The 139,448-nt window shown below is 58.3% G+C and overlaps 3 protein-coding genes and 1 long non-coding RNA gene across 10 annotated transcripts; 1 reads left to right on the forward strand and 3 right to left on the reverse strand.

Moving 5' to 3' along the window:
- Positions 1-10,778: 10,778 nt before the first annotated feature.
- Positions 10,779-21,309, reverse strand: CHRNA4 (cholinergic receptor nicotinic alpha 4 subunit). The gene is made up of 6 exons (XM_077161655.1): positions 21,225-21,309; positions 20,081-20,232; positions 17,766-17,810; positions 17,519-17,628; positions 11,637-12,906; positions 10,779-11,108 (listed from the first exon to the last, which is right to left on the reverse strand). Exons 1-6 carry the CDS (start codon positions 21,307-21,309, stop codon positions 10,983-10,985), a joined length of 1,788 nt encoding a protein of 595 aa, XP_077017770.1. The 3' UTR covers positions 10,779-10,982.
- Positions 21,310-38,194: 16,885 nt separating this feature from the next.
- Positions 38,195-46,665, forward strand: LOC143684583 (uncharacterized). Its single transcript, XR_013176083.1, has 3 exons — positions 38,195-38,414; positions 42,437-42,541; positions 46,530-46,665. It is a non-coding gene; the product is annotated as an uncharacterized LOC143684583 (long non-coding RNA).
- Positions 46,666-51,465: 4,800 nt separating this feature from the next.
- On the reverse strand, positions 51,466-105,012 carry KCNQ2 (potassium voltage-gated channel subfamily Q member 2). 7 transcript variants are annotated; one of them, XM_077161673.1, is made up of 17 exons: positions 104,717-105,012; positions 84,454-84,544; positions 83,764-83,890; positions 82,872-83,047; positions 82,520-82,645; positions 79,490-79,600; positions 79,245-79,340; positions 76,185-76,279; positions 74,963-74,992; positions 71,390-71,458; positions 69,542-69,571; positions 59,451-59,674; positions 58,963-59,068; positions 57,903-58,034; positions 55,444-55,551; positions 52,484-52,607; positions 51,466-52,188 (listed from the first exon to the last, which is right to left on the reverse strand). In XM_077161673.1, the coding sequence occupies exons 1-17, from the start codon at positions 105,010-105,012 to the stop codon at positions 51,466-51,468; spliced, it is 2,664 nt and encodes an 887-aa protein (XP_077017788.1). The 7 variants fall into 7 exon arrangements, with proteins under 7 accessions (XP_077017788.1, XP_077017798.1, XP_077017830.1 ...); XM_077161683.1 differs by lacking the exon at positions 55,444-55,551 and adding an exon at positions 64,690-64,743; XM_077161715.1 differs by lacking the exon at positions 55,444-55,551 and having other exon boundaries at positions 58,963-59,065; positions 59,451-59,638.
- An 11,699-nt stretch (positions 105,013-116,711) lies between these two features.
- Positions 116,712-125,876, reverse strand: EEF1A2 (eukaryotic translation elongation factor 1 alpha 2). The gene is made up of 8 exons (XM_077117455.1): positions 125,696-125,876; positions 124,291-124,472; positions 122,616-122,795; positions 121,985-122,281; positions 120,281-120,431; positions 118,441-118,697; positions 117,567-117,801; positions 116,712-116,877 (listed from the first exon to the last, which is right to left on the reverse strand). Exons 2-8 carry the CDS (start codon positions 124,432-124,434, stop codon positions 116,750-116,752), a joined length of 1,392 nt encoding a protein of 463 aa, XP_076973570.1. The 5' UTR covers positions 124,435-124,472; positions 125,696-125,876; the 3' UTR covers positions 116,712-116,749.
- Positions 125,877-139,448: the final 13,572 nt, after the last annotated feature.

Here is a 139,448-nt window from a genome sequence, read left to right on the forward strand (position 1 = left end):
CCTAATTAAAACAAGTCTATAGAAATGTCCAATCAAAGGCATCCAGGGAAAGATACCGTGGTTCAAGAAAGCCAATGAAGTTCAGGGTTTCTCAAGTGGAAGGGCACATGGCAAACACAGTTAGAGTTCCTCTCTCATCCGAAAGGGCACATGGCGAACAGAGCATCATCTGCTAGCTTCTTCTCCTGGCTTCGTTTCATGAAGCTCCCCGGGAGGCGTTTTCCTTCTTCATCTCCAAAGGTCGCTGGCTGGTGGGCTCTGCTTCTCGTGGTTGCATTGTTCTGCTCTCTCAGAATCTCTCATTCTTTCTCCAAAATGTTTCCTCTTTTACAGGACTTCAGAAACTAATCAAGACCCACCCAGATGGGTGGGGACACTCCTCTACCTAATCCAGTTTAACAACCACTCTTGATTAAATCACATCTCCAGGGAGATGATCTAATTACAGTTTCAAACCTACAGTACTGAATAGGGATTAGAAGAAACGGCTGCTTTTACAAAATGGGATTAGGATTAAAACATGGCTTTTCTGGGGGACATGTATCATTTCAAACCAGCACAGGGGCCTTGCCTGTGACGGCCCAGGGTGGTCCCTGCCCCCCGTCCACCCTCCACAAGGGTCTTTTCTGGGCCCTGCGAAGGGGGCTCGCAACAGAGAACTGCGCTGCTGCAGGGCCCCTTCTCCAAACTCCCAGGTAACAGGAGATGACCCTGCCCCTGGGCCGCAGGGTGGGCACAGCCCCCAGGTAGCATGCAGCCCCCTCCCTGCCCTTCTCGCTCACCTTCCGGCCCTCCTTCTCCCTCCCCCTGGACACTCCCCCCTCCTCTCGGCGCCTTGGAGGATCCTGGCAGCAGATCTGTCGCGGCGACCTTGTCAGGGGTCCGTCTGTCTGACGGGTGTGAAGGGAGTGTGTGGCAGCAGGTGACAGAGTAGATGCTCGAAAGATGGAGAGGCTGCTTGGCGGCGACGCAGCTGCAGATGGAGCTGGGGTCTCCCAGGGCTGGGGCCAGCGCCGTGGCGGGGGTGTCACTCAGCCGGGCAGGGACATGGTACCAGGTGGCGGCAGGCCTCTCCCTCTTGGTCAGGAGCAGCTGAGTCCTGTCTACCCTCCGCATCTCAGGGAACTGGGGACTGCCAGGGTGGGGTCCCTTGCTCTGAGCCACGGTGCCCCCCACCCATCCCGTGGGTATGCATTCTGGGGGAGACAGGGCCCAGTTTTGGGGCAGCCCCTACCCCAAATGAGGGGCTGTCCACTGTATGTGAATCACAGTCTACCAGATAAGGGAGTGGTCACTGAACCCAATGTTGCATTGCATTTGGGATCCACTTACCCTTTTGCAGCCAGCTGTGTAGACGAGGCTGGCAGGTGTTGTCATGCCCCTCCCCTCCCATTGAACACAGCCGCTGAGCTATGGTCGGCCACCTGTTTGGGTTTAAGGACACGAAGTGCCCCTGCCCACCTCCTACCCCCAAATTTTCCGCCTCAGCCTGAAGTCTGCAGAGGCTTGGACACCCACTTGTCCTCTGACCACCTGCATCCCTGGGGTCCCAGCACCTCCTCCCCCAGAGTGCCACCGCCTCCATCCTCCCAGGTGAGCCTGGAGTCCTGAGTCAGCCGGGCAGCCCTGGGCCGTGGGGGAGCCAGCCTCCAGCTGGGATACCAGGAGCAAGCCATGGGCACAGCAGAGGGCCGGGCGGAAGGGGCAAGGCTGACAGGAAAGGCACAGTCAAGCAGGGTCAAACCGCAGGTGCTGGTAGAAGCTGCGAGGGAAGAAGGGACCGTGGGGTGTGGGCAGAGCCACGGAGGTTTGCGGGAGGAGTCAGGCTGCAGGGAACTGGTGCCGTGGGCACCACAGACCAGGTGGCCAGGAGCCCCCCTGACCTTGAACACACAGCAGTGCTGTAAGCCTCCTCCAGGGAGTCCATGGAGCCCTGGCTAGTGGGGAGACGCTTAAAGGGGTGTGGGGTAAGGGCAGTGGAAGGCCAGAGGGGGGCCCAGGGAGAAGGGAGCAGTCTGAGACAAGAGGACGCAGGCCGCTCCAGGGAGGGCTGCGCTGGCATAGTTTGGGAAGCACAGCTTAGGAGCCTGAGTGGCACGTGGGTACTGGGTGGGACGTGCTAGCGTGGCAGCAGGGCAGACAGGGGTGCAGAGGGGGCAGGGGGCGCGGTGCTGGCAAGATTATCTGAGGGCCCGGGAGTGTGGGTGAGGAAACAGGGTTCTAGCGTGGGGTCCAGGGCTCAGGGTGCTCCCAGAGACAAGGGTAGGACGGGGACATGGGCAGGTGCTGGTAGACACGGTGGGCCGGTGGAGTGCCAAGGAGCAGACGTCGTGTGAGGGAGCAGCAGGAGTCGGGTGGGCACTCGGGGTGGAGTGGGCACCTGACTGGACCCCATGGGGATGGTTTTTGTGGTGGGAGCACCTGGAGGGCCTCTGAGTGGTGGTGGGTGGGGGTAGACCAGGTAGGAGCTGGGATGCAGGGGGAGGTGTTGAGGGGCACAAGATAAGGGCCTGGTATGGAGGGTGGTGGGGGCTGGGGGCAGGGACAGCTAAGGGGCAGGGGGAGCTGGGCTGTGTCTGCAGCCAGCACCCAGGGCTGACCAGAGGGAGCCTGTCCAGTGACCCCACAGGCCAGCCACACAGGACACCTGGTACTTCTGTTCCATGCCGGGTCAGTCCAGGGGATGCCAAGCTTGAGGGTGTCAGGTGGGACAAGGCCCCTGCGTCTGAGCTCTGTGCAGCTGCTGCAGCCCCTCCCAGACCCCTGTGCCCTTCTCTCCTGCCAAGACCTACCCCGTGCTGCCCCGGGCAGGCTGCACAGCAGGAACAGACATGCATTCCAGAAGCCTGGAAGGAAAGTCCCAAGGGGGCCGGAAGTGGCAGGAGAGGGCGACAAGGAGGAGTCAGATGCTGGAGAATCCTCTTCTTTGTACCACGTCCAAGTTCAGATAAAGCACTGACTGCTCACCAGTGCGAGGCTGGTGCTTCTTAACAGGAGGGCAGGGGGTGTCCCATGTAGCCCCCATGTCCCGTCATAGGGATCCTCCCTACCTGGGACTCCGGGATTCCAGGTCCCCCGCTGAGAGGCCTTTCAGGGCAGACACCCCATCCAATAGGGAGGGGCCAAGCCCGCCTGACCGGGGACCCTGTGTGTGGCCTCCCTGTGCCCCCAGTTCCCTTGGGCCCTCTCCGCCCTGTGCCTCCTGCAGGCAGTCCCCCAGCACCCCACCCCCGGGCACATCCTCGGTACTCTGCCCTCTGCTCAGAAGGAGCAGTCCCCTAGGATAAGGGGCCCCCACCCCTGCCCAAGCATGAGAAAGGCAAAGCCACGCCCAGCGCCCTCCGCAGCTGCAGGCAGGGGTGGCACACGTGTCCCAGAAGCCAAGCAGATGCGGTGATGAGGCCAAGAGCTAAGAGGGGTGCCTGGGCCACACATCCCCAAAGGCATCCGGAGGTGCCACAGAGCCGGGGGCAAATGTGTGTGTGGACAGTGGCCATGAGGGCTGAATGCCACACAGCCAAGAGGGGCAGACAGCTGAGGCTGTGTCGGGGAGGGCCCCGGTCTGGGAGCCCCCAGGAAGACCGCCCGCCTGCCAGCATCTCGGCTTCTCCTGTCCCCCGACTCTGCAAGTAGGTGATGGAGGCGGCCCCCGGTGAGACAAGGCCCTCCATAAGGCCCTGGCATTCAGGGGGCACCTCCCCTGGGGACCTGGGGACCTGCATCCACCCCAGAGGCTCCAGTGGCTCCAGAGATGTGGGCGCACAGCTTCTCCCTGCAAAGGCCAACTTTACTACATCATCCCTGCATGTCGCTGGGCAGGTGGCATAGCGGCCGAGGCCTGCAGGGGGTGCTGCAACGTGGGCACCAAGGTCTGTGGCCTGGGAGCACTGCCCGGCCTCACAGGCTTGCGTCCTGGGACCTGTCTTCAGTCTGTGGGAGGAGGAACAAGTCCTCGGGCAGGGGCAAGACACCACCTCCAGGAAGGCAACACATGAGATGGTGGCAGGTCTGAGCAGGCACGGGAGGGAGAACTCTGGGAAGGGAGCTAGAGAGGGGGACTCGGGGAGGGAGGCTGGGGTAGGGGCTTGGGGAGGTCTGGGAGCCGAGCGGTGCAGGTGGAAGTCCATGGCCGGTAAAGGCAGGGAGGCTGAGTGAGAAGGGCCAGTGTGAGCAGCTGGAGGCAGGAAGGGGCAGTGCAGCTGGCCCTGGCCCGGACCGTGGGAAACCAAGTCCCTGCCTGCAGCTTCCTCGCAACAACCTGCTATGGTTCATCATGTCTCAGACGGCCCTGGAGCCCGCGGCACTCGCTGCCCTCCCTTCACCTGCCAGGGACCAGAACACGGGGCAGCACGGAACCACAGAGCACACACACACACACACACACACACACACACACACACACGTGCATGCTTAGCCAGGGCGCCGGGGAGCATGGAGCTGCAGCACGTGCACACACACATATGTGTGCACACTCAGCAGGCACTGGGGAGCATGGAGCTGCAGCACACACACATGTGCATGCTCAGCTGGGACAGCAGGGAGCACAGAGCTGCAGCATACACACACACACACACGTGTGCACCCACAGCACAAGGCACAGGGAACTGTGGCACAAACACACGTGCATTCACACTCAGGGGCAGGTGATGGGGAAGAGCCCACAGTGGGAGGTTTAACACACTCCTCAGGGAGAGAAACCAAGTACTCAAACCGCCAGGCCACAGAGAAGATGTGCCCCAGCGTGTGATAAGCACAGGATTCTGCACTCAAAGGAGTGAGCACTCTTCGCACATGTGCGTGGAGTAGCTGCACAGAGTGATGGTGGATTAGGCCACAACGAAACTCTGAAATTCTTCGGAATCGGTTTTGCCGGAACAATCCAGCAGACCACAATTAAGTCAAGGAGAGCAGAGATGCGGCCGTACGTCCAGCAGCTGAAAGACAAACGTCACCGTCACCCACGGCTTCAGGAGACAGACTGAAATGAACATGTAAAACCAGGTAGAACCAAGCGACATGACACAGCACGTAGCAACCTCTGGGTGCAGCCTAAGTGGTACCTAGAAGGAAACCTGTAGCTTTAGATGCACTTCGTAGGAAAAACTCCAAGTCAAGAATTTATGAATAGTGGAACATAACCTGCATGGTAAACGTTTAACCACATTTAATGACAATCTCACCACTGGCATATACGATTAGGCCTTTTCCTGCATATTGAAAGTCCCAGGGCCGAAGTGGAGGCGTCCAAGAATAGGGTCCTTTCTGCTGTTTGCACAGTCACAAGGTGGCTGCTGCTGCTCCAGAAGTCATGCCCACCAGGGAAGGGACAGGGTGGTGGTGGTGGGATGCCTCTTTTTTAACTACCCCAGTGTGGACATGAGTCCCCGACACCTAGCAGGAAACAAGGCAGGCAAGGGCTGGCCTTGAGCTGTGAAGGCACCTCCGCAAAGACTCGTGTGTTCTACCTGCCTCCCGTCGGCTGGAGCTCAGCCACGGCTGGCCCAGCTGGGGGTAGGAGGGACACCTTCCCGTATGGCTATGACCCAGATGAAAGACAGGGCTCTGCCCTGACCTAGGCAGGTGGGGGATGTGCAGACAGTCCTGTCATCCAGGGAGGAAGGCAGGTGGACAGGAGGTTGGAAGGCAACTGAGCACACCTGCCAGGTGTGGCACAGGAGGCAGAGGCATCTGGCAGCGGGTCTCAGGAGGACAGGGTGGGGGCACCAGCAGTGGCGGGGGCAGAACGAGGAAAGGCCCACAGACAAACCACTTTATGCTAACAAATCTATAACTCTAGATTAAATTTTTTATATACTTATAAATTTCCAGAGGTGTCCCCAAAAGACTCCTGTTGAAATGTGACCTAATAGAGACTCCCAGCCCTGTCCCTGAGCTGCACTTGGAGATGCCAAAGGAGAGGGGGGTGACACCTGAAGAGCCACAAGAAGAGCAGAGAGAAGGTGGCTGGTCCTGAAAGTGTGTGTGCGACAGAGAGAGAGAGGGAGGGACTGGGATTGGGGAGGGAGAGGGAGGGAGGGGCAGGAGGGGGGGAGGGAGGGGCAGGGGTAAGGGAGGGAGGGGCAGTAGGAAGGGAGGGAGGGACAGGAGGAGGGGAGAGAAAGAGAGAGAGGAAGCATGAGAGTTCACAAAAAGCTGTTCCATGACAATTAACTGTCCCCTCCACAGGTCTCTCCATACACACATGCACAAGGACATGCACACATGTGCACACCCATGCACACACTCATGCACACGCAGCACCAGCGTCCAGGTTTGGGAACTGAGGCATCTGTGGAGCAGAAACCCTGAGAGACAGCCTACGGCGCACACCAGTTAGAGAAGAGTTCCTGTCCTCTTTGGTCCACTCATTTTAAATTATCATAATATATTCAAAGAGGCAAGTGACCATATTGACAGTATGAAACAAGAGTTATGAAACAGGGATAAAGAAAGGCTAACGGGGAGTGCTGCATGTGGGTAGCCTAAAAGGAAAGATAAAAAATCAATAAGCTAGGCTGGATAAAAAACAAACCCAGCTAAAAGCCTTTGTCTCTAAGCTCAGGGATAAGAAGTTGCCCGGAGACTTCCGGAAAGGAATAAAGCACTTGAATAGTCAGCACCCATAGAAGGGAGTTCCAAGAGGCCAGAAAGGGTGGTGAGTGGAGGGTGGGGTGCTGGGGTACTCATGTCTGAAGATTTGAGAGATGGAGGAAGCTTCGGGACCTCAAGTTGGAAGGCTGACTGCCAAACAGGGTAGATTTTTTAACTATACACTTAGCGCGATTGAGGCGATACGTAAGAGACAAGGGGGAAATTCTAAGAAAGCTCCTGAGGAAACAATCAGCCAAATCACAGAGGGCAAGGATGGGGGTCATGCACGGGGTGGAAGGCTGGGGGCCTCCACGTTTTGAAGGAAAAACATTCAAAATTTCATATGCAATAGAGTCATCCCTTCCATGAAGGGGACACAAATATATCTGAAACCCGCCTTGCCTGAGAAGGGTAGCACACAAGGCCCTTGCTGGAAGTCCTTCTCCACGAAAAGGAAAAATGACCAGAACTCGATTCGCCCCAAACACTGCCTGTCGCAGCTGAGACCACGGCTATGGGTTGTGGTAGGTGGGTCTGCGGGGGCGGGGGGGGGGGCAGCAGGCCGCTGGGGCTGGCTTGGGGGAAGGGCGAGGGGGCTTCAACACCAACCCATTCAACTCCTGATAAAAACATAAAGATTGGTCTTAAATAACATTAGGAAAATAAAAACAGGACGTAGAACCTTCAAGTTGCTGGCTGGATACAGCTTTCTTTGGCGGGAGCATGGTGGAACCCTGTAACACACTCTGGGCCTAAAATCAAGCATCACAAACTCTAAGGGACTGAAACCAAGCAGAATGCTTCCCCACTACAATCCAGTTAAATTAGAAATCAGTTACAAAGATGGGGAAAACTGGCAGAAGACACATCTAAGCATTTTATAGAAAAACATGAATGGTTGATAATTATTCGATACCCAAACTTATTACTAGTTAGAGAAATGCAACTTAAGCTACAGAGAGATGCAATTGGATTCCCTCCAGACTGGCCCAAACTAGGGATTCAGTGTGAATGGCAGTGACTTGAGGCCCCATCGACAGAGGAAAAATTAATACGACCACTTTGGCAGGCTGCTCACCATCCAGCAGAGTTGGATTTCTGCATGTCTTACAACTGAGCAAATCGCTCCTAGGTTTGTATGCAATAAAACATCTGGATGTGCCTCAAAATGTGCAGCAGCTTCACACATCCCAGCCTGAGCTGGACACCGTCCATCAGCAAGAGAGGGGACAAATAAATCACGGAGTAGCCTCACAACAGAACCCCCTCAAGCAGGGAGGTAAACTATGACCAACATTGCAAACGAGGACGCTAGACCCGAGGGGACAAACTGGACTCGTTCAGGTGTGGTCGGAGCACAGATGGAAGGCGTCGGTGGTGCGGGGTTCCCTCGGGGCTGGGGGCCCTGGGTAGGACAGAGGGGCCCGGATCTGGTCTCCATGTGAGTACAGATGCCCAGAGCTGTGCCCTCTGTGAGTCGAGACTGTGCTGTCTGGACTTACACCAGCAAGGCTGGCAAATGTCAGGAAAGGTCAGCCAGGATTTAGAGTCGTGGAAATTATGTACAGGCAGCGGAAGCGGAAGCTGTACAGCTGCATGGAAGGCGCTTGGCATTATCTTCTAAAACTGATTACAGACCCCTTGTCTCATTCGATCCTCTCCTGGGTATTATATCCTAAGCAAAGTGTTTCAAACTGTGGGTCAAGAAATCAATTTTGTGGGCCGTGTACAGATTATAATAGATGTGACTGGGATAAAAACTACCAGCGCAGATAGCATGTAGTGCAGGCAAGTTGCTTCTTAAAACCTGTTACTGAAATATAGACATGAACACACTGGGCATGCCGGCCAGACAGGCCTTTCCAGTAAAGGGCCGCCAGCGAGCAGCTCCGGCCGGTGGTCGCCCAGCACGCCCACGCACAGCTGAGCAGCTGTGGGTCGCACATGTGTGGATGAACGTGGCTGTGTGTCAGTGAAACTCTGTTGGGGGCCTGACTCAGCCTGTGGAGCGACAGGGGCTCTCACACACTTCTGGTAGAAATGCAAAACTGGAAACCTGGGGAAATTGTTTGGCAGTTTGATGTAAACCTGGCTGACATAACCGTCCCACAGGGAGGTATTTACCCGGGAGGAAGGGAGCGCATGCCACGCCAAGGCCTGACACCTGCACAATGGAGAACTGGAAATGACCCATGTTCGGTGTCATGGGGGATATACAGCAGCATGGTAGTTCACCCAGACAAGAGCACCCTGCCCCCAGTGAAAGGCGCAAAGTGTGCACGCAGCCACACAAATCCCAGCCATGCCTCACAAGGCGGGGAAGCCAGACTGGAAGGCTGTTGTGTGTGGACGTGTGAGCCCTGAACGTCAGTGGGGGGGGGGGGGGGGGATGGGCGGGGCCTCCTAGGTGAGGGTGAGGCCTCCTGGGTTTGGGGGCTTGTGGGTGGAGGTGGAGCCTCATGGGTAGGGGCAGGGCCTCGGGTGCGGGGTAGGGGGGAATGCCTACCTGCGCATCTGCTTGTATCGGCTCACTGGGCTACAAAACCGATACTGGGGGTGGGGTGGTGGTGCAGGTAGTGCGGCCTCATGGACACAGCTCACAGCACAAAACAGATATTTGGATGTGGTTAAAAGGGCAAATTTTAGATTGTATGTTAGTAGAATAAAAATAAAAACAGAAGTTTAAAAAACTATAAGATTACAACATAAAAACCACAGAGCTCCCCAAATGCTAACACAAACCACGGGCTATAATCAATAATATTCTTTCATCAAACAGTAGCAAATGCAGCCCACTAGTGCAAGGGGGTAGATGAGATCTCTATTTTCTGCAGGATTTTTCTGTAAACCTACAATTCTTGGGTGCCATGCAGGAGACCTGGGTTCTAATCCTGGCCCATGCACTCTCCCCCCCAAAAAACTCAAATGGTGCTGCAGTAACAGGACAGTCATATGGAGAAAGAATGAAATTTGACCCCCTCCCCATATATAGCATAAAAAATAAAATTTCAGAAAAAACCCCCAAACCCTGGTAGCAAATATGCCACAAGGGAGGTACTGGTGAATACGCCAGGGTGGGAACAGGGCGATCTGTTTGCTTTGGTGGGTTTCCTGAAATGTTTTTGTCTCAAAAACAGAACGGCGGGACAGTGGGCACACCCAGTCGTTGCCTCCCCCAGTGGACGCAGCAATGGGCTGAGCGCCAGGACAGCTGGGCATGCAGTGAGTGTCCACGAGCCCGCCAGGGTGGCTGCCTGCTGCCAGGGGCAGTCAGGGCGCAGCAGGCAAGCGTCGGGCTTCCAGTGCAGGCCTGCATCCTCCCAGGGCCCCGGTGAGGGCAGCCAGCAGGTTCGAGGTTCGAGGCAGATCTGGGCAAGGGGAAGCCAAGCTCTGCTGACCCCCACGTGGCTGCCCGGGCCCAGCAGGTCAAGCCACAGGGACTTTTGGCCTTGCCCAGGACCCCGCGGCCAGAGCCCGCAGGCCTGGCCAGGAGGTGGCCGCAGAGCTGGGCGGCCTAAGCCCGATGGAGGGGCTTCTGACAACACCCTTAGGAGACTCATATTCCCTGGGCACCCCACACCCTGTCTCCTTTCCTCGGACCCAGGCTGTGCCTGCCCCCACCCCCACCCTCACCCCAGGCACATGGAAATTGAGGTTCAAAGATGAGCCCACACCCATTGCACACCACCTACACCCCAGGGCCCTGCCCCGCAGCGAGGGGCTGCCAGGGCTCAGGGGGGCTGTGACCCTCAGTCCCAGGGCCGTGTCTGTTCCTCAAGGTAGTCCAGGGGGCACTCCTCAGCCCTGCCAGTCCAGGGGTCAAGTCGGGGGGCTGAGCTGAACACCCGAGAGCCCTGCAAACCCACATTCCCTCCACCCCCATTCTCAAGGCCTGTCAGACAGATTAGGGTCATGCCTAGCTCACCCCAAAGAGAGACACAATGCAGCTTAGACTGCTGCCTGGCAGAGTTCAGTGCGTGCGCCTCCACGGGCTCAAACCTAACAGGCCACGGGACCCACAGGCCCCCCGACTCCGAGACCTGGGCCCCCTGACCCTCAGGGGTAACTGGGGCTGGAAGGGGACAAAGCCTCACGGCCCAAAGGGCCGGCGGGGGCCGAGCCAGGCCTGGTCTGCGCACAGGGAGCTGACACCACACGGTACTCCGGGGAAGCTTTAATGAGCCTGTAGCACTGCCCTGCAGGTGAGACCGCAGCCTCCCCCAGCCCATGCACCTCCCCCGGCCTGGCCGCCTGCCCCAGGCGCGGAGCCGGTGCCACGCCGCTCTCCCTCCCGGAGGCCCACAGCTCCTTCCGAGGCAGGTGGACGGGGCACAATGGGGCAGAAGGTGTGGCCCACAGCCAGGGGTCCAGGTGAGCTTGAAGCCCTGTCCCTAGATCATGCCAGCCAGCCAGGGCGGCAGGAAGAGTCCGGCAGTGCCCAGCAGGCAGACGAGGATGAAGACCCAGAGAAAGATGCGGTCGATGACCATGGCCACATACTTCCAGTCCTCCTTCACCTGCGGGCAGAGAACGGGTTGCCCGGGCCCCATCCCTCAACCCCCAGGACTCCCAGGGAGCTCGGAGCCCTGCCCACCCGCTGTCTTCCTTCAATCCCTCCTCTGGCCGCAGGACGCTTCTCTGTGCCCCCAAACTTCAGGACCTTCCCCTCCACCAGCCCCTGGGCCCTCCCTTCCCCTAGCCTCTAGAGCATCCCAGGATCTTCCCAGTTCAGGAGCAGCCCCGGGCCCCTGAGGAGGGGGTGCTGCTGGGCCCCTGCAGCCCAAGGGAAAAGCGACCCTGGAACTGGCCTCTGAGCCACAGCCTCAAAGCTGATGCAAAATCCCAGGCAAAGACCTTGCACGTGGGTGTGGAGCCGGGAAGACCTGCACACAGTTGCCCACCCCCTGAGGCCTGCTGTGGCTCCCGGTCCACTCCATGCCCTGCTCTGGTCTGCCGCCTGGGCTTGGCCAGGGCCCCGGGATCCTGGACCACCACCTGCCATTCTCCATGGGGTAGAACACTATGCCGCGGGGGCAGCCACTCACCGAGAAGTCCGTGTCCTCCGCCCGCAGGTGGTCTGCGATATACTGAACGCCCTCTATGGCCTGGCTCAGGGCAGGCGACAGGGCCACATGGCAGGATGGGTCTTTGGTGCCACGGGCTCTAAATGTGATGTGGCGGGATGCCACAGGCGGCTCTTTCCTGCACCGGCATGTGCACGGTGAGGGCTGGCCCGGGGGGGCGAGCTCAGCTGGGAAGGCCTGTGGGGAGGTCAGGGGGCCATCGGCCTGGGCGGAGGCGGCAGCTTCTCGGGGGACATAGCACTGGACGCTCTGGGACCGGCACCGCAGACCACCCTCCTTGGCCTTGCCCAGACCCGACATCTGTTGGACACTCAGGGACCTGGCTTTGGCGAGCCCCGGGGTGTGGGGGCTGCAGGGTGGGGCGTGGGGGTCAGGTGGATCGTGGGTGCTGCTAGGCGGGGTGCAGGGGCCAGGTGGGGTGCGGCGGCCGTGGGGCGGGGCACAGGGGCCAGCTCCCTCAGGCTCCGGCGGCTCCTGGGGACCGGCCTGGGCGGGCGTGGGGGGCGGTGGGGCATGACAGGGGCCCTGGGGCGCGGGCGGGCGCCGCATGCCCAGCAGGCGGGGCGCGGCCTCCAGGAAGACACGGCGGACCCAGGTGGGCATGCGGCGCACCGAGCGGTGGTGGACATTGAGCACGAAGACGGTGACGACGATGGAGAGCGTGACGAAGAGCAGCGTGAAGAGCAGGTACTCGCCAATGAGCGGCACGACGAGAGAGGTGGGCGGGATGATCTCGGTGATGAGCAGCAAGAAGACCGTGAGCGAGAGCAGCACGGAGATGCAGAGCGTGACCTTCTCACCGCAGTCGGAGGGCAAGTAGAAGACGAGCGCGGTGAGGCAGGACACCAGCAGGCAGGGCAACAGCAGGTTGACGGTATAGAAGAGCGGCAGGCGTCGGATGACCAGGGAGTAGGTGATGTCGGGATACACCTCTGCACAGCACGCATACTTGCGTGTGCTGTAGCGGCCCTCGGCGGCCACCAGCACCCACTCGCCGCTCTCCCAGTAGTCCAGCTGGTCCACGTGGCTGTGCAGGCTCACCAGGTCGATCCTGGCCTTGTCATAAGTCCAGGACCCGAACTTCATGGTGCAGTTCTGCTGGTCGAAGGGGAAGAAAGTGACGTCGATGCTGCAGGAGCTTTTGTAGATGGCGGGCGGCGCCCAGCGCACGCGCCCGTCGTGGGACAGGTGGGCCTTGGTCAGGTGGGTCACCGCGAAGTCTCCATCCGCGCTGGGCAAGGGGGGGAAGAAGAGGCAGTGAGGCCCCCACAGCCCCCAGTCCTGTCGCAAGGACATGGCGTCTCCTGGTGGGCAGCCTCGCGCCTGGGGGCCACGCCAGTACCACCCTCACCCCCTGCGCCCGGGGCATCAGCAGGATCGAGTGACCCAAGAGCCCGAGCGGGACACGTGCCCGATGCACAGCAGCCAGCGTTGTGCCGGACACAGATGTGTGGGCATCTAGAAAGTCTCCCCATCTCTGGCCTGGGCTCACCGTCTCCCCACACCCCGTTCTCTAAGAGGGCGAGACCAGGGTGGGGGTGGGGGGTGGTTCCACCCAGGCCTGGGAGAGCAAGCAGCTGGCCCCAAGGGGCAGGGTCTGCAGTGGAGGGAGGCCAAGGGGGCCCTGTCCTCTGGGGAGGGCGTACAGGCCCCCGAGGTGGAGAGGCCCGGACGCAGGTGGCAGCCCCCCCCACCCCTGTCTTCTCGCCCCCAGAGGGGCTCCTCAATGCATCTCAGACACCCTACCTTCACACAGACCCTCCCAAGTGGGGAGAGGGACAAAGAGATCTCAAGGCCATGCCGAGGGTCTCTGACAGGTCCCCCCACCAACAGTGAGATGGCAAGGAGTCCCTGGAGTCCCCAGCCCCACCCGCCAGCCATGTGGGTCTCACTCAAACTCCACGCAGGGCCCCTGCTTGAGCCCAGACAGTGGAGGGCAGCTCGGGGCTGGTACCACGACACCAGTGAGGGTCAGCCAGCAAGGTCGGGCAGGCAGGAGGCCAAGACTGTGCCCAGGCCACTGAGAGGGGCAGGATAGCTGGCAGTGAGGGGCGCACCCCAGGCTGCCCACAAGACAGCAGCCCCAGTCTGGTGGGGACAGGGATCCTCCAACCAGGGGCACACCAGCCCCCCTCCCCTGGAGGACAAAGGCCTGGCCAGGGTATCCACTGTCGTGGGCGAGCCCATCCCCCTGCGCCACCTGCAGTGACTGGCTTTCGTTTCCTCACTGCACCGTCCATCCCACACCGACCGCGGTGATGGGGCTCCTGAGGGGCGGCCGCAGCTGAGTCCCAGGACCTCGGGGCGGGGGTGGTCTGCTCAAGACCCTGACAGAGCCCTCACGGCACCTCCATGTGCTCTGCAGCCATGTTCGATGCCCGCTAAGGGCCGGCGGGTGCTCGCGGGCCTCAGCCTACCTTGATGGCCACATGTCCCGCCCCACTGTGGCGCAGACTACCCAGGCAACAGAACTTATGCAGCTGTGCTGCCCGCAGCTCCCTTTCACACCTGATCTCCAGCCTAGGGCTGTACCCCAAACTCACCAGCCAGTCCCTGAGCCCCACAGAACACTCCCCAGCACCTCCCTCTGCTCAGATCCAGGCAGCCCTCTGCCCGGGTCACCTCAGACCATGGAGCGCAGCACTCAGGGCCTTTAGTGGGCCAACTGCACCCACGGCCCACCCCCACTGTCCAGTGCTGTTCAGCATCTGCTTGCAATGCCGTCTCCTGTGGGCTCAGCCCTGCTCCCCAAGGCCATGCCTGGACCCTGCCCCCGTGGCCAGCCCTGCTCAGCTCCAGCACGGCCCTGGCTAGCCTTCAAATTCCCCCAAACCTGAGCCCCCACCCCATGCTGCCTCAGTTGTGTCCAGACCTGATCCACTGGTCCCCGTTAACCCTTTCTCATCTCATTTAGCAGCCAGGGTTTCCCTGCAGATGGAAAAAGCCTGGCTCACAGGACCAAACACTCCTGACACATTTCAGGGAGGGGCAGAGTGGAGGCCCCGGCACCTGGCAGTACAGTCAGGTACAACGGAAGGAGTGGGTGCTCGAGGCAGGGTGGGTGCTCAGGAGGGTGCCCAGGGCAAGCCAGGTGCTCAGAAGGGTGCTCGGGGCAGGGCAGGTGTTTAGGACAATGTGGGTGCTCAGGGTAGGGTGGATGTTCAGGACAGGGCAGGTGCTCAGGGCAGGGCGCACCTTGCCCTGTCCGTGCCCTCCTGCAGGTGTGTTTCTTGCACCTGCTGCTCCCTCTACCTCTCCTCTCTCCTAACACCCTCGAGGCACAGGAGGCAGGCTTCAGATGCAGGTTGGCGCTGTGTCCAGCAGCTATACTGCAGGCAGGTCTCTGAGGCTGCCGTGCATGTGTCCTGCACAGCCCTGGGACAGACCCTCTGAAGTGTCCATGGTGACCCCCGGCAGGAGTGGGCTGTGTCCTGGGCAGCCTGGTACTGGGCACCTGCCCAGGTCCTGAGCCAGCCAACCTTCTGCATCTCCCATTCCCTGTCCCTGAGATGGGTGGCACTCAGACCCCGGGCTGCCGCTCTCTGGGTACTCTGCAGACCCTACTTCCCCAGCTATGCCCCCAGAGGTCCTCCATCCAGACCTGGCTCAGCCCTCGCAGCGACCCCAACTTCCACGAGTGCACCCCTCTCCAAGCTTGCAGTCTGGACTCTGTAGGCACAGTTGTGCTTCTGAGCAGTGCTGGCACCTCTGCATAAGCTGGAGCCCCCAAAGCAGAGGGGCTCTCAGAGGCAGCCGGGGGATCCAGTCTCCATCCCTGCTCCAGCTCTAGAACCTCCTGGGCCTCAGGCTTCACATCCATCGAGCGGGCAATGGGGCCCTCAGGCGTCCAAGGAACAAATGCAAAGACCCTCAGGGGCCTGGGGAGGGCTGGGCACAGACGCACGGTTGCACCTACTGCAGCACCAGCGATGGATGGGCTCACCACATTTCTGTGTCAAGGTGTTCACCTCGGAAGTTGCCAGAAGGGCTGGTGGCCGCTCTGCGCTCCCATGTGGGACCAGGCAGCCTGGCCCGCCAAGAGAGTGGCCCTTCAGCCCCAGCGGTCTCTGCCTGAGGTGGGTCTCGCCCACGCCAGGTGGAATAGGAAACAATGACCCAGAGGTTTCAAGGCCCAGGCCCACCGCCAGCACCAGCAAACCTTGGTGTAGCCACACGGCGCCTGTCCCGCCTGCACCCACTGTGAATCGCTCTCCACCTGTCAGTGTATACTGGTCAGCAGCATGCAGGGCGGGGGCCCCCTGCCGTGGACTTCTGCCCATGTGAGGCCCAGAAGATCTCCCCGGGCCGGCCCCCAGCACCCGGACAGGGATGTCTTGACCTGCCCAGGTGCCTAGCACACAGAAGCCCCCAGGACAGCAGCCCCCGTGAGTGACCGGTGGGCGGGGCCCCACAGCCACGGAAAAGCGGCTCCCTGCACCAGTGCCCTAGGGCTCTGAGCGTACCCGGTGGCTGCAGCAGACGCCAGGGAACCCCTCCCAGCCCCCAGCCTCTGTGCACTCCAGAGCCTGGGAGGGGAGGACAGAGCAAAGGGACCCTGCCCTCAGACCATGGCACAGCCGCCTCCGAACCTGGCTGGGCCAGCCCCCGAGTGCTGCCGCCCTTGTGGGCCCCCCAAGTGTCCACACAGGCAGTCTCTGTGGATCAGGGAGGCTCTGCGGATGGATTCAGTGAGTCCAGGGCAGGGGCAGGGGGCGCCAGGAAGTCGGGGCGTAGACCCCAGAAAGCCTGGGGTGGCAGGAAGACACAGTGCCTGCAGCTCAAACCAGCAGACTCCAAGGCAGAGAGCCCAGCCCCGCACCTGCGCCCCTCCCAAGGGTGGGCACACCCCTGAGCCCCACAGGCACACCGGCCCTGCCACGGCCACCACTGGCCTCAGTTATGTGGGGTAAAGAGCCTCCGGTCTTTCTTGTCCACGGAAATGAAGCCCTGGGGCAGGAGCCAGCATCGGTGGGTTTGGATAAGGGGGCACAGGCCCCGCGGGCGTCACGGCCGGAGAGGTCCCAGGACAGAACAGGCTCGAGGATGCCAGTTCTTTGGAGGCCACTGTCTGGCCGGCCTGTCCTTGGACACCCAGCCCAGGCCACAGAGGCCATCTAAGTGCTTGAACATGGGCTCAGCTTCCCTGAGCCTGGGGGAGGGCTTGGGCGGGCCCACAGGTCACCTGGCAGGTGGGATGAGCTGGAGCTGGGGGCTTGGCGGTGATGTCAGTGGAGCCCCAGGATGGGTCAGGAGGGCCGAGGGTGAGGACAAAAAGGGAGGGGAAGGGGGCCAAAGTGGGGGCTGGAGGAGGCAGTTCTGCGGCTGCTCCCCCTTCGAGAGCGTCCCCGGCATCTTTGCTTTTCTTCTAGAACGTGAAGTGAATGTGTAGGCGGGGCTACATGCTTGGGTGGGGGCCGAAGCCGGGACCACTCAGGCCAGAGGGGGGTTCCTTGGCCACACTCGTCCCAGGAGGCCCTCCGACCTGGAGGTCATATGGTGTGACTTCAAAGAGAGGACAAGGATGATCCATGCAGGACAGACAGGGCCCACACCAGGACAGATGGAGCCCTCGCCAGGACAGACGGAGCCCATGGGCAGGATGGACAGAGCCCACACCAGGACACACGGAACCCATGCCAGGACAGACAGAGCCCTCGCACAGGTGCAAGCGGCTGTGCTGGAGCCCCATCCCTGCAGCACTCTGCCCTGGGCCCCTGGATGGCCCCGCAGCCTCCACTCTGCCCAGACCCCCATGCCTCCCCCTGCACTCTGCTCTCCTCTGACCCTGTCACAGCCCCTGCCCTCACGCCAGCTCGTGTACCCAGACCGCCCAGGACACTCACTTGTTGTAGAGGACGATGTCTGGCCGCCAGATCAGCTCCGAGGGGATGCGGAGGGAGGTCACGTTCTCGTAGTCGGCGGGGTCCCAGCGCAGCTTGTAGTCGTGCCACTCCTGTGCCCGGGCGGCGGGGTCGGGGGACGAGAGGCCCACAGGGGGTTGGGGCAGAAAACCAGAGTGGGTGAGGGGAGGGGGAAGCAGGAGGGGCGAGAGGACTAGGGCAGGGGCAGGGGGCACCCATCCCGCCTCACCTGCTTCACCCACACATTCGTGGTCATCATCTGGTTCTTCTCATCCTAGGACACGGACAGGAACAGGAGGTCATGACGGGCCATCGTCACTGGTCTTAAGTTCCTTATACTCTGTCCCAGCCTCAGTGGACAGGCTACCTCATCAGGTAGTGAGCACCTCATCCCTGGAGGCAACCAAGCCCAAGATGGAGGCTCGACGGGGACGTGGGGGCCAGGGGACACGCTGTCCCAAGCACGGAGACGAGAACACAGGAGGGCAAGGTCACACAACACCTGGAGTGGACATGCCAGCTGGCCGAGGCCCCCTGTGGGAGGCGAGCAGGGTGGCTTTCTGGCGGCCTCTCAGGTCACTGTGCACTGGCTCAACCGAGCAGGGGGAAACCACGCTTCTGAGCCCCAGGCCTGACTCCAAGCCCCCCGCCACAGGATCTGTCCCCAGGCCTTGGCTGCAGGCCTTGTCCCTTCATACCCTTTCCTCCAAGTGTGCCCACCCAATCACACCGGGGTGGCCATGGGTAGAAACCCCATCCTCAGGGGCAGTCAGGTCTGAGCAGAGGTTGGAACCTTCTGGGGAGGAGCCAGGTCCCACGCAGGACATGGGAAGCCCCCACGCTTCTCATGCCGAATGCTGATGTCTGGGGGCAGAGGCGGCCCCACATTCTGCCCCCACTGACCCCGGGGGGGGGAGCCGGCCATGGGGCTGGGGGACTTGGTCTTGTGGACATCCCCAGGGCTGGGGGCAGTGTCATGCTGGCCAGCGGGAGGGGCCTGGGGCATGGGGGCAGTATCCTGGGCAGTGCACTGCTCTTCCTCGCAAGGCCCCCAGACCATCACAGGCAGTTGCCTCAGGAGCTCCAGCCCCGCCTAGGTGCTCAGCCGACAGCGGGGCCGGAGAAGGGTCCGGCAGGGGCTTGCACCTGGAGGCCCTGGGGACAGAGGGGCTTGCACAGACACACAGTGAGAACAGGCGGCCCTGGGAGGAGGTGGTCATTCCCCTCCCTGCCTCACCCGGGCCCCGGGCCCCAGGCTCCTGGGAGCAACCTTGAAGGGCAGTCCTGGGGTATTCCAGGTACCTGCGTGTACCCCCTGTGGCTGCCCTGGCCGGAAGGGCGGAATGTCCATGTGCTCTGCAGCAAAGAAAAGCTCTGAGAGGCCCACAGGCTCCTGCGCAGGTGGCGGGTGGGAGTCCCCAGTCAGGGCAGGGCCAAGCGGAGATGGGGCACCCCAATACTGGACCCCCAGTCTCCAAGCCACTGGCTGGTGGACAGAGCTGCCCCTTCCCTGACAGATGTGGCTGTGGGCTGGGCAGGGGTGGCCTCTACCTCCTACCGGATACGACAGGAGCCACAGTGAGACCCGCCCTCTCCAGGGTCCTGCACCTGCCCAGGCATCCACTGCGTGTGAGCTCGGACAGCAGCCACCCCCATGCCCCACCCCTCCTCTCTGCTACGGCCACAGGAGCAGGCCTGGCCGGCGACACTGTCAACATCAAGTCACCTTGGCACGCCAAGGCCAGGGGACGGAGGGCCCTCGGCACAGGGGGCACAGAGGGCACAACGGGGCATGTGTCTTAGCGTGCATGCACATGTACATCACAATACACAGGAATGCATGTGTGTGGAGATGCACATGTGTACATGTGCTCCCAAGTGAACAGGTGTGCCTGCCTGTAATGTGTGTACAAGAGCAGGCGTGTGCGTGAGTGTGTAGCCGGCTCCAGGGCAGGGAGCAGAGTGGGTGGGGAGCCCGCTCGTGCCCGTGGGGGTCGGCCAGGGGCCTGCAGCCTTGGAGCTGGACATGTGTCTTCTCCCGGCAAAGTGGGGGTGGCGTGGTGGGCTGGAGACCCGAGGGACCCCAGGCCGCCCCACTTTGTGACGTGACCAGTGTTTGCGAGCGTCAGCAGGGCTGGCAGAGCGCAGACGTCCCCCACTGAGCCCCCACTGAGCCCTCTGCAGGAATGAGCCTGAGGCCCAGTTCCAGGGCACCTGAGGGGCCAGCTCCAGGAGGGCTAGGACAGGACCCCCGGTCGGGGCCCTGCACACCGCCAGTTTTAGCCCTGTGAGCCCTGGGCCCTCTCAGCTGCTCTCCCCTACGGGCGAGCTGCCATCTGTCTACTTCCGGGTGGCAGTCCTGAACCCTGTGTGGGGAGGGGGTGGCAAGGCTGGAAGCCCAGCCCCCAGCTCTCCCAAGGCCTGTGTCCTGGTGGCCAGTGCCACGCAGCTGTGCACAGCGAGGCGGGTCCTCTGCTCATCCCCAGAAGCCCTCCCAGCCAGGACCACCGCCAGGCGCTGCGTATGCCCCACCCTGGCACCTACCACGTCAATGAGCTGTGCGATGGACAGGCCGAAGCCCACCAGGACCACGTCCGAGATGTTGGCCACAGGCCTGGACCACTTGTTGTAGCCGGAGAAGAGCTTCCTCAGCAGCCGCTCCTCGGCTTGGGCCCGGGGCTCTGCGTGGCTGCTCACTGCGGAGGACAGGGCAGGTGGGTGGGCCCTGGGCAGGAGGGGTCAGGGCAGGTGGGGGGCCCGGAGCAGGCAGGGGGCCCTGGGCAGGCAGGGGGCTCTGGGAGGCGGGGAGGCAGGGCAGCCAGGTTCAGTGGCTGGCCCCTGCCCGCGGTGCTCTGCCCCCATCTTCTGCCTCGGCTTGTCCTCTGCCCCTCGGCGTAAGTGCACCTTCCTCAGGGAAGCCTCCCAACCCCCTACCCCGGCAGCCCCCCACAAGGCAGACAGAAGGACACTGACCGGGTCTCCCTGGGGACCTTCAGGAGCAGTTGGGAAAGTTGTGGGAATGCTGACTCAAAGCAGCGAGGCACCCAGATACCCTGAGAAGCCTCTGTGGAGTGAGATCCCTAGGGTCCCTTCAGCCTTGGTGCCCCTCTGGGGTCCCTTTGGTCAGTCCTGGACCCCTAAACTCCCAGCTGAGAGTCCCTCCCCCAACCTTTTCTTTCCTTGTTCTTTGGCCAGTAAGAAGCAGCCCTCTCCCCACTGGGGTTTCCCCCGGTGAACCCCCTCCAGGCAGCCCCTGAATGGAAAGTGGAAGGTGCTCGGGAGGGGGAGGCCGAGAGGGCAGTGGGGTTGAGAGGACAGGACCTGCCCGGACAGGTGGGGAAGCAGGCGGGAGGATGGGTGCTGCCGAGGGGGGTGGGCGGGGGATACAGCAAGGCAATTTGGCCAGACAGAGGGGAGGGGCGGGAGACATGGCTACCCCCTCACCCCCGCCCAAGTTGGAGTTTCTGGATCCAGAAACCCGGCTGGTCCACCCACCCAAACCCCGCTCCCCGGTCCCCCTGGGCAGGTTAATTAACCCCTTCCTCGCCGGGGCTCAGCCCACGGGTCAGCACAGCCTATACCCCGGTGGGGGTGCGGCTCCGAGGCCGGGGGACCGCAGCAGGTTCCTGAGATCCCGAGCCGCCCAGAACCGCGAAGAAAGGGGCCCGTCCCTCCCCGGAAAACTTACTGGGCAGGGGGCAGGCCCCCAGAAGCAGCAGCAGCACAAGCAGCGCCAGCGGCGGCGGCGGCGTCCCAGGGCCCCCGAGATCCATGGCGCACGAGCGAGCTCTAGAAGCCGGCAGCTCTCCGCTCCGCCGCGCCCCCACTTCGAGCCCCGCGCGCGCACAACTTCACGCGGCCGCCCCGCGCGCTGTCCCGCCGCCCCGCCACTTCTCCCGCGGGGCCCGGCGGCGGCGGCAATGGGGTCAGCAGCGCCCGGCTGTGGGCTCGGGGACGCGTTCCCGCCTGGACCTGCCCCGCCTCCAGCCAGCGAAGGAGAGGGAGGGAAGGGAGAGGGGGGAAGGAGGGAGAAAGGACTGGAGGGAGGGCAGGGGAGGAGGGAGAGAGGACAGACCCAGCTGGAGAGGGGGCGGAGGCGGCGCTGGCCCCACCGGGGGCGGGGCAGCTTCTCTGGTCCTCCCTGGGCTCCGGAGGGGCCCAGCTTGGGCGGGGCTCCTGGTGGTCACTGCGTGGGACTCAGGGATCCCAGTGCTGTTCCAGTTTCCTGACCACGAGACACTGACACCCCCTCCTAAACCCTGCAGCCGGCTGCCTGCCTGGAGGCGGGGATGCCCTGCCGGTTCCGGGGGAGATGCCCTCTGGGTGCCAGCCCTGATCCTCTGCAGTTTGGAAATCACGAGCTCTTGGTCCTCTTTTCCACAGACACATTCAGGAAAGAGCCGACCCCTGTCAGCCTGACCACGTGGGGAGCCCAGCCGCTTACCCCCCTCCACACCCCCCAAAAAACTTTGCTCTGCCTGGAAGGCTGCGTGGGCGTGAGGACAGCAATTGCCCCCCCATCCCAACACTCTGGGTGGGGGGGGGGGGGTGCAGCAGTGGAGGGGCTTAGGCCCAGGACCTTTGAGAACAGACCCGACCACTCCCAACTAGTTTCGAGCAGTCACAGCTGGGTCCCGGGGTGGCCGCAGGGCAGGGCGCACACGGCCAGCGCCCCTCTGGGCCTCCAAAGAGCTGTGTCCCCAGCTCGCCTCCGGTGGCAGCAGCGAGTGCGGCAGGAGGGGCTCCCCTTTGTGCGGCGGGAGGGGTACAGCTACTGCAGACTCGTGCCCTGCGCGGTGTTCCTGGCGCCCGAGGCTCTGCTGCAGGGACAGAGCCCCTCACGGAGGTGACCGCAGTAGAGGGCAGAGAAGGACTGGCTGGAGAGCACCGCAGGCTCCTTCCGCCTCGGCGCCTGAGCCCGCCCGTTACACCCTGCAAAGGGCAAAACGTCCTCCCTGCCCCGCAGCGCCCCGGGATTCCCATGTCCTTCACAGGGCGGCAGCCCCACCCCAGAGGGCCCATCTCCACCTCTTCCCGCAGTGCCTCCCCTCTCCTGCTCCCTGGGCCCCAGGGTGATCAGCTCACCCTGGGCATGCCCTCCAAAGGGGCCTCGGGAAGCTCTCAGCCTCTGAACCATGACAGCGTGGAGCCCCCTGCACAGCTCAACCCAGCTGACTCACTGAACCCCACAGTACCTCTGTGGGGTGGGCTCTCCCGATACCCGGCTTTGCAGGTGAGATCTCGGAGGCACAGAGGTTGAGTAACCGGCCTCAGGGGCTCAGCCATGCAACCCTGAGGGGTAAGCGCTCCCACACTCTCCAGCCTCTTATGGCTTTCCCTGTGGATTTGCTAATGCAGCTGGATTCATCCGGTCCAACTCATTAGTTTGCACCCCCTCCCTCCCCACCTGCACCCCTGGAAAGTGCTTGTTGCAGGAACCCAGTAATCAGCTAGCTGAATTAGCTCTTACTCCAAGGACTGGGACCCCTCCCTCAGCTGCTGCTGAAAGTCCTGTTTCGAAGGAATGTGAACCCCAATTCACAAACCAAGGTGACCAGATTTCAGGGAAAGATGCTGCTTGTCCCTGAGCAGGGAACATGTTCCCTGAGGGCGTGACTGCAAAGTGGGTCTCAGCGGGGAGGGGCTTGCAGAAGCCCCTCAGAGATCCCACCCTGTGCCACCCCTTCCCCTACCCTTGGTTAGAGTGGAAACTCATTTCTACAGGGATGGGTCTCTGAAGGTGATTCTCTCTCTCTCTTTCTCTTTGTCCTCTCCACCTCCACTCCATCCCAAGGACATTTCCATGGTAACCTACTGTTGGCCTAAACAAGGAGTTCATATTAAAGGTGGGAAGCTGCGCCAGGACAAGGAGTGATTGCGGGGCTAAGGGGGCAGGTGAGAATAAGAAAGAGGCAGCGGAGAGTGAGAGGGTGGCCTGCACTGTGATGTTGCCTAACCAAGGAACTCCTCATGGCTAAGCCAGGCTGCCCAGGACCCTGTGCCCTGGGCCCTGGCTCCTCCGGCCATGGCCATGGACGCAGGACCTGCCTGCAGCCTGCCCCTCTCAAGCCTCCGAGCTCCTCCAGCTTTCAGCCAGGCGCCACCCAGGAGGACAGGGGACAAGTCTGCGCCCCACCTCCCCCACCCACCCCCTCCCAAACCTCTCTTCTCTCTTCCCAAGGCCAGTGGTCATCGAAGGCCCTTTAAAAAAACAAATAATCCACAAAAAATCTGCGCAGAAACATTAGTTATTCCTAATTGTCCCAAATTGGAAGCAAGCAATTTGCTTTTCAATGGATGAATAGAAAAGCAAACTGTGGCACAATGGGTATTATTCAGCTATTTAAAAATGAGTATCAAGTCTTGAAAAGGCATGGAGGGATCGTAAATGCACATTGCGAAGTGAAATAAACCAGTCTGCAAGGCCTGGATACTGTGTGATTACAGCTATAGGGTGTTCTGGAAACAGCAAGATAGAGTCAGTAAAGAGAGCAGTGGTCGCCAGATAGGGCTCAGAAGGCAGGTGGGATGGCCAGGAGAGCGCAGGATGTTTCTGGGGCAGAGAAACCCCTTTGCTGATTCTGTAATGGTGAGCACACAACATTGTTCACTTGTTAAAACCCCCAGAACTGCACAACACAGAATGAACCCCAACGCACACCAGGCCCGTCAATGGGACCACACTAATGCCAGGTGTTGACAATAGAAGAAACTGCAAAGTGAGGTTCGGGGTGGGGGTGAGGAGAATGGGTATATGGGAATTCTCTGTGTTTTCTCTGCCATTTTCCTGTAAACCTAAAACTACTCTAAAAAAAATTTTTTTTATTAAAAGAGACCCCTGAGAGAGAACAACGTGAACTGCACAGTGCTTTCCTGTGAATGAACCTTCCAGATGTTTTTCTCTTTATCACTCCCCCACGTGCCTCTGCCCCACAACCAGGCCTTGTTTTCCCCCTGAGGTCCCCATGCTCAGACATTGTTAGACATCCTCTGTGGGCCCCCAGCCCCAATTGTGTGAACCCAGGGGGAGGGGCGCTGCACTTGGCTCACAACAGCTGGCTCTTTGAGGGGCTCAGTAAATGTGTCAGAAGCATGGATGGATGAACGGACGGGCAGGTGGGTAGGTGGGTGGATGGATGGATGGATGGATGGATGGATGGGTGGATGGATGGATGGACAGATGGATGGACAGGTGAGTGGGTGGGTGGGTGGGTGGATGAATGGGTGCCTGTTGAGGGGATCTAAGGGAGCCCTGGTGCAGAGCGGCCTGTGTAGCTATGCATCGCCCCCCGTCCCCGGACTCTGCACCCGAAGCTGGGAGGAATATCCTGTTTAGGGACTGGTCCTCAGCTTAGGGAGCAGGTGACAGGGAGATGTGTCACCAAACCCAGAGTAAGGACGGCGATGTTGGGGAAGGCAGGAGGTAAACGCTGGGCCTGGGGAGGGCTGAGGGCTCCACTTTCACTGCATTGGGTTTCTTGTCACCAGTCAGGAGCAGCTCAGGAGGGCACCGGGTGGTTCTCGCTTCCCTGGGCTGGGCAAGGCCCCTGGCCTCCTTCAGGTCAGTGGAGCCCAGCTGAGGCCACGTCCTGGGCAGGGGGAGCCAGTCCCTCCGTAGGAACCTTCCTGCAATGTGGAGCGGACCCTGCCCCCCAGGGTCTCAGAGGGTCTCTCCCTCCAGACTGTTCAGGGAACACCGGCCTGGGCTTCAAGTGAAACCCTGGTGGGGGCTGGGCCCAGCACATACCAGCTGTGACCCCCGAGCATGCAGCCTCGCTCCCTGGCTCTGAGTCGGGATGGGGGTGCCTGCCCTGTGCCCCCGTGGATGAGTCAGATAACTGAAGGGTGTTGCCCCAGGCCACGCTGACCAACCTCCTGGGCGCTGGCCACCTCCTGTAGACCACGGGCTCGTCCCCACCACGTGCCCAGCCCTGCACCCTGGCCAGCAATGCTCTCCCAGGACTGATGGGTGAGAGGGACCTGCTGCTCTGCTTTTTCCCCAGCTGCAGCTGCTGCAGTGCCAGACCCCTCCCGCGGTACCCCGCGGGAGCTGGCAGCCCCCAAAGCTGGATTGGGGAGGGAGACCAGCTCGGTAGAAGACCCTGTTTCCAAGTGTCACGAATGAAACACCCCTGAATGTTCTTCTCGGAGAAGGAGTGTACGGTGGGCAGTGCAGAAAAGGGAGGGCCCAGGCCTTCCCCAGGCCCGCCCACCCCCACCCCAGGTTCCGGCTTTAAGCCACGAAACAGACACGCGCTGGTGGAGATCAGACGCATTAGGCAGCTTCCCTTCTGCCTCGGCTTCCTAGCGTCCCACAGTCCTGGCCTGGGGCTGTCAGAGCCAGTCCCCCACCCCCACCCCAGGCGTCCTTCCTGCCAGGACCCTGCAGGCTTCCTGTCCACCCCCCAATCCCCCCAATCCCCCAACCCTTGTCTCCTAGGGACCCTCAGCCTTGAGGGGCACTCCTCCACCCCAAACCTACTGGGCCCGGGCTCAAGGGTGAATTTCATGGAGCGGGTAGATTTTCAGACCAGGGATTTTCCCTGGAAGGTGTGGGGGCAGGCAGGCCTCAGCCCAAGAGGTCCTCTCAGCTCGGCCTGGCAGGTTCTGAGGTGCCCCCACGGCCTGGGCTCAGCGTCTCCTGCAGGGTCAGCTTCCACCCTGGCTCCTGAGGACAGAGGCCCAGCGACTACCACCCCCGCCCCAAAAATTCCATCTCAGGCCCAACAGAGCCCATGACAAGGGAGACCCCTGTGGCCATCCACGCAGGATGGCGGTATGCCGAGCTCTCCAGGGTCCTGTGCCCCACGGACAGCTGACCCCTGAGGGTCCTGCTCCAGGCTGTGCCACGAGGCCACCTGGGCAGCTTAGGAGGAGGGCAGCCATGGGCAGGGCCCAGGGCAGTGAGGGGGCAGCCCCCGGCTCGGGGTGCTGGCGAAGGTACCCAAGTCAGGTCTGGGAGGGCCTCCCCCAGAGCCCGCCCACTGGCTCTCATTTTCCATGATCCATCCCAAACCCCTGGACACCTGAGGGTCAGCTGGCAGCTGGGCCCTCCAGCCTGTCCCTCTCACATGAGACAGGGTACTGGGTCCTCGTCGTCAGTTGGGAGCACTGTGCCAACTGCCACGAAGGGGCCTTTGGTGAGAAGAGCACGGTGGCACAGGCAACTGGGACATGGCAGGGCACGCCCCCTGTGGACCAAACCGGACACCTGCCCCTGCGAGTCTCAGGTTTCAAATGCAGTCTCCCTGGAGGCGTGGTGTGGGGGAGGAATTGGAGTCACCTGTGCTGAGGGTCCTCAGCTCTGGAGAGGAGGAAAGAGGAAAAGGGGGGACCTGCTCTGCAGAGTAGAGAACCCCTCCATTGCTGATGCGTTCCTCACGGGAGGGGCTGTGGGTAGATATGGGCGTTATTAACCTGCCACCCCTGTGGTGGCGGGAACAAGGCCACGCCAGCCAGTAGAGGGCGTGGGCCTACCCACCCTGGGTCCCAGGTCCTGCCCCTCCACCCTCAGCTTCACCTGCCCCAGGCCCAGACCCACCCCGGTGTGTGGCCATCTCTTCCTGGGCTGGGCTGGGCAGGGTCTGCTCAGGGAGCGCTGCATATGGACTCTGGCTGAAAAAGACAGGCCTACAGACAGCTCATCTGGACCCCGGTCAGGAAATGCTTCCGTCATTTCAGACATGCTCAGTGGAGCTAAGATGTGGTGCCTCACACCTCCGAGGGGCTGCTGCGGCTCCTGCATACTCACAGACCTCAAAGCCTCCTCTTCCAGAAGCGCTGTGAGTTAAACCCACAAGTTCCTGTGTGAGCTTGAGCTTGTCATGCTGCCAGCCCCTCCCACCCCGGATCTTCTCTTGCCAGCCCAGGCAAGGTGGCGGGGAAGGCAAGCAGGGCGGGTGGCGCCAGCATCTGGGCTGTTCCAGTGCCAGCTCTCTCGGCAGCATGTGGCACATCGCTGCCCCGTTCCCGGGAGGCTGGCCGTCATCCCAGCCCTGGTGGAGATAATCATCCTGACATCCGTTTTCGGAGTTTAAATGCATTTTCTTGGCACTGGAAACACACATTTGGCTCTGGCCTATTATGGCAGGCTCATGATGTTCCCTTCGTGTGGCCTGGTCCATCACGGACAGTCTTTTCCACTACTGCGGGATGAGAATGCTTCCCCTTTTATTAAGAACGCAATGCACGGCTGAGCTGTCACCCGGCCGCACAGTGTCCTTAGGGCAGGTCCCGGCAGACAGGCCAAGCCCCTAAGTGGGGCCCTGAGCTCCTCGCGTGTTCATTCACCATGTTACAGATGCTGGAGAGTCCTTACCTCAGGGGACCCTCAGATCAGCCGGGCAGGTGCCAAGAGGGCGCCTGAGGCTCCAGGGGCCTGAGCCCACCCAGCTCTGGGCCACTGCTCTCAGCCCCAGTGCCATTCCTGGGCCCCCCACTAGCCCTTCATGCCATGCACCCAAGAGCTTAAACCCAGCTGTGTCCTCTAGGGTGGAGGGACAGTGGCCCCTTGGCACCTTGACTTCCCTCTTGGCTCAGGAGACCTGAGGGGGTAGCCCTGTTTTCCTCTAGTGCCACACACTGGTCCTGGAAGATGCCAAGCCTGGCTCTGCCTGCTCTGCCCACTCTGCCTGCCTGCTCTTTCTTGTCTTAGATAAAAGGCCACCTCTCCCTGAGGTTGCTGTGGTATCCTTCTCCAAGGACAGTGTCCCTGTTCTCTGCCACGGCACGATGTCAGTTCTTTCATAGTCCCAGGACACTGGAAGTGGGCCTGTACAGTGGGGGGGGGGGGGGGTCCCCCCAATGCACTATGAGGCCAGGAGACAGTACCTGCCTCTGTCTTGGTCATCATTGTCCCACTGCCCGGGACAGCGCCTGATGCATGGCCAGATGTTAGAGAGAAAGGGAGGGAGGGGGAGGGAGGAGGCAGGGAGGAGGAGGAGGGAGGAGGGAGGGAGAAGGCAGCAAGGTGAAGGGTGGTGGGTAAAGGTTGAAAAGAGAGAAGCAGAAGTGGCTTTCTGTGCTGAGAGTCCTGCACGAGAAAATAGATCCTGCCCCCCTCAAAGGGACCACGTCCTGCCCCACCACCACCCCCCAGGTGGCACCAGCTCAGACCTGACCCCGATCTTTGGCCACATAACTAGGCTTTGTAGTCGATTCCCAGCTTGGTGTCAGTCCCCCTGGGCTGGCCACAGTGTCTTCTGGTGCCTCAGGGAGGGGTGGGGAGGAGTTGGGGGGCAGGGAGGGCCCAGCACCCCTGAGGGCCTGCCTTGCACTTTGCCCTCTGCCCCTGGTGGGGGCCATTTCCCCCACGGCGCTGAGACCTGCTTTCACCTGCCGCACTGAGGGAGAAACGGGCCCTCTCAGGCCTTGGGCCCAGCAGTGGGCAGCCAGGTGGGAGCTGCCCCTTGAGGGCCTGGGGTAGAGCCACCCCTGCTGGTTGAATAGAAGTTTCATTCCATAAGAAATAATGCATCATAAGGTGCAAAATTCTGGGAAGAACTAGAGGGAAGGATAGAGAGTATGATGGGGGCCAGCCGGGGGCTCTTGGCTCCCCAGCTCCTCTCCTACTCTCCCCAAATCAAGCATCCACTTAAGGAAATGCCTCCCCAAAATTCTGAGTGGCAGGGACCGAATGCCACCCCCACTTGGTTAGCGGCAGGGGCGCTCTCTCTTGTCCTGTGGGGGTGCCTGGACATAGACCAGTCCCCGCAGTTAGAAGAGGCTCTTCCTTTCCCCAGCTCAGGAAAGTTGGACTTACCAAAGAGGCTGCCCCTTCTGTGACACAGATTTTTAACTCAAAGGCCTTGGGATTTGAATAGCATTCCCATGTCCAAGGCACTACATGCTGCTTACATCCTCCAGGGAGATGGAAATGTACGGAGGGGCAGGGGCGTTTCTAAGCCAGGCCCTGCCCCTCTTGCCTGCTCCCCCTACCCCGCGCTCGGCCCAGAGCCAGCCCAGGGTCTCACCTCAGGCAGGTCTCAGCAGCCAGTGACAAGGTCACGGCATCTGGCCAGGCACCTCCTGCACCTGGCAAGCACCTAAAGGCTGGCAGAGCACACCTGGGCTAGGACACACCTGGCCTCGCCCTAGCCAGCTATCCCCCAAGCCTGGCCTCATGAGCTGACTTCCCTGGTATGGCTCAGGCACAGCTGGGGGTCTCACCCAGGCCCCTTCTGCAGCCCCCACCCTATCCTAGCCCACTCTAGGCATTGTGGACAACTGTGCTAGTTGCTATTTTTAACTTTGTTTCATGCATAGAACTTATTCTTCAAAAGAAAGTTTACAGGATGGAATATAAAATAGCAAAAAAGTGCAGCAGCCTCGGTGGGAGCTGGGCTGGGATTAGAGCCACTGGTACCCCACTCTCACCCACCCCCACCCGGGCACTGCGGGAGCCGCTGGTTTTCGCAGAACCCCAGGGCCTGGGGGCCAAGTACGGATGCCCTCCACTCTATGATCTGGGACTCGGGACTTCTTTGACAGCATTTTTGTAGAAAAGCTTGTCTTTACTTTGACCTCATTCCTTTTAACGTATTTTCAGCCCATAGGTAGCATATGAACACCTTCTCCTAGGCGAATAGTCGGACAATAAGAGGCAATGCCCAATATGCCTGTCCTGGCCCCTCCTTGGCACAACGGGGAGCACAGTGGCACCTGGCTCTGGTGCCTGGCAATCCCGGACCCTGCAGCCCCAACCCCTGCTTCTTCCTTGAGGTGGAGCCTCAGGACCGGTGCTGGCCCCCACCTGAGGGCCCAGCCGAGGGCCACCCTTTGCGGGGGGCAGGCAGCAGGGGGAACCGGCTGGCTTCCTGCCAGAGGGGTCACTGCCTTCACTTACCCATGGCCCAGCAGAGCCTTGGACACAGCTGTGGGTGGTCAGCCCCTCCCTGAGCTGGAACAAGCCCGGCGGGGTCTGAGGGCTGTGGAGTGCCTGCTCCATGGTTCCAGCACCCCACCCCTGCCCTTCCTTATCGCCTGGGCCAGTAACCCAAAAGAGAAGGTGGAATCCCTTTTCCTGCTGCCGCCACTGAGGCTGGGGCTTCAGACAGTGTGGGTACTGGGGGAAGGGGCCGGACTGCGGGGACACTGGCCAAGCTGACCTCCCCGGGGGCCCAGCCCCCAGCTCCCCCAAAGCTCTCGGAAAGGGAAGTCATCCCACTTAGAAAGGGGCTACGGGCAAGGCCCAAGCGTCCCCAGCCCCAGCACTGGGGCTGCAGGGGAGCCTGCGTCTCCTTGAGTGTAGGGTGGGCTGCGCTGCAAGCCTGGCAGGGGTGTGGAGAAGTCATGCACAGTGCAGCAGGGACTCCGTGGTGTGGCCGAGCTCACTGTTCTCCAGGACTCTCACAGGGTCCCTGGACACACATGAGGCATGCTGGGCTAGACAGGGCTGGACCCTGCTCGCTCCGGACGAAGCTGAGCCAGCTGCAGGAAACCCTCCAGGGCCCTGGCAGAGCCTCGGGCGTGGCATCGCGCCAGGGAAGGCATAGCTGTGCCGCGAAGATAACGCGCTCCTGGCCCCAGTTCCAGCGCCTGCAATGCCAAAGGAGGAAACAGCCAGAGGCTGGCCTGGTTGTCACACAGTCTTCTTTTCACAGTGGTGCATGAGAAGGCTCTGGGGAAATGCTGCTGCTACAGATGAAACAATGATGGCGACAATGATGATGATGACAGTGATGAGACGGTGACGATGATGGCAACAGCAGTGAAGCCCATGAGTGCAACAATGACGATGATGACGATGACGATGATGACAACTATGATAACAATGATGATGATGATGACAATGATGACGACAATGGTGCTCATATAATGGTGATGATGCGAAGATGACGATGACAATGATGATGGTGTTGGTGGATGATGATGATGTGACGATGACAACAATGGCGACAGTGATAACAAAGACACCAACACCGTGGAGCTTTTGTAAGATGGCAAAAGGCACACATGATCTCATTCGATAGTGACAGTAGCCTTTTCTTCCCCCTGTTTTACATGCACAGAGGCACAGAGAGGCTGGGTAACCACCAAGGGTCACACAGCTCCACTAGGCATAGCCGGGCAGTGAACCCAGGTGATCAAACTCTGGAAGCAGTGTTCGAACCACCTGCCACTTGATCTTACTGCGCCCACCGTGGCAGTCCCATCTGGGGACACTTGTCAGGGTCACAAACACGGCTCCCATGCAGAGGGTCCTTCCTGCAATGCCCCTCCCCAGTAATGACTGAGGCACTCTGCATGAGGGGTCCCTACTCTGCTTCCGATGCCCCTGGGAGCTGACTCCTCTAAGGGCCCGACCTAGGAGGCTTATCCAAGCTCCACGCTGCTTGGACAGTCGCTGCCCTTGGTGAAGCCAAGCAGCCAAGTGGAGCGTGACAACCTCTAAATGAAGGGTGACACTGGGACACAGGCCCAGCCCCCACCCAGATGCACTAATCGGAGTTGCTCAACTTCCCTTTCTCCTGGACACTATTCCCACGTCCATTCTTGTATCTGGCCCCTCTCCTCATCCTAAGACCCCGTGTCCTGGGTGTGTCCGCCCTCTGAGTACTGGACACCGCCCACTCTGGGTCTTCGGCTGTCCTATTTTCCAGCTCAGTATAAATCTGAAACTTCCACGGTCTTGAAACAAGGGTCTGGACTTCATAACCCATCGCAAAGCTGTTTCCTATACCGGTCTCCCTGGAAGGGCTTTGGAGTTGGTGCCGATTTTTGGCAGATATGAATGACGATGCTTTTTTAATGTAAGTTCTCATTTCTGTAGGGTAAATGCGTAGAGAGGGTTAGAACAGTTTTTCTGAGGGTAGCCGTTCCATGTGCATCCCCAGCAGCTGGAGCCTCTGCTACCTGTTGCTCACCTGGTCACACCTGCGGTGGGACACCTCAGCGATGTCACCAAGTCCCCGAAGGACTAAAGGACACCCAGTGCCCTCTAGGCCTTATCCGTGCCATGGGAATACTTTCTTCTGGAAGTATCTGGTCAGACCTTTCACGCATTCTTCTACTGGGTAGTTTGTTTTCATATTAGGCTTTGAAAGTTTTTAAAACATTCTGAACACAAGTCCTTTGTCAGATATGTGTCCTGCAAATATTTTCTCCCTGTCTTTATCTTGCCTTTTCCTTCCTTTATTGGAAATTTTCTCGGAGCCAACATTTTCAATTTTGGTAAGATTCAATTTATGGATTATACGTTCTTTTATGGATTATACTTTCTTTTGCATTTATTATTTTTATTTTTCATTTCATTTATTTTTTTTATTTTTTATTTTATGTGTGTGGGGTCAGAACTTTTTCTAACCCAAGTTCGTCAGGTTTTCTTTTGTTTTCTACTAAAAATGTTAGAGCTTTTTATTTTACAGTTAAGCTGATGATCCATTTTTAAAAACTTTTTATTTTGAAATACTTTCATACTCACACGACAGTTACAAAAAAAATACAAAGCTCTTACAGAGAGCTCAAATACAGTGCTGACCCACCCCAATGCCCACGCCCACCAAGTGTAATATTGGGCACATTTTCTGAATCATTCTATCATCTGTCTGTCCATCCATTTTCTAAAGGCTTGAACCCTTAATGCTGCCTTCCTGAGAACAAGGATATTCACTTACGTAGCCAACCTAAGGGCCATTATCAAGTTCAAGATGTTTAACATTGTAAGAAGCTGGCAGTCTGTTTCAATTGTCTCATATGTCCTGGTAATGCCCCCTTGAGCCTTTTCTCCTCCATGCATTTAATTTCCATGACTTCTTCAGGTGACATCCTTCCTTCCTTCTTTCCTCCCTCCCTCCCCCTCCCTCCCCCTTACCCCTCCCTTCCTTCCTCCCTCCCTCTCTTCCTTCCTTTTTTCTTTTGATTGTGGGAACATACGTACAACATGTACTTTGTCATCCCAAGCACACCATCCAATGGGATTATCACACTCCCTGCGTTGTTCTACCTTCACCGCCTTCCATGATTAAGACTTTCCCATCTTCAGAACAGAAACCCTACACCTTGTGCATTCGCCCCCCGTTGCCCGCCCCCTGGCAACCTGCATTTGAATTTCTGTCTATGTGCTCACACATTCCCCAGTATTTTCTTTGTAGTTACCATAGGATTTAAATTTAATATCCTAAATCTGTAACAGTTTCATTTGTTTGATACCAATTTAACTTCAAAGCACACAGCCACCATGCCCCTGGACCCCTCCATCACTCCACCCTTAGGCAGTTGTCACAGATCACGTGCTTTAATACACTGAGTCCCAAACCACTGATTTATCACTTCATTCCATGCATTTGCCTTACAGATCCTATAGGAAATAAAAAGGGAAGTCACAAGCCAAAATACCATAGAGCTGGCATTTATATTTACTGGTCAAAACCACAGCAGGAATTTTTACAGAAATAGACCAGCTTAGTCTAAAATCTATGTGGTGGTGCAAAGTAGCACTCATTTAGGTGTCGCCATGCAGGTGTTTTGTAGACGTGGTGAGCGAACCTCCAGTTCGCGAGTAACGTCAGTGGGGGGGCTCATCCAGCCCGCCAAAGTGAGGGGACTCACCCAGCCCGTCAAAGGGCCTTGAGTAAAACTGAGATTCCCAGAGAAGAAATCTGCCATAAGCTGCAGCATTAATCCTGCCCTCTGGAAGCAGGGTTCCGGACTCGTCGAGCCCCACAGCCTGTGAGCCAATTCCTTGAAATCCCCCTCCCCCCACCCCCATATGTAATCTCGGGTCCTGTCTCCTGGAGAATCCTGACTGATACGATAACTTCATAGGCTTTCAAGGAATGGGAATTGGTCCATTTAATCTAAATTGTTCAATTTATGTGCAATTATCCTTTTAATGTGTGTGGGGTCAGTAAGGTCTCCTCTTCCATCCCTAATGATGGTCATTTGTTTCGTCTCTTTTTCCCTTGGTTAACCTAGCTAGAGGTTCATCAGTCCATTGCTCTTTTCTAAGAACCAACTGTTGGTTTCAGTGTGTTCGGTATTTTTCTCTTTCCAGTGCTGCTGATTTCTGCTCTTAGATTTATTGTTTCCTTTTTTCTATTTGCTTTAGGTTTGCTGTACTCATCTTTTTCTAGACTCTAGAGATGGACGCTTAGATAGTTTATTTAAGGCTTTTCTTCTTTTCTGATATAAGCATATATATGTTAAAATTTCCCTCTGAGCACTGCTTTAACTGCAACCCATACATTTTGAAATATTGTAATGTAATTTTTAATCAGTTCAAAATATATTATAATTTTCCTTGAGATTTCTCCTTTAACCCATGGATTATTTCGAAGTGTGCTGTTTAGTTTCCAAGTGTTTAGAATCTTCTGGGCATCTTTCTGCTATCAATTTCTAGCTTAATTCCATTATAGTTAGAAACTATACATCCTATGATTTCAATTCTTTTAAATTTGTTAAGATTCGTTTTATGACCTCAGATTTGCTCTATTCTGGTGGATGCTTCATGCATGAAAGCAGTGTCTTGCTGTTTGGGGAGGCTGCTTCAGAAATGAAGTCAACTTGAGTGGTAGCATTCAGGACTCGGGTGTCCTGAGGAAGTCGCTGAGCACCGAGCCAGCTGTGTGTGCTCCTCCTTCCAGCCCCTCAGCTGCACGCCTTGCTCTGCTGCTTAAGCATGTCCCCTTGCAGGACCAAGTCTCTCATGGATCCTGCCACAGGTGTGTCACTATCCACCACTCTGCTGGGGTCTGCTCTGATGCTGTTCCACTCAGTCCAGCCTTGTATTGATTAGTGTTTCCACAAGGAATCTTTTCCCATCCTCCTATGTCCAGCCTTTCTGTAGCACTATTTTTACAATGGGTCTCTTTAGTTATTGTCATGTTCAGGTCCATGTGTCAACTTGGCCAGGTGGTGGTACCTGTTTGTCTGGTTGGGCAAGTGCTGGCCTGTCTGTTGCTATGAGGACATTTCATAGAATTAAATCATGATCACATCAGCTGCATCCACATCTGATTCCATTTATAATCAGCCAAGGGGAGTGTCTTGCTTAATCTAATCACAGGAAGCCTTTTAAGGAGGATTCAGAAGAGACAGGCTCTTCCTGCTTTGGCCAGCGAGCCTCTCCTGTGGAGTTCATCCAGACCCTCCATCGGAGTCCTCAGCGTCACAGCCTGCCCTGCGGATTTTGGACTCTACATTCCCACAGTTACATCAGACACTTTTATAAATTTTATATTTATGAATATATCCTGTTGATTCTGTTTCTCTAGAGAACCCTAATTAATACAGTTATCCAGTTGGACAATTTCTGCATTTTAGTTGGTGTGTTTACACCATTTACATTAATGTAATGATTTGTATTGTTGGATTGGATGCACCTTTATAGGATGTATCTTCTGCTTGTCCCTCTGTATTTTGTTTATTGCTTCCCCTTTTCCCATTTCCTTTCGGGTTATTTGAAATTATCTGGTATTCCATTTTAATTTATCTACTGGTTTTTTGTGTATATCTTTGTATAGTTTTCAAGTGGTTTCTTTAGGGATTACAATATACTTAAGTTTTCACAGTTCACTTAGAACTAAAATTTCATCACTTCTAGTGAAATGTAGAAAAAGTACCATTGTAGGGCCCCTTTATCTTGCCCCCATATGTTATGGTCATCAAATGTATGCCACTTGCATGCAGTAGAAAACATCATAATCCCTGGTTTGACCACCATCCCTGTTTTAAAGGGCTGCAGAGGAGAGAATGGCTTGTGTTAGGAGATACTGACCATTTCTGTGGCTCTTCCTTCATTCCTGGAGTTTCAGGTTTCCCTCTAGTGTCACCTCCCTTCTGCTGAAGAACTTCATGCAACATTTCTTTTAGTCTAGGTCTGCTGGTGATGAATTTTCTGTTTTCCTTGATCGAGAATATCTTTATTTCACCTTAATTCCTAGAAGATTTTGCTGGATAAAGAACTCTGGGTTGACAGTTCTTTCCTTTCAGAATTTAAAAAAGTGTGGTTCTGTTGTCTTCCAGCCTCACTGACTTTTGGGCTCCTGGGTGCAGCATGGCTGCACCAGATGCTGGCAGCAAAGAGGGAGCAGAAGCCTGGGGGACCCAGTTCTTCCCCGAGGGACCCCCAAGTGGCTGTCCCTAGGACCCAGCCCTGCCCTGGCTGCCCTGCTCCTGGCTGCCACTATTTCAGCACGCTGGGTAGCCTTTGCAGCTGCACCTGCCCCCCCACACACATGCCTCTGCACAACTGCCAGACCTGTCCAGCCTCCTGCCCTGCCCCTCCAGAACTCCGGCCCAGGCAGTGGGGGCACTGGGGTGTGGGGGTGGCCTGCGGCCAGGGCCTGGATGTCAGGAGGTAAAGCCGCTTCTGGACCTCGTCCCCTCCCACTCAGCCCATGGATCTAAGCTAAACCCTGGGCCCACCTTTAGAGAACTCACCCAGGTGAGGTTGAGGGGGTGTGACACCACATGTGGCCTGGAGCAGTGGTCAAGATGGGGCACTGACCCCAGCGCTGAGTCCAGAGGCCCTGAGAGCCTACCCTGGCCGAGCCACCCTTGGATGAGCTTGGCTTTCCCCTGAGAAGAGCTAGGGGGCCTTGCTCCTGCCCGGCCTGCCCCCACCCCCAGTAGGTTTGGAAATGATGGCTTAGGGTAGGGGGAGGGAGGACCACAAGGACAGGACTTCTGCCTGCTGGGAGCAATTCAGGGCCTTCCTGGCAGATGCCCACCCCACCCGACCCGGCCACAGATCACTCCCGGGAGCAGTGGACAGACAGCAGCAACACCTGCCCCGCCCCGCCCCCTGCCCTGACAAGAGCCTGAGCAGGAGGCCCTGGAGACCTGGGACTGGGGGGAGGGGGCAGGAGGACTCAGGGGAGAAGAGGGGGGCTTGGGGGAGAGCAGGAGAGAAGAGGCAAGGAAGGGGGCACAGTGTGGAGGGGCCAGCGCCTTGGGCCGTCTGCAGCGGTAGCCCCACAATCCCCTCTCCCTTCCGGATTCCTCTGACCAGGCTTAGTCTGGGCAGGGCAGGGCAGGGGCCTGCAGGAGACCTGTGGCTCTAGGCTGAAAGCACTGCAAGACCCTCACCTGCCACCTGAAACAGGGTGCTGGGCAGGTGGTGGATGGTGGGCGGGGCGGGAGAAGGTGGTGGGCCATGTAAAATGGCTCCACAGACCCCAGTTTCCCCACCTGCGAACCAGTGAGGACCCCAGGGCTGCCCTGGGTGGAAAAAGGTGACCCTACTCGAGCTGCTGCTGCCCTGCCACCTGGTGGGGTCCCGGGACCCTTTGTGTGCGAACAGCTCCTGGAGGACCGCTGGGGGCCTGGTGACCACAGGGCCCATGGAGGGCCACGTCACAGTGCCGCCCCTCCTGCAGGGGTCCCATCCAGGAGCCCTGAGGGCTGGCTCTATTGCCCCCCCAACCCGCCCTCAGGCCTCTGCTCTTCAGCAGGCCGGGAGGCTTGGTACCCCACAGCCCTGCCAGGGCAGGAGCCGGCAGCTCCTTGATAGCTGCGCAGTGACTCTGTGGACAAGGGTTGGCTTCTGCGCAAGGTTTCCCGGACCCCAGAAGCTCGTGTCCCAGCACCCCACCCCCACCCTGCGCCTTGCTAGCTCCACAAACTCATTCATCTTTCAAGGTCTCGTCACCCATCCCCCACTCCAAGTAGACTCGCGTTTCCATAGCAACCTGCTGTGCCTCTGTGGGTCACGTTTCCTCCGGCTGAGCTCTTGAGGAGGGGAGTGAGGGAGGGGTCCTGAGCTCAGCCACCCAGGCAGGCGGGGGTCCACCGCTGCCCTCCGGCTTCCTGTCCTCTGCCATCACCTCCTTCACCCCAGAACCTGCCTCGCTGCGAATATTTCCATCCTTGCTAACCAGAGAGGACACGTGGCCAGTGGAAGGGGCTCCCCTGCCCAGCGACAGCTGCCCCGCCCTGGGTACACCCCACTCCCCTAGGACAAAGTTGCTCTCGCAGAAGCAGCTGTGAATCCCCACTTCCCGGGCCCCTCCCCAGTGGGCAGGCCCCGCTCCCCACCCCCTCCTGTCCCGCGGAATGGCGCCTGGGGGAGGCTGAGGCCCAGTAGGGGTGGGGTGGTGGCTGCTAACCTCCAGGTCAGGGGCAGCCTCAGTCTCTGAGGTGTGGGCGCTGTGGGGCAGCTGATGGGCCCTGGCAGTCGTTTCCTGCCTCTCAGTGCCAGGCACTTGGGTTTCCAGTGCTTGCCCTGCACATACCTGGGTCACCACCAAGAGGCCGTGCCGGGCCAGCCAGCCGAGGCAGGGAGCGGGGCCACGCAGCTGCCGTTGGCCAAGCACACGCTCATCAGAGAAAGGCTCACCTGCCGGCACCTGCTGCCCTTTCCCTGGGGGCCTGTGCACACCCACCCCTGCCCCATTTCAAACAGGGGAGCCCCTACCTTCCCGTCTCTAACGGTAAACGTTATTTCTGATGCTGACTTTGCTGCTATAGAAATTGCTGGAATCCACCTGTGTTGGGATGTAAGGAACAGGGTCCGGCTGTCCTTCCAGAGCCCCGGGCCCACGCGGCCTCTCCTCCTTCCTGCCGTCCATGCATCCCCATGGCAGCGTCCGTCCACCGGCCCTCTAGCTGACACTTGGCAAATGAGACGGGGCTCTGGGGGCCCATGGCGGGCGGGGGGCAGGAGGGTGGGCTTGGCAAAGGGGCCCTGGGGGCTCTACTGAAAGCCTGTTCCTTCCCGCGCCAAACCCCATGCCTGGGTGCTGTCCGGAGTGCTGACTTCCTGGTGGGCAGCCCTAAACAGAGGGGAGAGTGGCTTCCAGGGAATGGGGAAAGGGCCGCCGGGGATGGGGGGGCAGAGGTGGGGACCTGGGTTCCCACAAGGACCCAGCCTCAGCCTCCCAGACAATGCGCCACCATCCCGTGGGCTCTGAGCACGCCATCCACGCCCAATCCTGGTGCCGCCCGTCAGGCCGGACCTGTACCCACACAATTCGCTGTTGGGGGGACGCCACACACTAATCTAGCTTCCATTTTCTCTTCCAGCTCAAAGCTTTCGCACATCACCCCCAGGCCCCAGCCCCCAGGCCCCAGCCCCCAGCCCCCACCCCATCCCCATGGTCCCTGGGCTATGGCCTTTTGTTTGGTGGTAGGAGGAGGTTAAAGCGGAGAGGAGGGGGCCTTGATGAAGACACAGGGCACTGCCTGACGCAGGGAAGACCAGGGAACGCCGGTGTCATTGCCCTCCCCCAAACCAGGGCAGTGAAGGCTAAGTCTGAAATGCGACCCCTGCTCCCAGGCTCTTCAAGCTAAGAGTGATGGCCGGGGGTCCCCGGACGTGCAAAGCCACTCTCACAGGCCACCCCAGCGGAGGGTCAACCTCATTTCCTGGGGACCCTGACTTTTGTCAGAGAAAAGGAAAAGATGACCTTTCCGACCTGACCCTCAAGTCCGAGCACTCTGCCATCGCCCCCCACCACGAAACGCCTCCCCCCAAGAAGGAGCAGGTGACGCAGAGTCAGCTCCCCCAGGTCTCCTTGCCCCACAGGCCTGCCACCCCCGGAAGCCCCTTCCCGTCCTGCGTGGCCCAGGGGGCATCCGGCCTGACTCCTGTCTGTTCTGGCCAAAGTGTGAATTGGTGCTGGGCAGGGCCATGGGTGGTGGGGCCGCGGGCGTCAGGGCTGGACCGGCTCCATGAGGGCTGGCCTCTCAGGGAAGCTCCCTCCTGCCCCAGCCGGTCCCAGGGACCTTGGAGCTTGGGGAGCTCTTTGAGGAGAGCCAGTCCCGACAACTCGACAACTCGGGGTGTCAGCCTTAGACTCGACCTATTTACGGAGAAACATGAGCAGCAGAGGGAGGACCCGGCTGCCGACGAGGCGCTCCCACTGCAGGAAGGGGAGCCCAGCAGATGTCCCCACCTGCCTCCCGGGAAAGATACTGACGCTGCAGGCACCCTTAACTCCTGGCAGCCCCGAGACTCTTGCCCCAATGACTGTGGGAGACCCTGCTGTGGCACCAGCTCCCACCAGAGGAGCCACCTGCTGGGAATTCCCTGATATTCTCTGTGGAACTTGGGGGGCAGGCCCCCACTAATCACTCCTTAAGGTTCAGGCAGGGGGCAGGGGGCAATTTGCTGCTATGGTCGCCAGCGCCCATTCTGGGCTCCAGTCTCCCTGCGCAGCCTCTGTCCCCTCATTGGCACCCACAGTGTTCTCTGCCGCCTGCACCTCTGCCCTCAGGATGGCCTGGAGGGTGGTGCCTAGAAAGCTATAGGGCCCTTGGAAGGAAGATAGGTACACCGAGAGGGGAGACCCAGCCCTACTGAGCCCCACTGGACCCCTATGCAATGGGCAGAGAGGGGCTCCTGCTGGTGGTGGAGGCGGCAGACCCCATCTGCCCCTTCCACCCTTGGTCTACCCTTGGGGAAGGGGCTCGCCCCCGGAGCAGGCTTGGTCTTCCAGGCCTCATGCATGCACACCGCCGGCCCCCTGCCTAGGAGAGGCTCCAGGCCCCCAGAGGCCCCTACATTCTGTGCCCTGGGGGCAGCTGGACCCAGCCCTCGGCAGCATGTGTTCCCCTTGTGGGGTGGGCGAGGCAGGGAACCCCGCCTGGTCCCAGGCCCTCCTCATGTGGGAGCTGAGGCTCTACCCCAAGCGAGACCCCATGGGTGGGGCAGGGCCCCCCAAATTCACATCCACCCAGAGCCTTACTTGGAAATAGGGTCTCGGTGGAAGTAACTGAGGGAAAGGTCAAGATGAGAGCGTCCAGGTGGGCGGCACAGAATCCTGAGGGGGGGAGGAGCACACAGGAACCTGCAGGGGAACCAGCCATGGGGTGGCAAAGGGTGGCGGCAGGACGCAAGGTGGCACGGGGATGAGGGCGCACCCCAGGATGGCCCCTGCCTTTTCCCGCCTAGGTTGCATTTAGATAAAAAGGGCGGGGGGTAGCTGTAAAACATGTCCCAGGTAATTTCTTGCTGCTGAATAAGATTCCGTTTCACATCCTCAGCAGCAGGGGCCCTCAGAACCCCGAGGCCAGTGGCCGCGACTATCCCTGGATGTCTCCTTCCTAGCCTGGGCCCCCATGAGCAAGTTCAGCAGGGCCCTTCCTCTTGGTGTAATACATGGAGCATTGGGGGTTTTATAAATGACAAAAAAATGCATGATGCCTGTTGTAATTTCAAAAAAAAACAGAATTAGAAAGTCTCTCCTCTCACTCATCCCACCTGCCAAGCAAGGCCCCCCACCTAGGTGAGCTCTAGCCCCAACCCCCATGCCAGGCGTACCCCGCCCCCCACCCCTACATGAGCTCCAGCCCCAGCCCCCTCCCCTGCCCGGCACTCAGGCAAGCCCCCTCTTGGATGTCTTTCCTATACGTCATCGTCCTTGTGGGGCTTGGATGCCCCCTGGGTCCGCCCTAGCACCTCTTTTATCCCTGAATCTCTGCCATACTCACTGAGCACCTCCTATATACCTGAACCCCTACCATGTTCACTGAGCATCTTTTATATACCTGAATCCCTGTCATGCTCACTGAGCACCTCCTGTATACCTGACCCCCACCACCATACACCTGACCCTCCACCATGCTCACTGAACACCTCCTGTATACCTGGCCCCTACCTCCACGCTCTCTGAGCACCTCTTGTGTACCTGAATTCTCACCATATTTGCTGAGCACCTCTTGTACACCCGATCCCCCACCACACTCTCTGAGCACCTTTTGTATACCTGAATCCCTGTCATTCTCACTGAGCACCTTCTGTACACCTGACCTAACATCTCCCGCAGGCTGTGTAATGGCCCACAGTAGAAAAAGAGGTGGGGGTAGCTGAGCCAAGCCGCCTGACAGAATCTCTCCCAGTCCCATCCAAACTGCTCTGGCCTCACCGCTGGCTTTTGTCTGCAAAAAGATAGGTGCCCCCTGAAGCTCCTCTGGAGTTAGCACGCATGCATTATGCACCTGCTACATGCTTTGTTGCAGACCCAGTGGTGTCCTGGTAACAGCAGAAGCTCAAGGAAAGCAGAAGGATAGACCAAGCGGACACCAGGACATAGGACATAGGCCACCCTGTGGAGTGGGTAATGGGTATGTAACTGACCACTTGGGCCACGCGGGTTGATGGGTGCTGTGGGCATGACTGGTGCTTCTCTGGCTCTGGGCAGAAAGGAAAGCCCGAGCCAGCCTCTGCGCTAGATAGGGGTGACATGGGTTCACATGGGAAACTGACCGGGGAGCAGCAGGGGGTGGGCATTCCCAGGGCAGGTGACCCCCAGGAAGGGGGCCAGTGGGGATCCTCATGGATGGTCATGGGTGTCCAGGCCCTCCCTGCAGCGGCTGCGCCAGCCCCCCATGCTCTGCTCACCTGCCTGAGCAGCTGGGAGGGTTTAGTCTCAGCGCCAGCAGCAGTGGGGAGTGAACATGAATGCATTCCAATGCAAATGTCAAACCATCCGTATGTGGGAAAAATTAGCAGCTCTGAATGTCAAGGAGGGCCCAGTGCCAGGTGTCTGGCTCTGGCTGGCAGAGGGGTTGCGGCAGAGCTGTTTCTCCAGCTCCTGGGCTGGGCTGGGCCGGGGGAGGGAGACTGGAGCGGGGCCACGGCTGGCAGGGACCGGCCACTCAGCTGCTTTAGGAGGCCAACGCCCAAAGGAAAAGTTCCAGGGCTTGGTGTGTCTGGTGGGGAGGGGCTGTGGAGACGGAGAGCCTGGTCCAGGGACATCCGGCCACTGAGCCTGTGGAACACAAGAGCAGGAGAGCTGAGTGAGGCCTGCTCCAAGGTGAGGGCTGCAGAGGACACAGCCAGGATGCAAAATTATCTTCTGGGTCCTGAGCAGAAGATAAAGCTTAAAAAGGCATTACCAGCCAGGGCCTGATTCAACCTGAGAGTGGGTCACAAGAAAAAGACAGAAAGTATTAGTGGACCACAAGCCCCTGGGGCAGTTCAGCTGCATTGTGTGAGGTCTCCTGTTTGGAATGGGAGAGGAGAGGGGCCATGGTGCCCTTGGCACCACAAACTCGGCTCTTTGCAATAGAACCTGGCACTACAAAGGGGAAAGGTATCTCTCAGTGAGAAGGGGATGTACTGCGAGCGCAGGCAGGGGACAGAGGAGGCATCTCAAACCAGTTCACAGTGGGAATGTGAGTTAGGGCTTTTCTAGATAAAGGAACGGGGTCCGGGTCAAACCAAGTACCGGCCGCATGATGCACTCTTGTCAGGTCAGCAATGACGCGGGGTCTTGTTGAGGAGGGCGGGGCAGACGTCTTGCCCTGTGTTGTCTCTGGCATGTTTTGTTGCTCCAGCTTCAGTGGTTAGATTTAGACGTTGGGGTGCAGGCTTTCACGTGTAGGCTCTCATGATGCTTTTCTCAGCTGACTGCTCAGGAATGGCAAACGTTTGTTTTTGAGGAGGAAGCCCCAGGGTGCTCCTGATGGGATTCTGTTATCTGATTCCTGTGAGTGGGACTGAGAAGGTCTGGTTGGTGTCCTGGGAACTAAGTACAAACAGCAGACTCTAAGACTGGGTTATTAGAAACCAGCTCAGAGAGAGGATTGGAGGATTCAGAGCTCAAGGAATTTTCAATGAATATATTTTCCAGCTATCACCCTGAGGGAGGGGCAGGCGACAGCCACCAAGATAGTGCCATGATGGCTTGAAACGAGGCCATTGAAGGGTGGACAGTACAGGGCAAGCCGAGGCTGGGTGCCCCATTCATGGGCTTTGGGGATGGTCATGCCCTGGATGTTCACAGAACGTGCACCGGACATTGCAGCTAGGGCAGTGAAACTCAGGCAGAGCACCTGACATGGGGCGGAGGAGTGGGTGCCCCACACTCAAGGCCCCATCCCCACCACAGCCCCCCAAGGCCGCAGGTCCCCGAGGGGCTCAAGGGCAAGCCAAGACCTCCCCTCCCCATGTGCGGAAACAGGTGAGCATGCAGCAGGTGCTCCATAAATGCTTGTTGGCCACATGACCCGGGGCTCTGCAAAAGAGCCCCTGGGCCTGTGTGGTTTTCAGACCTGGCCCCATGTGGGGCCATCGCAGCCCAAGGGATCCATGGTCCTGTCTCCTGAGCCTGCTCAACCTTGCCACCCCGGATGCCGCTCATAGGCCCCTGAGACCAGCGGGCGCTCTCCACGCCAACGCTTCTCCGACAGCTAGTCGCACATGCATAAGCTGCTGCTGCCCTCTGCACACTGAAGAAGTAAAAGGCTAATTACTTAGAATTAAACTGGTAAAGATATTTAAAAGCAGCTATTTTTACAAAAGCCCAGACTGGGCTTCTCCCAGTGCTGGTCCCTCGGGGAGTCCCAGATGTCAGGTGGGGGCCCAAAGAGGCCCTGCCCCGACAGAGGGAAGAGGCACCTGGAGAGCGTGGGGCTGAGAGGGAGGGTGGAGAGAGCCCCAGGGCGGCTCTCTGGGACCTGGGGCCTGGCAGGTGGGGCCCCTGGGAAGGTGGGCGGGGCTGGCCTAGAGGGGGCAGGGGGAGTTCGGAAGGAGCAAAGGGAAGGAAGGTCACATAAGACCAGCACAGAGAAGGAACAAGCCTGCGGGAAAGAGGTGGCCAGCCTCCTGGGAAGGGTTCCGGAGACAGGCTGAAGAGATTCCCCTGCAGGCAATGGGGAGCAATAGAGGGCTTGAGAGTTGGGGAGGACCAAGGTCAAAGGGCAGGTTCAGAAGACTTGGCCAGCAGCCAGGGCACAGAGGCAGGGAGGGAGAGGGAGACAGGCAGTAGGGGGGCTGCAGGAGGAGGCGCAGCCCAGTGGGGGGAAGCGGGCAGCTTCTCACTGGCCAGAGGCAGCGCACGTCAGAGCCTGGCCTTGCGCTCCCCTGAGCATTCAAGCAAGCGGGTACAGATGCCTGGGGACACCAGGGAGCCTCTCTGTCTGCCTCCGAAGCTCCTGGCCTGGACCCCACATTTCACAGCAGGCCGGGCTGGGCAGTCGCTGGCTTCATCTGTAGTCCTGTCCACTCACCAACCACTCGCCGGGCTGCATCACTGCTTTTCTGGGCCTCAGTTTCCAGTCGTGCAAATGAGCAGGAGGTTACCTTGGGCCCCCTCCTGAAGCCCAGTCCTGAGGCTGGGTCTGCACTGCGTCACTCCCAGGGGCTGTGGGGGGAGGTGAGTGGTGGATGTGGCTGGTGGGCAGTGTGAGGGCCTCACCCACCCAAATCCAGCCGCGGGTCTCCTGGCAGGGTGGTTTGTCCTAAGTCAGGGTCTCTCGCAGAATGTTGGGGTGTTGGTGGGAAAGAGCTGGAAGAGAGGCCCAGTGTCCTAGAGCAGGGCAGGGCCAAGGGCATGGGCACAGGGGTGACTGGGGCAGGGAGACAGAGAGGGCAGGGCCGGCAGGGATGTGCAACCCCTCCTCCAGCCACAGATCCCCTCAGTTTGTCCCCAGGGCTCCCCACAGTCTGAGGGCACCTCAATCCAGACCCCGTTTCCCAAGACCCCGGTTTTGCAGAGAAGAGGCCCTGCCGAGAGGGAGCCCAAGCCGGCCAGCCACTGACCTCTTCCCTCGGGCCTCTGTCCAGCTCGGGAGCCAAGCCAGCTGCCGTAGGAGGAGGCCTAGTGAGATTAGTTTCACAGACTTCCAGGAAGTGACTCCTTGACCACAGGTGTGGGCAGTGGGCAGGCACCTTCCGGCCAGGATTTTTGGAGAGGCAGCACTAGTGTGCTCCAGGCCCAGAGCCCCCCTCTCTGTTCTGCGCTCCAAACTAGACAAAGGCGGAATGCTGCCCTCAGGAATGGGCAGTCAACTTCCCGGTGGCTGCCCAAGTCCAGTGCCACAGGAGCCCACCACCTCCGGCTGCCCCTGCTGCCCCTGTGCCTGGCCGCTGCGCCTGGACAAGCCCTGAGAGGACGGGCCCCAGAGGCCAGCACCAGGCTGGGAAGAGCCCGTGGCCCCAAAACTGGTGGACACTGGTGATCATTCCAGCAGCTTCAGCCCCGCACTCAGGGCAAAGAAGAGTAGGCACAGGCACGGCTGCAGTCACCGTTCGCCTTTTTGTATTTATACGATCTAAACAAGACCTTATAACCGACCCCCAGCTCTTCCCCACGGCCCCCCTCCCCAGGTGCCCCAGGACCCCTCCCCAGCGGCCCAGGCCAGGTGAGGTCTCTTCCTTGGGTGCGTGCTGCCATCTGCTGGGCACACTGGGCACAGCCGCCTGTGGCCAGGGATCCTGCAAAGGGGGAGAAGGGGCTCTGCTCCTGGCCCGCTCCAGCTGGAGTTCAGGTAAGACCAGCCCCGCCACACCTGCCCAGCCTTAAGTCACCTTCTGAGCCTTCAGAAAAGAGCCAGTGGGGGGTGCTCCACCTGTGCTGGGGTCCCCAGTGATGGTGTTCCACCAGTCACAGACCCCAGGTGAGTGGGCTCCATTGTGATCACACCAGGTGGGGGGTCTCTATCGTGACAGTCCCCAGGTGAGGGGGCTCCACCTGTGACATACCCCAGGTGAGGGGGCACCTGACAGGCTCCCCAGCAGCCCCCGTGGCCAGCACCGTTTACCTGGACGTGCAAACTGGCTTGTGGCAATGCCAGCACCTCCTCTGAGGCCCTCTCCCTTTGGCCCCCGTCTTGAGGGCAGAGGCTTGAGAAGCCCGGGGTGGGTGCAGGGCTGATGGCAGGGGTGGAGCAGGTGACCATGTTGTGGTCTCAGTGGCCTCCCTGCGCCCGTAGCCTCTGATCGGTGGACCAGGGGGCCAGGTGCCTTGGTGCCATCTCACCCTGGGCATCTTGTTTCTCTTCATCAGTGAAACCCACACTGCCCCTTAGTGGTTCTCCCGGGGAAACGAGAGCTTTCCTGGCATGGGAAAGAAGCCGACGCCACAGCCACTGAGTGGGGCAGACACCCTACTTCCTGTGATCACTGCCCGCCAGGCCCGCAATGGCCACTGGGGCCCGCGAGGGGCAGCTGGGTTTCCTGGGCTGCCCCATCCCTCGGCCCCTCCAGCCACAACAGGGGAGCACAGGAACACAGCCGAGCCCAGGCCCCGCGGGCAGCCGGCTTCCCCAAAGCCCAAGGACAGACAGCAGGGGCTGGAGTCTTTGGAGGCCCAGCTGGCCACACTGCCTGCAGCCAGCGCGCTTGTGAGGGGGGCACAGGTGGGTGGGCAGAGGGCCCAGCAGGGGTCAGCGGCCGCCCCCAGTGTACAGCAGAAGTGGTCACTGATCACTCCCTAGGCAGGGCCCACTGGGGCCTGGGAACCCCTGGACGTGCTCCCCTGGAAGTCTGAAGGACACAGAAAGAGGCTCCTTCCCTCGGGGGCTTGCCACTGCCACCCTCAACCCCAGGGCCCCGAGCCGGGCGAAAGGACAAGGCCACACGCTTCGGGTTGAATCACTGTGTTTACTGAGCACACGCGTCCACAGCGCCCACAGAACTGCCAACACGCCCCAGTCCCGACCGCGCAGCCCCACGCCAGCCGCAGAGGCCGGGACATTCCATCTTCGCCGATCCGAGAGAAAACTAGAGTTCATCCCCTGGGCGTCTATCCCTAAGGCTGCGAGGCAGTGCCGCGCCCGCCCGGCCTGGGGTCCGGCGCCCTGAAGGCATCATGGGGGCTTCTTTGGAGCGTGAACAAAGTGCAGACCAGGGCGGTGGCGGGCGGGCTGTGGGGGGCTGTGGCATCCCCCGTCCTGGGCCCAGGCTCGGGCATCTGCCCCTCTGGGGCCCGGGGCTTCCGCCAACGTGCATTAAGGCAACGACTAAATAAACCCAGCGTCTTGGCGCCCACTCTGAAGGCCCCGGGATGAGTCCGCGCCACCTGTAACCCACATTGCCTCCCGTGGCGTGGCCTCTGCCCCTGCAACGCCCGCCCATCCACCATTCCACCATCAGGCTGCAGTCGGTCTCTCCCCAACGCAGCAGTGGCATCTCCAGAGCTCTTGAGGGCGTGGCTCGAGGCTGTGGGAGCTGCCCTACTTCCTTCTGAGGGGGTGGAGCGTGGGGGCTCCTGCCCAAAGGCCCTGCCAGCCCCTCCCACACCCCACATCCACTCGAGCTGGTGGCCTCAGAGGCTGGTCTAGGGGGACTGGGTACAGGGGGCAGCGCCCGTCACAGGAAGACTGCCCCCGGCCGCCTGCCCCGGGGACTGGACAGTCACGACCCCAAGACCCCCTAGTGTCTCTCCCTCCACGTGGGTCCTGCCCCTTCACAGCACGTCGGTTCTAAGAAGGATCTGTGCAGGCGGAGGGTGTGGAAAGTGCCACCTGGGGGTCCCGCACAGTGTGGGGCAGAGGAAAAGGCAGCCCCCTCCCCCTGCAGCCCCTCAGCTCCTTTGGGTGCTCGCGGCACACTTTAGAGACACGTCAGGGCTGAGACTTTCTGCGGGAGCTCTTCCCTTCTTGACAGGAGGTGGTAGCACCCCCTGACTGCGGGGGGTGCGGCAGGGGGGTCAACGAGCAAAAATGCATGGCACTCCCTGGCTGGTGACATTTCTTTGGGTACAGGGACTTGGGGTGATGAGCTCAAGTGCAGGCAGATGCAGGGGTTCATCACAGGCGCCCCTGCAGAGAGGCTCAGGTGGGGGCCTCCCGGGGGTTGAAGGGTTCCCCACAGTCTGCGCTGGCGTCTCCTGGGAGGGGCCAGGCCAGTGCAGTGACGCCACTCAGACCCCAGGGCCGCAGGGCAGGAGGGGGCGGCCCCATTCACAGGGCACCGGTAGGGGCCGAACAGGGACTAAAATCCATCCAGAAGAAAGAGGAGGTGTCGGCCACAAAAGGCCAGGTAAGGGAAGGGGCCAAGCTAGAAGCTTGGGCAGGGTCTGGGTGATGGGGACACATGTCCAAGGATGGGGGGTGATGGGGACATGTGTCCAAGGACAGGGGCTGACGAAAACATGTGTCCAAGGAGGGGGTCACGTGGACACTTGTCCAGGAGGGCGGCCTCTTAGCACTTGGCAGAGTAGATGCCACTGGGTGACCCACCAGCAGAGGGAGCAGGCAGGGCCAGGGACCCAGGGTACTCTGGCCCTGCCACACAGCCACCCTTGCCCGCGCTCTGACACACGTGCATCTTCGGAGGCCAGCCCTCTGTGGGGCATACTGCACAGGCAGCTGAGGTGGATGGAGCTAAGAGACTCAAAGACACATCACTGCAGTGGGAAACATGTGTGCATGTGCCTGTGAGCACATGTGCATGTGCAAGTGTGGATGCTGTGCATGTGTGTGTGAGCATGTGTGGGTGTGAACACTGTATGTGTTCACATGTGCTCTAAGAGACACGCCTATCCAGTATCTGCCTCATGCTCTCGGTGGTCCCCAGCCCTCAGCCACCCCACTCGTGTTCGTGTTCGTGTTACACACACGTGTGCAGTCACACCAAGGAAGCACAAGACCTTCAGGCGGAAGCCCCCAGCCTGTCCTGGCGCGGCTGAAGTAGCCCCCAGCTGTGGGCAGGTGCCATGGGAGACACCGTGCTCAGACTGGACCGGGGCCTGGGTTGAAGGACCCAGAGGCTCCTCAATCCCAGCGTTTCCCAAACCCAAGGGAGACACGCTCTCCCCCAGGGCTCACGGTGGAGACTGCAGCCTCTCTGGCCAGCCTGGGACCTGCCCCTGCTCCAGGCTCCACACTTCTGGCTGCACCCTTAGGAGACCCACCTGGCGCCCGCTGGAGCCCAGCAGTCAAGGTTTCAGGGGGCATGCCCTCACCCCTCCCACGTGCCTAGGGCTCCGGTGATGGACTGGGCAGCACTGCACACAGGGAGGCGAGCCACCTGCTCCTTCACACAAGCCTGGAGCCCAGGGGCTGAGACAGCCGTGGGCACCATTTGGGGGCTGGTGGTACAAACCCCACTGGGCAGCTCCCCCAAACCAGGGCAGCTGCAGAAGGGCCTGGACCCCAGGCCATGGAAGGGCCACGGCACTGATCCTGGATGGGTTTCTCTCCCTCCCAAACCACTTGGTGTTGTGCAGGGAGGCTGCAGGAGGCTGCCAGGCCGGCAAGACGCCCGTTGGCACCAGCTACTGAAGGGCAAGGCCGGGGTCCCGTGGTGGTCCCTGGCAGCCACTTACTGCCATTTGCCCGAAGCCGCCCTGGTGGCCACGTACCTGGAGAGGAGTGGCTGGGACCCCAGCCCACCAGGGGTCAGGGTGCAGAGGCTGGGGCTTTCCCCAGGGCACTCATCCCTGGGGGAAGGGCAGAAGCTGCTGCCCGGACGGGGGTTGTCTCCCTAGGTGCTCCAGGGTCCAGGCAGGGTGCAGCAGCCCCCAGAACAGAACCACGAGCCTATTCCCAGCAAGCGCAGCTGGGAGAAAGGACGGGGGGCAGAGGGGTCCTGTTGGGCTGGGGTCTGCTAGGATCAGGAGGGCTGAAGTCCCTGTCAGAGGCACCCATGGCCAGGGAGGGTCCTGGGACAGCTTTGTGGCACTAGGTGGTCCCTGGCCAGGCCCTGTCTGCAGGGAGTGGCAGAGAAGGTGCTGGTCGGTAGTGCCTGCCACAGGTACCCAAGAAGCCAGAGAGCGGAAGGCATCACCTGGCTGTGCACACAGACAGATGGACAGATGGACATAGGGCTGGGGGGCTTCACCAGGGCAGAGTCAGGGGGGGCACACAGGGAGGGCGCACAGGGTTGGCTCATCCTCAGTGGCCTGCCACAGGCTCAGGGACCCCTGTGCCCGTGACCTCTCCACCCTCTCTCTGGGAGATGGGCACCAGTGCCCATGGGGATGGGCAGCCCTGCTGCCCACCCTCTCTCTGGAACCTACTCTCTGGCCCTTCACCTCTGCCCTGTGCAGGGGCCTGTCCCGGGGCCAGTGGTGCCTCCCGCTGACAGAACCTCTGCTGGCTCTAAACACACTCAGGGCTGACTGTCCACCTTCTGTCCCCTGCCTGGCCTCACCCCCCCCCCACGTGGTCTGCATCCCCTCGGCTCCTGCCCAGCCCACGGACCCTGTTGGGAAAAGCAGAGACCCTGGAGCCCCTCGCCTGCCCTTCACCCTGTGGGCTCCAAGAGTCCCTTCTCAACACCAGGGGTCAGGGGTAGGGTCAGGGGCGGGGGCACGGCCTCACTTCCGGTGGCTGGCCCAGCCCACGTCGCCAAAGGGGCCCTCTCCCGTGGCTGAGCGCGGAGGCGGTCCGCACGGGGTGCAGAGGTCTGAGTCCGTGTCCGACTCGCCCTCGGCGATGTAGGGTCTGATTTTGGCGCAGGGCGCAGCGGCTGCGTAGTGGCCATTGAGGGCCTCCAGGTTCTCCTTGGACTGGGAGATGCTGAAGCCGCTGAAGGAGCGCTCCAGCTCCTCATGGTCCACGGACGGGATGGAGATGGATGTGTCGCTGTCCCGCAGGCCACTTTCATGGCCCCGGGGCCCCACCGCGTCCTCAGGCCGGGGTGGCTCAGCGCTGGCCCGGCTGCCCCCGTAGGCAGAGAGTGAGCGCTCATGGGCTGGCGGTGGTGGGATGCGCACCAGCGACCCGGGCTCCCCAACAGGCGAGGGGCCACGGCGCTGGGCACCAAGCTGCTGCCAGGGGGCGGCCGGGGCACAGGGGCCAGGCAGCGCGGCTGGGGGCATGGCAAAGTTCTTCTGCCCGGCAGCGCTGGCAGAGCGCACGACCTTGACAATGCAGCCGGGCCGGTCAGCGTGCTCGCGGCTGTCCTCGGGGCTGTGGTAGGGAGGCGCCGGCTCCGGCTCCTTGGCTCCGAAGTAGGCCTCGGCCTCGGTCGGGGGGACACCCATGCGCTGCGTGTAGATGCCCACAAGGAAGTCCAGCTTCTTTTCCATGGACAGGACCTGCAAGGGAGCTGCTGAGCTGGGGCCCAGGGGTCCGCCTGTGCCAAGGCGGTCTCCGCTGCCCAAGCTTCCAGGAGACGGCAGCTGGAGCAGAGATTTCTAGTAAGTCACATGGAGACAAGGGCACAAGGCCCCGCAGGCACAGCAGCCAGCAGCCGGGGCCGGGTAGGAGGGTGGCACCCAGGACTTAGCTCTTGTGGCATCCTGCATGTCCTAGGGCACCCCCCCAGGCCCCACCAAATCCCCAGGCAAAGCCGCACTCAGGCTCGCACCTCCCCACCTGCAGCCACCTTACCTGCTTCTCCACCTTGCCGAGCCGCCCCATCATGCTGGGGTCCTCCAGCAGCTCTGCCTCGGCCGGGCCCTTGCCACGGTCCTTGTCGGTGACACCCGGGCCGCGCCCCACGATCTGGTCCACTCTACCGGGAACAGAGACCCCCCCCCCCACCAAGCGTGAGCACCAGCGGAGCCCGGCCGCGCTGCCCTTCCTGGCTGGCCACAGCCCCCAGGTGCAGGCGGCGGGCCGAGCCGCCATGGGGGCCGAGGGGCCAGGGCAAGTGGGAGCCGGCGCCCTGAAGGCCACCCCCATCACCCCATTCCAGCGGACTCTGGCAAATTAGCGAGGAGTAAAGTGAAGGGAATTTGGATCGGGAAGACCCCAGGCCCAGCGCCAGGGGCCACCCTGTGGGCAGCACCGGCTAGGGGCCTGGGGCTAGGCAGCACTGTGAGGCCCTCCCACGCACAAGGAACTGCTTCCTTCCCCCTCCCCCCCAAGCTTTACTCATGCGCAATGTGCCGCCAGGGGTCCAAGGACAGTTAGCCCTCTGAGAGCAGGCGCCCCATCAGGGGCAGGGCAGAGTTCATGTCTGAAGCAGAAACCAAGGCAACAGTGGGGTGGGGGTCTCAGCTCCATGCACAAGACGGGGTTGGGGCACGACCAGCGCAGGACACTGTCATGGCATAGAGCAGAGGAAAGGGATGTGAGAGCTGACCAGACAGGGTCCTTGTGTGTGTGAGCGTGTGCACACATGTGTGCATGCACGTGGATGTGTTCATTGCACATGCATGTGTGCCTTGCTATGTGTGCATGTTTGCACATGTGCGTGTATGTGGATGTGTGCACATGGGTGTGTGTGAGCACAGGTGTGCACGTGTGTGTATTGTGCATGTGAGCATATACATGTGCTCACTGCATGTGTACCTTCCTATGTGTGCAAATAAATGTGTGCATGCATGTGGCCACATGTAAAAGCTATGCGTGCATGCATGCATGTATACATTCCACATGTATCTTGACATGCATGTATGAGTGTATGTGGGCAATGTGCGTGTACACATGTAGGTGTACACATATGCACATATGAGCAGCATGTGTGCCTGTGCAGGATAGAGTTAGCTTAGTCTCTCTCACACAGGGCCCTCGGGCTTCTGCTGCCAAAAGGGGCAGGGGGCTCCCTCCACACTTGGGGGTGGGGCCTTCTGTTTGGGTGGTAGGAGGTGCCTTGGGGATCACACCAAGTGGGGCCGGGTGCTGTGGGGCCAGGGGTCACCTAACCCCGCTGTGGAGCCCTGGGCGCTCATGCGGGACCCAGGCAGCCCTAAGGACAGGTGCTCTTGCCCATCCGAGATCGCAGATGCTGCCTGCTGGTAAGAGGGGCTGCACAGGACGCGGCGCAGCCCAAGGTGCCGAGTCACCCCGTGGTGCTGGACCACCCTGCCAGCCCAGCTGGTCACGTGCCCCGTGCACTAAGCATATTGGGGACATCAGCACGTGCTCTTGTGGCTCCTTCAGAATGAGGGTGGAAGGGACAGCACGAGGGTAGGGAGTCCTCTCCTCTCGGGGGCCGCTCGGGGGCCAGGGGCTTCTCTGCACACCAAGAACACACACGAGCCCCTGGGACCCCGGCCCTGCCCCAGCCTCTGATGCACATTGTCCCAGAGGCTCCAGGCCCTCCCGGGGGCAGGAGAGCAGATGCTGGGCAGGCCCTGCTCTGAAGGTGACAGCCAGCCCCTCCCCCAGGCTCACTACCACGACCTGGAGCCAGCAGCCCCCGCCCCTAGCAGGCACCCACCGCCACCGCCCTGGTGGCCACCTGCTGCCTCTGATGGGGGGCAGCGGCCCGGGGCGTCTGCATCTGTCTCTGCTGCATGAAGGAGGAGAGGGGTCTGCTTTGCGCAGCCGAGCTGCAGCCCCTCAAGCCCCACTGGGTCTCATGCTCAGGCTCATGCGTGGGAGGGTGGGGCAGACACAGCAGCCGCGCAAAGCAGATGCTGAGGGAGGGGGAGGGGGAGGGCTTCGGTCCCCCCGACTTGTCTTCCCTCACGCCACATGACGGCCAGGAAGGACGGCTCAGCCCAGGGCGCAGCCAGGAGCTGCTAGGGACTGGCCAGGGTCCTCCGAGGAAGTCGTGCTAGGCAGCTGGGCACAGCCCCTGGCCCCTCTTTTGAGTACACGTGTCTCCGGGAAGGCAATGGACCCATCCCCTGCGGCGATGCCCAGGCAGGTTTGTGCTCAGAACACAGCGTCCTTGGAAGGCTGGGGACGAAAGAGCCCAGCAAACACCGTCTGGGCTTCGCTGGGTGCAAAGGGGGGCGAGTGGACACAGCACACCGGCCCGCTCCATCCTCAGGGGGACGCCTGCTCAGGAGGGCCAGCCCAGGGGCTCAGATGTGGGGGCTGAGCATGCGGGGGTGGCTCAGCCCCTCCCCAGGTACTCTGGCCAGGGCTCCATAGTCCCAGATACACAGTTCATGGCTGAGCCCCTTGCTGTCGGGCCTGGCAGGGTGCCCGTGTGTCTCCCAACTCCTGTCCAGTCGTCACCTGAACAAGCCCAGGGAGCAACAGAACTGTGAAAACCCTAAGCCAATCTCTAAATGACCTGCCCTGGCTCATGGTAAACCGAGGCGTGTGCTCTCTACTGCGCCCGTCGGCAGAGGAAGGGGCGAGGCCGCAGCTTCTCCAGCCCCTACATGACCCCTCAAGGTCACACAGCTGCCCAGGTCAGGACGGGCTTTGTATGCCAGGGCTGGGGGTAAGGGTCCGCGGGGCCTCCTGGCACCCCAGGCTGCACCCTTCTTCCTGCCCCAGAGCTGCCCAAGCCCTGGCCCGGCTTCCCCGGAGGACTCTGGCGAGGGAGCAACTGGAGGACAGCTCAGCCCCTGTCCACAGGTGGGGGGCCTGGGCAAGGGATGGCCGTCATGTGGCTGCAGGGGAGGGGGCCGTGCCGCAGAGACAGGGCAGGCGGGCACGCTGACCTAGGCGAGTACTGGGGCGACTCTCGCGGAGGGGCCGCGGGTCCTTTGCTGGGGTACTTCTTGTGCCGGGGAGTTGACGGGGGTGGGGGGCCGACAATCATGTCTATCCTGGCGAGCGAACGAGAGAGAGGCACTAGCAGAGACGCCACGTGTGGCAGGGGACCCACCCGGCCACCAGCGCAACGCGGACGCGTCCCACAAATATGTCACCAGGAACAGAACGCCGTCGATGCCACCCTAGCGTGAGCTCAGATTTCCCAAATCTGTCCGTGGTCAGGCAAAGCCGGGCGGCTGGACACCCCGACCATGCCCCTGGGACCCCGGGCACATGCAGTTGCATGGACAGGCTCTGCCAGGAGCAGAGGCCCTGTGAGGGCACCGGGCATACAACATGTGGCTCTCGTGTCACGAGATGACAGAGAACAGCCCGGCTCCATGGCTGGTGAGTTTGGTTTGATTTTCCAGGCAGAAAATGAAAGAAAAAGGATAATTTAGAGCAGAAGAGCCTGGTGAACAAAAACAGCTGAGAGAGAGTGAAACAAGACACAAGAGCTGAGACATTGGACTATTCCCACCTACACCCACTCGCATGCTCACACACTGACACTCGCAAGCCCTCTGGCACACACTTCCACACATGTGCATACACACAGATGTGGCACCCACACATCTGTGCACACACATCACACGCTCATGCACTGACACTTGCAAGGCCCTCTGGCACACACTCACTTCTGCACACACACATAAACACAGGTGTGGTGCCCACACATCTGTGCACACGTACTGCACACTCACACACTGACACTCATAAGGCCCTCTGGCATACACTCACTTCTCACCAACAGGAGCAGGAATGCCAGTGCTTGGGGACAGGGCATGCAACTTCCATGGAACAAGCCTGTGGTCCTGCTGGGGGCAGGACTGTCCCCTGGCTCCTAGACCTCTCTATGGGACCAGGGCACAGGTGGGCCGAGCTTGAGGGGACACAGGGGTGGATGGTGGATGCATGTGACCCACTTCTGGACACACCCACCACAGCAACTGCTGGCCTCTTCCCAGGAAACAGAAGCCCAGTTGTCAGAGGGCTTGGTTTGGGGCATTTGTGTGTGGCTGAGTGCACGTGCCAATGACCATAAGTGCACTCCGGTGTGCACATGTGTGTGCTCATGCGGTACCTGGAGGTGGGCCTGGGAATAAAAGCTGATGTGTGAGCCTTGTGTCCACCCAGGCATCCATTTGGGCGCTTGCATTTGCATGTGCAATCAGGTGGCAGTGGGGGGTTGCATAGGTTTAAAGATTTGCACAGGCACATACACACATGAAGAATGTCATGTGTGTGCATGGGTATGCCCAGCCTTACTTACATGTACACACGTGCATGTTGATATGATTCCTGGAAGGGTCACTGGGTGCCCTGGGACAGGCAGGGCTTGAACACGCTCCCTGCCCCTGCCTCCAGCCGGAGAGTGAAAAGCGCCATGACAGAGGTGTGGTGGGGTGACCTCCCTGCTCCAGAAGAGGTGCTGAGGAGTACAACTGCTGCCTGATTAAGTCCATGAAGGTCCTGCCACTTCTCCTCTTAATAGAGTCATTTCATTCCTAGCACATGCACACAAGCACATGTAAATGTGCACACTCATATGAATGCACATGTATTCACATATGCACCATCACTTATACACCACACACATGTCCACACATTCACACACACGCATATATATGTGCACACTCACACACATGTGTACACTCATGAAAATGCACACATGTGCATGAGCATAAGTGCATGTGCTGAGTACATGTGCAACGCACATGCCTCACATGGGTTTATCATGTGCAGACATGCACACATATGCATGCACATATATGCAGAGAAGCGTACAATGTACGTGTGCCCATGCACATGTATGTATGTGCATGGGCACACATATATGCACAGGTGCAATACACACATGTGCAGACATCCATGCACACAGACCTAGATGCAAACACATATATATGTGCATGCATGCATGTCAATACAAACTCACACATGTGAACACATACACATAACCTCACGTACCTGTGTGCACACGTTCACAGGCCCACTCATACCTACATACTTGTATGTGCACGTACTCAATGTGTGCATACAAGCACATGCACACATATATTCACATGCACACACATACATGTGTCTGCACATGTGCACATACAGCTGCCCACCCTACTGTGGGCAGGGGGGAAGGGAAACACACAGAGACACTGAACCCAACAGCTCAGTCTGGCGTGAGGACATGGCAGAAAGCCTGGTGACAGAGAAAGGAAAGGAGGGGACAGGGGGGTGGCAAGAACGATGCTGCTACCCCCCAGCCCGCTGTGCCCCCTGCACTCTCCTCCCAGAACCCTCTTGGCCTCTGACCACCAGCAAACCCTCCTTGACCCCCAGGGGCCACACAGGCAAGTGAGGGGCCTCTTGCCTGGACTGCAGGTTCTTGATGCGGGACAGCATGTCTAGGTGTCCTGCCGAGTATTGCTCGATCACATCCATCACGTCGTAGGGCCGTAGGCTCTCCTTAAACTTCCGTTTGGACACCAGGAACCTCATGACACTGAGGGGAAGGCAGAGCAGAGAGGCCATGAGGCCCCAGCAGAGATCCCGCAGGCCAGAGACCCACACAGGCCAGGGCTACCCCTCTCCCCAGGGCTGCCCCTGCCCCCCAGGGCTACCCCTCCTCCCTCCAGCAACCCTTGGCCTGGGTCCCTGAAGTGCAGCATCTGCTGGGCACGTTGCCTGTTTCTGGGCACCCCGAGGCCCCTTTTCTCTTCCCCTTACTACTTTCTCACGGACGCCTCGGCACCCTCTGCATGGTGAAACACACACACCCATGCCTGCCCAGCCACATGGCCTTTGTCACCCCTAGACCCCTGAGTGGTGAGGGAAGGGGTCTCAGAGCTGGACCCAATGTGCAGTGCCTTCCACAGAGGCTTCCCCACACCCCCTGCGGTCCCACATTCCTGGATTGGGGAGGGACTGCTGGCCACCCCCTCATGGACCTCCCACCCAACCAAAAGGAGACATAAAGCTGGAGGGTGAGACAGGGGGCCCCTTTTTCTAAAGGACTGGCCAGAGGACAAAACACTGACCACGGGTACAAGGAGACAAACACACCTGCAGGGGCAGTGCTGAGCAGCACCTGTGGGCGGTACTGGCCCATGGCGTGAGCTCAGCCAGTGCGGACCAGCCCGCCCCACTCCTCAGTGCACATCTGTTCCCTACTTTGTGAGCCCCCCAAGTAAAATAGACCCTTACCGTCAACCGGCAGAGACCCCAAGTAGCCCTCTCTGAGCTCCCCTTCCCCATCCCCTTGGTGGACCCCTCAGCTACTCTCTGGGTAGATGCTGCCCGATTCATGAACCTTCCATAGAGTTGAAAGGTTTTTCTTTTATTCAGGGGGTGTCAGTGGGGGCTGGCTGGAGGAGTGCCCCTGGGCCAGGTGCCTGGGGCTTCCCTGGGCTGTTTGGGGGCCCCGGGCTCACCACACGGCTCGGATGCTGACTTTGAGGCCGGGGGTCAGGTCTTCTGTCAGGAACTCGCAGGTACAGCTCTTGTCATCCACCACATCCTCCCCAGGGAGGCTTGCTTCTGGCCGGAAGGAGATGCCATCTGTGAAGGGGCAGCACCCTGGGGACAGGGTGGGGGCACCCCAGAGAGCTGCGGTGTCCCTCAGGGCCCTGGCTTCTGCGGCTGGGCACACCACCCCCTGATGCCCACGCCTCTGGGTGGGTGTGGGCAGACTGGCCACGGGGGCACTCAAGTGGGCATTAAAGAACCTCCCTGCTCTGAGAGCTCAGGGACGAGGTTACAGTGGCTGTGGGGCCAGTGCAAGGACAGCTAAGGGCTGACCTTCCCCGCACAGCCAGGCTACCCCCGCCCATTCATCACTGCCTGGTAGCCTTGTCCACAGCCAGAGCAGCCTGGCCTCAGGGAGGTGATGCTGCTGCCACCAGCCACACGCTGGACCCACCTTCCGAGTTCTGCCGCGACGCAGCACCCTTGATGCGGAAAGCTTGCCGCGCCCGGCTCCGGTCCCCGAAGCTCCAGCTCTTGGGCACCTTGCCTGGGCTGTCCTCGAGGCTCTGGTCGGCGCTGGGGGACCGCCGGACAGGCTGGGCCTGCGGGGACCCCTTGCCTTTCGCAGCCGCGCCTCGGGGACTAGAGAAGACACGGTCCTTCAAGCTGACCTTCTGACTGTTCCAGCAGGAAACCGACAGACAGACGGACACACAGAAAAACAGCAGTCACCCGGGAGGAACGCACGGGCCCGGGCTGCTCGGGCACTTGGACACAGCCCCTCGGGGCTCGGCCGTGGGAGGATGCTGGGGAAGTGGGTCCCCCTTAAGCCCCCACTGCAGCCCCTCCCCCGTGGGCAGCCCAGCCGCAGCACAGCGGTGACGTCAGTGAACCCCTTGATCACCTTGGCTATGATGGTGAGGTGTCAGCACCCCATCTGCTTCCCCCCTCCCCTAGGTGACATTTTTGAGCCGGTGAGACTCCACCTGCCCTGGGGCAGCAGCTTCTCCCTGGGCACCTGGGCCCTCCACCCTCCTGCAGGGCCCTAGACGACGCTCGGCAGAGAATTGGGGAGACACGGCGCACTGGGGCCCTGGCTTCTGGAGGAGGCACAGCCTGGCTCAATCTCAAACTGTCCCTGCCCCGGGCAGCAGGGCCATCCCCAGCCAGGATGCTTCCAGAAACGTGAGGGAAGGAGGCACCGCAGGGAAGGAGGCACCACAGAGAAGGAGGTGCCACAGGAAGGAGGTGCCCAATGGTTCTCGGTACGGGGAGCTAGGCTGGACACACGGCTTCACCCAGGCTCTGACACCCCTGCAGCAGTGAAGAGAGAAGGGCGAGTGAGACCAGCTCCGCCCAGCCCCTGGAAGCCAGCCATGCGGTGGGAGCATGGGGAGCACTTGTTTTCTTTCCATGGGCAGTTTCCCACCCCTCTGCTGAGAGAAGAAAGCAAGACTCGCACCAATGGCCAGGCCAGGGAGCCTCTAGGAACACCCTCAAGGAGGGCTTCACTCATTGCCCCCACGGGACTGTGACAATCCTGCCCAGGTGAGCCCAGGTGAATCCACAGGGTTCCAGTTGAGTCCAGGTAGATCCAGGTAGTCCTTCATAGGTCCAGGTAGCTCAGGTCCAAGTGAATCCACGTGGTTACAAGTGAGCCCAGGTGTGCCCATATGAGTTTATGTGTTTACAGGTGAGTCCAGGTGGGCTAGGTAGGCCCAGGTGAGCTCAGGTAGATCTAACTGGATCCAATTGAGCCCATGTAGTTCCAGGTAAGCCCAAGTGTGCCCATATGTGGTAGTTAGGTTGAGGTGTCAACTTGGCCAGGTGAAGATGCCTACTTCTGTTCCTGTGGCCCTGAGCCAATGGTACGTGAACCTCATCTGTTGCTCATTACATCCGCAGTCAGCTAGGAGGCATGCCTGCTGCAATGAACGATGTTTGACTTAATTGGCTGGTGCTTAAATGAGAGAGCGCAACGTAGCACAGCCCAAGCAGCTCAGCATGCCTCATCTCAGCACTTGCAGCTCAGCCCAGGCCTTTGGAGATGCAGAAAGAAATCACCCTGGGGAAAGTTGTTGGAACCCAGAGGCCTGGAGAAAAGGCCAGTAGAGACCATCCTGTGCCTTCCCACGTAAGAAAGAACCTCAGTGGAAAGTTAGCTGCCTTTCCTCTGAAGAACTAATGAAATAAATCCCCCTTTATTAAAAGCCAATCCATCTCTGGTGTGTTGCATTCTGGCAACTAGCAAACTAGAATACCATGTGAGCCTATGTGGTTCCAGGTGAGTCCAGGTAGGTCCAAGTGAGCCCATGTGATTCCAGGTGAACCCAGGTAGGTCAGGTGAGCCCAGGTGTGCCCATGTGAGTTCATGTGGTTCCAGGTAAGTCCAGGTAGGTCTAGGTGAGCCCAATGTGCTCATGTGAGCCCATGCCGTTGCAGGTGAGTCCAAGTAGGCCAAGGTGAGCCCTTTTGGTTCCAGGTGAGTCCAGGTAGGTCCAGGTGAGCCTTTTTGGTTCCAGGTGATTCCAGGTAGCTCCAAGTAGTTCCAGGTAGATCCAAATAGGCTCAGGTGAGCCCATGTGGTTTCAGATAAGTCCAGGAAGGTCCAGGTGGGCCTAGGTAGGTCCAGGTGAGCTCAGGTAGGTCTAACTGGGTCCAAGTGAGCCCATGTAGTTCCAGGTGAACCCAGGTAGGTCAAGTGAGCCAAGATGTATCTATGTGAGTTCATGTGGTTCCAGGTCAGTCCAGGTAGGTCCAAGTGAGCCCAGGTGTGCCCATGTGAGTTCATGTGTTTCCAGGTAAGTCCAGGTAGGTCTAGGTGAGCCCAGGTGTGCCCATGTGAGTCCACGTCATTCCAGGTGAGTCGAGGTAGGTCCAGGTGAATCCTTTTGGTTCCAGGTGTGTCCAGGTAGGTCTGAGTGAACCCAGGTGTGCCCGTGTGAGTCCATGTGGTTCCAGGTGAGTCCAAGTAGGTCCAAGTGAGTTCTTGTGGTTCTAGGTGATTCCAGGTAGCTCCAAGTAGCTCCAGGTAGATCCAGATAGGCCCAGGTGGACCCACATGGTTCCAAGTGAAGCCAGGTTGATCCCAAGTCGGCCCAGGTAGTGCCACACCCCCATTCCAGGAGAAGCCCCAGCACCCTCTAAGGCCTGCAGACACAGCATCTAGCTCTACCGTGGCACCTTGGCCAAAGCCAGAGGGCCAATAGTGGGAGAAGCATCCGTCAGATGCACGGAGAGGACTGACCACAGGGGAAAGGCAGCCCATGGTACCCAGCCCACCCAGCCTCTGAACCCTGCATTGGCACCTTCCCAACCATCCCAGCAACAGGCGGCTCCTGGGCCCATATCTGCCAGTCCACAGGCTTCTGAGAACAGGCGGAAAGAGAAGTCACTGTACCCTAGGGGGTCAGCCCAGGACACAGGGCCCTCTTGTTAGTCAGAGGTGGCAGCAGCTTCCATCTGGAGCCCACTCAGGATGCCAGCCTGGAGCCTATCCTTCTGTGCCCGGCCATGAGGGGTACCCGGGGTTCAGGAACTGTGGGTGGCCAGGTAGTCGTGCTCCCACCCCAGGTCTGGACCCACCTGGGGCTTCCATGAGAGGCCAAGGCCCCCCAGATGTCCAGGCTGTGCCTGGCAGGGTAGAGCCGCCCCCAGGAGTGGTCTTCTCTCCTGCACCCCAGGTGGGGACAAGGACTGGGCCTGCCCTAGCCTCTCCGGGCACATGCCACCAAGCTTTCACAGCGTGACTCAAAGTCCCAAGTCCTCTCTTCCTGATCCCTCCAATCTGGACAGATCTAACAGCTGAAAGGAGGCCAAAAAATCACAGCCAAGAAAGCCCCATGGACGGCGCTGAGCCAGTGGCCCCAATGCCGGCCCCTCACCACGAGGAAGCATGGCTCCCCCACCACCCCAGGATCAGAAGTCACCGTGGAAGGGTTGGGCATGACTCCCGCAGACCCCCCCCCCCCCGCCCGGGGAGCAGAGGATGGTCAGGAGAGACCGAGGAAACCCTATGCCCCGCGGCCTGTTTCCTGGCAGTAGCTCATCCTCCAGGGATGTGAGCAGAGACCACCCTGAGGCCAGGATGGGAGTGAATGGAGGGCGGAGACTCAGATGGACAGCAGCGGCCCAGCCTGCCAGGCTCACCCCAGCCAGTGGCGGGGGGTGGGGACACTCCTTTGGACACACACCCTTCTCTCTGGACCTCGGCTGTCAGGGACTCTGCCCTCTCTAGCTCTCGGCCCCATGGCTCTCCCCGTGCCACCTTCTTAGACCCCCAGGGCCTACAGCAGCCGGACATAGTGCCTTGCAGGTGGGGCCCCACAGCCAGGCACAAACGCAACACACTCAAGACTCTGCAGGGCTCTGCCCGCCCGCCAGGTGAACAGCCAGGAAGAGGCTCATGGAGAGGGGGCTCTGTGCATCTGCACCACTCGCTGGGCGAAGTCCAGTGGGAGAGCCCAGCCCCAGGCCCTTGGCCGCCCGGCCCTCCATGGTGAAATGTGGGATGCTGGCCAGGGCGGGAAACGCACCCGCAGAGCCCAGCAGGTGCAGGGAGCCAGCAGCCATGGGCAGGGGCCCAGTCCACGTTGGGACCGGCAGGGGCCAGGAAGGAGCCAGGTGCGCTCGGCAGGGGCCGCCGCCCGGGCATGGGCATGCCCGCTTCACGCCTCTGAGCCCTGCTGGCCAGAAGCCCCGGGCAAGCAGGACCCATGGCAGCCCCAATCCCATCTGCCCCGCTGGACCGGCAGCCCCCAGGCCCCCCAAGCCTCCACGAGCACACAGGCAGCGAGACAAAGCCGCATGGAGGGGCATGCCCCTACCAGGTGGCGGAGGGTCCCGGAGCATGCACGGGGGCCATTGCACACGCATGCCACCCAGGCCCCCGGCACTGTTGCACGCCCCATGCCCACTGCGTGGCACCGTCACGTCAGGGTAGCACCGACTGCATGCACATGGGGGGTGCTGGCCGGAGGCAGGCAACTGCCTGGATGTTCCCGGGCTCCACCCATGGGACGGGAGGATGAGGGGGGCGCACCCAGAGCAAGCAGGGGACAAACGTTTTCACACACCCGACGGTAGACGTGACAAGAGGAGACAAGTTGTGGCCAGGTTTGTCCAGATGCGGCCAGGTGTGGCCAGGTGTGGTCCAGAGCCACGGTGCAGACGGCTGGTGGGAGGGGGGCTGTCCCACAGCCTGTCTGCCATCTGCATGGAAGGGGCTGGTACTAGGGGGCGGCGAATGTGTGGGTCTGGGGTCTCCGAGTGGGTCAGGATCAGGGAACCCGGCACACGCGAAACGGAGCTGCCTCTCAGAGAGACGAGCGTGGCAGGTGCTTAGTAGAGGTGCTAGACTGACAGGCCCTGGGAAGACGCTCCCTGGAAGGGCGCCAAGGCAGGTGCCCGGCTGGATTTTCAGAGCCCTTGGCCGGCTCCCACCTCACTCGGGACATCCTTTGCTTCAGGGGGTGGGCCCTGGGGCCGCCCCCGCCCTGGCTCCAGCCTGTACCCGGGAGCCTTTGGAATCAGTGGAGCTGAGCGCTCCGTCGCCAGGGGCCAATCAGAATTGGGGGTAGGGGCGCCGGCCTCTCCCCGACTCATCTAGAACCTCTAGTAGGCAGAGTGTCTGGGAGGGGGCGGGCAGGGGGCGAGCCGTGCAGCAGGGTCATCCGTGCACACGTGCCGTGTACCTAGAGTGTCCGGGGCAGCATCCGCACAAGGACTCTTTGCACGCTCTGCCTTTACTGGAAACGAGGAGAGCATAGTTAGTCCCGAGGCGCCGCGGGACGGGCAGGGCCGCAGGGCAGGGACGGAGGTGCCGCCACACCCACACGGCCCTGGCCCTGCTCCTCGCAGCCCCGTGGCTCTGAGCGCATGGCCCACCAGCCACAGAGCTGGGATCCGAGTAGAGGGAGGGGGGCTTCAGGGAAGGTCTGTGCCAGCCTGGAAGAGAAAAGAGTCCTGTATTTTTGGAGGAAAGAAAATCCTGTGTTTTCCTCCAAAAATACCTTTTCCTTCCAGAGCCAGAATCACAGCTCATATCTTTAAAGATGTATTATTTTTTGCTATTTCATGCCAACAACAAAAATAATACATACGCTAAGATTCTGCAAGAAACTCGTGACGGATGGACATGATTCTTGAAAGCCAGGGTGCACAGAAAGATCATTTCGTTCAGGGAGGAAAAGCATGCATTCTGGCTTCACAAACCAATCATCAAGATTTTACCACCACGCCCAGCGGGTCACACGCTGGGGGGGCCTCACTTTACCCGGGACGTAGGGGTAATCTGCAATCTGCATGGGAGGGTCTGGTACTAGCTCACCAGGGGGAGCTGAGCAGAACGAAGTTTGGGGGTCCGAGGGCACCTGGATTTCACAAGGGTTTGCCAAGGCCATTGTCCCTCTGGGGTCATCTGAGGTCTCAGTGAACTACACCAAGAGGCAGCCTGCCCTGGGCAGCTCTTCCTGAGAAGAGGGCAGCTGCCTAGGGAATTCTTAAGAAAAACTCTTGGCAAATGTTTCACATTTTCCCAACAGCTTCCCCAAAGGCCTTGAGATTTTTCTCTGTATTAGAACATGCAAATTTCCTTTAAGCAAAACAGAAAGCAAGTAACTACAAATATTCTTTCCTCTTTCTCCACCTTTGCAGCTGTTTCTGCTGAGATGGCGGTTCTCAAACGACGCATCAAAGAACTTAACCGCATATGACGGTCTCACAGAACAGCTCGAAGGGAGAAGACTACACTTTCCGTTCACGCCCTTATTTAAACATTGAGGGTGCCTATTGCTGTTCCATGGGGGTCTCTCCAACGACGCAGAAGGGATACACTGAGCTCATTCAGTCCGTGAGCGGGTCAGTCGCCTACAAAGGGCACCCCTTCCAGGTGCCCTGCTGTGCAGGTGGGTCAGAGCCGACCTCCATGCCCCCCAGGAGACCCCGAGTGTGCCGGATGCCCTCCTGACCAGGGTGCATGCCTGGCCTGCTCGGTAAACAGACAGGCGGCCACGGGCCTCTTTGGAGGCTCTCCTCGCCTCCGTCTCAGGCTGCCTCACTAACGCGTCACGTGGCCCCAAGGGGGCCACCGGGATCTGCCAGGAGGACTCCTTTCACTGTGCCCCTCACTGTGGTTTGCTGCTGGTGGCACCTGTCCTCTGCCCCGCCCCGAGCCTTCCTGGAGGTCTCCTTGCTTTGGGGTGCACAGCCTCTCCCTGCAGCCATTTCTCCACCAAAGCTGCCAGACCAGATGTTGACCTGTGCCCCTCCCAGGGGTCCTCAGAGCCCAGTGCAGTCCCCCCACCCAGGGAGTCTAGGGAAAGCCTTTTCCTGCCCCTTGGGAAGAAGTGAGGAAGAGCAAGTCGACTTGACTTTCAGGTCTCTGGACCATTCAATCCCAAAATCAGCCTCTCCTTAAAAATCCTAACACAACCACTTTGCCCAAGAAGCACATCCCCGCCTTGTGGCCCATGGAGCCCTCTGCAGTGGGGGAATGTCCGTGCCTAGGCCATCGGAAAGGTGGCCGCCGGGCAGCACAGCTGCTGACTTGCTGAAATGCACGCAACTGGGGAAATGAGCCACTGAAATGCAGTTCATGCAACTGAGCCGCTAAAATGTGCACAACTGGGGATCTGAGCCTCTGAAACACAGCTCGTGCACGTGGGGAATGGAGTTTCTACTTTCATTTCATTCTAATGAACTTTAAGTAGCTGTGTGTGGCTTCTGTCAGGGCCTGCACCGTTCCGGAGGCTGACGTGGTTGGGCGGAGGTGGGCTGCTGGGGGCCCCGTCCCTTCCCATGTGACCCCGCTGCTTGAGGGAGCTGAGGACCCGGTTCAGGCCCACATACCACTGCCCATCCCCTCAAGCCTCTGGATGACCTAGGACTGTCCCTCCCAGAGTACCAGCAGGTGGGGGCAGGCAGCCTGGGGGGCTGGGGCTGGGTGCTAGGGGGGATAGAGATGCCCACGCAGACGCTCACCATGACCAGACAAGACGTAAACACGAACACTGCTGTCGCAGAGAGGAGGAAACACTCACACAGAAGAGGGGCATAGCCAGCGGGCAGGTGGGGCCTCCTCCAGACACGGGGTAGGGGGTGGGGGGCGAGAAACAGGATGGGACGGAACAAAGGACAAGCCGGGCCGGAGGCAGCAAGGCAGCACAGTCCCGGAGCGCCGCCCCCACCTGCCCCCACCGCCCGGGCCCCCCGAGGACACGCTGTGTGTGGCACAGCTAGTCCGGGCCCTGCCCAGAGTTGAGGACCCCGGCCCAGCCCAGGCAGCTCCCCTGTGCCTCTGGGACCTGGGCCAGGACCAGGAGAGGGTCTCAGGGCAGCCGTGCAGGCTCCCCCACCCTGCCATAGGCAAGTGGCTCTGGGTCCAAGTGAGCGAGGGCGCAGGCTCTCCTGGCCAGGCAGCCCAGGAAGACGGGCCTCACTGGTGACAAGGGGTGGGATGGGAGCCTGGACACCTGCCACGTGCCGGGCACTGGATGGCACTCTGGGTAAGGGCCGGAGAGGCCTGCTGTCCGGTACCCAGCTGACGTGTGTGCCCAGGAGGATGTGTCCAAGCCCCAGGGTTGGCGGCCCTCCCACGGGGCCTGCGCCTCACACCCACAGCATCCCCCAGTCCTGAGGCACCTGGTATTTGTGTGCAGGCCCCTGGTGGCCACCCCGAGTGTGACTGGGGGACTGCCCACGCGCCTTGGTGTCCCCCGGGGCCGAGGCCCTCACCGCTAGGCCTCCTGGAGTGCCACTGGGTCTGGCTGTGGCCTGCGGGGAGGGGTGTGGGACGGTCACGGGCAGGCACATGGGGAGAAAGATGGGGGCGGGGAGCCACAGAGCATGCCATGGGAGCCTCACCTGCAGTCCTGTTTTCAGGTCAGCCACCTCATCCCACAAGACAGAGCAGACGTGAAAGGGGCCCCAGGAAGGGCAGTGACAAGGATTAAAAGCACTTAGGGGCGGGCAGGCAAGATTTTCCAAATGGGGGAGAGGGGAGGGCAGGGGAGGGAGAGAGAGAAAGAGAGAGAAGCTGAGACTAAAATTGCTGGGAGTGGGAGTCAAAGCTCCGGCCACACACACAAAACACTGCCTTGGGCCAAGGAGCCTCAGACCCCGGGCACATCTCCCCCACCCCTGCACCAGGGGGCGGCCGGGGCAGAGTGGGAAGGCAGTTCCCCTCCGCCTCGGCCACAGGGCGCCCGCCTGGGGCAGAGAGGAGGGTCAGGACGGAGAGAGTGCAGAGTGGCACAGCCTGGCTGACGGCCACCCCGCGGCCCACACGCGGCCTCAGGGGCCAGAGGAGGCCCTGCAGAAGGGAGAGCATGTGTGCAGCTCCCCACGCTCCTGACACCACCTTTCAGGTCCCCGTGAGGACGCTGGGGCCACCCTGGGGCTAAAACAGCTCCGACTCAAGGGCTAGTCTCCTCAAGCTCTAGAGGGACGTTTCGGCTGCTGTGGGCCCAAAGTGTTGCCAACATTTTCAGGTCAAGGCACCAACAGTTATTCTCCTTTTGGGATCTGGGGAGATGCAGGAAAAGGGGCAAGCATGCCACACTCCTTGAACAGAGAGGAAGGGGCTCGGCCCATTTCCTAACTTCCCTCCACCTGGTCTGCAGTCACTCCTGTGGCCTGAAGATGGGCTTCCCTCTCTGGCCTGAGGTCTGAGGCTGGCCAGACGCTGCAGTGCGTGAAGGATTGCTGGGAAGATTCGTTTGCACCTTCAGCCAGAGCAGATGCAACGGGGCTATGCACACGTGACCTGAGGCCCATCAGGCTTGAAATCTGTGAAATGGTCTTGACTTTTCTAATCCTAGAGCAAGTCACTGCCCCCTCTCTGCCCTGAACAGGGAGCCTGCCACGTGAGTCACCACCAGGAGCTTCTGGCTCCAATGGCCTGAGCCTACCCAGGCAGCACCTCCCTGCCGCCCAGAGATGCAGATGGTTCAGCACCGGACAGCTCCTCGGGCGGAGCTCGGCCCCGCAGCTGCCTGGAGCCCTGGAGAGGAAGGTGTCAGACCCCCGCTCCGGGAGGACCCTGCCTGAGCCTGAAGAGGGGAACCCATCTGCGCAGTCCAGATGCCCTCAGAGCCCGAGGTCCCTCTGCCGAGCGGGCCTCTTCCCACCGGGCTGCCTGGACTCTCTGCCCTGCACCTGCTCGGAGTCACCTCACCCACCTAGGCTGGGCCAGCTGCGGACTCAGGCTGTGCACAGCCGGAGCAGTACTCTGGCAGAAGTGCCCCTGCCTCAGGGCCCCGGGGGCCGGACACGTGAGCCGGCAGGTAGGGAGACAGAAGTGTGCAGAGGAGGATCGCTAACAAGCAGTTATTTAGGGACCACCAGCATTGCGCAGGACAGCGGTTCAGACGCAGGGACACACGGTGACGCGCACGCACAGACCTGCAGGCACCGGCTCGCGCTGCACCCTCGGCCACCCTTGGATGACACGTTGCACACACACAGTGAGCAGGGCCAGACATGGGTGCGTGCACGTGCACACGCGGGCAGGACACCGCGAGCAGCGGGAGGCAGGGGGACACCAACCTTGGTGATGGCTCCGGCTGTGGCTCCTTCCTTCAAAGAGAAGCGACAAAAGACAGTTAGTGGCCGGGGTGGGGGTGCGGATTGGGGCTGGGCCGTGCTGGGGGCGTGTCAGGGGCCAGAACCTGTTGGGGGGTGCTGTTGGGGGCCAGGCCCTGCTGGGGTAGGGGTCGGGGGCCGGGCCCTCTTTGGGACTAGGCCCCACAAAGTAGGCCCAAAGGCCTGGGGAAGGGACCTCCCGCAGTGCCCACCCCGCGTCCACCTGCCCACCCTTGAGGGTTGGTCCCATCTGCACATTTTCCAGGGTTGGGATCAGATGAGGCCGGTGAGGCAGAAGGAACCTCCACACCCCAGAGAGCCCCCTGCTCCTAAGGAGCCCCAGTAGGGGCCACAACAGCCCTGCACGCTGCCAGGGTCACATCACTCCTTTCAGTTGGGACCAATACTCATGAGGTTTCTACAAGGGAGAGCTTCCTGGAAAAAACTCTGGCAGAACAATTTAACTTCTCAGTTTCCTGGACAGAATGAGCTGCTTCCGATTTACCCCTACTTTTTATTTAACAGAACTATTCTTTTCCATGCAATTTTCCAGGGCAGGGATGAGTCAGCCGGCAACTTCACACGGTGGGCGGGCTTGTGTGCTTGCGGCTTCCTGCCCCCTCCCTCCTTGCCACTCCCTGCCTGCCTCCCGCCCCTCCCCAGACGCCTCCTGTCATCGGGTTATCTGGGGGAGGTCCACCATGACACTCATTTTAAGGTGGATAAAGGACTGGTGGTGCAGAAGGTTCCTGGCTATGCCACAGGGTCACAGGCAGTCCCCTTTGGAGCCCTGGGGTGTGGTCTGGCCCAGGCCGGCCTCTTGTATCACTGTGGCCACGGTGGGCACCGCCCCCACCCATGCCCAGCCTGCTCAGAGCAGCAATGCCAGCACTGCAGGCTGTGCTCTGTCCAGGAAAGCCCACCACAGCCCTGGGTCAAGGCCTCAGAGCTTGCCCTCTGCCCTCTGTCCTGTGCCCCAGGCCCTAGCGAACCTGAACCAGGAGAATCAGCCTGCACGTGCCTCACCCCAACACTCCCACAGGGCACAAGCTGAGAACTCTGACCCTCCTCAGGCGCCAAGCCCTGCCCGGTGCTGCCCCACCCTACACCACCCTCTGCACCTGCCTATCGGGCCCCACCCCCACCTTCTGCACCCACCCACCCAGGCCCTGCAGTGCCAAGGTTGGCAGCAGAGCCAGGTCAGCAGAGGGTGACTAGAAAGCACCACTCTCACCAGCCCAGTGGTCAAGCACGTGCCGCCGAGCTCCGCATCTGCCACCTGGGGCAACAACAGCCTCTCCAGAGGGCTGAGATGCCCCAAAGCTCATGACCTAGCCCAGGAGCTCCAGTGCACCAGCCATGTGGCAGAGAACCCCTTCCCCCTCTCGTAGACCCCCTTCTCCCACCAAGCCACTGACTCTTCCCTGGGGTACTGCCTCTAATCTGCAGGCAGGAGCCTCAGGGGCTGGAGGCAAAGTCACCGGGGACATGAGAGGGGTCTGCTCTCCCACCCCACCCTTCTGGCCCCACCCCCAGGTGGCGAGAACGTTCCATGGCACCTGGTGCAAGATGAGGGCAGGAGAGTGCAGCTGCTGGGAGGGCCCCCACCACAACACACAGCTGTGCAGACACACGCTGGTCCCCAGGGGACCACATCACAGCAGTGTGGATGGAGCCCCCATGTGCAATGTCCAACCTGCCGACTGTACAGGAGCTCTTCCCTTGACATGGGGCTCACCCCCTGTGTCATCCATCCCCCACACTGGACGGCCCTCCCACAGCAGGTTCATTCCCCCACACTGGGTTGCTGACCTGAAGGTAAGTCCAGATTTGCTCTTGAGGTTCCTCAGCAGCTCCAGCTGGTTGAGAGGGGGGATCAGCCTGGGGGGGGGAGGGATTATCAGCCTGGGGGAGGGGGAAGGGAAGGGGAGGGGAGGAGTTATCAGCCTGGGGGTGAGGGGAGATCGACTTAGGGTGAGGATCGGCCTGGGGGGAGGGGTTCAGCCTGGGGAGGGGGTCTTGGCATCCACCAGCCAAAGCTCCTGGAGGAGACCCACTCTTACCAGTCCACATTCCACTTGGAAGTGGCAACTAATGGCCAAGGAGAGAGCAGGACGCCCAGCCACAGCCTCTTGAGCTCCTGGGGCTCAGCACACCCTTCCCCAGAGCACTGGGAAGCCACCCTCTCATGGGGTCACAGTGCCCTGGGCAGCAGCACCCACGGCAGAGGGGCAGGGAGGGGCTCAGAGCACAGGTTGGGGGGGCTCTCTCGTGCTCTCTGCTCCCTCTCTGCTCCCTGAGCATCCCCAAGGGGCAGCAGCAGCTGCCACACTGCACCCCAACATACTGAGGAGCCCAGACTCTCCTGCAAAGCCGCTCTACCTACCAAAGCTAGGAGGGGTGGGGGGCCAAGGCCACAGAAAGGGGCTTTGCTGGGTGGGAGGAGCCTGGGCCCTGGGTCTGCAGCTGGGGAGGCTAGAAAAGGAGCGCAGACACCACAGAGACCTCGATGAGCTGGTCAGCTCCGCTCTGGGCCCTGCACCCCACACGCCCCGGCCCTGCCTTCATGTCCTGACCTCCAGACACTCCGCGGCTGCTGGTGGCTCCAGGCAGAATTTTCGTCCCTAGAGCCCAAGAGGAAACTCAGTTCCCCACCTTGGAGAACTGGGGGCAGGTCCTGGGGATGCCTCCAGGCTGTCTTCACGTCTCTCGGCTGCAGGACCCAGGACAGGGACTGGCAAACTCTGCCAGTCTGTGGGGCTGCCCCCTCCCCAATGCCTCCTCCTCCCTACCTGCGGCTTTGGCACCGTACCCTCTCCTGTCCACCTCACTCCCAGCTGCTCGCTCATCTCCCTGCCCCCACAACTTCTCCATCACCTTCCCGGAGGAAATGGGCGCCCGGTTCTCCTCTGCCGCTGCCCCTCACACTGGCCTGTTCTTTGAAACCCCTCAGTGGCCTGATCTCTCTTCCTCGCCACGCCCAGCCCCAGCTCCTGTAACCCTCCCTCTCCTGAGATGACATTCACAGAGGCCCCCGACGCAGCCCAAGGCCCCCAAGCCCGCCCTGACTGCAGAGCCCTCCCCACCACGGCTTCCAGGACGCTGATCCATGGGGGAGCATCTCAGCTCCCGTGGAGTGGGCGCGTCTCCTCTCCCTCCCTCCCTCTCGGGCCCCAGTGCCCGCTGCTTCAACCTGCTCCTCCCACGGCCACAGCCACGCCCCAGCCCTGACCCCTAAGCTCCGGGAGCAAACAGCATCTCCTGGAGGTGTGCACAGAACTGAAGCATCATCACCCCCAAACGCTCCCATGTGGCATGTATCCCAGGAGGCCTGGCGGCCCCAAGCACCACCCAGAGACCTTCCGCTGCTGCCTCCCTCTATCCCCTCTGACATCTTCCCTGCCCTGCCCCAGCTCTCCATTCTGCCTGCTGCAGCCTCCTCCACAGATTACTTTTTGTCACTCCCTTGCTCAAACACCCTCCAAGGCTCCCCACTGCCTCCAAATCAAGGGGTACTTCCCCACACACTTCCTGCTCTCCCTTTTGTCTCCTGCAGGTGCACTGAGCCACGGGCTGCCCTCCCCTGCTCTGCCCCCACCCCGAGCCTGCCCACTTCGTGCTGTCTTGCTGGAACCACAGCCTCTACCTGCAGGCTAGGAGCAGGAGTGCCGTGGCACGTGGGACACTCCACCAGCGTTGGGTGCGGCTGAGCCCGTAGGGACTGTCCTCCCTGGCAGGACACCAGGGCTCAAGTGAGCCAGTTCATACCAAGGGCCACACAGAGCACCCGCCCACCTGGCACCCACGCCCCACCAGCCACCATTCCACGGAGAGGGCGGGAGCTAGGCGCAAGTGCACAGGCTCCCAATCCGGGGTCAGTCAGACACGCACACCTGCAGCTCCGAGCCGACAGGCGGTATGCCTCGGACACACAGCACAGCCCCGGGTCAACCCGCAGTGGGCTGCAGGGGCGGGGCTGGCCCCAGCACACTCACATGCACCTTATACACACACAACCCACCGCGGGCAGGGGCAGGTGGAGGGAGGGTCCCCAGGAGCAGGCGGGCGTCAGGGAAGCTACCCCACATCTCCTTCCTGGGTGGGGAGCCAGCTGGAGAAGAGGCCTTGAGCAGAGCAGCCCTTCCCAGGCCTAGAGGAGGGGCCCTCAGATGGCCCAGGAGGCCTGGGGTCCAGCAGGCGGGAGGTCACAGCCTTGGTCTCTGACTGCGGCCCCTGGAAGCAGGGGTGTTCTGTGGAGCCGGACCTCCCACCCAGCTCGCCTCCTCCCCATGAGTCCTCCTGCCCTGCTCGCCTCCTCCCCGTGAGCCATCCCACCCCACTCGCCTCTTCCCCGTGAGTCCTCCCGTCCCGCTGGCCTCCTCCCCGTGAGTCCTCCCGCCCTGCTCACCTCCTCCCTGTGAGTCTCCTGCCTGGCTCACCTCCTCCCTGCATGTCCTCACGCCCGGCTGGCCTCTTCCCCATGAGTCGTCCCACCTAGCTGACCTCCCCACTCCATGTTGAGGCCCTGCCTGTGCACCCCTGCTCCGATCCACATGGAGCAGCCTTGCCCCTCTGAGAGGTGTGGAGCTCTGCAGGGCTCCATACAGATATGGTTAACCCGCCCCACAAGGAGGGAAGGGTCTCCATGGTGGGTGGGCAGTGTTTCCGTGGCAGTCAGCACCCAAGCTGAGCAAATAGCCCCGTCCCCACTTGAGGCTGGGGCCGCAGCTCGGTGACTTTAGTCGGGCACAGCAAGGATGAGGTTGCACAGCCCTCCTGCTGCAGTGACAAGCCACGGGGGTCTCGAGGCTGGAGTGGGAGCCCCTGCTGTGGGGAGCGCCTGCCCAGCAGGAGTGGAGGGCCATTCCTGCTGGGATGGCCCTGAGCATTGAGGTGGGCGCCCCATCCTGACATTCCAGCTGTGTGCCAGGTGGGGCCCTCAGGTGAGGGGCAGCAGTGGGGAGAGATCACGCCCGTGAGACAAGGCAGGAAGGAGCAGAAGCAGGACAGGGCAGACCACCCCCCAGGATCAACAGGGCCAGCAACGCAGGGGAATTGGGCAAGGGGATCCGGGAAGTGGGGCGGGGTGAGGGAAAGGTGAGCTCCAGGTGGGGTGGGGCAGGTGGACTCCAGGCAGGGTGGGGCAGGTGGACTCCAGGCAGGGTGGGGGACAGGTGATTTCCAGGTAGGTGGGGCAGATGGGTTCCGGGCGGGGTGGGGCAGGTGGGCTATGCTGCCAGGTGTGGACCAGGGAGCAGGGCATGAGGCTGTGGGGTGGGCCCCAGGGGGAGCCTGGCTCTGCTGGCCTGAGGTGGGGGTACAGGGGGTCCCAAACACAACGAGAAATCACAGCACGCAGCTCCTGTACTCGCATGCATCTCCTACCTGGAGGCCCCGTACGTTTGAGTTTGCGAGCTTTCCATGTGATTTCACACACACACACGCAGGGAAAAGAAAGGAAATATTTTAAAAGAACGGGGTAACAAAAAGAAAATGAAAAAAAAAAGTCAAGGAAAGTGAGGGAAACAACAGAACAAAGAAAATTAGCTCGCAGGTCACCCCGGCCCTGCGCGGAGAGCAGTGGCCCAGGCTTAGCCACCAGCCCTGTCGGGGAAAGGAGTACCCGGCCCCGAGGCTGGGGGCCTGCTGGAGGGGGCAGGGGTGCCCGAGGCCAGACCTCCAGGAACACGGGCATCCAGCACCCTCTCTGCAGGGGCTCGTCCCTATGAAGGAAGTGGGGGGGGGTGGGGGCTCCTGTCTGACCATTGCTGGTGCTGGGACCCCCAGGAGGACCCTGCCCAGGCTACAAAAGCTCCAGCCCAGCTCTGTGCCCCAGAGAAGCTCGGCAAGGACGGAGACACCACCGGGAATGGGAATGGGAATCTCCCAGGCTCAGCTCTGCCCACCTGGAGTGGACAGCAGGCAGGGGGGCAGGAGCCCACCCCCAAGCCTCTGTCCAACAGGCCCCCCAGTCCCTCACCACAGACCTGATCTAAGGCAGGGCCCAGCAGAGGCAAACCCCGTGAGCTTATAACGCAGGTTCCACCCCTAGGGAAGCTGCCCACTGCCCAGAAAGCTGCCCATCCCCCGGGAAGCTGCCCCCCACCACGCTAACACACAGGCCTCTGACACCGTCTCTGCAGAGCACGTGGTACTCCGGGGGACGTGGCTGCCAGTGGGCACACAGCGGCTCCCGCGCCTTCTCCTCCCCCTTGAGGGGAGCCCCAGGAGAGCCCTGGTCATGGCCTCCCTGCCCCAGGGTCACTCCCCCCCCCCCACACCAAGCCTCTGGTGGGTCAAGGCAGCGTGTCATGGACTCGAGCCTGCGGGGTCTTCCTGCGCCCCTGCCAGGGGCGGCTCCCAGCACACCGGGGACGGAGCAATGGCAAAACAAAAGCCGCGCGGCTATAAAACAGAGACCAAAATTAACACTTGGAAATAAATCACACAGAACTCCTTTTTGAACAAAAGACATGTTTTAAAGAAACAAAACCAAACATGAATCAATCAAAATAATGAATGACAACCAAAAAATGGGTTTACAAAGAAACAGAAAATGGAGAGGAAAACCCAGCCAGCGGCCGGGGCCGTGGGGCGCGTGCGGTACCTGTACATGGGCAGGGCCACCGTCCGCTCGTAGTACTGCCACGTGGAGTGCAGGTCCGTGCGCGACAGGTTGGTGGCATAGAACCTCCAGGCAGACTGTGGGGGCACGTGGGCAAGGTCAGTGCCGGGTGGGGGGCTGGGGGGCTGAGGAACCCCCCAGCACCCTGCGTGCCCAGCAGGGCCTGGAGGCGGGGCCTCTGCAAGCTCCTTTACCCGCCTCGCAGGCTGGGGCGGGCGGAGGCTGCGGGCGTGCCGCTGTTGTCCTCTCGTTGCCTGACCTCATGTGTGGTTGCACGTGTGACAAGGACACCCCTATCTCAGCCCTACCTCGGGGTCTCTGCAGCCAGAGGGGCTCCTCAGCAAAACACAGGGTCCTCAACCTGGCCAGATTCCTGTGCTCCTCCCCTCTTATGGCTTTTTTTTTGGCAACAAAATTCACCCCACATAAAAGAGTACAAATCACATAGTTGTGCAACCATCATATCAATCTACTTCCAGAACATTCTCCTTACCCCAAAAGGAACCCCTGTACCCACCCAGGAAGCAGCCACGGCTCCCTCATCTTCCCCCACCCCCAGCCCAAGCAACCACCCATCTGCTCTCTGAGCCCACGGGTGTATCGATTCTGGGTATTTCACATAAACAGGCTCACGCACTACTCGTGCTTCTGAGTCAGGCTTCTTCCCCTGGCACAGTGCTCCCAAGGTCCGCACACTTGGTGCAGGGGAGGATCTTGTGGTAGTTAGATTCAGGCGTCAACCTGGCCAGGTGAAGGTGCCTAGTTCTGTGGCTGTGGACGTGAGCCAATGGTACGTGAACCTCATCTGTTGCTCATTACATCTGCGGTCGGTTAGGAGGCTGCCTGCTGCAATCAATGATGTTTGACTTAATTGGCTGGTGCTTAAATGAGAGAGCTCAATATAGCACAGCCCAAGCAGCTCAGCATACCTCATCTCAGCACTCCCAGATCAGCCCAGGCCTTTGGAGATGCAGAAAGAAATCACCCCGGGGAAAGTTGTTGGAACCCAGAGGCCTGGAGATAAGGCCAGCAGAGACCATCCTGTGCCTTCCCACATAAGAAAGAACCTTAGTTGAAAGTTAGCTGCCTTTCCTCTGAAGAACTATACGTTAACTAAATAAATCCCCTTCTATTGAAAGCCAATCTGTCTCTGGTGTGTTGAATGCCGGCAGCCAGAAAACTATAAGAGACCTCTAGCCTGCTTTCTGCTGAGAAATTCTCCATGTTATGGGCAAATCACACACAGCCACGTGGCGGCTGACGTGGCTCTCCTCAGCGGCTGCACCAGTTTTCCTCCCCCACAACGGAGGAGGCTCCAGTCTCTACTTCATCAACACAAGTGAGTTTCTGTTTTGAGGTTTCAGCCTTCCCAGCGCCGCAGAGTAGCATCCCACTGTGGGCTGATCTGTTTCCCTGGTAACTTAATGATGGGCACTTTCCCTGTGGGGTTGTTTTGTTGTTTCGGTCTTTTTTTTTTTTTTTTTTGGCCATTGTAGAAGTTCTTTGGAGAAATGTCTATTCAAGTCCTTTGCTCATTTTAAAATTGGGTTCTTAGTCTTTATTCTACAAATTTTCTTTAGATGTTTTGGATATTAATCCCTTATCAGATTATGACTTGCAAATACTTTTCCCCATTCCATGGTTTGTCTTTTCACTCTCTCAGTAGTGTCCTCTGATGCACACGCTTTTAATTTTGATGAAATCTGTTGTCTCTATTTTTTATTTTGTTGCTTGTGATTCTCAGTGTTCTAAGAGACCATTGCCAAATCCAGGGTGATGGAAACTGGATAATCCATGAAACTATCATTAAGTTCACTGATTCTTGTTTCATTGTGCACAAATTTGCTGTTGAGCCTCTCTGAATTCTTCACTGCAGTTATTGTATTTTTCAGTGCCAGAATTTCTACTTGGTTCCTTTATTCTCTCTGAGAGCCAGGAATCCACCTGGGGTTCAGATCTCTTGAGAACGCAGTTATTTGGGCTCTCCTTTTCTCCCTGCTGGCCTAAGCCCCCACCCCTACTCCTCTCCAAGGAGGGTCCAAGAGCAAGTAGGGCCTTGGCCCAGCGGTTCCACAGCACAAGTGTCACCCTGAGGACCCTGTCCTGCCACCCATTCCGGGACCTTCTCTGTGCCCTGAAACAACCTCAACACCCAACTGTAGAATAAACCTCACACTCAAGCCCAAGACGCGTGTGTCCTGTGGGGAGAGGCAGGGGCAGGGCAAGCCTCGGGTCACTCTGTGGAAAAGGCGCGGGAGCAAACCGAGGCCTGGCCATTCAGGGAGGGCATGTAAACTGCCCCTTCGGAGAGGGTCGGGGTGGAAGGAGGGGCCCTGCCGCATTTTCCCCACACCATTTAAACGTTTTATCCACATTTCCATGTTCTTCCTTTAAACATCAACACTGTAGTGGACTGGGATGTTTCTGTCCTCCTTTACACCACTTTACATTTAAAAAAAAAATAAGGGCGGGCCATGGTGGCTCAGCAGGCAAGAATGTTTGCCTGCCATGCCAGAGGACCCAGGTTCGATTCCCGGTGCCTGCCCATGTTAAAAAAAAAAAATAGCTGTTGAGGGTTTTTTTTGTTGAGACAAGGATCCGCAGGAGCTGGCCTGGGCAGCCTGTAGGTGCCTCCCGCCAGCACCGGGCAGTCTCCCTGCCTGGGGCCCTGAGGGCGGGACTGGCCGGCTGCACACAGGGCAGGGGATGGACCCGTGGCTTGGGACAGCCCCTTCTGGTGCTCGATCCGCACCTGTGCAAGGCTGCACCAACTCACCTGACCCCAGGAGCCTGGGAAGGTCACCTGGACACCCTAGTGGCTTCACCCGGGTCTGGGCGCCCACACTGGGGGCCCCCACCCGCACCACCACCATGGATTCCACTGCCTGTCTAGTCGTGCTTCTGCCAAGGACTCACACACCTGCACAGGCGCCCTGCTCACCTGAGCTGCCGCCGCCGGTGGTGAGGGCCCAGTGGCTGCTACCCCCACCCACCCCCGCGTCGGGAGCCCTGGGCAGCGGGGGGCCACTGGGCCACACTCACCTGGATGAGGCCGGCTGCCGGGTTCCGCCTCTTCTCAAAGTGCTTCTGCCGGTGCTGCTCTTGGACCTTCAGGGCAAAGCCGGACCCCAATATGCCCTGCAAGTCACAGGGTGAGGGTGCCACACCAGCCACGCCCCGCTTGGAAAAGGGACAGCCGAGGCCTGATGTCCAGCCCCCTCCTCTGGGCAGCTGGGCCCCTCCCCAGAGCACCCAGCCCCCTGCTCAGGTGGGTTGGCCACACTCACCGCCGGGAGGGCAAAGAACGAGACGCCGATGAGGGTGAAGGTGGCTGCCAGGAGCCTCCCGTTCCACGTCTGGGGGTACTTGTCTCCGTAGCCTATGGTCGTCAGCGTGATCTGCGGGTGGTGGCCCGGTCACTCGGCAGGGCCTGGCACTGGCCATACAGGGCCCAATGCCGAGGACATCCTGCCTCCCCCCACATCTAAACCCCCGAATCTCATGTCCTTGCCCACTGGACTGCATGGCAGAGGGTCAGAAAGGCCCGTCCCCACGCCGCACGGGCTGCCCCCGTTGCCCAGGAGGGCCTCGCACACGTAGCGAGGTCTGCCTGCCTACAGGCGACATCGTGGCCCCCGCTCCTTCCTTCCGTGGCCCTGGGCCGAGCGCAGGGCTGTGGGGCAGGTGGGCCAGCAGGCACACAAGGGCCCCAGGCCCCGAGAGGGAAACAAACGAGGAAAGGGGGTGGGACGTAGATGGCATGCACCCTTTCTGGGCAGGGGTTGGAAGGGGCGGCAAGGGTCCAGGGAAGCGCGTCCAGGGGAGGGCCGGCCAGAGAGGTGGCGGGAAGTGACAGGCCAGGTCTGGGTGAGGGGAGATGGTGGACCAGAGACAGGTAACAGGAGGTGACGGGTCTGGTCCAGGCAGATGCAGGAAGTGGCAGTTCTGGCCTAGAGGAAGCAGGAGGTAGGGAGTCTGAGCAAAGGAAGAGGTGGGCAAGACCTGGTGAAGGAACAGAGCGCCCAGGCAGAGGCGGGAGGTGCAGGGCCTGGGGGTCCTGGTTTGATCCCAGCCCTGGGGGAGCCTTGCTAGCAGGGCAAATGTGAGTGCCAGAGCCAGGGGGAGGCCTCCGTGATGAGCAGGCGAGGGAGGTGGCACCCAGGAAGGCTCTACTCTCAAAGAAAGGGGGTGCCTAGGACCTGGAGCTCTGCAGACAGAGGCCGGAGGGGCATTTGTAAGTCCAGGGCAGAGGGCAACCCAGAAATACAGCTGCCCCAGGAGAGAAAAGAAGAAACTGCATCCATAAAACAAAGGGGTCTTGAAAACAAAATCGAAAATGACAGAAGACTTGAAAATCAAGAGTTGAGTTAGAACCAAACGGTGAAGGAGTCCGGGGCAGGCAAACGCCGGGGCCCTCTCCTCTCATCAAGGCTCCAAGACACAGGGCAGGCATGGGAGAGGAAGCCGAGAAAAACTGCCTTAAGTTTCCAGCATAGCCGCAGGCACCTCACATCAGAAGCCACATATGTCCCAAGGGCACATAAGCCCGTCCCAGGGACCATTGTCCTTGCGTTCCACAACAGCATTAAGACAAGCTGCCGGAAGCTCCAGCCAGGAGATATGGGGTCATATTAGGGAAGCCTGGCATTTGAGGGGGCTAACATTTGGGGAGCCTGGCGTTGGGGGCCTGGCATTGGGGGACCCTGGCATTGGGGGCCTTGCATCGGGGGAGCTGGCATTAGGAGTCTGGCATTGGGGGAGCTGCCATTGGGGGTCCAACATTCGAGAGGCCTGTTTTGGGGGAGGCAGCAGGGATTCCCTAGACAGCGGTTCGATGGGAAGCTGGGCCCAAAGAGCAGAAGGGGTGGGGGGCGGGACATATCCTCAGCCCCATGGGGTACGCCCTGCATGGCCAGGACATATCCACGGAGAACAAGGACCACACAGAAAGAAAGGAAGCGCCACACATAAGGCATGGCCTTCTCTGCACACCGTGTCACGACGCCATGCAGGGACCGCCAAGTACCTCTGACCCCAGACATGGTTCACTGTGCTGTGAGGTCAGAGGGGGCGCCTCCATCTCATTCGACCTCAGCAGTAAGTGAGTAATGAACGACCGAAACATCTAAATCTGGACATGCGGCGGAAGCACCTTGTCTGGGGGTGTGGAGGTCCCAAGGACAAGCTGCAGGAGGCGGTGGTGCCAGCAGGGGGTGGGGAGCATGTGCTGTTGCCCTCTTTAAGTATCTCCAGGTATTACAGAGATGAAATACCACGATAAGGATCTTATTTGGGTTTATACTGGGAAGGCTGTTGCTGCAGCTGAGTGCAGCCACCCCAAGGCTTCCCGCCTGGGCCCCTGGCCTGACTGTCCAGCTCCTTCCCACGGGGGGGGGCACAGCAGGGGGGCTGGTCACCTGGATCCCAGGTTGCCGACCCTTTCCTGGTGATTCTGCTGCCTTGGACAGACCCACACTTCCGGAGCCTGCCGGGACCCTTTTTCACCACACTCCAGGCCAAGAGGCCACACATCCAAGAGGGAGGACCCACCAGAGGTCCCCTGGGACGGGCAGAAATTTGCTCAGACCTAACTTCAACAGATCTGTGGGGCCAGCACCCGCCAGAGGGCTCAGCCCCCAAATTCCAGGGGCCCAGGGCAGAGCGAGGCATGGAAGGAATGGGCCCCATGGGAAGGAGTGCTGGGGACACCCCCCCCCTCAGTCCCATCACAGAAGAACCTCCAGGCAGGGCCCACAAAGGCCCAAGTGGGGTTCCCGTGCTGAGTCTGGGTGACAAGTGGGACACTGGGGGAGCCTGGCAAAGGCGTGAAGCCAGGTGCTCAGCTGGCGCCCAGCAAAGGGGCAGGGCCCAGGCCCAGAAGTGGGGGCAAGGAGGCGAGAGGACTGAGCCCCACCCTGGGCAGGGGCAGCTGTGGAAGGGGTGGGTGGGACCAGGGGGCCTGCTTTCCCTTCTCCAAACCCTTTGCAGCTGCCAGGGGGCAGGTGGACCAGGAGGGGTAAACAGGGTGTGGGGGCCAGGGATGAGGGGGGTCAGGGAGGGGGGAGATGGGGGGTCAGGAAGGAGGGGGGGGAGTCGGGAAGGTGCAGTTCCCTGTGGGCCTGGCTCCCCTGTTCCCATGCCTGCCAGCTCCCACCAGCAACCAGGCTGGCTGAGGTCACCAAGGCTATGGGGGACAGCAAGTGGGGGACAGCTTGGCCAAAGGGTAGGGGGCCTCCTCAGGTGGTGGGAGTGGCTGGGAAGTGGCGGGTGGGAGAGGGTGGCGTGGGGGCAGCGTCTGCGCAGGGGCCCCCACTCACCAGCCCCCACCAGAGGGCATCCGCATAGGTGTCGAAGTGGTCGTTCTCGCCCTTCTCGGCCAGGTACACCAAGAAGGAGGCCAGGATGAGGCACAGGAAGCCAATGTACCAGGCGGTGACCAGCTCCTGCAAGACATGCCACAGCTCCTCTTAGACGCCTGTGTGGGGGTGGGGGGGTGAGGCGTGTGGGGGGGGGCGCGGGGGCGGGGAGGGGTTCCTGGGGCTGGACCCCTGCAGCCACCGCAGACCCCCCCGGGAGAGCAGCGTGGGGGCCCATCCAGGCTCTGAAATGGGGAAACCTGGCGCTGGGCAGGCCCACAGGGCAGGCGAGCAGGGACCCCGTTGGGCGCACCTTGCTGTGGGCGTAGACCACTGAGCCCAGGAGCTTCCAGGTACCGCCCCGGCGGTCCATGCGGATCATTCGCAGGATCTGCAGGAAGCGCAGGCTACGGAGCGCCGACGTGGCGAAGACGTTGCCCTGGGACCCGGCGGCCAGCACCGCGATGGAGGCAATGAGCACCATGATGTCTGCGGAAAAAGCGGCGTGAGGCTGAGGCCGGGGCTGGGCGGGGTAGGGAAGGGGCCTGAGGCTGCGGTGCGGGGCAGGGTGGGAGAAGGGCGTGAGGCTGCTGAGGGGCGGGGCGGGGAGGGGTGTGGCATGAGGGGACGGGAGGCTGAGGGAAGGGAAGGCGGGGGCTTGGTGAGGGTGGGAGGAGCAAATGCGGAAGGAGGCAGGGAGGGAGAGTCGGAGACTAGGCAGAGGGCAGACAGAAGTTGGGAGAGGTTGTCCAGGAAGGCGGAGGGGAGGGTGGGTGGGCAGGGGGAGAGGAGTGGGGATGGTCCCCCGCTGGCACTGCCTGGCAGACAGGTGGGGTGTGCGGCGTGCAGCAGGGCAGCAGGTATCCACGGTGGCAGGTGACACAGGGCTCCTGCTCCGCCTTCTGCACCCTGCTGTGGGTAGCAGGAGGCTCCGGTTCCTTGTAAACCCCCCCACCCCGTCATCAAGCCCCCCCTGCCCAAGCTCCCAGCTGCTCTGGGTGGTGGATGCTAAGGGCCAGCAGGCCATCCCCAACCCACATTTAGGGCACAGGCTCTGAGCCATGCGGCAGGTGAGAAGCTTCCAGAAGAGCCAGCCCTGTGACCTTGCCCTGCCTCCTGGGCCAATGCCAAAGGCCAGGCGCCCTCTGTGCCCTCGCCTTGGTGCTCCCCCTGCTCGGTGCCCACTGCCCCTGCCGCGGCCTCACCGATGACACAGAAGGGCTTCCGGGCGAACTTGAGGCGCCCCCGCCAGCCGCGGTACCGGCAGCAGCAGCCAGCGGCCCAGATGCGCACGAAGTACTCCACGCCGAAGACCACAATGGTGACGATCTCCTGCAACAGGGCACAGCTGCGTGTTGCCGGGTGGCAGGTTGGGGACCAAAGGGGGTGGCCCCTCCGCCCTACCTGGGGGGCTCAGGGCTCTGAGACACTGAGGCCTTGGCTTGCTGGGACCCTGCGGCTACCAGTGCGGCCTGCCATGCCCTCCCAAGCCCCAGGACGGGGGCAGGGCGGGCGGGCAGGGGTCCCCCAGTGTTCCCAGAGGTGCATTCTGAGGCCAGGTGGGCCAGAGAGAAGATGCTTTGCTGGGTCCTCCCCGCCCCCAGGTCTGCACAGGGGCAGGAAAGGCCAGGGTCACCGCCACTCCAGGTCAGGACGGCAGGACACGTGCCTCACCCCGTGCACAGGGGAGGGCCTGAGAAGCTGGATCCCTGCCACAGAATCCCGTGCTCCCCAGGAGATGATGCCTGTGCCGGGCTGGGGCTAAGCGTCAGAGCAGACATCGGCATCAGGGACCCGGGAGCAGTGGGAGTAGGGAGGCCGGCCACCCACTGGAAAGACTCTTTGAGCTCTTTCCCTGGGGCTCTGGGCCCTCCGCCCCAGCCCTGCACGCTCACCAGGATGTAGAGTGCGCCCTCCGAGCTCTTCTCGTACTCCTTGATGGTAGAGAACACGGACAGCACAAGGCAGGAGAAGACCAGAAGGAAACTGCACGAGAGGGGCCGCAGTCAGCCAGGCCGGGTAGGGGACGGGCGGTGGGCTGACTGCAGGGGGCGGGAAGCAGAACCACAGGACTCGCCGTCATAGGAAAGGCAGAGAGGCACGACCCACATGCCCTTGCACATCCCAGGACCCCCGCAGGACTCTGCAGTGGCCCGGGGATGGGATCCGTGCTCCGCCTGTCCAGCTGCTCCCCAGGTCATCCACCCCATGCTTTGGCCTATGCCCCACATCCAACTGGCTTCAGTCCTGATGTCCTCCAGTTTTGAGAAAGTCCCCAAAATTCTCAGAGTGAAAAGGAAACAACGCCTGCCTCACAGACTTCTGAGAAAACACAAACATGAGTAAAACAGCACCGGCAAACAGGAGTTTCCATTTCCTCAAACGCACCCATTTCCTTTCTCGGCTCAGAAGCAGAAGGCATTCCTTGCTGCTCTCAGTTAACTCTGTGGCTACACAACAGGCATGACACAAGTCATGTTTCTGCCTTGCCCTGGCTGCCAGGAAGCTCACAGTCAATTCCTACTTGCTTGTAAGTTGTAGGAAACTTCCCCTCGATAAGGTTTCCTACCGCAGTTATTCAAGGGGAAATCACAGGGTTCGAAGGGCAGGAGCAGCCCCTTCCTTCATCTTTCTCCATCGCGGAGAAGGAAAAACACTACCGTGCAGTGGGCACCACAGCCGGCCGCCACCTTCGATTACCCCGTCACCCCAGCTCCACTGGCCCATGGACTCGAGACCACAAGCCCACTGCCGGGGGCACCTGAAACCCTTCAGGAGGCCCCTGTGCAGGAACGGGCCCTTCCCTTGCTGGCTGTGTTGAGCAGCATGTGCTGGCATATGCTGGCACTCGCACCCAGGCTGAGTATCAAGGGCACATGACACCAGGAGCCTCTGGTTGGATTCTGGGGCTCCAGGCAGAGCCCAATGGGGCCTACGAGGGCACCCAAAGAGGCCACAGACCCTCCGTCCCATCTTCCAGCAGGGAAGCCCCCCAAGACATACCAGCCCAGTGCACAGCCACCAGGGGCTCCCCAACTCCCCTCTGCTGTGTCCCCAGGGTGCCCCCAGCACTGCCAAACTCCTAAGCAGAGGTGCTGACAGCAATGGCAAAGCCATATCCAGTGCCTGCTGGCAGAGAAAACTTACCCGACGAAACAGAAACATTTCAAAACTGCAATTAATTTCCTTATGCTCATTAGCCAATTTATTCAATTAACTGAGCCCAGGGAACAAAAAACATCCAGACAGCTCATGTGTCTGATATTTGCAACTCCTTGCTCTGCTTAATTGTATTTTCCTCCGACTCAGCAGAGAGGGGGTGCTCGTCCCAGACGTGGGGGTTCCCCAGCTCTGGGTCAGGACCCCAGGGGCTTGGATGTGGGAGGCTGGGCCAGGCCAGCCACAGGGAGGGCAGGGGAGCAGTGCCAGCAGCGAGGGAGACAAAAGCATTACCACGACTGCAGGCACTAGACCCCCACACAGACCAGAGCCTCGGGGAGACGCAACTCCAGCAGGCTTCCCTGAAGAGGTGTCCTGCCTGATGAAGGATTTGGGCTAATGATGCGGGCTCCTGGTAGAGGGAAGGGGGGCCCAGAAGAAGGAGAGGACGTTCAGGCATGGGCAGAGGCTGTCTGACCCGACTGTGGAGCAGGGCGGAGGTGAGAAACCAGAGCTGAGGGGACAAGTTCCCTGTGCCTCTGTCAGCTTGCAGGCACCCCAGGCTCAAATACTGCACCGCTGGCACTGTTCCCAGGAAGGCTGACTCCATTTGCTGTGTCAGAAGACTCCTCCCTGGAAGAACTAGAGAAAGAACAGCAAACTAGCACCAAAGCAAGCAAAAGGAAAGAAATAATGAAGATTAGAGCAGAAATAAATGAAACTGAGAACATGAAAACAATCGAGAAAATCAACAAAACCAGAAGTTGGTTCTATGAGAAAATCGTTAAGATTGATGGACCCTCAGCAAGGTTGACAAAAAGAAGAAGAGAGAGATCTGAACAAACCAATCACAAGTAAAGAAATTGAATTAGTCATTAAGAAGCTCCCAAAAAAGAAAAGTCCAGGCCCAAATGGCTTCAAATGTGAATTCTATCAAACATTCAAGCAAGAATTAGTACCAATCCTGCTCAAATTCTTCAAAAAAATTGAAGAGGAGGGAAGGCTACCTAACTCATTCTATGAAGGCAACAGCACCCTCATACCAAAGCCAGACAAAGATATTACAAAAAAAGAAAACTACAGACCAATCTCTCTAATGAATATAGATGCAAAAATCCTCAACAAAATTCTAGCAAATTGAATCCAGCAACACATTAAAAGAATTATACATCATGACCAAGTAGGAGTCATCCCAAGTATGCAAGGATGGTTCAACATTAGAAAATCAATTAATGTAATACACCATATCAACAAATCAAAGCAGAAAAACCACATGATCATCTCGATTGATGCAGAAAAGGCATTTGACAAAATTCAACATCCTTTCCTATTGAAAACACTTCAAAGGATAGAAATAAAAGGAAACTTCTTCAACATGATAAAGGGGATATATGAAAAACTCACATCATCCTCAGTGGGGAAGAACTGAAAACTCTCCCCTAAGATCAAGAACAAGAAAAGGATTCCACTATCACCACTGTTATTCAACGTTGTGTTGGAAGTTCTAGCCAGAGCAATTAGACAAGAAAAAGAAATACAAGGCATCAAAATTAGAAAGGAAGAAGTAAAATTCTTACTGTTTGCAGATGATATGATACCATATGTCGAAAATCCCCAAAAATCCACAACAAAACTACTAGAGCTACTAGAAGTAAAAACCTAAAATTGTGAAATTGTAACCCCTGTCAAAGTCTGAAATATGTTCTACAATTAATTGTGGTGCTGTGCTTGGAAATTAATAGCTTTTTTTGTATATATGTTATTGTTCACACCCAAAAAAAAATCCATTGTGATGATAAGAAAGTATTTAAGCCCTCTAGCCTCCTATATTCTGGAGGAGCTAGAAGGAAAGATATGAGAGGATTGTATGGTAGCCCATGACAAACTCTGGGATCTATCCTGTAACCACTTTTTTGAAGAGTGCTTTGAAAACTATTGCTTTTTTATTTCTTTGCTTTGTATATATGTTATATTATACAATTTTAAAAGTCTAAAATAAAAACAAAAAAACAAAAAACTACTAGAGCTAATAAATGAGTACAGCAAAGTGGCAGGTTACAAGATCAACACTCAAAAATCTGTAGTGTTTCTATACACTAGTAATGAGCAATCTGAGGGGGAAATCAAGAAAAAGAATCCATTTACAATTGCAACCAAAAGAATAAAATATTTAGGAATAAGTTTAATTAAGGATACAAAAGATCTATACAAAGAAAACTACAAGAAATTGCTAAAAGAAATCACAGAAGACCTAAATAAATGGAAGGGCATACCGGGTTCATGGTTTGGAAGACTAAATATAGTTAAGATGTCAATTGATTTATAGATTCAATGCAATACCAATTAAAATTCCAAAAACTTACTTTTCAGAAATAGAAAAGCCAATAACCAAATTTATCTGGAAGGGCAGGGTGCCCTGAAGAGCTAAAAATATCCTGAGAAAGAAAAAGGAAGTCAGAGGTCTCACGCTACATGACTTTAAGGCATATTACAAAGCTACAGTGGTCAAAACAGCATGGTACTGGCATAATGATAGATATACTGACCAATGGAATCGAATAGAGTATTCAGATATAGACCCTCTCATCTATGGATAATTGATCTTTGATAAGGCAGTCAAACCAACTCACCTGGGATAGAGCAGTCTCTTCAATAAATGGTGCCTAGAGAACTGGATATCCATATGCAAAAGAATGAAAGAGGACCCATATCTCATACCCTATACAAAAATTAACTCAAAATGGATCAAAGACCTAAACATTAGGTCTAAGACCATAAAATTGTTAGAAGAAAATACAGGGAAATATCTTATAAATCTTATAAAAGGAAGTGGTTTCCTAGATCTTACACCCAGAGCATGAGCATTGAAGAAAGCAATAGATAAATGGGAACTCCTCAAAATTAAACACTTTTGTGCATCAAAGAACTTTGTCAAGAAAGTAAAAGACAGCCTACACAATGGGAGACAATATTTGGATATGATATATCAGTTAAGATTCTAGTATCCAGAATATATCAAGAGATTATTCAACTCAGCCACAGAAAGACAAAGCCAATAACAAAATGGGCAAAAGACATGAACAGACACTTCTCAGAAGAAGAAATACAAATGGCCAAAAGGCATATGAAGAGATATTCAACTTCCCTGGCTATTAAGGAAGTGTAATCAAAACCACAATGAAATATCATCTCAAACCCACCAGAATGGCCAATATCAACAAAACAGAAAATGACAAGTGCTGGAAAGAAAGTGGAGAAAGAGGCACCCTTATCCACTGTTGGTGGGAATGTAAAATGATAAAACCACTGTGGAAGACAGTTTGGTGGTTCCTCAGGAAGCTAAGTATAGAATTGCCATATGACCTGGAAATACCATTGCTAGGTATCTACTCAGAGGACATGAGAGCAAGGACACAAGCAGACATTTGTGCACCAATTTTTATAGCAGCATTATTTACAATTGCCAAGAGTAGAAACATCCCAAATGTCCATCAACAGACGAGTGGTTAAACAAGCTGTGGTACATATATATGATGGAATATTATGCAGCTGTAAAACAGAATAAAGTTATGAAGCATGTAACAACACGGATGAACCTTAAGGACATTATGCTGAGTGAGATAAGCCAGAAACAAAAGGACATGTACTGTATGGTCTCACTGATATGAACTAACACTAATGAATGAACCTGGAGAATTTCAGTTAAGAACAGAGACCATCAGGAGATAGAAATAGGGTATATTGGGTAATTGGAGCTGAAGGGATACAGATTGTGCAACAGGACTGATTATAAAAATTCAGAAATGGACAGCGCAATGCTACCTAACTGTAATACAATTATGTTAGAACACTGAATGAAGATGAATGAGAGAATGATGGAGGAGGGCTGGGAGCGCAAATGAAATCAGAAGGAAAGATAGACGTTAAGACTGAGATGGTATAATCTAGGAATGCCTAGCGTGTACAGTGATATTGACTAAATGTAAAAATTTTAAAATATTTTTGCATGAGGAAGAACAAAGGAATGTCAGTATTGCTAGGTGTTGAACATAGATGGTAATTCATATTTTAAAACTTTAACTTATGTGTGAGACTAAAGCAAAAAATGTCTATTTGGTACAAAATTTATATTTTGACTAGGGTGTCTCCTAATATAATTTATATGGACAGTTTAATTGAACACCATAAGTACATGGAACATTGTACTTATGGAACATGAGGTTTTCTAGGTTTGTCCAGAGTGATGCCCTGATTAATCCCAGAGTGATCTGAACAGTGAATGAAAACATATTTGCAAAGTCCTCTTGGGGGATAATAAAAAAGGGGGAAAATTCAACTTCTCCTTTTGGAGGCCTGATATTCTCACAAGCAGTGGGGACAACAAAATCAATAGGCTGAGCCCTCGGTCTTGGGGTTTGTTCATGTTAGGCTTGTTCCTGCAAAGGATGGGCTGAGCCTACTTGAAGTTAAACCTGGGAGTCACCCCCAGAGAACCTCTTGTTGCTCAGATGTGGCCTCTCTCTCTCAGCCAACACAACAAGCAAACTCACCACCCTCCCCCTCTCTACGTGGGACATGACTCCCAGGGGTGTGGACCTCTCTGGCAACATGGGACAGAAATCCTGGAATGAACTAGGACTCAGCACCAAGGGATTGAGAAAGCCTTCTTGACTGAAAGGGGGAAGAGAGAAATGAGATAAAATAAAGTGTCAGTGGTGGAGAGATTCCAAAGACTCGCGAGGTTATCCTGGAGGCTGTTCTTGCACCCTGTGTGGATGTCCCCTTTTTGGTTTGGGGTGTGCTAGAGAGGCTGGGGACGGAGGTGCCTGGGGCTGTGGAGCTGTGCTCCAGTAGCCACGTTTGTTTGTTTTTTTTTTCTTTTACATGGGCAGGAACCAGGAATCGAACCCGGGTCCTCTGGCATGGCAGGCAAGCGTTCTTGCCTTTTGAGCCACCGTGGCCTGCCCAGCCACGTTTCTTTAAACTGATTGTGTGGTGATGTGACTTTCGCAGGGTGACTGTGTGACTGTGGAGGCTTTGCTCTGCTGCTCCTTTTGTCTACGGTAAGGGCGGATGAGTGAAAAATATGGATTGAAGGTGGATTGAAGGGGGAACAAATGTTAAAATAAATTGGGTAGAGGCCGATACTGGTGGTCGATGAGAGGGGGGGTGGGGGGTGGCAAGTGCGAGTTTTTTTCTTTTTCTTTTTGTTTCTTTTTCTGAGGTGATGTAGGTGTTCTGGCGGGTGATCATGGTGGTAAATGTACAACTGTATGATGGGATTGTGAGCCACGAATTGCACACCAAGTATGGACTGTTCATACATTGAGAATGTTCATGTTTGTATGTTGATTGGTTTAATTAATAAAAATTGAAAGAAAAAAAAAATGAGGAGTCCCCTCATTCAGAAATACGAACAGGCACCTCGGGACATCCCAGGTACCCTGGGCATGGCTGAGCTGGCCACAGCATGTGGGTGGACACCTAGCCCTGCCCGCAGTTAGCACCTGGGTTGTGCAAAGCCCAAAGAGAAGGCATCCTGCAGCAGCACCTTAGCACACCAGCTCAGCCTGGCGGGCAGGAGCAGCTGCCCCTTCTCACGGCTGCCCCAGCCACCCCTGGACCCCCGGCACCGAAACTCCAGCTCTGGGAGCAGGCCGCCTCCCTCAGCCAGTGCTGGCGATGGCTGCAAGTTTTGTTTTTGAAGTTTTGGGAACAGATGGCACAGATGGCCCCAGCAGCGGGCATGGCTGGCGAGGGAGGAACGAGAGGCCGTTGTCACCCATGCCAGCCCCGGCCTGCGGGCCACGAGGAGCAGGGGAGATGAAGCTGGGCCGACCCACCCCAGGAGCAACCCCTGAGGACATCTTTGGAAACAGACTCCCCCATGGAGAGGGCGCCACACGCCTCGGCCACGCGTTCTTGCCTCCCTCCCATGCCAGGACTAGACTTGCCAACAGAGTGGGAGAGAAATGGCCTGACATGCAATTAACTCCTTACACTCATCAGCCATTTATCTGATTAGTTGAACAGTGGAGAAAAAGCTTTTATTTCTGGGCCTCTTCCTGCCTGAAGGCACCTCTGCTCAGTGCCCTGTGGTGTCCCTGAGATGTCCTGTGTTCACCCCATTTACAGGTGGGGAAACTGAGCCTTGCCGAGGTTGGTAGGGGCTCAAGGGCTGACACAGCCTGGGCAGGATGACAGGAAGCCCTGCTGGTGCCCCAGGCATCGGTCACAGGGAGGCTGCAGCCCCCAGGAAGGGGTCCCATCACCCCAAGAGACAAAGCCCCCCGTTAGGGTCCCCAGCAGTGCTGGTGCTGCCTCTTCCCGGTGGCTCCAGGCTTCCTGTCCTGCTCTCAGCCACGGCTCAGAGGACCCTCCCCCTCCCCCCACCCCACTGCTTTACCTTTGAGAGGATAGAGGTGCAGAGCAGTGCATGCTGGGAGAGCCCCCAGTGAGCCCAGGGGCCCGTGTGTTGCCGCCAAAAATTCCAATCTGGAAATCCTCCTGCCCTGGCAGGTGGGCCTGCCCCACCCACTCCTACTGGTGGGTTCTAGGGACCCCACAGGCTGGGGCTACAAAGCTACAAAGCTCTGCTCCCCACTGAGCACTGGTCCCTGCCACACCTCCCCAGCACCCCCAGACAGATCGAGTGTCTAGGGGTGCAAGGGAAGAGATGAGGGGAAGGCCTGAGGAGGGCTGGAGGGAGCCCAGGGCAAAGCACGGAAGGTCGCCGAGGTTTTCCTTCAGCCAAGGATTACTAGGCAACTTATTCCAAGGTTAATTACGATAATGCATTTGACTGGAGGATGCTTCCCTGGCAGCGTTGCCAAGGAGACGTGCATCTCAAGCAGCAGTTCCCCAGCCTCCGCTTCCAGGGGCCAACATAGGGGCAGGCAGCAGGGGCTGGGCTGCAAGGGCTCCCTGCCCTGGGCGCCACCTCACCTGAAGGGAAGAGGAGGTCCCTGGAGGGGAAGCATCGAGCAGAAACACATTCCACTTCCCTGGCGCTCAACCAGACTCTGGGCTTGCCAGGGGACCCCAAAAACATAAGGAGGATTGGGCCATGGGCATTCCAGGATCCAGAGCAAACGGAAATGTCTTTAACCAGCAGCAGCAGGAATCTCAGTCAGGTGTGAGGAGGGACTTCCCAGCCAGTGCCACCTGAGCTCTGAGCAGAGACAGGAGACCCTCTCGAGTATAGGGTCCCTGTACCAGGAGGAGGCAGGACCCTGAGACCAGCAGGAAGAGGGCCAACAGGAGCAGTGTGGGGGGAGGCCAAAGGTGATGCGAGGCACAGGGCATCAGGCCAGATGATCCATGGGGCAGCAGAGCTCCCAGGTCAGCCCTGAGGAGAGGAGAGGCGCCAGCAGGGAGAGAGGACCTCAGTGGCCAGCCCACGGTCAGCATTGGCCACATGTGTGTGCTCCCCATGTGCATGTATGCTCCCTGTATGTGCTCTCCATGTGTGCTCCCCATGTATGCATGTGTGCTCCCCATGTGCATGTGTGCTTCCTATGTATGCTCTGTGTGTGCTTCTCATGTGTACGTGTGAGCTCTCCATGTGTCCTCCCCATGTGTGTATGTGCTGACCATGTGCATATGTACTCCCTGTGCATGCTCTTTGTGTACTCCCCATGTGCATTTATGTTCCCATGTTTGTGTTCCCATGTGTGTTCCCCATGCATGCTCCCCATTTGTGCTTGTGTGCTTGGTGCTCCCTGTACATGTGTGCCTCTGTGTGTATTTATGCTTACCATGTGTGCTCCTGTGTGTGGATGCGTGTGCATGTATACACATGTGTGGGACCTCCACCACCCCAGGTGTGGGGTCCCCATCATACCTCCCCCTCTGCTCCCCTCTCCCCTCGCTCACCCCTCATGCAATTTGACTGTACAGAATTGTTTTTTTCTGGAAAACACATCAAAGCTGCTGCCCAGGGTGACGGGGTGTGCACAGAGCACTCTGGCCTGCCCTCTTCTCACTGGGCAGTTGCAGTGTTCCCCACCATCTGTCCCCTCGGCTGGGCCCACAGCCACTGTCCAGACTCCGTCCCTTCCTTGGCGTAGGTCCCCGGCCATGCAGGCCCCAAAGGGCCAGCTTCAATTCCCCCGGAGATAGGGAAGCAGCTCTGACCACAGCTCCGATTTCCCCGCAGATGGGGGAGCAGCGCTGACCATGGCACAGATTTATGGAGAGAGAAGTTTAACATACAGCGGCAGGGGTGGGGGGAAGGGAAGACATCACCAGCACCCCCACACACCGCCCTCAGGCAGAACTGGGGGAGGCAGAGCCAGGAGGGGCCCTGACACGGAGCCCCCCTAATATTCACTGTGCTCCCTGCCCCCATGAGAAGCCAAAGCAGCCCTAGAAGGGGGTGACAAGTGGGGACTCAGAAGCCCATCTCCAGGAGCTCAGACACGGTCACCAACAGAAGGGAACTGGCCACCCCATGTTAGGCCCCTTTTCTGGGATGCAGGCTTGCAGAAACCCCCTCTCCCCCAAATACTATGCATGCCCACTGGCACATGCACCCCTGGCACCACTCCCTGCGGGGTGGGGGTCCGGGCTGAGCACGCGGCTGTGTGGAACCAGTGGGGCAGGCTCTCTCAGGTCCGACTCCAGGGAGCCTTTTGCTTGTTTTGTGCCGGGGCTGCCACAGGCGCCGCCGTCCGGGAATCTAATTTCACCACTCTTAATAGACTGGCCACCTGCCATCGCCGCTGCCACCTCCTCTCTCCCAGGGACTGAGACTCAAGCCTGCTGGCAGCCACCCGGCGCACAGGCCAAGGCATGCTGCCTCACGGACCCTGCCAGGGTCCAGGTGTCCAAGCCACTTCTGGGACCTCAGGCCTCTGCACTCAGCCCCTGCCTGGAGCCCCACCCCTGCTTCTCTTCACCAGGTCACCTCCCAGCCCCCTCACCCAGGGGGCATCTGTAGCCACAGCCTCTGATGGAAAATTGGGGTATTCTTGGCAGTACCCCCTTAGCCTAAGACTGTGGGAGGTGAAATGAGGAGATGCAGGTAAGCACGTGGGACCCTGCCTTGTATACAGTAAATGTTTAATGAATGCTGAAAACCCTGACAGCCTATAGCTCAAGAGACCCCAACCCTGAGAAGGTCCAGCTGCTGGCTTGGCCTGTGTACCACCCCTGCCCATGTCCGCAGGCCAGCCCCCCACCCTGCCTCAGCCTCCCCACCCATCTCACCGGCCAGCCACAGCACTCCACCTGTCCCAACAGGCCAGGGCAGGGGTCACTCTTGGGGAGCCCCTCATGGCCCCACTGCCCAGTGACCCCAGGGTGGCCAGCGTCCCTCCCAAGGCCACCCACCAACTGCTCTCCTCCCAACACCGGCCTGGCCCCACTGTCAGCCAACATGTGGCCGGGTGATGCCAACCTAAGGCCCACAAGGGGAACTGCTGAGAAGGACCAGCGGCGCACTTGTGTTCAGGACCACGGCCAGCGCCCCCAGCCCAGGCCCTGCCCCTGCCCCTGCCTCGGGGCCTGTGTCCGACCTCCACCTGGCCGGCGAGGGGGTATACCTTCCCCAGGGCCACAGAGGACCACTGCCTCTCCAGAAAAATGCAATTCTATTCAGTGACAAACTGCAAAAATGTCTGCATAAATATTTGGCCAGTGGAAAATGCCATTTGGGGTGAGCACATCCTTGCAGTGCCCAGTGGACATGTAGGAAGAGCGAGGTGTGGGAGAGCGGGGGCTCCACACACAGGGGCGGGAAGCAGGCAGCAGGGGCGAGTGCCCACAAGGTGAAGGACGTGAGGGCACATCATGGCCACACACCAACTCTGCGCCTGGGAGAACTGCCAGAGCGGGCCGGGGGCGGCGCCTGCACGTCCGGGTTTCCCCACATGAGCAGACGCTGCCCGGGAATCGTGCACCTCTTCCGGAACAGGCCTAAGCGGGTGGCCGCCCCCCACCCCCACCCACAGCTGTCCTCCATCCAGCCCACCATCCCTGCCTGGGCACCAGCTCCCAGGGAACCACACAGCGGCGCATCTGGCCTCCTGCGGGTTGGGCAGTGCCTCCCCTCAAGGGCATCCTGTCTCTGGATGAACAAGCCTCCCACTCGCCTCCAGCCACCCTAAACCAAGCGCCCCGCACCAGGCCATCTGCACAGATGTGGATGTCAGCCCACAGGGCAGCTCCCCATGCAGTCACCCAAAGTGGATCACTTTTAGAGCCACTTCTCCCCATTGCCCCCCCCTCAAAACGTGGGACCCGGAGAGGGTTTCACCTCTTTTCTCCCTTTAGCCTGATAATTTTTTTCTGAGTCTAAATACTAAAGTACTCAAGAGTTCTGAGCTAGCTAGTTTAGGTCAAGGCAGAGGCTGTACGGGGGCCCAGGGACCCTTCCTGCAGGTACCCACGAGGAATCTGGAAGGAGGGGGCACCCTGCCGGAGTCACAGCACCCAGAGAGGCGGGTCTGAGGCTGTCCTGGATACGCAGGGAGCCCTGGAGACACTGTTTCCAGCTGAATGCCCTTAGCACTTTCTGGGGCAACTGTTGCTTTGTACATTTACAAAATTATTCCCAGCAATCCAAAAAAGTTAAAAGCCTAATTTTACTCAAGCCAACTAAGCAGCACAATGAAAACCACTTCTGGAGCACAGCCAAGAAATTAAAGTCAGAGCTCAGGGCATGGCAAGTCAGAACGTACCCCTTCTCCCATCTCCCCACAGTAGAGCAGTCCTGGTGCCCAAACTGTTATTTCCTCTGCAAGAAGATGCTGGAAGGCCCATGGCCCTGCCCGCCTGCTGCATCCACTCCCTCTGGCCAGCCAACCTGCTGTTGGGCAGCCGTCCAGCAAAGGGAGAAGGAAAAGATCTCCTCAGAGGGGCCATGGAGCAGGGCCAGGTCCTTGGGGGGTCCTCGCCTGCCTGGTAGGGCTGTGGAGGGGCCAGTGAGTTGGGACTGGGTGGCACTGACCCAGGTGTCACTTAGACCGACACCTGCAGGACTGTCACTCTCCAGCTCTACTCCCACTGTCCCAGTTTCCTGGCCCTGCACCCCTTTCCTGGTCCTGCACCCCCTTCCCGGCCTTGCACCCCCTTCCCGGCCCTGTACCCACCTTCCCGGCCCCGCACCCCCTTCCCGGCCCCGCACCCACCTTCCCGGCCCCGCACCCACTTTCCCGGTCCTGCACCCCCTTCTCAGTCCTGCACCCACCTTCCTGGCCCTGCACCCACCTTCCCGGCCCTGCACCCACCTTCCCGGCTTGTCGGCCTGGGGTCTCCAGGCGTTGACACACTCTGCACTTTGGTGGGGCAGGGAGGGCCACAGCAGGGGTAGCACCTACCTCTCCTTGTCCTGGCACATGCACCCTCACTTGCCTGGTGGAGGGGCAGTGTGTGCTGGCATGTCTCTCCCTCCCTCCCTCGTGGAGTCGGCTTCAAAGGTGAGGAGGCCCCCCACCAACCCTGTAACGCGAACCCCCTACACGGGACAGGGAGGACACAGCACAGGGCTGGCTCCCTGCCTCGAAGTCCGCAGTCACCAAAGCTGCACCTCACCCCTCCTGGCCCAGGTGCACGGTGCAGCGGTGTCTACTGCCTTTACTGCAACCAGCCTGAGAGCAAGCATTAACCCATTACCCAACGACACCACACACAGGCCGCTGCTGCCCTTCCCAAGGCTGCTGCCCCACGGCTGTGGCCGGGCCCTGACCGCCACTGGCCCCAGCGGTCCCCGAATGCTGCTGCTCGGCGAGACTCTTCAGTGGCTGCAGAGAAGCCACAGAACCTGCCCAGGTCACAGCCCTTCACAAGCACCTCTTCCCCAAAATACTGACCCTGAGAAACAAATGTTAAAATAAATTGGGTAGAGGGAAATACTAGTGGTCAGTGAGAGGGAGGGGTAAGGGGTATGGTACGTATGAGTTTTTTCTTTTTATTTCTTTTTCTGGAGTGATGTAAATGTTCTGAGAAATGATGATGGTGATGAATATACAACTATGTGATGCTATTGTGAGCCACTGACTGCACACCAAGTATGGAATGCTCATAAGTTAAAAATGTTCATGTTGTTATGTTGATTGGTTTTATTAATAAAAAAAAAATACCGACCCTGAGAGCTGCCATGGGCAGCCTTTTGACTTGGCCACAGAGCCATAGGCTGCAGCCGCAAGCAGGGCTGCCCGACCCGCAGCTCTCCAGCCCAGCCTCCTTCTGGCTGAGCACGCTCATCCCGTCTTCACAAAACATCCAACCATCCATTTCCCCAACTCCAGACCAATTCATTTCCTAAATGGCTGCTGGGCCTGCTGTCTCCCACTCTGCGGTTCTGTTATGCCTCAACTCCACGTGAGGACAAACAGCCTTGGAGATCACCACCTCTCTCCCTCTGGCCACCACGCGCCTGCAGCAGCCTTCCCACTGAGAAAGAGCTCAGAGCGACGATACTTGTGTGCCGGGCCCCTGCCCAGCCACCAGCAGCCGCTTCTGGAGAAGAGCCACTGCAGACGGCCACTCTGGGGCTGTCAGGACAGCAGACATCGCACATCCTGGAGGCCCAATAGAGGGGCATGGAAGGGCTGTGGGGAGGGGGTAGGGTGGGGGCAAACTCAAGCCATTTCAGGACCACACGTGTCTTCATGAGCTTTGCCTCAGGGCGGATCTGGGACCATCTTGGCTCTGTGCCCTCTTTCTGCCCTAGATCCAAATGAACTCTTTGGCCTCTACCCGACAGATTGATGGTGACACAGGCAGGAGGGCATCCAACTCCCAGCAGGTATCCAACGAGGAGCCACTTTAAGAAGCCACCGGTCTCTCTCTCAGCCAACACGACAAGCAAACTCACTGCCCTCCCCCTCTCTATGTGGGACATGACTCCCAGGGGTGTGGACATTCCTGGCAATGTGAGACAAAAATCCAAGTATGAGCTGGGACTCAACATCAAGGGATTGAGAAAACCTTGTTGACCAAATGGAGTAATAGCGAAATGAGACAAAATTAAGTGTCAATGGCTGAGAGGTTCCAAACAGAGTCGAGAGGTTATTCTGGAGGTTAGTCTTACTCATTAAATAGATATCACCTGTTTAGTTAAGGTGTAATGGAGAGGCTGAAGGGAACTGCCTGAAAATACAGAGCTGTGCTCCAATAGTCATGTTCCTTTAAGATGATTATATACATAGCTTTCGCAATGTGACTGTGTGGTTGTGAAAATCTTCTGTTTGATGCACCTTTTATCTGCCTTATCAACAGACAAGTAGAACACGTGGGTTAAAAATAATAAATAATAGGGGAAACAAATGTTAAAAAAAATTTAGTAGATTGAAATGCTAGTGATCAAGGAAAGGGAAGGGTAAGGGTATGGTATGTATGAGTTTTTTTCTGTTTTTTTATTTATTTTTCTGAATTGAGGCAAATGTTCTGAGAAATGATCATGATGATGAATATACAACTATGTGATGATTTTGTGAGTTATTGATTATATAACAAGAATGGAATGATCATATGGTAAGAATGTTAGTGTTTGTATGTGGTTATGTTTCACATACAAAAAATGATTATGGTGAAGAATACACAACTATGTCATGATATTGTAAGCCACTGATTGTATACCATGTATGGACTGTATGTTTGTGAAGATTTGTCAATAAAAATATTAAAAAAAAAAAAAAAAAGAAGCCACCGGGCTGTCAGCAAACTGTCCAAGACCAGAGTGGCGGCCGGCCGTGTGGCAGGGGTGCTGTGTCCGGCAGGCAGAGCTCACCATCTGAAAGGTGAGCTCTTGGCCCACGGCATGGCTGGTCAGCCTGGAAGGCTGGTCGGAACGCTATCTGCGTGAAAGCCATATGGCCACAGGGCTTGGATCTGAGGGCATCACTGGGAAAACCTGCCCACAAGGTATTTTGTCCAGCCAAAATCGCTGTGCTCTGCATTTCAAGGCCCGGATGCTGGGATATGCACCAGCCAACCACAAACAGGGGACACCTCCAAAGATGTGACAGATGCAGAGCCAGCAAATTCCATTTTAGGGAAAGGGCAGTCTCCCTGCACCACACGCACAAGCCTTCTGAAGCTTCAGAGTCAACATCCTGAGTCCAGACGGCCTGTTGTTAGACAGCAGGCCCAGACTGCTTCCTCAAGGCACAATGGCCACTAGTGAAGTGAAAACCTTGGCAAAGCTTTGGCAGAGGGGTTGAAGGCCAAGGGGCAGATAGCCGAGGGGACATGGACAGGGGGGCAGGGGCCGGGGGTACTGAGGCCAAGGGAGCTGGGGCCGAGGGGCACCATCAGGGCCCCCCTCTCCCTGTCCCCAGTTCCCGCCTCCTCAGCTCTGCATCTCCAGTCGGCCTTGATGATGGTAAGTGACCCCCGGCCACAGCTGCGAAGCTCACTGAGCCCTCGCACATGCCTGGAATTATGAGGAATGGTCTGGGAGCAGCAGGTGAGACACACACTATAAGGCACCCACACACACACACTGCGCAGGCAGGCAGCCCCCACCTGCGGCAAAGCTGCTCAGCTCAGCCCCTCCCCTTCCGCTTTCAGGCCCCTGCAGGGCGGTGGTCAGTCCCAACCTTCCATAGTTTGTGGGTCGAGCACGATAGCTGGACTCCATTCGGCCGGTACCTGCTAGGCAGCACTGGGAATGAGACACCACCGCTGGTTAACTGATTGCCCAAAGCAAACTGAAGGACATGCAACCTTAAAACGCCCTGCCAGTGGCTCAGCCTTTGTTCTTGGAAATGACCAAGGTGTGTGTGGTGCTTTGCAGCTGTCTGCACCCAGAAAATATGTGATTCCCCCTGACCCACTCTTGTGGGTGTGAGCCCAACTAAGCACGACCTTCTGGTGAGGCCACTTCAGTCAAGGTATGTCCCGGCCCGATCAGGACGGGTCTTGACCCTATTGCTGGACTGAGAGGATGCCACGGGAAGGCAGAGGCTAACACAGGCCCAAAAGAGAAGAGGGAGGCCAGGAGAGGCCAGAGAAGCGAGAGAGGCCAGGAGAGGCCAGCGAGGCCGCTGTGCACAGCCATGTGATGGGGGAGCTGGGACCCACAGCGCCAGCCTTCAGAAAGGAAGCATGGCCTCAGGGACACCTTGATGTGGACCTTCTCTTAACCCCAAAACTGTGAGCCAGTACATTCCCACTGTTTAACCTGGCCCGTTCCATGGTATGTGCTCGAGCAGCCCAGGAAACCGAAATGGTTTCTTCAAATGCATTCTAGAGTCAAGACGTTTCAAAATTGGACAGGAGCCTCCCACCCCACTTGGCATTCGGGGGTCCAAGAAGCTCTCATGCACCTGAGCTCCCATAAAGGTTAGTTGCAGTATCTGCCTTGAACTGATTTATCATAAAAATTGAGATGTTCTCTGCTCTAATCTGTGAAACTGTTCAGCACCGAACTTCCTACCTGCTAATTATTTTTTCTATTATCTTTCAGACAGAAGACTTTATAGAGATTGACTCCATAGTGATTATAATATACGTTATCACCCGAGTAACTTAGAAACTGGGGGAGGGAGGGCCTCAGCTGCACACTCACTGACAGAGAAGCCCAGGGCAGCAGGAACCAGGCTCCATGGAGACCACAGCTCTGGGGGGGGCAGGGGGGGTTCTGCCTTTTGGGAAATTTCCACAAGCTTCTCCATGCTCAGCCCCAGACATCTCCTCCACAGAGGAGCGCAGGAAGGTCCGCAGCTTAACTACAGGGGACATGTCCATTTGTATCTCAAAAGAAATACAGAGCATCCTGCCAGAAGCACATGCCGATGGCCACTCACACCTTTCCCTCCACTGCAGGCCCCCAATCCAGGCTGGATGGCAAATATGGACCCTCGGACAGCAGCACCCCTGGGAGTGAAACCCAGAGGAGACAGAGCCTGCCGGAGTGAGAGCTTACTGTGAGCAGTTCTGTGCAGTGGGGCAGGGGCTATGGTGGCCCAAGTTGCCAAGGAGAGGTGGGCACGTCCTGGAACCTTCACGCCCCCATGCGAGACAAGCAGCCCCCACCACCACCATGTGCCCAGGAGTGCCATGGAGGGCGGGTGGGCTTGGGGCCATGAGGCCAAGCTGGCAGAGCCAGGCCCACTTCCAGCTCTCTCTGATGCCGTCACCAGCACCTTCCATCTGGCCTATTTTAAACTCAATTTCATCCTGGCAACTCCAAGCGGCTTTACCTTACAAAGGTCAAGCGGTCTGCGTCCCGAGCTCCTGTCTCCAAGGCTGACACCCCACTCCAGCTTAAGCGAGACAATTCTGGCAACTCGCTTGGCCTACCTTGGCCTCAGTTTCCCCAACAGTAAAAGCAGGGCCTGCACACCCGTCTTCAAGCCTGCTGGGAGAGGCAGTGAGAGGGCACCAGGCCAGCATGTCGCAAGGGGTTCCCAGCCCGGCTCCCAGCTGAGGCCACATAAAGCCAGGCCCAGGGGGCTTCTGTGCCCAGGAGGGGGCACGGCCCCCCTCGTGGTCCGCAGGTGCCCCATGCCGTGGTGCTCCTCTACCCAGGGGTTCCCGGAGACGGGCAGCCCCCGCAGCCCCGTCTCCCCAGCCACTCGCCTGGGAACACCCTTTCTGTGGCTCTCACCACTTAGAGAAACTCAGGAAATCCTACATCTGTCCCCAGAAACCACTATTAGGCGGACACAGGGGCACCCCAGCCAGCCTGCCCCTGGAGGGTGAGAGGAGGACAATGAGGGGAAAGGATAGTTCGTGGCCCCACCGACCCCCACTGTCCTTTGCCGGCCCTGCCCGAGCCCCTGGTCCCTCCACATCCCAGTGCTGGGGGTTCTACACTCAGCTCGCGGTCCCCGCAGAGCCCCCCAAGTCTGGATGGGGGGGGTCCTTCTATGGTCTTACCCCGGGCAGCTCCAGGGCAGAGGGGTTTCAGCGCAGGATTGGGGGCCACAGGGCTTGCCCCAAAGGCCCTGGAGGGTCAGGCGGTGGGGGCAGCAGGCAGCACCTCCTTCACCACACCCCTCCGACACAGCCGCCGGGGGATCCCACTGCAGCACCCAGAGCATATTCCATAAGCCAGGTCACACTTTGGCAGTGGCCGGAGCCCCAGGGACCCCAGCCCACCCTACCAGGGCTCATGGGCAGGGTGGCTCACAAAACCAGAGACTTGGCCTGGGGCACCAGTGACCAGAATGGGGCAGGAAAGGCCCCCTGTGTCAGGGCACACCCCAGGCTGGCAGAAAGAGGGGCCTGGGCCCCAAGGCTCAGGAGTCAGGGATGGAGATGAGCAGCACCAGGCAGGGCCGTGTCTCCTCGGCCCCCTCCCTGCCTGGGCGAGTGCTACAGCCCACCTCAGGGCTGGAAACCCAAGACCTGCTCAGATTCTCCAATGTGCCCAAAGTCCCCCCATCGATCCCTAAAAAACTGCCATGCCCACAGCGGCAGGGAAGGATGGCACGGAACCCCCCGCTGCCCCCGCCCCCCATGGCTCAGATTCCAGAAGAACAGCTGTTAGGAGGCAGCGGTGACAGAGGGAAGGGCCCAGCCGGGCACAAGGCACACAAAGGGCCGGGGACCCAGAGGGGAGCCCCAGACAAGGCTGTTCAGGGACGTCCAGACCACAGGGGAGATAGGTAAGGTCTGTCCCCGCAGCACATGACCCCCCTGCACCCTTCTGCAGCCCCGCCTTGGCCAGGACCCCATGAGCCTCCAGCCTGGGAGCCCTGGCACCCCGCGGGGGCCAAGGAGAAGTGGGACACCTCCCAGGAAGAGAGCAAGGCGGTGGGTTGGGGGTGGGGCTGCCACCTGCCAGGGAGACCCTGGCCAGGGCCTCTTTATTTCAGGGCAGTGGAAGTCACTGTTTGGAGGCCCCCCACGGGTAGTCTCCGCCCCCCACCCCCCACATGTCCCTTCCGGGGTCTCTCCGAGCCCCGAAATCCTCCTCCAGCACTTCTCATTGCACTGGGTCTGTGCAGAGCACACGCACACGCGCACGCTCACGCTACTCACTCCAGTGGCACCCCCACAATCTGCTCCTCACTCCCATCCCAAAATTCCTCTTTCACACAAAATGGCCGAGGCCTGGCGCCCTCCCTGCCTCTAGCCAGAACGGCAGTGGCCAGAACCACACACTCAGGTTTGCACGCACAGGCCACACATGCACATACATGCAGACACCGCGCCCAGATGCCCACACTCGCAGAAGCTCGTGAGCCGTCCGACGTGGGCACAGCCCAAGGGGACTTCCGGGCCTCCCTGGGCCCCGGTCAGGCCCGCAGAGGCTCCACTGGGGCCCGCACTCCACCCAGGACGGTCAGAGGCAGCTGCAGGCCAGGGTCATCAGTGCACCTGCCCCCAGCTGGCAGTCTGCAGAGACCGGGCAGGGCCAGGTGTAGGCACCCACAAGGCAGGACATCAGGCCTCCCCAGCCTCTGGGGGAGGATATGGTAGGATCCCTCCCCCATTTCAGTCACCCAGAAGCTCAGCCCAGATGGAGAGGGAGAGGCTAGGGGGACGGTGAGGGGCCAGGCCCCTGTGTTGCCTCCCTGACTTCCTGGAGTAGCCCCCTAGGACCCCCGGGCAGTACAAATCCCTCCCCACCCCCCCACCCCCGCAGGCGGGCAGCTCCCACCTCCCTCCCCCGCGGGTCTTTGTTCTGCACAATGGGGATTGGGGAGGGGCCTCTCTGGATGAGGAGGGGGCTGGGGCGCCCCAAGCTCCAGGGGCCTGCCAGGAGGGGCTGCGGCAATCCCAGAAGCCTGATGGGAAAGGGACGGCCACCCCCCAATGGACGGTTCCGTGGTCCCGAACTGGTCGCACAACCTATCCGGCCAGAGCCTGGGGAGACCACCACCCGATGTCGTTCCTGCTTTGACTGGGAGATGCGGCCCCTCCACCTGGATCCCAACCACGCGTGACACATGCGCACATGCACACAGGAACCCAGTGTACCGCAGCTGCTCCGCACCGGCCAGCGGACTCCCGCACGCAGTGGCCGCGGAGAGCGCAACCGCGGCGCCCACCCGCACCCGCACCCGCACCCGCCCGGCCCTGCGCCCCCGGCCCGCTCACACGTAGGCGTGGTAGATGAAGGCCCAGCCGCGCGGGCGCTCCAGCACGTTGTAGAGGAAATTCTGCAGCTTGCGGTAGAAAGCGTTGCGCTTGGGGGGCTTCCCGGCACTGGCGCTGCCCGCGCGCGGCTTGCTCAGGAGGCTGCCGCGCTTTGGGGCCTCGGAGCCCGCGATGAGCAGTGCGCCGTCCCGGGTGGAGTCGGCGGCGCCGGGGTCCAAGCCCACGAAGCCCACCTTGAGCTTCTTCTCCCCGCCCGGGCCGGGGTACACGCCGCCGTTGCGCGACTTTTGCACCATGGTGGCGGCGGGCGCGGCGCGCGGGCTCAGCGGGGGCGGCGCGCGGGAGGCGGCGCGGCCCGGAGCCCAGGCCCCCGGCCCCGGACCGGCATGGCCGAGGCGGGCGGCGGCGGCTCCGCGCTCCTGCTGCGCCCGGACCCGGGGACGCTGCGGCCACCCCGCTCCGCGCGCGCCTCGGTGCCTGGCCCGCGCGGGCTCCGCCCGCCGCCTCGGACCGCCCCCCCTCCCGGCTTAACTCCTGCGACGCCATGAACAAGGCAGAAGAGCAGAGGGAGGGGGAGGGGGGGACTGCGATGAGCGAAGGGCGGGGCTAGGCGTCGGGCCCGCCCAGGCCGACCCTCCACGGGCGACCCAACGCCTGGAGCACCCCGGGGCTCCGAAGCGGTGCCAGGGTTTGGCCAGCAGGTTCCCGGCCGCTGGACTGCAGGGCCAGGGGCACGGGAGCGGGAGCGGGGGCGGGGGCGGGGGCCGGCTTCTGGCGGGTTCTCCCTGCAGGCCTGGCTGCTGGCACCCCTGCCTGAGGTGCTGAGCGCTGTGAGGCGCACGGGGAGGCTGGGAGAAGGAGCCCTGAGAAGGAGCAGCCCAGGGGCAAGACAGGCTCCCCATGGTGCAGGAAGAGGGCAGGTGTGAAAGGTGAGGATGGTTGGGGCTGAGGCCTCAAGACTGAGGACTGAGGACATGCCTGAGGATGATTGGGACCTAGGGCAGGGGTGGAGGGCGGGTCACAAGGTAAGACTGAGGCAGAGGGGCCAGTGGGGAAGCCCAGGGCAGAGGAGACAGGGCCCCACCCACGGAGGGAGGCCATTCCCTGGGTGGAGTGGGCAGGGGTGACCACCCCTCTGCCAGGGAGAGCTGGGTGTCCTGGGAGAGGCCCCTCTGGCTGGGAGGACCATGGAGTCCTGTAAACTGGATGTTGTGAGGCAGGGGGCAGGGCCAGTTCCTCTCACACACACACGCACCCCTTTGGAGCCCTCCTGCACATCTGGCCTGGGCCAAGGTTGCCCGCCGTGCCCTTGGCATAGAGGAGCTGGTGCTGTTCTCACAGTTACTTGCTCAGAAACCGCGTGACCCTGTGCAGAGCCGTTGTGCCCTTTGGTTTCCAAAGTTAGTGACCACGTGGACTTTCCTTACAGTTGGGCTGAAAATATAATGGTTGGCAAAAATTCTAATTTTTAAATCACATAGAAGGTCGGTGAGTGTACTGCAGGTGGCATGAGCACACGTACATGCCATACATGTACACATAGCTGTACGCACACACTTGTGCACACACACCAGTGCACACACATGCCTGTGAACACACATGCCTGTGAACACACATGCCTGTGAACACACGCCTGGACATCCCAGAGGCTGCAGCCCTGACCCTCCACCACTCTGCCCTGAGCCCATCTGCAGTTCTTATTGCCAGCATCGAATGGGTTTTCCAATTAAAAAGCTATTTTTCTTGATTGCTGAACCTACTGTGCCAACCACAAGCCGGATGTAGGGAGCAGCAGTCAGTTGGTCCCCTGGGGGAAGAGGAGAGAGAAGGCCACACCTACCCCTCCCTGCAGTGCACCCACAGGATGCAGCAGTTCTGGCTTTGCTCCCTGGGCTCCCGGTGTCTCTCCCTTTTCCCTTCATCCTTGCCCTTCAGGAGACTGGAGCAGGGCAGTGACCGGGGGTACTGTGCCCCCTCGTCCTGGTGGCTTTAGCATTTCCTGGGTGGGAATGGCCTGTCCTGGGGAGTGACGTGGCCAGAGTTTGAGGTCACACAGGGGGTGGGGAGGGTGCAGCAATCAGGTATCCTCTTCGCTCTTCAGTGCTCTGGGTTCACTGATATGGGAGTCCAGTCATTCTCGGTTCTTTGGTGTTCCAGCTGGGGAGGTAAACCTTGTTCATCCTGCTTTTTAGAAAAGGGAAAAAAAGTCCCAGAGGCCTCAGGATATCATCTGCTGGCCTCACAAGTCTCCTGTGGGAACTGAGCAGGCAGCCCCTCCAGGGGGGACCCTGACATGGCAGGGGGAGCTGGTCAGTGTGCAGGGGACTTGGCATCCTGAGCACTTGTTCTCTCGTTGGCAGATAGCATCTGTACCACAGGCTCTCCGCATCTCTCGGAGCTCTCAAAGCATGGCCTGCATCCCTCCCACTGGAGACTCATCAGTCACTTATGGTCTTAATTTCAGGTCTTGCACATCTGTGGGGCCTGGGTCGTCAACTGTCCAGATGCCCCCCCACCTCCCGCTGAGCCCCCGCCCGCTGGCCATGAAATTGGCCCATTAGAGTGGATTGCATGCAAGCAGGAGAGATCCCATTTACTCAGTTTCCATATGTAAGGATGTTGTCTGCAAAAAAGTAGGTTTTATTTCTCCCCTTCCAATATGTACGATGTTTATTTCTTTTCGTGCCTTATTGCACTGGCTGAGACTCTCAGCACCATGTCAGGTAAGAATGGTGAGGACAGCACCCTTGCCGTGTTCCCAACCTCAGGGAAAGGTACTCATCTTCCACAACTAAATGCAACACTAACTGTGGATGCGCTGCACCAAGTTGAGGAAGTGTCCCTTTACTCTTAGTTTTCTGAGAGATTTTATCATGAGCGGGTTTGAACTTGTTCAGTTGCTTTTACGGTATCAATTGGTATGATGATGTGATTTTTCTTTTAGTGGATTACACTGACTGATTTTCAAATAAAATAATAATAATAAATCCTACCTGATCATCATGTATAATTCTTGTTATTTGTCAGTGGGTTCTATTTGATAATATTCTGTTAATTATTTTTGGTATCTATATTCATAAAGGATTATTTGTCTGTAAAAAAAAAAGATGGGAAAAGTTTCTAGGCTAAAGTTGTCTTTGCCAAGACTGCATCTACAGGGAGGAGTGGAGAAATCAGGTGCACCTGGAGCCTGTCCGCCTCCAAGACTGCATCTACAGAGAAGAGTGGAGAAATCAGGTGCATCTGGAGCCCAATCCACCTCCAAGAATGCATCTACATGGAGGAGTGGAGAAATCAGGTGCACCTGGAGCCTGATTCACCTGGAGACGCAGGGGGTATGGCCTCCACGACTTGGGGCCACGCTGTCCACTCTCCCCAGGACCCTTGCACATCCACAGGCCACTCTGGCCTTCTCTGGACACAGAAGTTGGTGGCCTCCTCCTGGCGGCTCCCACGCCTTAAGTGGCAACAAACAGCAGGAGAAAGTAACATGGAGCTTGTGCCTTGGCTGGTGCTTTTCCAAGGCCAGCTCAGATTTCTCTGGAATCACCACCTGCCTCCAGAGCTGCCTGTGGGTTCCTACAGCACCAACCCCTCCCCAAAGCAGGGCTCCCTGTGTGGGGCTCTGACCCCCTGCCCCGCAGTCCGATCCCCTCGGGCCCGCCTCGCCTGTGTTTATTGTCTCCAGAGCCTGGCCAGGCACAGCCACACTAGTTACCACAGCCGTCGAAGCTTCAGGTGGTGGCAGCTGCACGGGGTACCCCCAGACAGCTCCCCATCAGGAGCCTCACCCTCGAGGCGGTGATAGAGGCGCAGGCGCAGCATTTTCTGGAACCTTCTCTGCTGCCCTCCTCTGACTCTGGTCTCACAGATTCAATACCAGGACATGTGGCCAGGCCACTGGGCTCCCTAAGAGCGAGCCGGGATGAGACAGTGGCAGCTGCCACATTGCACAGGCCCCTCTGCATCACAGGTGGGGGCAGTCAGACCCCTAGCTTGTTGGAGCCCCTCCCGTGCGGCCTGGTTCTCACGGCCCCACCGGCCGTGGCGTGGATGTCCACTTGGCAGTCACACTCGTGGTCAGGGGCGTCAGACATGGGCGGGCTGAGCTCCCATCCAGGGCTGTGCCGTCTCCTCCAAGTAGAAGAGGAAGCAGCTTAGATGGAGTGCATTCCCTCCCCACCATGGGGCCTTCCAAGAAACCCAGGGTCCCAGAGAGCCCAGCAGCAGAAGAGCAAGTCTGGGTCTGGAGAAATGAGGAGAGACAGGTCTGCAGCACCTCACCCAGATCAGAGCTGTTTTTCCCACCCTGTAATCTGGACGACAGGTAATGTGCACCCACACAGAAAGTTCCACCCCCCCACCCAGAGGAATTTTCCGTCATTGCCAAGAGGGAGGGTTGGTTGAGCCCACTCATCAGGGAGCAGGGAGGTGAAGAGAAGAATTAGGAAATGAAAGCATGATTTTTTTCCTAAAACATCTCACATTAAAGTCAATAAAAATGTATAGTTTCTAAAAGCGATTGGAGCTCCCGGGAGTCCCCCAGCCCCTGCAGACCAGTTTGTTGCCCCCTGTCGGCCAGCTGCAGGGGTCACCCCGACCTCCAGAAAGGCACAAGTCAGTCTAGAGCCAAGGCCTCAGGGACCCCTGCTCAGTGCCCTCTGCCTGTAAGAGCCCCATGGCCCCACACAGGCCTCCACCAGCTTCCAGGGGAAATAAAGAATCCAATACTGTCTCCACTCTGTGGCAGATCAACATGTGTGCACCTGTGCTGTCTAGCACTAACACGCCCCCACCCCCTGCAGTGACACTATCACGGCTCCAGTCCTGCCCCCTGCCTGCCACTGGCCTCTTTGTGTCCCACCCTCTCACCCAGGCACACAATGGCCTCCATGTCCCTCAAGTTGGTGATGGAGTCTTTGCATATTCTGTTCCCTCTGTCTGGAATGCTGTTCCTTCCTGTCTGGAATGCTGTTCCCTCCACTGTCAGGAAGGCCTGCTTCTAGATCTGCCCTGGAGTTGGACCCTGCCCCCTCTCCTGGCTCTAGCTCCTTCACCATCTAGAACTGTATTTTCCTTATCTGTCTGCCAGATTAATGCTCACTCCCCGCTGGTCAGCAGTCTTGGCGAGGAGGGACCCTGACTTCAGGAAGGTGTCCACAGACCCCAGTCCATGGTGGGTGCTCATGAAAACTTGTCAGTGAATGAACCATCACTCAGTTCCAAGGCTGGATGCTGCTTGCTGCCTCTGAGCAGGACATGTCCCTGATGACCAGCTGGAGCTGATATGGCTCCAGAGCTGCCAGGTGGACCCGGGAGGGGCATGGGTGGGGTCAGTGCCGTGACAACAGGCTCACAGCCAGCAGAGTGGTCAGCCTGTCTGTCCCCACACTGGCTGCCAGCCCCAGGGCCTTGGGTACTGCCTGCTCCGTCCCATATTGCTTGAGCGCCACATTGGGCCACATGTCCAGTAGGCTTTGAACAGAGCTGTCCAGGCCTAGGGGGGTCAGAGGGGCCGCCCCACATCCGCACCTAGGACAAGGTCACTGCTACATCAGGGAAGGGACAGAGGGAGGGCTCTAAGCAGCACACCTGGGACCCACAGCCCAGGCAGGAGCTGGAGCCTTGGCTAGCACAAGACCCTGGATGAGCTGCCCTTCCCAGCAAACTCGGGGCTCCATCGGCCAGTCCCCGGGACTGCCTGGACATAAGCATCTGAGCTTCTTAGGGCACAACACAGAGTGAGTGCCAGGAAGTGGCAGGGGGTGCCTGCGGCCAGCCCTGCTCAGACATGCCGGCCCCATCCCTGCAGCTTAGCCCTCCCCATACATCCCACCTACACACCTGTGTAGATCAGTCCCAGGTCAGCCTCATCTGGGACACTTGGTGATCAATGTCTGGAGGCATTTTGGGTTGTCACAACTGGGGTACACTTGCAACTAGCACCTAGTGGGTAGAGATTGGGGCACTGCTAGGCCTCCACAGTGCCCTAACAGCCTCAGAGAGAACAATCTGATGCATTAAGGCATCATAGTCTAGGTTTACAGAATTCTCTCTGCATATTAGCCATTTGCAACTTAGTGCATAATAGCTCCTAAGAATACCCAGGCCAAGGGTAAGAATTTCCATGAGACAGGAGAGGAAGTGTGGGTGGCAGGCCCTGTGTGAGGCTCCAGATGTATGCTCAGCCCGGGGGTGACAAAGCAATCATAGGTTTCCCATGTTGTTTTCTGTCTTAATGAAAAATGTTATGATAGCATCATCACAGAGCAATAGAGCTGTTATTTGGTTCATAGTTGTTCAGCTTGGTTCACTCTGTGCCTCCATTTGGTATCTGCGAAGCTGGTGGGAACATTTCAGGTGCTTTGACAAGTAGGTGGCTCAAGGCTGCAGCCGCATCAGAGCCACCGGTGGGTGAGCAATGGACGTGTTCAAGGGGAGTGAACGGTTCGTGGGCCCTGGGAATGGAGGCAGGAACTGCTTTGGCCAGGGCCACACGGGAGTCCGGGAGGTCGTGAGAAGGGGTCCCGCGCTCCCCACAGAGCTGCCACATTTGAACTTGGCTCCAACCTGAAGTTCCTTATGCCCACTCCGAGGGGACTCAGGTGGAGAGCAGGTGTCCTACCCCTGCCAGGGCTCAGGGCTCTGTTCCCATCCCAACACACCTGCGGCCCGAGAAGTCCAAACAGGGCCTGCACCCCTGACACCCTCCAAGCGAGGGGGTTGGAGGTGCCGCCAGGCTCCCCCGTGGCCCCCGAGGGCCCCCTGAGCAGAGGTCTCCAGGCTGGCTGGTGGGCCGGGGTCAGGCACTCCAGCCGGAGCGTGCCGCTGGCCCCTCCCCCTCCCGGAGCAGTCTCATTGCCCCTCACCCGGACACTGAGCCCAGGACCTGCCGGGGCCCAGCTGCAAACCTCAGTGGGCGACCCCACCCGCCCTCGCCTGACCAAGCAACTCCCCTGGCAGCCCCGTCCCCAGACAGTGTGACCCTGCTCTCCCCCTTGGGGCCCGGGCAAGTCTCTTTAGAGTACTGCCCTCCCTTCCCCCCACCTGTGCCATCTCCCAGAGACTCGACTCATATGACCCCCGGAATAAAGGGCACCTCGGCTGTGGAACCTGCAGCCTCCCCGCTGGGGCATGACACTTTTTCCTGGACGAGAGCCTGGGCCGTCTCTTACCAGTCCCCGGCCCATTCAGGTCTCCCTGCCCCTGCCTCAGCGGTCCCCATTCAGCTCCTGGAGGTTCTGTCCCTGCGCTGGCAGGACGTCCTCCCTTCTCCCCCATGCTGCCAGGCCAACGCACAAGATGTTCTCAGTCGCACACCTGGCACCCTGCCACCTCCTCCCCAGTCAGACACCAGGAGCTGGCCAGTGGAGTCAGGAAACAGCCGGCACCACTGCCGCCCCCACAGACACCCCGCAATCCCACAGTGGGGTGGTAGGGCAGAGGGCCGATTCTTTCCCATCCCCGAGGAGAGTGGGGTGGGGCCGCCTCCAGCCCCCGCCCAGCTAGGGGACAGGTCACTGGTGCACCTCCCACGGGCTCAGCCAAGAGCACAGGCAGGGCAAGACATGCACAGGTGTGAGCATACAGTCACACCTGCACACATGTGTGCACATGCACATGAGTGGACATGAATATGTGTGCATATTGCTGCACAACACACAAATAGATGTGCATGCACACATTCATAACCACATGCCCGTGCACACATGGACATTCTCAGTGCACATTCATGATGAGATCCTTGTGTACACATAGACATACTCAGTGCACATTCATGACCACAAACCCATGCACACATGGACACACCTGTGCACACATGGCAAGTAGACACTGTCAGTGTACATCCATGACCACATGCCTATGCACACATGGACACTTGGTGCTAATTTGTGACCACACATTTGTGCACACATGAACACATGGGCACCTGGAAACACTTGATGCACATTTGTGGCTGCACACCTGTGCTCACATGGACACATGGACATGCTTGGTGCACATTTGTGACCATACACTCATGCACACATGGACTTCTTGGTGCACACTCATGACTACATCCCTGTGCACACATGCACACACATGGACACACATGCCCTGCCCTGGCTCCCAAGGTCTCCGGCACCTTTGGCCGTGTTCCCTCCTCACCCCTGCACATAGGCATACATGGTTCCACCACAAGCCCACATCACGTTCAGATATAATCACATGGGTGTGCCGAGCCTGTCCTGGTGGCACCACGGGAGCCCCCTGGCCTCACTCTGAGGCTAGAGAAGGTCCAATGGACACACACAGACTCCAGCAGGTGAAACCCGGGATTCCCTCCCTGGGGCCTGACTTGCTGCAAGGCTCAGCCCCCTGGAGGGAGGCTTAGTGCCACTGCTCAGACACAGAACTGGCACCGCCAGGGGTATACCGAGCCCCAGCCACCCGGGAGCTGGGGGTGACCAGGGCAGGGGGTGGCTGAGGTTCGGCCAGCTCATCAGGGCAATTCGTGAATTTTTCAGAAGAATCCCAAGTTCAGGCTGATACTGAGTCTAGCTCCGACAGAACCTGTGTTAATTATTCATGGAGCCAGCAGAGGGTGGAGGCTCCCGGCCATGTCCCCTCCGAGGTCCCGGCCTCAGCGGCTGCCCAGGCCAAACCCACTGCCCCCACATCTTTGTCTCCTGGGGTCCTCCTCGGCTCAACGACAGCCCAGGCCCCCAGCAGGCGTGAGCCCCAGCGGGGTCCCTGGGCAGCCTCTGTCCGGCCCAGGGCAGAGGGGGCATTACTCTGGCAGCGGGTGTCCCCTTGCCCTGGCCCACTGTCCTGTCCACGGCTGCCCACGAGACTCCCCAAGCTAACATGAGGGCCCTACTGGGGCTGCCCACTAACTTGCCCCCACCAGGACAGTAATCCTCTTGCTGGGTCAGTGAGGAATGCAGCCCAGCTCCCCCGTGCTTGAAGTTTCCACACCTCTGCCCACTTGCTCCGGGACTGCAGCCCCTGACTCAGGCAGGCGGCCCCAAGAAGCTGGACGATAGTGGAAGTGGCCGTCCAAGGCCTGGGCCCCACTGTTTCCTGTCATCTCACAGCCTGTGGGGCCAGAGCCTATCCCCTCACTTAGCCTGCGGCCCTCCAATCTGCCAGCCCAGCTGACCCAGAGCAGTGGTTCTCAAAGTATGGTCCCAAGAACCTTCCAGAAGGCCACAAGGTCCACACCGGCCCCCATCTATGGGATGCGGCCATGTACACATTCGTTCTCGCCAAGGAGCTTCCCCGGAGCCTCTGCGGGTGCTGGTTCTGCTGTGAGTGCCGCCTGAGAATTCTCGTGCTTTGATATGCCCCGTTCTGGCCTCCTGCTTCCACCCTGAGGACTTTTAACACACCGTAAGGGGTCCTGAAACCCAGAGCCACAGGAACCGCTGCCAGAGGGCCGTAGAGAAGCTACCCAGAGCCCCACCCAGGTCCCAAGGCCCGCTCAGCTCCCCCCACCCCCTGCTCTCATAGGCGAAGCTGTGGCCAGCTCCCCTCTCCTCCCCAGAAGTGCCCTCCGCCTGAGGGTGGGCGGCGGCCAGCCCTCCTTCCCCAACGGCTGGCAGTGGGCTGGAAACTGGGGGGCGGCCAGCGGGAAAACCCAGGTCCTGAGAGGTGCTGTGTGTGCTGACCTCCCCCATGCCAGGAGCTACTGCAGGCCCCTGTAGGCCTGGGTCCCAGATCTCTGCATCCACGTCCCTGCTGCCCCCATGGATTCCACCCTGCACTGGACACCAGGGTGGCAGCAGGTCGGACCGAGAGCTCACCTTCCTCGGCCACACCCTTCAAGTGGGGCCCTGCTCAGAGGCCCGTGAGCGTGGCATGCTCTCACCCTCCATCCCCATGGGGGGCTTTGACCCTGCAGGGTCTGTACCTTGAAAGTGAGTCCTGACTACAGGCTGCTGGCAGACAGAGCGGCAGGACTGGGCAGTGGGCTGGCGTCGCCCCAGCGCGGTGCCGGGAGGCCAGGGTGTGCCACAGCCAGGGCAGAAGGGCGAGAGACCCTGTGACTCCCTCTGCTGCAGCTGGGCCCCGCCTCAGGGGCAGGTGTTTCTGATTTGACCCCAAATCTAGCTGGGCCTAGCACGTAAGGAGGACTTCCCAGGGAGGACAAGGCCCTCGCCTCCAGGGATGAATGGGGGGCCCAGGACGGCAGGGCCTGGCAGCAAGACCTGGACTCCTTGGGTAGGGCTGCCAGACGAAGTGCAGGACACCCATTCAAATCTGAATTTCCAATGAACAACAAAGACCGTTTTAGTGTAAATTTGTTCCAAATATCGAATGGGATATACTCTATAAAGTAAAAAATAATTATTCTTCTTTGAAATTCAAATTTACCTGGATGATCTGCATTTTCATTAGCTAAATCCAGTCACCCTACCTGAAAGCCCACCCAAACCCTTGCCTTTGGGCTGGGGTCGTTCACACACCCACACGGAGGCAAGCTCCACACTGCCGGCACCACCAGTCTTCCTCTCGATGCCCTACGTCCCTTTCAGGGGGTGGGGAAGCACCAGCAACCGCCCTCCCCAAAGCTGCTGCTGGGCCATGCGGCTGCTTCCGGCTCGCAGCTTTGCCTCCATCCTCCCCTGAAAACAGCCCCTAAAACATCAGGGCCTCATCCCTGGAACCTGGGAAAGTGCCTGATTGTTGCAAAAAGGTCCTTGCAGATGAGATTTGGCCAATGGTCTCGAGATGGGGGTGCTGTCCTGGGCTAGCCAGGTGGGCCAAAATGCCACCCCAGGGCTCCTCCTTGTGGGGGAGTGGGGAGGAGCCGTGGAAGGGGGTAGGGTGGCCCCAAGCCAAGGCCTGCAGAGGCTGCGTAGAGCTGGAGGAGGAAGAGTTGCTGCCCCAAACTCCTAGAGGGAGTGTGGCCCCGACAGCACTTGACTCCAGCCCCAGGACTGAAGGACATGTCTGTAGTTTCCAGCCACCCAGTTTGCAGGGCTCTATCTTGGCAGCTGCAAGACACATGGACACCACTGATATCGAGAGGCGAGGGCACTCAGCCGCTGAGCCTCCCTGCTTGCCTTGCAGGCCAGGTCTGCCTTCCTGTGGGCAGGGCTGGGTGGGCAGGGAGCCGGCAGGCCCCTGCTGGGCATGTTCTGAGATGGAATCCCAGCCCAGACACATCAAGGATCACAGAAATGACCTGCAGCCCCCAGCCCCACTGACTGATGTTGCCAGCCCCCTGGCCTCTGGGACTGGTGTGTCTGCACACCTGGCTGTTTGCACACCTGGCAGTGGGAAGCCTTGGGGCCCTGGGGGCAGGACATGGGTGTGGCTTGGCCTCCAGCTGCAGGTGACAGGCTTGGAGGGCAGTGAGGCGGGGCTGTCAGGAACATGGAAGCCCGGAGCCCGGGCCAAAGAGTTTGGGAGCAGACATTCCTTGGTGGAGGGGAGACCTCAGCTTATCAGGGCCTCGGGACCCCAAAACCCTAGGTGTTCCTTGTTCCTTGCTCTGGATACCTCCATGGGACCACTCCAAAACCACCCCCTGGCAATAGGAGCCTCTGGTGGGGGATACGCGACACTCGTGGGCTCTCCCCACCACCAAGTCTCTGTGGGCGGAAGGACACCTGTCCAGGTCAAGGGATGCCGGGAAGGAATGGCAGGGGAAAGGGATGCGGCGCAGGCCACCTGAAAGGACAGCTGCACTGGGGATGGGAGGAGGGCACAGGTGAGAGAGCTGAGTCCTAAGGTGAGCCCCCTCCCCGCAGGGCGGACCAGTCCCCCATGGACAGGCAGGCTCACGCGAGCTCGGGGCTGCTCAGTTTATTGGTAAAACGGACTCTGAGTGCCGCGGGAGCTGGGCGCGGAAGCCTCGGGAGGGCGGGGGGCGCTTTTCCTCTTGAAGAACTTCCACTGGACCTTGATGGCGAGCATCCAGTCGCGGACCGAGCGCCGCTGACATGCGGAGGTGCAGACATGCGCCTGGCGGGGGGCGGGGCCACGTGGGGGCCGGGGGCGGGGCGCGGCGCCGCCGGGAGGGGCCGCGCCGCGGGCGCCCGCGCTTCACTTGCCCGCCTTCTGCGCCTTCTGCGCCGACTTGGTGACCTTGCCGGCCCCGCCGCTCTTCTTCTCCACGTTCTTGATGACGCCCACGGCCACCGTCTGCCTCATGTCGCGCACGGCGAAGCGGCCTGCGGGGTGGGGAGGCGAGAGGGGGCTGGGGCCCCGCCCACGGGCCGCCCAGGCCCCATCCCCGGGCACTGGCCTCGTCCCGCCCGCCGGGATGCAGCGCGCAGGCGCACTGCACGCGCAAAGCATCCTCCCTAGCCGGCACAGGTCGGGTGCACTCAGCTCCTGTCTCCAGGGAGGCGGTGAGGGCAGCTGATTTCTGCTACGCTCTTGGCTCCTTGCGAGGTGGGAATGATTAGCCCACGGTACTCACCCCAAGGCATTATGGGAGGATTAAATGATAACGATATATGGGAAAGTGCTGAAAACACACCTGGAGCCGAGGACGCCCTTTTAGCTATTATGAAGGCTGACCTCAGCCAGGCAACGCTACATGGGGAATCACTCCGAAACACTTCTGTGGGTTCCCACTTTGGGTGGGCCAGCTTGAGTGGCCCTAATTCTGCCACTGGACTAGCTGTGGCCCTTGGGCAACTCACTTATGGGGCCTTCATCTGCAAAAGGGGACCCAGCCCAGTGCAGCCCGTCATGGCCACCTGCACCCAATGAGACAGAGCCCATGCGTCTCCTGCTAGGCTGTGAGTTGGCAACGACGCTCACCATAATACAGGACCTCCCCACCACCACAGGCAGCCCTCTGCCCCTAGGGCTGCAACTGCCAGTGCCACCTCCTTCAACCACCCCCACTCACCAAGAGGTGGGTACTGGGAGAAGCTCTCCACACACATGGGCTTTCCTGGGACCATTTCCACAATAGCTGCGTCACCCGACTTCAGGGACTTGGGGTTGTCCTCTAGCTTCTTGCCAGAACGCCGGTCAATCTTCTCCTTCAGCTCAGCAAACTTGCAGGCAATATGTGCTGTGTGGCAGTCAATGACTGGTGAGTAGCCGGCGCTGATCTGCCCAGGGTGGTTCAGGATGATGACCTGAAAGCCATACATGGAAGTCAGGCACCCCAAGGCAGTCCCCGCACCCACCTCCCGGGGCCCCAGGTGCTGAACGCAGAAGCTCAGATGATGGGGCACCCCCGGGACTAGGCCCCAGCGGGCCTCACTAAGCATTTGGCAAACCCAACAATAAACAACTGACAGGAACAGCTTGAAGGGGGGGCGGGGCTGTGCGTGCCCTGCCAGCCCAGCACTCAGCCAGGGGCCGACAAAATTAGGCTTCAATTATTGCATCTCAGTTGTATCTAAATAATGCTCATGTTTAAAAACTCAGTGTCATATGAACAGGTGATCAGACACAGTGAAAAGTGTAGAGAACACAGAGGGGTCTTGGGCAGTGAGTTAATACAAGCACTTTTCAGGAAAAAAGTTGGGCCTCAAAGGCTGGAGGTCTCCTGAGCACCACAGCAGCATGGGGTCTGTCATGGATGCTCGGGGCCACGAGCCTGGGCCCAGCCTCACCTCTTTCTACCCTTGGACCTGAGCCTGGTGGAGCCCCTCAGCCTCTGTGTCTTCACCCACAGGAGGGGTGAGGCCTTGGGGCCAGGCAGCTGCCCCTCAGCTGGTGACGCCCTATGACCGTCCTAGGGTCCCTCGGCACCTGTGTGGCCCGCCCACCTGGGAGGTGAACTGGGCAGCCTCCTGCGGTGGGTCAGACTTGCTGTCCCCACACACGTTGCCCCGGCGGATGTCCTTCACGGACACATTCTTGACATTGAAGCCGACGTTGTCACCGGGCAGAGCCTCACTCAGGGCCTCATGGTGCATCTCCACCGACTTCACCTCCGTCGTGATATTCACAGGCGCGAACGTCACCACCATGCTCGGCCGCAGTATGCCCGTCTCCACACGGCCCACTGGCACCGTGCCAATGCCTAGGCCCAGAGGAGGGGCTGTGAGGGTTCCCTGAGCAGGGCTGGGGGCAGGCCCGTGCAGAGGGAAGGAAGGGACAACCCAGACAAGGCAGACTCAGGAGCTCAGGGCTCAAATGAAGCCTCCCCCCAACCCAGTGGGGCAAAGAAGAGACTGGGCAAGATGAGGAAGAGGGCAGAGAGGGCAAGATGAGCAGGGAGAAGGGCTGTCTGGGCCAGGGGACCCCCATTCCTGCCCCCAGGCAGCACTGGCCCCACAGAGGGAGCTCTGTGGGGACCCCTCCCCTCTGTGAGGACCCCTCCTTGTGGTCCTGAGGTGGCAGCATCAGAGCACGTCATGGACCCATCCATCTGCGAGCCCCTAGGACTGTTCTGGCTGTGGGACCCTGCTGGCCCACACTGCAAAGGGGTCCTAAGGCCCAATTCTGAAGCTTCCTGTTTGGGGTGCTATCACTGAAGGGGCATCTGTGCTGCCCGCTCTTTGGGTGGATCTGCTCACACCCAGTTGTACGAATGCTGAGCGGGCATCCTGTCTAGCCCAGGCTGGGGAGGGAGCCTCTCTTTCCAGCCCTGGCTCCCTGGGTGGCAAAGAGGTATTGTGGCCTAACCGAAGCTAGGCCTGGCAGCAGTCCTCTGTGCACACAGCCCCCTGTCTTGGGCTGGGAATCCCCCTTCCATATGCATCTCATGTGTGTTTACAGATTTATTTCGAGTGTTTCTCATTTCTGAAGGGGAACTGTGTCTCCCCATGGAAGTGGGGGCTCCCAGTGGGATGGGGGGGCATGTAGAAGTCACCCCTGTGCACCAGCTCCTAGCACAGGACCAAGCTCTTACTTGGAAGGAGACAGACCCTAGTAAATGCTGGATAGATGGATGGAGGAGTAAACAGGTGGGTAGTGGATGGATGAATAGACAGATGGATAGAAGGTGGGCAGATGGATGGACAAATGGGTAGTGAATGGGTGGATAAATGGATGTACATGTGGGTGAATGGGTGAATGAACAAATGGATGGATGGACAGATGGATGGACAGGTAGGTGGGTGGGTGGATAGACGGATGAATGGATGGATGGGTAGTAGATGGATGGATACGTGGACAGGTGGATTGTGAATGGACAGGTAGGTGGATGGACTGGTGGGTGAGTGGGTAGTGGATGGAAAGATGAGTGGACAGGTGGGCAGTGAATGGATGGATGGATGGATGGATGGACAGATGGGTGGTAGGTGGATGGACAGATGGACAGGTGGGTAGATGGGTGGGTGGATGGACAGATGGATGGACTGGTGGATGAGTGGGTAGTGGATGGAAAGATGAATGGATGGGTGGGTAGTGGATGGACAGGTGAATGGATAGGTAGATAGTGGGTGGACGGATGGATAAATGAATACAGAGATGGAGAGAAGGTGAGGGGTGGACCCCTGAAAAGTCTACAGCATGTGAGGAGTGGCAGAGGTGACCTGGCCTCTGGAACCCTTGTCAGGAGCCCTGGCCTCAGGAGAGGGGTTCAAGGGGCAGAGCTGGCAGTGGTGGGGGATGGGGGGTGGCACCTGCTGTGGGGCGGCAGGCACAGGGGCCCTCACTCACCACCAATTTTGTACACATCCTGCAGCGGCAGGCGCAGGGGCTTGTCAGTGGGGCGGGTTGGGGGCAGTATAGTGTCCAGGGCTTCGAGCAGGGACACACCACTGGCATTCCCTTCCTTGCGTTCCACTTTCCAGCCCTTGAACCATGGCATCTGGGCAGGAGGAAGACCCGATTGTAGAGATGCAGACCCCCACATCCTCGCCACAGCCCAGGCCCTGACCCCTGGGCAAGGGGAGCCCACAGCCTTGGCCACCTGGGGACCTGCAGGCATCACTCTCAGGCCAGGGCCCAGCAGCCTGATGGAGGGCCCTGGCTGAAGGGGTCAGGCCCAGCTCAGGGAGGGGCACACAGTCCCCACCCCCACCCCCCCAGCTGCCTAAGGCCTAACTGCACACCCTGGCTTTGCTTCCCGACCATCTGAGACACTGAATGACTCAATTCCCCCAGCCCCTCCGGTCCCAGCTCACACTGCAGCATGGGCCTGAGGAAAGAGGCATTGTCTCAGGAAAGGGGAGGGCAGGAAAGCGACTACCTGATGCTCAGGACAAAGGGCGGGCGGGGAGTCCCCCACCCCTCCCCATGCCAGCCAGTAGGTCTCTGGGCCAGTAACTGAGCAGGAGGGGCCACAGTGGCTGTTGGCTGGGCTGGGGGCCCCAGCAGCTCGGTTCACAACATGGAGCCCCCCTCCCCATCTCCAAGCTCAGGGGTCCCCCACCAGGGCTCCTCTAGAAACAGACCCAGTGCCTGCCCCCACTACGGCTTACTTGGCACACCTGCCATAGGTAGGGAGGAGGAGAAGGGTAGGCAGTACTCCAGCCCTTGCCCTACCTTGTCTTCACAGCCCAAGCCTAGATCCCACGACCCCCAGGGCTGAAGATGGCTCCTGATGAGCGGAACTGCCATCCAGCAGGTCGAGCCCCTGGGACTGCCAGGGCCATGGCCCTAATGCCTCAGCCCCACCCCCCACCCACCCATCAGATCCCAGGAGGGAACACCCAATCCAGGAGGTGGACAGCCCTCAGCTGGGGTGGCCGGTGTGGGTGGGGGGCCGGGAGTGAGACATCACCCCTCCCCCCACTGCCTCAGCTCCGTCCCTGAAGCCACAGGATTCTGGGTCCCAAAGGCTGCGGTGTGTCCCCCACCCTCCCTCCCAAGGGTCCTGACCCCCCTGGGCTGGGCAGCTGCACCCACGGTGTCTGACCTGACGGTGCCTGCACATGAGGTCGCGGGCCTATAAGACATGACCCACCCAGCGCTCCTTTCGTCACCTCCACCAACTTGCAGCCCCAAGTGTCCTGGCTGAGCCGAGAGCCGGAGAGCCGGGTCCCAGGGTGGCCTCTGACCCCCCTCCAGACTGGGCAAGAGTGCACGTCCCAGGCCCTGCCCCTGGGGAACCACCCTCTGCCCCTGCGCGACGGGCTGGGCAGAGGTTGGGGGTCCCAAGGAACCTCAAGCTGGGGGCTATCAGGCCACAGAAGGGGACTCTGAGGCCTCTGCCCGCCCCGCCCCGGCCCCCCAGGGGCTGGCATCCACTGCTCTACAGGGACAGGACACTCAGGAGGCTAGGGGGTCTCTCCAGCTCAGCCTTTGCTCCCGGCCAGGACCTGGCCCTGAGCCTGCATCCAACACCCTAGATGGCTTGGGGCTGACCCTGGGGATGGGCCCCCCACCTGCTCCCACCCGGCAGCCCCCACAGGCACTTACATTGGGCGAGGGCTCCAGCATGTTGTCGCCGTGCCAACCCGAGACAGGCACGAACGGCACGGTAGCCGGGTTGTAACCGATCTTCTTGATGTAGGCGCTGACCTCCTTCACAATCTCCTCGTAGCGCTTCTCGCTGTAAGGTGGCTCCGTGGAGTCCATCTTGTTGACGCCCACGATGAGCTGCTTCACGCCCAGCGTGTAGGCCAGCAGCGCGTGCTCCCGTGTTTGCCCGTTCTTGGAGATGCCGGCCTCAAACTCGCCCACGCCCGCGGCCACAATCAGCACCGCGCAGTCCGCCTGCCGCAGGGGGGACGGATGAGCACACCCCCAGGCCAGGTCCGGGATGCCTGGGCCAGCTGCTCCCTGCACCCCACCCCCGCCACCGGTACCGTGTCAGCCAGGACCCCATGAGGACCAAGGGCAGCTGGAGTACAGCCAGCGGAAACAGGCCAGTGGCCACTGCTGGCATTTTGTCCTTGGTCTGCATCGGGCCTTTGCCTGTCTCTGAGGGTGCCGGGGGTGCATGGCGTACTTGTCGTGGTAACCCCCCCGGGGCTGGGCCCCTGTCTGTCCATGCCTGCCCACTCTGCAAGGGGAGGGCAGGGGAGGCCCAGTGGCCCGAGGTGCCCACCTGGGACGTGCCGGTGATCATGTTCTTGATGAAGTCACGGTGGCCGGGGGCGTCAATGATGGTGATGTAGTACTTGGTGGTCTCAAACTTCCACAGGGAGATGTCGATGGTGATGCCGCGCTCCCGCTCTGCCTTCAGCTTGTCCAGCACCCACGCATACTTGAAGGAGCCCTTCCCCATCTGGGGCGGTGGGGGGTGCTCAGGCTGGCAGCACCCCAGCCGTCCCCCCACCCTGGCCCCGTAGACTTTCTGTGGGAGGCCCCTTTGGGCCCCAGACCCCCGCCCTGCCCATCCCCGCTGCCCCTGGCCCCGGTCCAGCCCTCCAGCCCTTCCTGGACAGGGGCTGCTGCGCTCGCCACCAGCAGGAGTGCAGGGTCTGGTTGCCGCTGGGGAGGGAAGCAGCTGGCGGGACCACCCCCCCTGGGAGGACTCCCCCTTTCCCACCCACCCCCACCCCCCACCCCCCCACAAGATCCCTGCTCTGGTCAGCTCGAGGCCAATGACACCCCTGGGTTTCAGGCTGTCAAACAGACCCTTTAGCTATTAAAAAAAAAAAAAAAAAAAAAAAGCGAAAGACACGGGTGAGGTGGCCGGAAGGAGGCATTTCAGCTCCTTCTGCAGCCTGCGAAGGCTTCCAGGGAGCTCTGCGGTGCCCCCTCCCATTCTTGGCCTGCCCTCTGCACACATCTGAGCTGGAACATCCCGGGCAGCCAGTCCCAGAGCGAGACCCCTGCCACTCAGGGCCAGGGCCAGGGTGAGGGCAGCTGCTGAGGTTGCTGCCCAGCTTGAGCAAAGCTCCCAGTCAGGGGACATGCCCCAAGAGGGCTCTGTCCAGCCAAGGTCCAGACAGGACCAGCAGGGACCAGAATCCAGCGCCAATTAAACACCCTCTCCCTCCTCCCAGCACCAGCCCGTGGGGAAGGAGGGACCTGGCTTCCTGGGCAGGGACGGCGCTCAGAGGGCCCCTGTCCCCGGCGGGGGTCCAGCCCTGGCCAGCGACTGCTGTCCTGGGATTGTGTCCCCAGCCCCTCTCTGAGAGGCATTCCCAGACATGAGGGGAGGGGCAGACGGCAGTGTCCCCCACAGTGGTGCCACTTTCCACTCAGGGGTCTCAGCCACGCCAAGACCCTCTCGCCCTCACCAAAGCCACTGGCACCCTGACCTAAAGAAGTTGCCTGGGTCTTGGGGAAGACGCCTCCCGGTTCTGCTGGGGACATGGGGCCGCTGGGCCAACTGCCCAACAGGCAGCTATTAATAGCAACTCCGAGTCCTGACCTGGCTCTGGGACACAGAAGGACAGGGCCACCTCCAGCCCCAGGCCTTGGGTCACAGGAGCCCGAACCCAGCCCGAGCTGGGATAAGGCTCGGGGCCCTTCAGTCCTAATCCAAGGCCAGAGTCCCGGAGCCCAGCTGCCCACACCAACCAGCACAGGAATGCCGCCTCCCAGGCCCCCGCCCCACCCCCGCGGCCTCCCCTCCCCCACCTGCAGCATCCGGAGAGATGCCCCCAGCCTCATGCCATCGTACATCCAAGCCCCGGGGATGCCCCTTAACACACCCAATGAGTGCCCCCTGAGCCTCAGACCCTGTGGCCCTGGGGGAGGTAAACTGAGGCACGCACCCCAGGGCTGGGAGGCACCAAGCCCAAGCCTATGGACAGACAGCCCCGGCCCACCTCAGCCGCCTCCTTCTCAAATTTCTCGATGGTCCTCTTGTCGATGCCGCCGCATTTGTAGATGAGGTGGCCAGTGGTGGTGGACTTGCCCGAGTCCACATGCCCAATGACCACGATGTTGATGTGGGTCTTCTCCTTGCCCATCCTGCCTGGGCTGCGGGGCCTGGCACGACCTGGGCGCTCTGGCAAAGGGCGGGGGGTCACTGAGTGCTGGTTCTGTGGTGGGGCCCACGGGGGGACAGGCGATGGGGAGCCTCAGCTGGGAGCCCTGGGGGGGTGCAGCCCTGCTCACACGCCTCCCCTGGCACTGAGGGGGGAGGGTCTCCCTGAGCATTGCCCGCAGCAGCCAGCCAGGCAAGGAGCCCCTGTGCATCTCCTTCCCCACTTCAGCTGTAAACATCAGGGTCCGAAGAGACCCAACCCCTTTCAGAGCCCTGGGCGTGTGAGCTCCACAGCCCCCCCACCCCCAACGGCCACCCCCGCCCATGGCCAACCCGGCCAGCGGCTCCCGGGAGCCTGGACGATGAGTCACCTCGCCTGCTCTCTGCTGCCCTGTCCTCACTGCCTGCCCCCCCCACACACAACCTGGGCCAGGGACACCGCTCCCCACCCCCGCCTGCTGCCACCATGGAGCAGACGACCAGTGCTCGCCACTGCCCCTCCTTAAGCAGGGACGACGCCATCTTCCTCTCCATCCCCGCCTGGCTGTCGGCACCCAGTGGGGGACAGGGTGGGCCGGCCCAGGACAGCTCAGGATCCCTGGATCTGGGAAGCGGGTACATCGGGGCCGGGGAGTGGGGGCCCCTGATCTGGCCAGAGAAGGGGGCCTGCCTCCCAATGCCAAGCTCAGCAGGTGCCTGGTGGGGGGAGGGGCCATGGAGAGCTAGAGGCTGGGCTGCCCGCACCCCCACTGCTCAGGGACCCAATACAGCCCCTCTCCCCCCATGCCCCCACCCCCCACCCCACAGAGCTGGGTGGAGACAGCCCAGGAGAGGGCAGGTGGCAGGGGAGGAATGGAGGCCAGGAGGGCAGGCGCCCTAGGGCAGCCAGCACCATCTGTGGCTGTGGCTGAGGCTCCCTTCCCGCGTCCACCCCCCCTCCCCAGACCCCGCCCGTCACCCCTGTACCTGGCACTGGCCACTGTGGCCCAAATCCTGCAGGTCCCAGGGGGCCCGAAGGTTACAGCAAAGGGACACAGCTGCCGCCCAGTAAACAAGCCCCCCCACCCACCCACCACCCGGGCGCTCAGGGGTTCCAAGCCCGTGTGGGGGGCCCAGTGAGGGCACCAGTGACGCGCTCTGAAGCCTGGCCAGGCCACTCTCTGCCCTGAGACGCCTCCCCGGGGAAGGCGCCTCTGTGAAACGCGAGGGGCGAGGGCGGGGACCAGAAGGACGCGCGTCCTTACCCGGAGCCGAGGTATCAGCCAGAGGGACTGACCGCGCGCGCGCCGGCGGTTTTATCTCTTCAGGAGGGGGTCCACCTATTGACGTGCGGGCGCAATGCACTGCGCCCCTGCAGTACGGCAATGCGGTACGTGGGGGGGGGGGGGGGCGAGGGAGCGGTGCAGGGACGCGGACGGCAGGCGAGGGGGCGCCCCCGGGAGGAAGATGCGACCAGGGAGAGAGGGAGAGAGCTACAAAGGCACGGGGGAGCCAGACTAGAGAACAAGAGGCAGAGGCGGGGCTGGAGGGGGGGAAAGGGAGAGAGAGAGAGAGGGGGAGGGGGAAGGGAGAGAGGGAGAGAGAGAAGAGGGAGGGAAAGAGAGGGAGAGAGAGGGAGGGGGGAGAGAGAGGGAGGGGGGAGAGAGGGAGGAGGGATAGGGAGAGGGAGGGAGAGCGGCTGAGCCCAGGATGCTCAGATATGCCAGTCAGAGAGAGGAGGCATGGGGAAGCGGGAGGGGAGGGGCACGGCATTGCCAGGGAGGGGCGCGGCACTGCCGGGGAGGGGTGGGCCCGGCCAGCCTGCGGTGTGCTCCCTGGCAAAGGTCTGGAGGGGGCGCCTGAGGCCAAGGAAAAGAATTGATGACCCCTAAGAGCTGGGCGGGGTGGTCCCGCCGCTCTGCACTCCTGGGGTGGACATTCAGGAGGAATCTGACTCAAAGACCCGCGGTCACAGCGGCAAGGACAGCTGGGGCTCCTCCAGTTGAGGTGGGCGTCACCACCCAGTCTGGGGGCCTGGGGAGAGCCCATTCTGCCAGGTGGGGCCCCAGGTCCTGAGCAGACAGGCATTACCAGGGCAGCGTGGCGGCCGCTGTGGCTGCACCTGGGCTGGGACCCCACCTTGTTGCCACACTTGGCGTCAGAACAGACCCTCTTCCCGCAGCGGTTCCCCAGGTTGCCCCACTCAAGAGTGTGCGGTCTCCCTGCAGCCTCAGAGCCCCCTGGGGGTCCCAGAAAACGCATGTGGAGCTGCAGCAGACTCCCACCTTGTCCTCTCAGCAAAGCCCCAGAAAAGGCCTGAGGGGTCCTGGGCACTGTCCAGCCCCTTCAACCGGGAGCGGCAGCCAGAGCAGGGAGGGTTGCCCTGGCCGGTGGGGAGTGTCTTCTGAGAGGGGCTTCCCCTGGTCTGCCCTGGGGGTCAGGGGAGGTGGAGGGTGGGGCGCTCAGATGACCCAGCTCTTCTGCACTGTGACACCAGGAATTAAAAATAAACGCCTGGGAGGGAGGGAGGGAGGGAAGGAGGGAGGGAGGAAGGCCCGCCCCGCGGCTGCTCCCCAGTGATGGCTGCGTCCCTTCCTGCCTGAAGGTGAGGCAGGACTCGGAGCCTCTGTGACTGGCCGAGACCCAGGGGCAGGAGGCTTGGGTGGTCAGTAACCCCAGGCCCCACACTCCTGGGGCCACCAGTGCCCCAAGGGTCTTCATGCGCCTCTGCTTCATGGCTGCCCAGCAGCTCCTCTGCTCCCCCACAGTTGCCAGCGGCATGGGCAGCTCCCAGAGGGCCTGGGGCAGACCAGGGGAAGCCTTCAGGAGGCTGCTCCAAAGGGCCAGGCTATGTCCGCCCCTGGCCATACCGCCGGACAGGGCCGCGAGCCGGGTGGCCTGGCTGCTGGGAGACACTAAACAAGAACCGTGACAGCCACCGAGTGTCCGGCCAGCACTATGAGGCAGTGAGAGCCCAATGCACAGATACCACAGCTGGCACAGAGAGGCTGAGTGCTGCACCACGGTCACACAGCATGCAGGCGCTCCGACACTCGGTCCCAGCCCAATACCTCCCTACAGACTCACTGCCCACAGCCACCTACACTTGTGCCTCCCTGCCCCGCCGCCAGGTCAGGGTTTGGACCTCTCAGCGAATGCCTCCTTCTTCCACTTCAGAATCACTGGTCTCAGTGATACCCATAGCAGCCCAGGGCATGGGGGTGGGGAAGAAAGGGACACCAGCCAATCAGGCTAGTTGCAGGCTCAATCGGCATTTTCTGGGGAGCAGGGCAGGAGGAAGGGGGTACAGGTCCCGCCTCTCAGGGGCCTCTTCCTGGAACCCCAGGGCCCCTTCCACGGAGCTGTTTGGGGAGACCCAGGCAGCCCCCTCCTGGGCTAGCGGGGGTTTCACATGCCTCAGGAAAGAAGATCCAGCTAAAATTAAGCATGCTCAAGCTATCAGGCCTGGAAATAAACCTGCCTCCCATTGGCTGCCAGTGATGTCATCGTAAGCTAATAATAGCCTGTGTGCCAGCCTCCTTGGCCTGTGCATGCCTGGCGGCCACTGCCCCACACCCTACCCCAGGAGCAGGTGGCAGCTTGGATGGCCATTGCCAGGGTCCCCGAGATGGGCGAGGGGGGTCACAGCATGGGGAGGGCGACGCTGGGGCTAAGGTCATGTCCTGCCCTCCACTGCCCCTGGAGGGGCCCTGGGCAGCTGAGCAGTTAAAAGGGCTCATGCCTGCAGCTTCTCAGAAGGGCCGGTGCACAGGCAAAGTGAAACAGGAAGTGGGGCCACTCACCAGCCCCCCCAACACGCCACCCACCAAAACCCAGTGTCTGAGAACAGAAGGCTGAACCTGCCAGGGCGCCCAGAGAAGGATGCAGCCCCGTGGAGGGGGGCTGCTCCGTTCCTACCCCTGCACTCTGGGCCACAGGCTACTGCCGCCTGCGGGAGAGGGCAGCTCTCCAGGCCTGGGGCGGTGCCCCCAGCTAAGGCCAGAGCAGCCCTCGGGTGCCCTGCCCCCGCCCAGCTCCAGGAGCAGGCAGCATGTGCCAGGAGAGCGAGAAGCAGCACTTTCCTTTTATACCCTCAGTGTTAAAGCTGGGCCTTGTCCCATGGGCTCCAGGCTATGGCTCTCCTGAGTTGGGGGCTCCAGCTTGGCACTAGCATGGGCAGTAGCCAAGGACCCCCAGCTCTGCCCACTGGAGACCGAGGGGCCCACCTGGGAGCCTGGGGAAAGCAGGAGGGGGGTGGGCTCTCAGGCCCAAGGGTGGGCAGGCCCTACCACCCAGGCATCCACAGCCACCAGGCCTGAACCCTCTCCCTTGGATGGAACAGAGAGGTGGGGAGGGTCTACGGATCAAGCTGAAAGAGGGGTGCAGGGGGCGTGTCTGCCCCCTCACCCACTTTGCTTTCCCAGCCAATGTGGAATATGGGGTCCTGGGGCTGCAGGAGGCACTGGAAGTGGTGTTCCCTCCCTGGCCCTGCCATTGGGCTGTGGGTGGAGCCCCTCATTCCTATGCCTTTTGCATCCAGGTTTAAGAGCCTTGGAGGGTGACTGGGTGCGCCCGGGAACCGACACGCATTAGCAGCTGCAGGTGTCAGTGACTCCCCTGCCTGCCAGGTAGACAGAGCCCCAGGAGCCTGAAGCAAGTGAGGGGGCTTCTTCTCTGCACCCTTCTCCTCTACCTGTGTGGACGTTGAGCCCCCCGCCCCTGGAAGGGCCCTCTCCCCCATGTGAGGGAGCTGGGAAGCTGGACCGTGGAAGGAAAGGGAGAAGTGGGCCTGAGGGACTCATTTCTCTTTTAATCTCCTTGGTTTTGAACAAACTTAGAGGAAAGTGCACAAATTACAAATGTGCCTGACAGCTTCACAAAGTAAACACCCAGATGGAGAAGCCAAGCTTCCCCTCCTGCCCTCGGAGGTGGCCGCGTCCTGACTTCGTGCGCCAACAGTCAGCTTTGCCTGCCCTAAACTCTATACAAGCAGAAGACAGTGTGTACTCTGCCATCTGGCTCTTGACGTGTGCTCACAGCTACATGGTGTCCCCTTTCCAGTTTTGTGCTGGGAACGGGCCTGTGTGTGATGGCCTCGTGCAAGTGGGGTTTTTAGTCGTAGGTGCATCGCCAGTCACCTGTTTATTGCCTTTTGCCTCTAAATTCATCCTGGAATACCTGCTCCAAGGTTATGGACAGAACTCCTTTAAGCATTCCTCCTTCATAACGAATGGGCAGGTCTGTTTTTACAAAGCAGGCAATGAAGGGAGAACTTGCAACTAAGAGGGAATTGATTGTTTTAGAGCTGACTTTTTTCATTGACTGTGGGTTGCATTTTCCTGTTTCTTGGCATGTCTAGTGATTTTTTATTGAATACTGTATAGACTCTGGATTCTGTTATCATCCTCTGAAGACTGTTCTTGTCTCAGCAAGTCATTGATTACTGGCTGTGTAGACTTGTTTCATGCTTTGGTAATGTGGATCTGGGGAAAGCCCAAGGGTTTCCCAAGCCTCTCTAAATTTGTGGGACTCAACTTGCAATCTCTACCTTTCCAACCGATCGTTTTTTTTTTTTTTAGGTGATTCTGTTTCAACTCTAGCTGGTCCCGAATGCCGGTGCTACCGAGCGCTGCTTGAGTTCGGATGTTTTTGCTCCCCTCCCAGCCTGTGGCAGACGCGGCCTGAGGTGGTCCCCCAGTGAGCCACAGTGCATGGGTCCCTCCCCTGGAGTCCACAGGGCCCTGTGAATTGAAAAGTGACTCTCAATTTTTTTACATACATCCTGACAGGATGCAGCGAGTGTCTCCGGCTGGCCCAGAAGTGGCCGCATTTTGTGAGGGGCCTGAGAGGTGGACACCCAGCAAAGAGCTAGAGCAGCTCTAAGAGTCGAGAGGGCCCGGCCAGCAGCCCACAGGAAAGCGGAAACCTCTGTTCTGAAATCACAAGGAGCTGAATGCTGCCAACGACCCCCTGGGCTTGGAAGGTGTCCCAACACAGAAAGGGAGGCCGGCGCGTGGGCTGCCCGCGGACTGTCCCCGTGGAAGGCGCTCGCTGGTGGATGCATATTGCTCGGAACCACGCCCTGGTGGACATGGTTACACGGGACAGGTTACTCAGCAGCAGGTGACTAATACAACCCCTGTGGCTGCTCTTCAGGCTCAGGTGGCCTTGCTCTGCCAAGGGCAGCCAGGGCCCCCCCTAAACTGTGTGCTCAAGCAGCACCTTCCCCTTTGGCCATCCTGCACCCTATTCTCTGACTCTCTGCTCAGCTGGATCCCTGTGCTCTGCTTGGACGCCTGCTTGCTGTGCTGCGGTCAGAAAACTGTCCTGAGGAAAAGAGCCACGTGAGTGGAGGCCACCTTGTGAGCACCCCCCACCCCTGCACCTGTGCTTTGCCACCTGCGGAGAGGCTAGTGTGTGCACACATCCCGGCACGGTCCGGAGCACAGGCTGACTCCACACATTTGTTTTATTTTGAAATAATTTAGACTGACAGAGGAGTTGCACGCATAGGTCCACGAGCTCCCCTCGCCCTCTTCTCTGGCGTCACTGTTAGCACCACCTGCCACGTTTACATTATTGTCCTCTTTCTCCACTCGTGGGTGTTTGTTCTGAGCCATTTGCAAAAGGTTGCATTAATCATCTCCTCGACCCCTTCTAGTTCGGTGCGGGCTGCTGGCCAACCTGGGGCTTGAAGAGAGTCCGTGTTCCGATTTCGGTAGCTGCCCTGATGTTCTTCATAGCTGAATTTTCTCCCGGTCTGTATCCCAATCCAGGATCACGTGCTGAATTCCTCAGCCACGTCTCTTTAGTCTCTGTCATGGTTAGGGACAGGTGTCAACTTGGCCAAGTTGTGGTACCTGTTCATCTGATTGGGCAAGCGCTGGCCTGTCTGTTGCAATGAGGACATTTCATAGGATTAGGTCATGATCACGTCAGCTACATCCACAGCTGATTCCATTTGTAATCAGCCAAAGGGGAGTGTCTTCTGCAATTAGTGATGCTAAATGCAATCATGGGAAGCCTTTTAAGGAGGACTCAGAGGAGACAGGTTCCATTCCTGCTTTGGCTGGTGAGCCTCTCCTGTGGAGTTCATCCAGGCCATCCATTGGAGTCATCGGCTTCGCAGCCTGCCCTGTGGATTTTGGACTCTGCGTTCCTACGGTCATGTGAGACACTTTCATAAATTTTATATTTGCAAGTGTTCCCTGTTGATTCTGTTTCTCTAGAGAACCCTAACTAATACAGTCTCCTTCACCTGAACACCTCTAACTTCTTGGTATTTTATTGCCATTTTTTTTTTTTGGTAATAAAAAGTGATATTTTTGAACAATTCAGACTAGTTGTTTTGTAAAATTGTCTCTCTATTTGGGTTTTCCTGGTGTTTTTCTACATGAGTGGGTTCACGGTGTGTGTGTGTGTACGTGTGTGCGTGTGTGTAAGAACACAGGAGTGAGGCATTTCCTTCCACATACAGCACCTACCAGAAACTACTGAACCGATCCCCTGAGGAGTGACCCCTGCCTAGCAGCATGCACGAGACCCAGTGGCCCGACGTCCTCAGTGTCTGGTGTGTTCAGCCACTTTGTGGGTTGTTTTTGTTTTTGCTTTTTCAGCCATTCTGACTGGAGTGTAACATCTCAGAGTGAGATTTTTCCTTTAGCTTTTTATTTTGAATTGTGGTGAAATACACAAAACATAAAAATCATTTCAACCACTTTAAGTGGACAATTATTCGGTGTTAAATACATTAACAAGACTAGGCAGCTGTCACCACTGTCTATTTCCAGACTATTTTCTTCATCTCAAACCAAAACTCACCCGCATTTAGCAGTAACTCCCTCCCGCGTCCCCCATCCCGGGTAACCACTGTTCTGCTTCCTGTTTCTCTGAGTTTCCACATCCTAAGTGTTGCATAGACAGAGAAACCATACAATGTTTGCCCTTTGGGGATATTAGGTCAATGATATGTCTTCATGGCTCATCCACGTTGTAGCACATGCTGGGACTTCACTTCTGCCTACAGCGGAAGTGTTCCCCTGTGTGTAGAGACCACGTTTCGTTTATCCACACATCCGTTGTTGGGCCCTTGGGTTGCTTCCACCTTTTGGCAATTGTGAATAATGCTGACGTGAACATTGGTGTGCAAATGTCAGTCTGATTCCCTGCTTCCCACTCTGGGGGCACACACCTAGGAGTGTAACTGCTGGTCGTGTAGAAATTCTATGTCTAACTTGTCAAGGAACCACTGCGTTCTCGTCCACAGCCGCTGCACCGTTTTACATTCTCACCAGCCAGGTACGAGGGTTCTGTTTCTCCGCATCCTCGTCAACACTTGTTTGTTTTCAGGTCTTTAAGTAATAGCCATCCTAGTGGGTGTGACGTGGTATCTCCTTGTAAGTTTTTGTGTGTGTGTGTGTTTGTGTGTGTGTGTTTGTGTGTGTGTGTGTGTGTGCGCGCGCACGCTGTATGGTGGGGTCACATTTCATTATTTTTCCATGTGAATATCCCATTATTGCAACACCATTTCATCAAACATTTTTTATTCTATAATATAGCATATATACAAAGCAAAGAAAGAAAAAAGCAGTAATTTTCAGAGCACTCTTCAACAAGTAGTTCCAGGACAGATCCCAGAGTTTGTCATGGACGACCATATCATCCTCTCAGATTTTTCCTTCTAGCTGCTCCAGAATATAGCAGGCTAAAAGGGATAAATATTTTTTTTACCATCACAATCGACTTTTTATTCTTTTTTTGTAAAAAAATAACATATATACAAAAAAAGCAATTTATTCCAAAGCACAGTGCAACAATTAGTTGTAGAACAGATCCCAGATCTGTCTCAAGATATTTCCTAATTTCCCTTGTAATTCAGCCTTTGGCCAACTGGTTATTTAATACTGTGTTGTTTCATTTCCACGATATTGCAAAATTTCCACATATTGCAAAAGTTTTCCTTTTCTTGATTGCTAGCTTTGTATGATTTCAATATTTTTTTAGTTTAGTAAGATTTGATTTGTGGCCTCAACATGTAATCTACCCTAGATAATATTCCACGTGCACTTGAGAAGAATGTGGGTTTTGCTGTGGTTGGGTAGAGGGTTCTGTATGTGTCCAGTAGGTCTAACTGGTTGATATGCTTTTCAAGTCTCCTGGTTTCTTACTGGTCATCTGTTTAGATGTCTTTTCAATCATTGGAAGTGGCATTTTGAAATCCTCAACAATTATTGCAGAACTATGTCTTCCTTCAATCCTGTCCATTTTGGCTTCACGTATTTTGGGGCTCTGTTGTGAGGTGCATCTATGTTTATAGTCACATGTGTTCTTGCCGGATAGAATCTTTACCATTACATAACGTCTTTGTTTGTCTCATAATCTTTTTTGACTAAAGATCTATTTCATCTGATAATAATATAGCCATTCCAGCTTCTTTTGATTAGTTTGCATGGAATACCTTTTTCCACCACCCCAAACACATAGCCCTTAATCTATTTTCTCTACATAGAGAGCTGTCTATTGTGGACACTTCATATAAATCTGAACCATATAATATGTGGTCTTCTGTGACTGGCTTCTTTCACTCAGTTTACTGTTATCAAGATTCATCCATGTTGTAGCAAGTAGAGTACTTCATTCTTTTTTATTGCCAAATGAGATTCTATTGACTCAATATACCACGTTTTGTTTATCTATTCATCAGCTGAGAGAAATTTGGGTTATTTCCACTTTAGAGCTATTTTGAATAGTGCTGCTATGAATATTTGCGCGCAAGGTTTTGTGTGGATGTGTGTTTTCATTTCTCCTTGGTAGATATCTAGGTGGTTAAGTGCTGGGTCCTATGATTACTCTATATTTAACCTTCTAAGGAACTGCCCAACTGTTTTCCAAAGCAGTTGTACTATTTTTCAGCCCCAACACAATGTGTAAGGATTCCAGCTTCTCCATATCCATGTTAGCACTTGTTATTGTCTGACTTTTATATCAAAGTCATTCTAGTAGGTGTGAAACGATATTTCATTATGGATTTGATTTGCATTACCGTGATGCTAGTGGCCTTGGGCATCATTTCTTGTACTTTTAGTTATTTGTGTGCTTTTGTTAGAGAAATGTCCTCACTTTTTTTTTTAGCTGGGTTTTTAATTTTATTCATTTGGGAAGTTCTTTATGTATTTTGGCTATCAATCTTTTGTCAGATGGGTGATTGGCAAATATTTTCTCATAGTCTGTAGCTTTTCATTCCCTTAATATTATCATTCACAGGACAAAAGTTTTAAATTCTAGCAAAGTGTAATTTATCCATATTTTAAAGCTTAAAAGGATTATATTTTTGTATCATGCCTAAGAACTCTTTGCCGAACCCTAGGTCACAAAGATTTCCTCCTATATTTTCTTTGAAAAATTCTATAGTTTTACATTTCAGATTTAGTTATACACCCACTTTGAATTAGTTTTTGTATATAGTGTGAGGTTTAGGTCAAGGTTCATTTATTTGCATATGGATGTCCAATTCTTCCAAGACCATTTGTTGAAAAGACTCTTCTCTCTCCAGTGAATTCTTTTTTCACAGTTCCTAAAGCTCAACTGGACATATTTGGGTGGGTCTGTTTCTGGACTTCATATACTGGCCCTTTACGTGTCTCCTACTCTCCAGTATCATGTTGTCCTCATTATTTTGTTTTGGTAAAGTCAGAATCAGATGGTTTGCAGAAAGGAGAGCCTCTTCAACAAATGATGCTAGGTCAACTGGATATTCACATGCAAAAGAAGGACCTTGGACCCTCCTCACACCATATGCAAAAATTAACTCAGACCTAAATAAAAGAGCAGAAGAAAATGTAGGATTAAATCTTCATGACCTTGGATTTGGCAACAGATTCATATATATGACACCAAAAGCACAAGCAACAAAAGAAAAAATAGATTGGACTTCATCAAAATTAAAAACTTTAGGGCTTCAAAAGACACTATCAACAAAGTGAAATGACAACCTACAAAGTGAAAGGAAATACCTTTAAATCAATTATCTGATAAGGACCTAGAATCTAGACTGCGTGAAGAGCCCTTACAACTCAACAACAAAAAGACCAAACAACCCCATTAGAAAATGGACAAGGAACTTAAATATATTCTTTCTCCAAAGAAGATATAAAAATAGCCAATAAGTACATGAAAATATGTTCAATGTCATTAGTTATTAAGGAAGTGCAAATTAAAACCACAGTGAGATACCACCTCACACCCACTACAATATCTATTGGCAAAAAGAGAGACGGTAAGAAGTTTTGGCGAGGATGTGGAGAAATTGGAACCCTTGTATGTTGCTGGTGGCTATAGAAAGTGATACAACTACTGTGGGAAACAGGCTGGAAGCTCCTCAATATGACCATATGACTCAGGAACTCCACCCCTAAGTGTATACCCAAAATAATTGAAAATGTTCATTTTCCATAATTCGCTATGACTCCATGCTTTGTCTTCTTTAGACTGTTAATACAGTGGATAATATTGATTTTTGAACAATACAGCCTTGCCTTTCAGAATAAACCCCTCTTGTTTGTAGTATTTTACTCTTTTTTTCCTTATTGCTGGATTATATTTCCTAATTATAATGGTTTTCTGTGGTTCTCATAACAAATTAACACAAATTTGGTGGCTTAAAACAACAGGAATTTATTCTCTCGCAATTCTGGAGGCCAGACGTGCAACTTCCATTCCAGTAGACGAAATCAACAGGGCCATGCTCCTTCCAGACACTTGGTGAGGGGACCTGACCCTTGGCTTCTCTAGCCTCAGCCCCCGTGGTCACATGGCCTTCTCCTCTCCTGAGGTCTCAAATCTCCCTCCCTCTCCCTCCTATAAAGATACTTGTGATTGGATTTGGGGCCAATCTGGAAATCCAGGATAATCTCCCCATGCCAAGGTCCCTAAATAAGTCACAACTGCGAAGAACCTTTTTCCTTATAAAGTACATTAACCTGTCCCAGGATTGGGCCTGACACCTTTGGGTGGCCACTATTCAGCCCACTGTGCTAATTTTTGAGTCTGTGATAATTAGAGATAGTGGTCTGTAGTTTTCTTTTTTTAATTCTGTCTTTGTCTGGTTTCCATTTCAAGGTAACATTAATGTAATGAAATCAGTTGGGAAGAGTTCCCTACTTCTCTATTTTCTGGAAGAGATTGAATAGGATTGATATTATTTGTCTTAAATGCCTGGTAGAATTCACCAGTGAAGGTTCTGGAGATTTCTTTTCAGAAATTTTAACTATTCTATTTATTTGACAGTTATAGGAATATTCACATTTTCTGTTTCATCATGGGTGCATCTTGGGACTTTTTGTCTTTTAAGGAATTGGTTCATTTGATCTAAGTTGTTGAATTTATGTACATAGGGCTGTTGGTAGTATTCCCTTATTATCTTTTTCATGTCTATACCATCATAATGACTTCCCTCTCTTGTTGCTAATATTTGTGCCTTCTTTTTGCCTTTGTCAGTTTTGTTAGAAGTTTGTCAATTTTATTGATCTTTTAAAAGAATCAACTTTTGGATGTCATCCATTTTCTTTTTTGATTTTTTTTCCATTTTCTATTTCATTGAATCTGCTTGTATCTTCATTATTTCTTTCTTTCTGCATGTTTTGGGTTTTATTTGCTATTCTTTTTCAAGTCTCTTTATGTGGAAGCTTAGATTCCTGATTTGAGACCTTTCTTCCTTCAAATATAATCATTTAATGCTTTGCATTTCCCTCAAAGTAGTGTTTTAGCTGCATCCCACATGTTTTGATATGTCTTATTTTCATTTTCATTCAACTAAAGTACTTTCTAATTTTTCTCAAAATGTCCTCTTTGACCCATGGATTACTTAGAAGTGTATTGTTTAATTTCCATGTGTTCAGAGATTTATCTGTTATCTTTCTGTTATTAAATTCTTATTTAATTCCATGTGGTCAGAGAATATATTGTCTACAATTTCAATTATTTTACATTTGTTAAGGTCTTTTTAATGACCCAGGATATGGTCTTTCTTGGTGAATGTTCCATGTGCCCCTGTAAAGAATGAAGATCCCAGTATGGTTGGGTAGCGAGCTCCATACATGTCAGTTAGATCCAGTGGGTTGATGGGATGATTCAGTTTTGCTCCATCTTTGCTGGTTTGTCTAGTAGCTCCATCTCTCTATCACTGAGACTCCCTGGGGGGAATTCGAGGAAGATCTGCAACATCAATGTGGGGAGGGATGGCTAACTCTCCTAGAAGAAAGGAGGCCACCAAAGGAGTATATTCAGATGCTTATAACACCCCGGCTGGACTAATGGCCCTCCTGCAGCAGGTCACAGCACAGTTAAGATGCATGGAGGTGGAGAGAAGGGGGCCAAGATGGCGGCTTAGCAATGTGAGTGTTTTAGTTTGTCCTCCAGAACAACTACTAAATAACCAGAAACAGTACAGAAGAGCTCCTGGAGTCACGTCAGTGACTGGACACACAGCGTACCCCAGTCTGGACCAGCTGGACTGGCTTTGAGGCTCCCCAGGAATATGAGTTCCCCAAGCTGTGGCAGCCAGCACCTGTCCCCCACAGGCTGCTTCCCAGAGGGGAAAGGAAAGAGACTTTAGCAGCAGCAGGGGCTGAGCCAAACAAATGCCAATTGTGGAATTAATTAACAAATTCTGACTACTAAAAATAGGCCTCCAGCTCAGGTGAACCTGGTCAAAGAGGAGGTCACTCATTTTTGCCCCAGTGCCAAAGGGGCAGGGATGACGGAAAAAGAAAAAAAGAAAATAAACAGAGGGTTTTTTGTTGTTTTTTTTTAAATTTAATTTTATTATTTTTTTTACATGGGTAGGCACCGGAAATTGAACCCGGGTCCTCTGGCATGGCACAAACAGAGGTTTTGTGGCTGTGTCTCTACAAAAGCTTGACTGCCTTTGGATAAAGTGGCAGGACTTCTCAGGCTACAACTGCCCCAGGCATAAGCAGAAACAAGCTCATTTGAGGGCTTCTCTGGAGCCTGTGCCTTCCCCAGGGGACGGGTGAAGCCCAACTCAGGTAGAATCCCTCCCTTAAGGAATTCATCACCAGGGCTTGGTAATTTGAAGCCATTAAAACCAGCTTACAACCTCTCCTCTCTCTCCACCATGCCCCCAGCAGGAAGAGTCTGCCAAAGTTAAAGGTGCCTCAACATCTTTTGCTGGTGGGACCTGCAGGAAGACAAGCGCCACATACTGGGCAGGATAAGAAAAACAGAGCCCAGAGACTTCACAGGAAAGTCTTTTAACCTGCTGGGTCTCACCCTCAGTGAAAACTGATGCAGGTGACTCCTTCCCCCTGATAGGAGGCCAGTTTAGTCCGGGAAAACTCGGCTGGAGTCTATAATACCTATGTAGACCCTCCTAATGGTGGGGAGGGAAAAGGCACCATACAAGCAGGGAAAGAAACAAGAAAACAAGAACTGAAAAATTCTCCTCTGTTAAACAAAACCTAAGCTAGAGGTCCAGAAAAAGCTGAACTGAAGGTCAAAGAACAGATAGACAAAAAATTCATTCAGCAAGAAAACCCTAGGTAAAAGAAGTGAAAGCAATCTCCAGAATAAACTAATTAAGGTAATTGAATGCCTAGACACCAGCAAAAAATAACAAATCACACCAGGAAAAATGAAGACATGGCCCAATCAAAGGAACAAATGAACAATTCAAATGAGATACAGGAGCTGAAGCATTTAATTCAGAATATATGAACAGACATGGAAAACCTCATCAAAAACCAAATCAATGAATTGAGGGAGGATATGAAGAAGGCAAGCAATGAACAAAAGGAAGAAAAAGAAAGTCTGAAAAAACAAATCACAGAACTTTTGGGAATGAAAGGTACAGTAGAAGAGATGAAAAAACAATGGAAACCTACAATGGTAGATTTCAAGAGACAAAGGTTCGATTAGTGAACTGGAGAACAGAACATCTGTAACCCAACAAGAAACAGAAACTATAGGGAAAAAAATGGAAAAATATGAGCAGGGACACAG

This window comes from Tamandua tetradactyla, chromosome 1 (genome assembly GCF_023851605.1).
Source record: "Tamandua tetradactyla isolate mTamTet1 chromosome 1, mTamTet1.pri, whole genome shotgun sequence".
Lineage (NCBI taxonomy): Eukaryota > Metazoa > Chordata > Mammalia > Pilosa > Myrmecophagidae > Tamandua > Tamandua tetradactyla.

Coding starts and splice junctions, on each gene's coding strand:
- CHRNA4 (XM_077161655.1), bottom strand. CDS start 21,309: ATGGATCTCGGGGGCCCTGGGACGCCGCCGCCGCCGCTGGCGCTGCTT. Junction 20,233..21,224: donor GGGGGCCTGCCCCCTGCCCA/GTAAGTTTTCCG, acceptor TGTCCTCCGCAG/TGAGCAGCCACGCAGAGCCC. Junction 17,629..17,765: donor CGAATGTGTGGGTGAAGCAG/GTGAGGCGGGAT, acceptor GCCCGGGCACAG/GAGTGGCACGACTACAAGCT.
- EEF1A2 (XM_077117455.1), bottom strand. CDS start 124,434: ATGGGCAAGGAGAAGACCCACATCAACATCGTGGTCATTGGGCATGTG. Junction 122,796..124,290: donor TTGAGAAGGAGGCGGCTGAG/GTGGGCCGGGGC, acceptor CCACCGCCCCAG/ATGGGGAAGGGCTCCTTCAA. Junction 116,878..117,566: donor CTCCCAGTACCCACCTCTTG/GTGAGTGGGGGT, acceptor CCCACCCCGCAG/GCCGCTTCGCCGTGCGCGAC.
- KCNQ2 (XM_077161673.1), bottom strand. CDS start 105,012: ATGGTGCAAAAGTCGCGCAACGGCGGCGTGTACCCCGGCCCGGGCGGG. Junction 55,552..57,902: donor ATCAAGAACCTGCAGTCCAG/GCAAGAGGCCCC, acceptor TTCGCTCGCCAG/GATAGACATGATTGTCGGCC. Junction 52,189..52,483: donor TCGGCAAGGTGGAGAAGCAG/GTAAGGTGGCTG, acceptor GCTCCCTTGCAG/GTCCTGTCCATGGAAAAGAA.